The sequence below is a fragment of the Bombina bombina genome, chromosome 8 (genome assembly GCF_027579735.1).
Source record: "Bombina bombina isolate aBomBom1 chromosome 8, aBomBom1.pri, whole genome shotgun sequence".
Classification (NCBI taxonomy): domain Eukaryota; kingdom Metazoa; phylum Chordata; class Amphibia; order Anura; family Bombinatoridae; genus Bombina; species Bombina bombina.
In genome coordinates this window covers 8,470,516-8,614,694 of record NC_069506.1, presented here as the reverse complement: position 1 = coordinate 8,614,694, position 144,179 = coordinate 8,470,516, and the positions used below count along the sequence as shown (strand labels likewise).

The following is a 144,179-nucleotide window of genomic DNA, read 5'->3' as shown; positions in this document are numbered from 1 at the left end:
GTTAGAATCTAGTGACACTGCTTGTTAGAATCTAGTGATACTGCTGCTTGTTAGAATCTATTGACACTGCTTGTTAGAATCTAGTGACACTGCTTGTTAGAATCTAGTGACAATGCTTGTTAGAATCTAGTGACACTGCTTGTTAGAATCTACTGACTCTGATTGTTAGAATCTAGTGACACTGCTTGTTAGAATCTAGTGACACTGCTTGTTAGAATCTAGTGACACTGCTGCTTGTTAGAATCTAGTGACACTGCTTGTTAGAATCTAGTGGCACTGCTTGTTAGAATCTAGTGACACTGCTGCTTGTTAGAATCTAGTGACACTGCTTGTTAGAATCTAGTGACACTTCTTGTTAGAATCTAGTGACACTTCTTGTTAGAATCTAGTGACACTTCTTGTTAGAATCTAGTGACACTGCTGCTTGTTAGAATCTAGTGACTCTGCTTGTTAGAATCTAGTGACACTGCTTGTTAGAATCTAGTGACTCTGCTTGTTAGAATCTAGTGACTCTGCTTGTTAGAATCTAGTGACTCTGCTTGTTAGAATCTAGTGACTCTGCTTGTTAGAATCTAGTGATACTGCTTGTTAGAATCTAGTGATACTGCTTGTTAGAATCTAGTGACAATGCTTGTTAGAATCTAGTGATACTGCTTGTTAGAATCTAGTGACAATGCTTGTTAGAATCTAGTGATACTGCTTGTTAGAATCTAGTGACACTGCTTGTTAGAATCTAGTGACTGCTTGTTAGAATCTAGTGACTGCTTGTTAGAATCTAGTGACTGTTTGTTAGAATCTAGTGACACTGCTTGTTAGAATCTAGTGACACTGCTTGTTAGAATCTAGTGACACTGCTTGTTAGAATCTAGTGACACTGCTTGTTAGAATCTAGTGACTTTACTTGTTAGAATCTAGTGACTTTACTTGTTAGAATCTAGTGACACTGCTTGTTAGAATCTAGTGACACTGCTTGTTAGAATCTAATGATACTGCTTGTTAGAATCTAGTGACACTGCTTGTTAGAATCTAGTGACACTGCTGCTTGTTAGAATCTAGTGATACTGCTTGTTAGAATCTAATGATACTGCTTGTTAGAATCTAGTGACACTGCTTGTTAGAATCTAGTGACACTGCTGCTTGTTAGAATCTAGTGACACTGCTTGTTAGAATCTAATGACTCTGCTTGTTAGAATCTAATGACTCTGCTTGTTAGAATCTAATGACTCTGCTTGTTAGAATCTAGTGACACTGCTTGTTAGAATCTAGTGACACTGCTGCTTGTTAGAATCTAGTGACACTGCTTGTTAGAATCTAGTGACACTGCTTGTTAGAATCTAGTGACTCTGCTTGTTAGAATCTAGTGACACTGCTTGTTAGAATCTATTGACACTGCTTGTTAGAATCTAGTGATACTGCTTGTTAGAATCTAGTGACAATGCTTGTTAGAATCTAGTGACTCTGCTTGTTAGAATCTATTGACACTGCTTGTTAGAATCTAGTGACTCTGCTTGTTAGAATCTAGTGACACTGCTTGTTAGAATCTAGTGACACTGCTGCTTGTTAGAATCTAGTGACACTGCTTGTTAGAATCTAGTGGCACTGCTTGTTAGAATCTAGTAACACTGCTTGTTAGAATCTAGTGACACTGCTTGTTAGAATCTAGTGACAATGCTTGTTAGAATCTAGTGACAATGCTTGTTAGAATCTAGTGATACTGCTGCTTGTTAGAATCTATTGACACTGCTTGTTAGAATCTAGTGACACTGCTTGTTAGAATCTAGTGACAATGCTTGTTAGAATCTAGTGATACTGCTGCTTGTTAGAATCTATTGACACTGCTTGTTAGAATCTAGTGACACTGCTTGTTAGAATCTAGTGATACTGCTGCTTGTTAGAATCTATTGACACTGCTTGTTAGAATCTAGTGACACTGCTTGTTAGAATCTAGTGACAATGCTTGTTAGAATCTAGTTATACTGCTGCTTGTTAGAATCTATTGACACTGCTTGTTAGAATCTAGTGACTCTGCTTGTTAGAATCTAGTGACACTGCTTGTTAGAATCTAGTGACACTGCTTGTTAGAATCTAGTGACACTGCTTGTTAGAGTCTAGTGACACTGCTTGTTAGAATCTTGTGACACTGCTTGTTAGAATCTAGAGACACTGCTTGTTAGAATCTTGTGACACTGTCATATTTTGAAGCTTCTCTGTTCTTACCAATTTTAGCTAAGAGAGGGAGACCAGTTTAATTTTCATCCCATTTTACCCTTGGTTTATGGAATTCAACACACATTTTTGTGGCTGTAAGATCTCCAAACATAACCTTACGTACAGAATGTCATAGATCGAGATCTCCAGAATTTACAATCTTCTCATCTAATACATCCCAGTGTCAGAATGTCGAAGACCTTCTTCACATGATACCTTTTGCAATATTGTGGTTATTTAGCCCTAGTTTTAGCATTTATTATGACGGCTAGGGTTAGCAGAGTGTCTATGGCTAGGTTATTTTTCACTGTGAGTGCCAAGGTAAGGTGTGGAGGAAAAGGTTACAGTTAGTAATAGGTTAAGGGTAGGTTAGGGTAGGTTTATTGTTAGGGTTTTAGGTAGAACAAGATTATAGTTATAGCTAATAATGAGTTAGAGCAAAGGTTATGGTTACAGCTATGTGTAGAATAACTAGGATTAGTGTTACTGTAAGAGTTAGGGTTAGCATTACAGTTATATGTAGGATAGCTAGGGTTAGTGTTATTGTTACAGTTAGGGTTACAGTTATATGTAGGATAATTAGGGTTAGTGCTACTGTGAGGGTTACGGTTACAGTTATGTGTAGGATAGCTAGGGTTAGTGTTACTGTTAGAGTTGAGGTTAAGGTTACAGTTATATATAGGATACCTAGGGTTAGTGTTATTGTTAGAGTTAGGGTTACAGTTAAGTGTATGTAGGATAGTTAGGGTTTTTGTTACTGTTAGAGTTATGGTTAAGGTTACAGTTATGTGTAGGATAACTAGGGTTAGTGTTACTGTTAGGGTTACTGTTATATGTAGGATAGCTAGGGTTAGTGTTATGGTTAGAGTTAAGGATTAGGGTTACAGTTATATGTAGGATAGCTAGGGTTAGTGTTATTGTTAGAGTTAGGGTTACAGTTATATGTAGGATAGCTAGGGTTATTGTTAGAGTTAGGGTTACAGTTATGTGTAGGATAACTAGGGTTAGTCTTACTGTTAGAGTTTGGGTTAGGGTTACAGTTATGTGTTGGATAAGAAGGATTAGTGTTACTGTTAGTGTTACTGTTATATGTAGGATAGCTAGGGTTAGTGTTACGGTTAGAGTTAAAGATTACAGTTATATTTAGGATAGCTAGGGTTAGTGTTACTGTTAGAGTTAGGGTTACAGTTATATGTGGGATAGCTAGGGTTAGTGTTACTGTTAGTTAGGGTTACAGTTATTTGTAGAATAGCTAGGGTTTGTGTTATGTTAGAGTTAAGGGTTACGGTTACAGTTATATGTAGGATAGCTAGGGTTAGTGTTACGGTTAGAGCTAAGGGTTAGGGTTACAGATATATTTAGGATAGCTAGGGTTAGTGTTACTGTTAGAGTTAGGGTTGCATTTATATGTAGGATAGCTAGGGTTACTGTTAGAGTTAGGGTTAAGGTTACACTTATATGAAGGATAGCTAGGGTTAGTGTTACTGTTAACGTTATGGTTAAGGTTAGTGTTACTGTTAGAGTTAGGGTTAATGTTACAGTTATGCGTAGGATAACTAGGGTTAGTGCTACTGTTAGAGTTAGGGTTAAGGTTACAGTTATGCATAGGATAACAAGAGTTAGTGTTATTGTTAGAGTTAGGGTTACAGTTATATGTAGGATAGCTAGGGTTATTGTTAGAGTTAGGGTTAAAGTTATGTGTAGGATAACTAGGGTTAGTGTTACTGTTAGAGTTAGGGTTACAGTTATGTGTAGCATAACTAGGGTTAGTGATACTGTTAGAGTTAGGGTTACAGTTATGTGTTGGATAACAAGTGTTAGTGTTACTGTTAGGGTTACTATTATATGTAGGATAGCTAGGGTTAGTGTTACGGTTAGAGTTAAGGGTTACAGTTATATTTAGGATAGCTAGGGTTAGTGTTACTGTTAGTTAGGGTTACAGTTATCTGTAGTATAGCTAAGGTTAGTGTTACGGTTAGAGTTAAGGGTTACGGTTACAGTTATATGTAGGATAGCTAGGGTTAGTGTTAAGGTTAAAGTTAAGGGTTAGGGTTACAGTTATATTTAGGATAACTAGCGTTAGTGTTACTGTTAGCGTTAGGGTTAAGGTTGCAGTTATATGTAGGATAGCTAGGGTTAGTGTTACTGTCAGGGTTAGGGTTACAATTATATGTAGGATAGCTAGGGTTATTATTACTGTTAGGGTTATGGTTACAGTTATGTGTAGGATAGCTAGGGTTAGTGTTACTGTTAGAGTTAGGGTTACAGTTATATGTGGGATAGCTAGGGTTAGTGTTACTGTTAGTTAGGGTTACAGTTATTTGTAGAATAGCTAGGGTTTGTGTTATGTTAGAGTTAAGGGTTACGGTTACAGTTATATGTAGGATAGCTAGGGTTAGTGTTACGGTTAGAGCTAAGGGTTAGGGTTACAGATATATTTAGGATAGCTAGGGTTAGTGTTACTGTTAGAGTTAGGGTTACATTTATATGTAGGATAGCTAGGGTTACTGTTAGAGTTAGGGTTAAGGTTACACTTATATGAAGGATAGCTAGGGTTAGTGTTACTGTTAACGTTATGGTTAAGGTTAGTGTTACTGTTAGAGTTAGGGTTAAGGTTACAGTTATGCGTAGGATAACTAGGGTTTGTGTTACTGTTAGAGTTAGGGTTAAGGTTACAGTTATGCATAGGATAACAAGAGTTAGTGTTATTGTTAGAGTTAGGGTTACAGTTATATGTAGGATAGCTAGGGTTATTGTTAGAGTTAGGGTTAAAGTTATGTGTAGGATAACTAGGGTTAGTGTTACTGTTAGAGTTAGGGTTACAGGTATGTGTAGCATAACTAGGGTTAGTGATACTGTTAGAGTTAGGGTTACAGTTATTTGTTGGATAACAAGTGTTAGTGTTACTGTTAGGGTTACTATTATATGTAGGATAGCTAGGGTTAGTGTTACGGTTAGAGTTAAGGGTTACAGTTATATTTAGGATAGCTAGGGTAAGTGTTACTGTTAGTTAGGGTTACAGTTATCTGTAGTATAGCTAAGGTTAGTGTTACGGTTAGAGTTAAGGGTTACGGTTACAGTTATATGTAGGATAGCTAGGGTTAGTGTTAAGGTTAAAGTTAAGGGTTAGGGTTACAGTTATATTTAGGATAACTAGCGTTAGTGTTACTGTTAGCGTTAGGGTTAAGTTTGCAGTTATATGTAGGATAGCTAGGGTTAGTGTTACTGTCAGGGTTATGGTTACAGTTATGTGTAGGATAGCTAGGGTTATTATTACTGTTAGAGTTAGGGTTAAGGTCAGGGGTGAAACTACAAGGGGTGCAGAGGTCACAATTGCAACTGGGCCCCCAAGGGTGGGGGCCCAGTCGCCCCCACCCTTTTTTTTTTACAATAAAAAACATTGACCTGCCACTGCCTGCACTGATATCATGTGAGTGTGACATGATGCTTCAAGAGTGTCTCTGACTACAGGGGTTAGTGTTTCTGTTTTACCCATTGGTGTTTATGTGTGTGTGTGTGTGTGTGTGTATGTATGTATTTGACTGTGTGTGTATTTATGCATGTATGTGTGTGTATGTTTGTGGAACCAGCAAATTACAGACCTTGTTACTACAGCATGGTGGGTGGGGAGTAAACAGTGTCAGTCCATACAGTACCACTATATACAGTACGGGGGGGCTGGATCATCCACAGACTACTGTGGTCACTGGGCGGGTAGGGTCAGACCAGCCATCTCACCGGCAGATTACAGACTGTGTCACTGACTCACAATATACAGTGCTGGTGGGTTAAACAGTGTCACTATATACAGTAATGGGGGGGGTCAGGCCATCTCACAGACTGTGGGCACAGGGTACCTCCTTTTGTAGATATGTAATCTGATTCACATTTTTTTTCTGTGTTAAATGTAAAAAAAAAAAAAAAGATATGTATCAAATTCACTTTTTTGAGGGGGGGTGGGGGGGCCTTCTTAGATTCTTGCACCTGGGCCCTGTGGTTTCTAGTTACGCCTCTGGTAAGGTTACAGTTATGTGTAGGATAACTAGGGTTAGTGTTACTGTTAGAGTTAGGGTTAGGATTACAGTTATGTGTAGGATAGCTAGGGTTAGTGTTATTGTTAGAGTTAAGGTTACAGTTATATGTAGGATAGTTGGGCTTAGTGTTACTGTTAGAGTTAGGGTTACATTTATGTGTAGGATAGCTAGGGTTAGTGTTACTGTTAGAGTTATATGTAGGATAGTTAGGGTTAGTGTTACTGTTAGAGTTAGGGTTACATTTATGTGTAGGATTGCTAGGGTTAGTGTTACTATTAAAGTTAGGGTTAAGATTACAGTTATATATAGGATAGCTAGGGTTAGTTTTACTGTTAGAGTTAAGGGTTACAGTTATGTGTAGGATAACTAGGGTTAGTGTTCTTGTTAGAGTTAGGGTTACAGTTATGTGTAGGATAGCTAGGGTTAGTGTTACTGTTAGAGTTAGGGTTACAGTTATGTGTAGGATAGCTAGGGTTAGTGTTACTGTTAAAGTTAGGGTTGTTTCCAGTTATATGTAGGATAGCTAGAGTTAGTGTTACTGTTAGAGTTAAGGGTTACAGTTATGTGTAGGATAACTAGGGTTTGTGTTACTGTTAGAGTTAGGGTTACAGTTATGTGTAGGATAGATAGGGTTAGTGTTACTGTTAAAGTTAGGGTTAAGGTTACAGTTATATGTAGGATAGCTAGGGTTAGTGTTACTGCTAGAGTTAAGGGTTACAGTTATGTGTAGGATAACTAGGGTTAGTGTTACTGTTAGAGGTTGGGTTACAGTTATGTGTAGAATAGCTTGGTTTAGAGTTACTGTTAGACTTAAGGGTTAGGGTTACAGTTATTTGTAGGATAGCTAGGGTTAGTGTTACTGTTAGGGTTAGGGTTATAGTTATATGTAGGATAGCTAGCATTTGTGTTACTGTTAGAGTTAGGGTTAAGGTTACAGTTATGTGTAGGATAGCTAGGGTTATTAGTACTGTTAGAGTTAGGGTTACGATTACAGATATGTGTAGTATAGCTAGGGTTAGTGTTACTGTTAGAGTTAGGGTTAAGGTTACAGTTATATGTACTATAACTAGAGTTAGTGTTACTGTTAGAGTTGGGGTTAGGGATTACAATTTTATGTAGGATAGCTATGGTTAGTCTTACTGTTAGAGTTAGGGTTATTGTTACACTTATGTGTAGGATAGCTATGGTTAGTGTCAAGGTTATATTTATGTTTAGGATAGCTAGGTTTAGTAGTATTGTTAGAGTTAGGGTTAAGGTTACAGTTTTATGTAGGATAGCTTGGTTAAGTTTTTACTGTTAGAGTTAGGGTTAGGATTACAGTTATATGTAGGATAGCTAGGGTTAGTGTTACTGTTAGAGTTAGGGTTAAGGTTACAGTTATGTGTAGGATAGCTAGGGTTAGTATTACAGTTATATGTAGGATAGCTAGGGTTAGTGTTACTGTTAGAGTTAGGGTTGCAGTTATGTGTAGGATAACTAGGGTTAGTGTTACAGTTAAAGTTAGGATTAAGGTTACAGTTATGTGTAGGATAGCTAGGGTTAGGGTTACTGTTACAGTTAGAGTTAAGGTTACAGTTATATGTAGGATAGCTAGGGTTAGTGTTACTGTTAGAGTTAGTGTTAATGTTACAGTTATATGTAGGATAACTAGGGTTAGTGTTACTGTTAGAGTTAGTGTTAATGTTACAGTTATATGTAGGATAGCTAGGTTAGGTTTATTGTTATAGTTAGGGTTACAGTTATATGTAGGATAGCTAGGGTTTGTGTTATTTTTAGAGTTAGGATTAGGGTTACAGTTATGGAACTAGGGTTAGTGTTACTGTTAGAGTTAGGGTTAAGGTTACAGTTATGTGTAGGATAGCTAGGGTTAGTTTTACTGTTGGAGTTAGGGTTACAGTTATGTGTAGGATAGCTAAGGATAGTGTTACTGTCAGGGTTACAGTTATATGTAGGATAGCTAGGGTTAGTGTTATTGTTAGAGTTAGGGTTAGAGTTACAGTTATGTGTAGGATAGCTAGGGTTTGTGTTAAGGTTACAGTTATGTGTAGGATAGCTAGGGTTAGTGTTACTGTTATTTGTAGGATAGCTAAGGTTATTATTATTGTTAGGGTTACAGTTATATGTAGACAGCTAAGGTCAGTGTTACTTTGAGGATTATGGTTACAGTTATATGTAGGATAGCTAGGGTTAGTGTTATTCTTAGAGTTAGGGTTACAGTTATGTGTAGGATAGCTAGGGTTAGTGTTATGGTTAGAGTTAAGGGTTAGGGTTATAGTTATATTTAGGATAGCTAGAGTTAGTGTTACTGTTAGAGTTAGGGTTAAGGATACAGTTATATGTAGGATAGTTAGGGTTAGTGTTACTGTTAGAGTTAGGATTACAGTTATGTATAGGATAGCTAGGGTTAGTGTTACTGTTAGAGTTAAGGTTACGATTACAGTTATATGTAGGATAGCTAGGGTTAGTGTTACTGTTAGAATTAGGGTTAGGATTACAGTTATATGTAGGATAGCTAGGGTTAGTGTTACTGTTAGAGTTAGGGTTAAGGTTACAGTTATGTGTATGATAGCTAGGGTTAGTGTTACTGTTAGAGTTAGGGTTAAGGTTACAGGTATGTTTAGGATAGCTAGGGTTAGTGTTACTGTTAGAGTTAGGGTTAAGGTTACAGTTATATGTAGGATAACTAGGGTTAGTGTTAAGTTTACAGTTATATGTAGGATAGCTAGCGTTAGGGTTATTGTTAGAGTTAGGGTTACAGTTATGTGTAGGATAGCTAGGGTTAGTGTTAAGGTTACAGTTATGTGTAGGATAACTAGGGTTAGTGTTACTGTTAGAGGTTGGGTTACAGTTATGAGTAGAATAGCTTGGTTTAGAGTTACTGTTAGACTTAAGGGTTAGGGTGACAGTTATTTGTAGGATAGCTAGGGTTAGTGTTACTGTTAGGGTTAGGGTTATAGTTATATGTAGGATAGCTAGCATTTGTGTTACTGTTACAGTTAGGGTTAAAGGGACATTATACACTCATTTTTTCTTCGCATAAATGTTTTGTAGATGATCTATTTATATAGCCCATAAACTTTTTTTTTAAAATAAATGTATAGTTTTGCTTATTTTTAAATAACATTGCTCTGACTTTCAGACTCCTAACCAAGCCCCAAAGTTTTATGTGAATACTGTCAGCTACCTTCTCCAGCTTGCTCCTGTTTGTGTAAAGGGTCTTTTGATATGCAAAAGAAGGGGGAGGGGGGAGTGTCTTATTTGCCACTTGCAGTGGGCTTTCCAGCTACCTTTTCAACAGAGCCAAACTGACAGCTTCTAAGAAAGTTTTTAAACAGTTTTATACTGGATTTTTATATCAGTATCTGTGCATCTTATTCTTTATAGTAGTGTCTATTACATGCAGTTATATGAAAATGAGTGTATACTGTCCCTTTAAGGTTACAGATATGTGTAGGATAGCTTGGGTTATTATTACTGTTAGAGTTAGGGTTAAGGTTACAGTTATATGTACTATAACTAGGGTTAGTGTTACTATTAGAGTTGGGGTTAGGGATTACAATTTTATGTAGGATAGCTAGGTTTAGTAGTATTGTTAGAGTTAGGGTTAAGGTTACAGTTTTATGTAGGATAGCTAGGATAAGTTTTTACTATTAGAGTTAGGGTTAGGATTACATTTATATGTAGGATAGCTAGGGTTAGTGTTATGTTTAGAGTTAGGGTTACAGTTATGTGTAGGATAACTAGGGTTAGTGTTACAGTTAGAGTTAGGGTTAAGGTCACAGTTATGTGTAGGATAGCTAGGGTTAGTGTTACTGTTACAGTTAGAGTTAAGGTTACAGTTATATGTAGGATAGCTAGGGTTAGTGTTACTGTTAGATTTAGGGTTAAGGTTACAGTTATATGTAGGATAACTAGGGTTAGTGTTACTGTTAGAGCTAGGGTTAAGTTTACAGTTATATGTAGGATAGCTAGGGTTAGGGTTATTGTTATAGTTAGGGTTACAGTTATATGTAGGATAGCTAGGGTTTGTGTTATTTTTAGAGTTAGGATTAGGGTTACAGTTATGGAACTAGGGTTAGTGTTACTGTTAGAGTTAGGGTTAAGGTTACAGTTATGTGTAGGATAGCTAGGGTTAGTGTTACTGTTGGAGTTAGGGTTACAGATATGTGTAGGATAGCTAAGGTTAGTGTTACTGTCAGGGTTAAGGTTACAGTTATATGTAGGATAGCTAGGGTTAGTGTTATTGTTAGAGTTAGGGTTAGAGTTACAGTTATGTGTAGGATAGCTAGGGTTTGTGTTAAGGTTACAGTTATGTGTAGGATAGCTAGGGTTAGTGTTACTGTTATTTGTAGGATAGCTAGGGTTATTATTATTGTTAGAGTTAGGGTTAGAGTTATATGTAGGCAGCTAAGGTCAGTGTTACTGTGAGGATTATGGTTATAGTTATATGTAGGATAGCTAGGGTTAGTGTTATTCTTAGAGTTAGGGTTACAGTTATGTGTAGGATAGCTAGGGTTAGTGTTACGGTTAGAGTTAATGGTTAGGGTTACAGTTATATTTAGGATAGCTAGAGTTAGTGTTACTGTTAGAGTTAGGGTTAAGGATACAGTTATGTGTAGGATAGTTTGGGTTAGTGTTACTGTTAGAGTTAAGGTTAGGATTACAGTTATATGTAGGATAGCTAGGGTTAGTGTTACTGTTAGAATTAGGGTTAGGATTACAGTTATATGTAGGATAGCTAGGGTTAGTGTTACAGTTAGGGTTAGGGTTACAGTTATGTGTAGGATAACTAGGGTTAGTGTTACAGTTAGGGTTAAGGTTACAGTTATGTGTAGGATAGCTAGGGTTAGTGTTACTGTTACAGTTAGGATTACAGTTATGTATAGGATAGCTAGGGTTAGTGTTACTGTTAGAGTTAAGGTTACGATTACAGTTATATGTAGGATAGCTAGGGTTAGTGTTACTGTTAGAATTAGGGTTAGGATTACAGTTATATGTAGGATAGCTAGGGTTAGTGTTACTGTTAGAGTTAGGGTTAAGGTTACAGTTATGTGTATGATAGCTAGGGTTAGTGTTACTGTTAGAGTTAGGGTTAAGGTTACAGGTATGTTTAGGATAGCTAGGGTTAGTGTTACTGTTAGAGTTAGGGTTAAGGTTACAGTTATATGTAGGATAACTAGGGTTAGTGTTAAGTTTACAGTTATATGTAGGATAGCTAGCGTTAGGGTTATTGTTAGAGTTAGGGTTACAGTTATGTGTAGGATAGCTAGGGTTAGTGTTAAGGTTACAGTTATGTGTAGGATAACTAGGGTTAGTGTTACTGTTAGAGGTTGGGTTACAGTTATGAGTAGAATAGCTTGGTTTAGAGTTACTGTTAGACTTAAGGGTTAGGGTGACAGTTATTTGTAGGATAGCTAGGGTTAGTGTTACTGTTAGGGTTAGGGTTATAGTTATATGTAGGATAGCTAGCATTTGTGTTACTGTTACAGTTAGGGTTAAAGGGACATTATACACTCATTTTTTCTTCGCATAAATGTTTTGTAGATGATCTATTTATATAGCCCATAAACTTTTTTTTTAAAATAAATGTATAGTTTTGCTTATTTTTAAATAACATTGCTCTGACTTTCAGACTCCTAACCAAGCCCCAAAGTTTTATGTGAATACTGTCAGCTACCTTCTCCAGCTTGCTCCTGTTTGTGTAAAGGGTCTTTTGATATGCAAAAGAAGGGGGAGGGGGGAGTGTCTTATTTGCCACTTGCAGTGGGCTTTCCAGCTACCTTTTCAACAGAGCCAAACTGACAGCTTCTAAGAAAGTTTTTAAACAGTTTTATACTGGATTTTTATATCAGTATCTGTGCATCTTATTCTTTATAGTAGTGTCTATTACATGCAGTTATATGAAAATGAGTGTATACTGTCCCTTTAAGGTTACAGATATGTGTAGGATAGCTTGGGTTATTATTACTGTTAGAGTTAGGGTTAAGGTTACAGTTATATGTACTATAACTAGGGTTAGTGTTACTATTAGAGTTGGGGTTAGGGATTACAATTTTATGTAGGATAGCTAGGTTTAGTAGTATTGTTAGAGTTAGGGTTAAGGTTACAGTTTTATGTAGGATAGCTAGGATAAGTTTTTACTATTAGAGTTAGGGTTAGGATTACAGTTATATGTAGGATAGCTAGGGTTAGTGTTATGTTTAGAGTTAGGGTTACAGTTATGTGTAGGATAACTAGGGTTAGTGTTACAGTTAGAGTTAGGGTTAAGGTCACAGTTATGTGTAGGATAGCTAGGGTTAGTGTTACTGTTACAGTTAGAGTTAAGGTTACAGTTATATGTAGGATAGCTAGGGTTAGTGTTACTGTTAGATTTAGGGTTAAGGTTACAGTTATATGTAGGATAACTAGGGTTAGTGTTACTGTTAGAGCTAGGGTTAAGTTTACAGTTATATGTAGGATAGCTAGGGTTAGGGTTATTGTTATAGTTAGGGTTACAGTTATATGTAGGATAGCTAGGGTTTGTGTTATTTTTAGAGTTAGGATTAGGGTTACAGTTATGGAACTAGGGTTAGTGTTACTGTTAGAGTTAGGGTTAAGGTTACAGTTATGTGTAGGATAGCTAGGGTTAGTGTTACTGTTGGAGTTAGGGTTACAGATATGTGTAAATGTTTTGTAGATGATCTATTTATATAGCCCATAAACTTTTTTTTTTTAAATAAATGTATAGTTTTGCTTATTTTTAAATAACATTGCTCTGATTTTCAGACTCCTAACCAAGCCCCAAAGTTTTATGTGAATACTGTCAGCTACCTTCTCCAGCTTGCTCCTGTTTGTGTAAAGGGTCTTTTAATATGCAAAAGAAGGGGGAGGGGGGAGTGTCTTATTTGCCACTTGCAGTGGGCTTTCCAGCTACCTTTTCAACAGAGCCAAACTGACAGCTTCTAAGAAAGTTTTTAAACAGTTTTATACTGGATTTTTATATCAGTATCTGTGCATCTTATTCTTTATAGTAGTGTCTATTACATGCAGTTATATGAAAATGAGTGTATACTGTCCCTTTAAGGTTACAGTTATGTGTAGGATAGCTTGGGTTATTATTACTGTTAGAGTTAGGGTTACGATTACAGCTATGTGTAGTATAGCTAGGGTTAGTGTTACTGTTAGAGTTAGGGTTAGGGATTACAATTTTATGTAGGATAGCTATGGTTAGTCTTACTGTTAGAGTTAGGGTTATTGTTACAGTTATGTGTAGGATAGCTATGGTTAGTGTCACTGTTAGGGTTAAGGTTATATTTATGTGTAGGATAGCTAGGTTTAGTAGTATTGTTAGAGTTAGGGTTAAGGTTACAGTTTTATGTAGGATAGCTAGGATAAGTTTTTACTGTTAGAGTTAGGGTTAGGATTACAGTTATATGTAGGATAGCTAGGGTTAGTTCTACTGTTAGAGTTAGGGTTACAGTAATGTGTAGGATAACTAGGGTTAGTGTTACAGTTAGAGTTAGGGTTAAGGTTACAGTTATATGTAGGATAGCTAGGGTTAGTGTTACTGTTAGATTTAGGGTTAAGGTTACAGTTATATGTAGGATAACTAGGGTTAGTGTTACTGTTAGATTTAGGGTTAAGGTTACAGTTATATGTAGGATAGCTAGGGTTAGTGTTACTGTTAGAGCTAGGGTTAAGTTTACAGTTATATGTAGGATAGCTAGGGTTAGGGTTATTGTTATAGTTAGGGTTACAGTTATATGTAGGATAGCTAGGGTTTGTGTTATTTTTAGAGTTAGGATTAGGGTTACAGTTATGGAACTAGGGTTAGTGTTACTGTTAGAGTTAGGGTTAAGGTTACAGTTATGTGTAGGATAGCTAGGGTTAGTGTTACTGTTGGAGTTAGGGTTACTGATATGTGTAGGATAGCTAAGGTTAGTGTTACTGTCAGGGTTGGGGTTAGGGTTAAGGTTACAGTTATATTTAGGATAGCTAGGGTTAGTGTTATTGTTAGAGTTAGGGTTAGAGTTACAGTTATGTGTAGGATAGCTAGGGTTTGTGTTAAGGTTACAGTTATGTGTAGGATAGCTAGGGTTAGTGTTACTGTTATTTGTAGGATAGCTAGGGTTATTATTATTGTTAGAGTTAGGGTTCGAGTTATATGTAGGCAGCTAAGGTCAGTGTTACTGTGAGGATTATGGTTACAGTTATATGTAGGATAGCTAGGGTTAGTGTTACGGTTAGAGTTAAGGGTTAGGGTTACAGTTATATTTAGGATAGCTAGAGTTAGTGTTACTGTTAGAGTTAGGGTTAAGGATACAGTTATATGTAGGATAGTTTGGGTTAGTGTTACTGTTAGAGTTAAGGTTAGGATTACAGTTATATGTAGGATAGCTAGGGTTAGTGTTACTGTTAGTATTAGGGTTAGGATTACAGTTATATGTAGGATAGCTAGGGTTAGTGTTACTGTTAGAGTTAGGGTTATAGTTATGTGTAGGATAACTAGGGTTAGTGTTACTGTTAGATTTAGGGTTAAGGTTACAGTTATATGTAGGATAACTAGGATTAGTGTTACTGTTAGATTTAGGGTTAAGGTTACAGTTATATGTAGGATAGCTAGGGTTAGTGTTACTGTTAGAGCTAGGGTTAAGTTTACAGTTATATGTAGGATAGCTAGGGTTAGGGTTATTGTTATAGTTAGGGTTACAGTTATATGTAGGATAGCTAGGGTTTGTGTTATTTTTAGAGTTAGGATTAGGGTTACAGTTATGGAACTAGGGTTAGTGTTACTGTTAGAGTTAGGGTTAAGGTTACAGTTATGTGTAGGATAGCTAGGGTTAGTGTTACTGTTGGAGTTAGGGTTACTGATATGTGTAGGATAGCTAAGGTTAGTGTTACTGTCAGGGTTGGGGTTAGGGTTAAGGTTACAGTTATATTTAGGATAGCTAGGGTTAGTGTTACTGTTGGAGTTAAGGTTACTGATATGTGTAGGATAGCTAAGGTTAGTGTTACTGTCAGGGTTGGGGTTAGGGTTAAGGTTACAGTTATATTTAGGATAGCTAGGGTTAGTGTTATTGTTAGAGTTAGGGTTAGAGTTACAGTTATGTGTAGGATAGCTAGGGTTTGTGTTAAGGTTACAGTTACGTGTAGGATAGCTAGGGTTAGTGTTACTGTTATTTGTAGGATAGCTAGGGTTATTATTATTGTTAGAGTTAGGGTTAGAGTTATATGTAGGCAGCTAAGGTCAGTGTTACTGTGAGGATTATGGTTACAGTTATATGTAGGATAGCTAGGGTTAGTGTTATGGTTAGAGTTAAGGGTTAGGGTTACAGTTATATTTAGGATAGCTAGAGTTAGTGTTACTGTTAGAGTTAGGGTTAAGGATACAGTTATATGTAGGATAGTTTGGGTTAGTGTTACTGTTAGAGTTAGAGTTAAGGTTACAGTTATATGTAGGATAGCTAGGGTTATTGTTATAGTTAGGGTTACAGTTATATGTAGGATAGCTAGGGTTTGTGTTATTTTTAGAGTTAGGATTAGGGTTACAGTTATGGAACTAGAGTTAGTGTTACTGTTGGAGTTAGGGTTACAGATATGTGTAGGATAGCTAAGGTTAGTGTTACTGTCAGGGTTAGGTTTAAGGTTACAGTTATATGTAGGATAGCTAGGGTTAGTGTTATTGTTAGAGTTAGGGTTAAAGTTACAGTTATGTGTAGGATAGCTAGGGTTTGTGTTAAGGTTACAGTTATGTATAGGATAGCTAGGGTTAGTGTTACTGTTATTTGTAGGATAGCTAGGGTTATTATTATTGTTAGAGTTAGGGTTACAGTTATATGTAGGCAGCTAAGGTCAGTGTTACTGTGAGGATTATGGTTACAGTTATATGTAGTATAGCTAGGGTTAGTGTTATTTTTAGAGTTAGGGTTGCAGTTATGTGTAGGATAGCTAGGGTTAGTGTTATGGTTAGAGTTAAGGGTTAGGGTTACAGTTATATTTAGGATAGCTAGAGTTAGTGTTACTGTTAGAGTTAGGGTTAAGGATACAGTTATGTGTAGGATAGCTAGGGTTAGTGTTACTGTTAGAGTTAGGGTTAAGGTTACAGTTATATGTAGGATAACTAGGGTTAGTGTTACTGTTGGAGTTAGGGTTAAGTTTACAGTTAGATGTAGGATAGCTAGGGTTAGGGTTATTGTTAGAGTTAGGGTTACAGTTATATGTAGGATAGCTAGGGTTTGTTTTATTTTTAGAGTTAGGATTGGGGTTCCAATTATGGAACTAGGGTTAGTGTTACTGTTAGAGTTAGAGTTAAGGTTACAATTATGTGTAGGATAGCTAGGGTTAGTGTTACTGTAAGATATAGGATTAAGGTTACAGTTATATGTAGGATAACTAGGGTTAGTGTTATTGTTAGAGTTAGGTTTAGAGTTACAGTTATCTGTAGGATAGCTAGGGTTTGTGTTAAGGTTACAGTTATGTGTAGGATAGCTAGGGTTAGTGTTACTGTTATTTGTAGGATAGCTAGGGTTAGTGTTATTCTTAGAGTTAGGGTTAAGTTTACAGTTACATGTAGGATAGCTAGGGTTAGGATTATTGTTATAGTTAGGGTTACAGTTATATATAGGATAGCTAGGGTTAGTGTTACTGTTAGAGATAGGGTTAAGTTTACAGTTATATGTAGGATAGCTAGGGTTAGGGTTATTGTTATAGTTAGGGTTACAGTTATATGTAGGATAGCTAGGGTTTGTGTTATTTTTAGAGTTAGGATTTGGGTTACAGTTATGGAACTAGGGTTAGTGTTACTGTTAGAGTTATGGTTAAGGTTACAGTTATGTGTAGGATAGCTAGGGTTAGTGTTACTATTGGAGTTAGGGTTACAGTTATGTGTAGGATAGCTAAGGTTAGTGTTACTGTCAGGGTTAGGGTTACAGTTATATGTAGGATAGCTAGGGTTTGTGTTATTTTTAGAGTTAGGATTTGGGTTACAGTTATGGAACTAGGGTTAGTGTTACTATTAGAGTTATGGTTAAGGTTACAGTTATGTGTAGGATAGCTAGGGTTAGTGTTACTATTGGAGTTAGGGTTACAGTTATGTGTAGGATATCTAAGGTTAGTGTTACTGTCAGGGTTAGGATTACAGTTATATGTAGGATAGCTAGGGTTAGTGTTACTGTTAGAGTTAGGATTACAGTTATTTGTAGGATAACTAGAGTTAGTGTTACAGTTAGAGTTAGGGTTAAGGTTATAGTTATGTGTAGTATAGCTAGGGTTAGTGTTGCTGTTAGAGTTAGGATTAATGTTACAGGTATGTTTAGGATAGCTAGGGTTAGTGTTACTGTTAGAGTTAGGGTTAAGGTTACAGTTATATGTAGGATAGCTAGGGTTAGTGTTACTGTTGGAGTTAGTACAGAAATCTGTAGGATAGCTAGGGTTAGTGTTAAGGTTACAATTATTTGTAGGATAGCTAGGGTTAGTGTTACTGTTATTTGTAGGATAGCTAGGGTTATTATTACTTTTAGAGTTAGGGTTAGGGTTACAGTTATATGTAGGACAGCTAAGGTTAGTGTTACTGTGAGGGTTATGGTTACAGTTATGTGTAGGATAGCTAGGGTTAGTGTTAAGGTTACAATTATTTGTAGGATAGCTAGGGTTATTATTACTGTTAGAGTTAGGGTTACAGTTATATGTAGGACAGCTAAGGTTAGTGTTATTCTTAGAGTTAGGGTTAGGGTTACAGTTATGTGTTGGTGGATAGCTAGGTTTAGTGTTACGGTTAGAGTTAAGGGTTAGGGTTACAGTTATATTTAGGATAGCTAGAGTTAGTGTTACTGTTAGAGATAGGGTTAAGGTTACAGTTATGTGTAGGATAGCTAGGGTTAGTGTTACTGTTAGAGTTAGGATTACAGTTATGTGTAGGGTAGCTAGGGTTAGTGTTACTGTTAGAGTTAAGGTTATAGTTATATGTAGGATAGCTAGAGTTAGTGTTACTGTTAGAGATAGGGTTATGGTTATAGTTATATGTAGGATTGCTAGGGTTAGTGTTACTGTTAGAGTTAGTGTTAAGGTCACAGTTATGTCTAGGATAAGTTTTTTGTTGACATTTTTATGTATTTTACACAAAAATAAATTTTAAATGCATAACATATAATTAGATATATGAGTAATGTAAATTAATTTAAAATAGGATTACTTCACTATAGTTTTAGCCTTACTAAATGCCATTTTATCAATCCCCTCCCTGTATATAAATTTCATTTCTTCTATTTTAGAGAGTCTGTGTGGTGCTGATGAAATTGAGCTCCAAAGCTTATGTGACGACCCACTGATGAGGCAGCTACTAGAGGAAGTGACCTCAATTCATTCTTACCTGCACAAAATGGCGTGTGAGGAGGCGTGGCATACCCGCTGGCTCAGTCTGTGCTACAAGCTGGATAGTCTTCTGTTCCGAGCGTATCTGTTTCTCTTTGTCACCTATGCCATCACTCTAATCCTTCTGTGGTGGGCATGGAGCGCCTATGATGTATGAAATTAAAGGGATGGTTACATTTGACTTCTATTATCAAATGGTCTTTGTTCTTTTGTCATCCTTTGTTAAAGATATACCTAGGTAAGTAGTGTGCATTGGAGCACTATAAGACAGCAGTGCTTGTACAATGTACAACAATATTAAAAGCATTCTTACAAGTCTGCTCCAGAAACATGAACGCCCCTGAACCTACTCACCTGATTTTCAACAAAGGATATTAAGGGAATGAAATACATTTGATAATAGAAGTAAATAAGAAAGAAAAACATTGAACACTGAATCAAGAAAGAAAAAAAATATTGCTTCTTGGTTTTTTTTAAAAAATATGTTAATTTCTGTGATTTGTATATCCTAGCCATAAGAGCTTACAATCTATTAGTTGGTGGCTGGTGTTAGAGATATCAATAAAGCATGACAAATCCATATTCATGGTTTAGCTGTTAATAAAAAGTTGTCATCTTGTTTTATATTTGAATGCAATTTGAATATGCTGAGGGGTATCAGGAACTATTTTATTTGTAGGGACACACATGGAAGTTTCACACACATTTTCCTGGCTATCTATCCTTTAAGTCTGAGATGCCTCGATTATTTTTTGTTTACAAATGATGGGAATGTACCCAGATCTGTCAATAGTTTGTCACCCAAGTGATCTCCACATGTACTTCTCAGTGAACCAACATAGACTGACGGAGTAATGAGAGTTTTAGCTGCGCTATCGGTTGCTGAATGATGAGAGCGGCTGCACAAATCCACTCAAGCATAACCATAAAATATTATATACACACTTGTACATGTCATATTTGATAGAAAATGCATCAGTCAACCAAAAAGCTGTATTATATTTGTCACTGGTACTTATTTATTTTGGTAAAGGGAGGAAAGTAGATACAAAGTGATACGAGAAATTACAGGTCATCTCTGGACCAAAATATATGATTTTACATTTTATTGTACATCTGCATCCCTTAAAAACCACCTCAAGGATGTATAACTGACATCCTCTGCTTTGTCCAGTTAGGGTACAGATGCACTGGTCTAAGCAATTACCGTTTAGCATGTACTCATGGATCAAGGTCAGGTAAACTGCAGCATACTTGCATATGCAGGGTGCTCACAAGACTATCTGGGATGTAGAAAAACAATTTTTAGACCTAAGTAAAATGAAAAGCTAATATAGTAAACAGAAGCTTTGCAAATGGTTAGCTATTGCAGTGCCAGCATGAAGACATTCACATTTAAAGGGACATCAAACACTAAATAAATGCTAGATAGAATGATGCATTCAAATAAAAGATTAGTCCATGACTAACATGTAGATGTATTTTTTAAAGTTTCATTAGCTGTTTAAATATTGACAAAATAATTGTAAAGTTTTAGTGAATATAAAACAATGGGAGCTGCCATGTTGTAACTTGTGTTACCTTCTCTGCTGTGGCCAATTAGGGGCAGTTATAAATAGGTCACTAGAGTGTGCAGCCAATGGTTGTGCTGGATTTAACAATGTTCTGCACTTCCATTTCTAACAGGAACTGAAAAGTTCACAATTTCAAAATGGAATTACAGGAAATGGGGACAAAATAAATAATGAAAGTATATTGCAGTTTTTTTTATACATATATATATATATATATATATATATATATATATACACACACACGATTTAGCATTTTATATTGCCATCTCAAAGTGTTTAATGACCCTTTAAATTAGCTAATGTAAAATTTCTACATTTTAAATATAAATGTCATAAATGTATCTGTTACCCTAGCCAGGGCTGCCTACTAGGTGTCGAGTATTAAACAGCTATCATTGAAGATGGCTGTCCAGTAAAAATATATAGAAAAATGAGACACCAGATTGTTTCTGATGCGAGGTCCAATGTGGGCGGCAAATAAATGACAGGGGCATTAGAGCTATGGATGTTATCGGAGTTCAGAAGTGAACCCATAGCTGAAGGGGGCTACAATACCATGGGCTGGATATGAGGACATTTATGGGCATAAAAGTGAAAGGGGCTATAGGTAATAGATTCTGCCCTTGGGTCTAATCTGGGCATATGGTTGATTGGAGCTGCAAGACCAGGTGTGCGTGTGATGTGAGATTTGACCATAACCCCAATGTACTGCTGGCAACCTGACCCCTGGCACATAAAAGTAAGTAACCTCATCAAGTAGTGGGGGTCCTAGCAATCAACAGGGAAAGCCACTGTAGGTGACATGGAAGAAGAATGGGTGGCACAATGGTATATATTTACTGTCATACAACATAGAAACCATGCTTCAGTGTCAAGCTATGTAGTCTGCTAGCCTTACCAGCTGGGCTCTGCAGTGCTGCCCCCCCCCCCATGACATTTTTCTGCAGTTTGTTCTGTGTCTCCAGCTGCCTCTCAGCACTGAGGGAACAAAAGGAATAATGAGGTGTTGTAACTTCAGTTCAGGGTGACCCTACCCAGACTTTAGTGGGACACTAGAGCAACAGATTCCCAACTGATATGGTTTAAAACTAAAATGGTGTTTAACCTACTTACATATATCTTTAGCATAAAGCGTATCTGACTGCCAATGACTATCTGCCAACACAGAACATTTGATGGCATAAATGAAGATGCCACAAAAAGTGCCAGTGCAGATGTCATTTTACTGATGTATGGAATCTTCTTCCCTAGTGAAATATTTTGTAACAATATTTTATTTTCTAACCTCTTGATTTATTGGGGCTGAATTATGAAAGTGCGAGCAGACATGATACGATATAGCGTATCATGTCTGCCGCACATCGATAAATGCTGACAGCAAAACGCTGTCAGCATTTATCATTGCACAAGCAGTTCTTGTGAACTGCTTGTGCAATGCCACCCCCTGCAGATTCACGGCCAATTGGCCGCTAGCAAGGAGTGTCAATCAGCCCGATCATATAGGATGGGGTGGATTAATGTCCGTCGCCTCAGAGCAGGTGGACAAGTTATGAAGCAGTGGTCTTTAGACCGCTGCTTCATAACTGCTGCTTCCCGGAAACTGGGGCATTAAGCTCCATTCGGAGCTTGATAATTCGGCCCCATTTTCTAGAGCAGGGGTCATCAATTGTGGATCTCCAGAGATTTTGGAAATACATTTCCCATTGAGGGCCACAACTGATGACTCCTGGTCTAGAGTCATATTCAGATGTTACAACCCACGTCTTTCAAATAACTAAATAAAACAAATTTACAGTAAATGAGCCTAGATATATCTGTATAGACCCCTCTGTTTAATAGCATGAGAAGGCTTTCTCATAGGGTCCAATTCTCTTATGCTCTCTGACCTGGCGAGATTCTATAAGATGCCCTCTGGGATTTTTTAAAGGCAAATTTTACCTTGGGAAATGTTTTATCTCATTTGTGGGAGTTCACTTATGTGCTTTATGTGAAGGAGAGACACTTTACAAAAAGATGAGGATTTCTCTCCATGCTGGGGAGTTTTTGATTATCTGTAGACGCTCCAAATAGTGTGTCAGACATTCTGATATAGTGACTGAGTTGCCTGGCAGGGAATTCACTTCTTTGCTTTGTCTTTACGGTGTATATAATATACATGGTGCTTACTGTACCCCACACATCCTGCTACTGATGGGTCTGTATCCATAACTGTAATTAGTGAGACACTGATTAGATCAATAACAGAACAAAGTAATCTCTAATGTAAACATTGCATAGACTGCATGTGCCCTGTGATATAACCGTGTATGAGACCAGCTGCTAACAAGATACAGAGACTGGAACATTCTCCAGGGTCTAAGTTATAATCCTCAGAGGAGAGATAACTGTATACATTTATCATCTATAACATAATAAATGCATAGATAGAGCGCAGCTTCTGCACTGACTCATATGTCAATCAATGTTGTCTTTTTAATACGAGTGTCAATATAATACACTGATTAAATCTCAGAGTCCACTCTGTGCGGCTGAATATTTAGTATGGTGCGTATTCTAAAAACTGTACAAACACAAAGCTATTGTTACACTTTCAACAGCGCACACTCCTGCCTTACCCACAAAAAATACTGTAAAATGTTCTCCTGTGTTCTCAGTGAGGCAATTTACCTACTAGAAGGCTTTAAGTTGCTTACAAATAGCTATTTTGGGGTTGATTTATCAAACTACGGCAGGCAGGGGCATACATATGCGCCCCTGTCTGCCACATCTCGTCTCTTGCGGACTGAATTCCCCTGGCGGAATTTAACATTGCACACAATGCCTGAGCACAGCCAATCATGCGCGGGCAAGAGCTGTCAGAACGTGGTCGTGTTTGCATTGCACCTAACTCGTAATACCAGCGCACATTTGAGTGCACTGATATTACTCAGTGGAGCACTAATATTGCTTTGGTGAAAGCAATATTGTGCACTCCACTTGTAGTCTAGCCCTTAGTGGCCATTTATCAAGCTCCGTATGGAGCTTGAAGGGCCGTGTTTCTGGGGAGCCTTCAGACTCGCCAGAAACACCAGTTATGAAGCAGCGGTCTAAAGACTGCTGCTTCATAACCTGTCCGCCTTCTCTGAGGAGGTGGACAGAGGTTGTGTGAAATCAACCCGATTGAATACGATCGGGTTGATTGACAACCCCTGAATCTGCAGGGGGCTGCGTTGCGTATTGCTCTCCGCATTTATCAATGTCTGTTGGACATGATCCGCTGATCGGATCATGTCGGACAGACATTTCATAAATAGGCCCCTTAGTGTTTAATGTCCCTTTAAGGTTGCAGCTACTTTACTAGTGCATCAGACCCACTTGCACGGCACCTGCAGCTTCATAAATGGGCCCATAAACACTTGTGAAGCTGGCAAGAGTATACTTGAAATGTATTGAGTATCGGCTATTTTTTCCCTTTTGTTATAGGGTTTTCCTGCTATTCACCTGTTTATTGTGGCAAATACGCGATATTTCACACATCAAGCAAAACAAGTGGAAAACAATAATCACAAAACAAACTTGCTAAATGGTTTACGTAAATGTTTACAATTATAAGATATTAGCACTGTGGAATCTGTTGGTGCTTTGCAAATAACCGATAATAATATTCACATATCTGTTTTTCCTAGTAAAGTTGTCTGACTGCATGGAGTCCCCAGGGCTGGCTATGGGCTTTTTCAGTTGTTCTAGAAGCTGATTTGAATTTTCTAACCGTAACCAATCAATAGGATCAGTGACCATTACTATTGGATAATTTCAGCCAATAGGATGACAAAAGGCTAGAACACCTATAGTTATCAAGTGCTAAGAACACGAACAACTACTTTATCCCCATAAAAGTAGATGTAGGGGGCGATTTATCAAGCTGAGGCGGATAGGGGCGCACATATGGCGGAATTCAGCTTTGCACACGAGCGCTATTTTGCGTTAGCGTGCAATCCCGCCCCCTGCCCACGCAAGCCAATCACGCATGGGCAGGAGCTGTCAATTTCCCCGGTCAGACTTGACGGCGGAGATTGAATTTAGCCACATTAGAGGTGGCATAAGATTAGGGAAGCTTGTTAAATACGGCGTGCAGGTGCTCTTGTGAGAACCTGCAGCCGTAGTGGGTCGAAAGGCTTGTGAAGCCTTTTATAAATCGACTCCATATTGTAAACGTACGCACCTTAGGAGATAAAGCAAGTGATCTTAATACATGGATTAAAAAGAAAATATAAAAAAACTGAGCCTATTACCAGTCTTTAGTTGCACTGAGAGGCAATAAATTTTACGGTTCAAACAGAACATAAAGATTTAAAAAAGTTTCCAATTCACTTCTGTTATCAAATTTGCTTTGTTCCCATGTTAATTTGTGTTCTAGAGATACCTAGGTAGGCATCTGCAGCGGTACATGACAGGTAATAGTGCTGCCCTCTAGTGGTCTGGCAAATGGATAACATTCTTGCAAAACTGCTCCTATATAGTGCTCCAGAAATGGGCTGGCTCTAAGCTTATGTTCCTGCTTTTCAACAAAAAGATACTAAGAGAATGAAGAAAAATTGATAATAGTTGAAAATTAGAAAGTTATTTAAAATAGAGAGAAAAAACGGATGCACTCACTGGGAATTTGTTCGTTACCTCTTTAATTGTAACGTTTCTGGGTTTTACCCCCTTTTGAATGTAGCAGCATGCAAGCAAGGGTCATGGCACAAATCTATACAGACACAGCCATCAGCAGGAAGGTGTTAAATCACTTACAGCATGTAATTCTGCAACAGCTGGCAGCCTCACCACCATGAGACCCCAGATATGGGAAACAGACCTGGGTCTTGCAGCTTTAGAAGTATATTTTATTGACTGTGACAGCTTCAGAGATGGAATCCTTCACAAGTGGAAAACATAATCTTCTACAGTGATTATTATTCCTCCGGCTGCTCAGCTGCATGCATTGCTAACATTATAAATTATATATGTATATATACAGAGATGGTAATATATATTCATGGTTTACTAGTTACTACACAGGGAAAAAGAAACTAGTACAATCATTGTTAAAGCAACAGGAAAGTTTGATTATTTTATTTAACCTTTACTGTCCCTTTAACATGCCATGCAATATTTGCAAATTTGATATGAGGAGGGTCAAGACAGTTTGGAATGTGACTAGATAGTTTGAAGAATGGCTATATGATTTAGGGTGTGACCAGGGGCGGACTGAGAAAAATCAGGGCCCCGGGCAAAAAATTAGGGACGGGCCCCCACTGTCTCACACTGACCCAAATGTATTCAAATTTATGTAAATAAATATGGTAGCCTCCCTACCCTGCCCCCAAACAGGGCCAGACCTCCCACTCTATGGCCCTCACAGTGACAGACCCCAACAGGACCCCCCCACACTTTAGGGCCCCCGAGCAACAAACCCCACATCCAGGCACAAGGCCCCCACTCTGAGGCCAGGGCCTCCACTAAACATACAGTTAACTCCTTAGGTAATTATAGGGTAGCTATCAACCCCAGCTTAAGCAGCACACCAGGACTCATGGAGATGCCATTTGTGGGGCCCCCTATATGCTGGGCCTTTGGTCCAGGTCCTATTTGTCCGGCTAATCAGTCCGCCCCTGGGTGTGACTAGATAATTTGGGGAGGAACTAGACAGTTTAGGGTGTGACTAGATAGTTTGGAGAGTGGCTATACGGTTTGGAGTGTGACTAGATCATTTGGGGAGGAACTAGACAGTTTAGGGTGTGACTAGATAGTTTGGGGAGTTGCTATATGGTTTGGGGTGTGACTAGATAATTTGGGGAGGAACTAGACAGTTTAGGGTGTGACTAGATAGTTTGGAGAGTGGCTATACGGTTTGGGGTGTGACTAGATAATTTGGGGAGGAACTAGACAGTGTAGGGTGTGACTAGATAGTTTGGGGAGTTGCTATATGGTTTGGGGTGTGACTGGATAATTTGGGGAGGAACTAGACAGCTTAGGGTGTGACTAGATAGTTTGGAGAGTAGATATACAGTTTGGGGTGTTATTAGATAGTTTGGGGAGTGGCTATACGGTTTGGGGTGTGACTAGATCATTTGGAGAGGAAATAGACAGTTTAGGGTGTGACTAGATAGTTTAGAGAATAGCTATACGGTTTGAGGTGTTATTAGATAGTTTGGGGAGTGAATAAGCAGTTTATGGTGTGACTAGATATTTAGGAGAGTAGCTATATGGTTTGGGGTGTTATTAGATAGTTTGGGGAGTGGCTATACGGTTTGGTGTGTGACTAGATAATTGGGGGAGGAACTAGACAGTTTGGGGTGTGACTAGATAGTTTGGAGAGTAGCTATAGGATCTGGGGTGTGAGTAAATAGTTTGGGGAGTGACTAAGCAGTTTACAATGTGACTAGATAGTTTGGAGAGTAGCTATACGGTTTGGGGTGTTATTAGATATTTTTGGGAGGAACCAGACAATTTAGGGTGTGACTAGGTAGTTTGGAGAGTGGCTATATGGTTTGGGGTGTGACTAGATAGTTTCGTGAGGAACTAGACAGTTTGGGGTGTGACTAGATAGTTTGTAGAATTGCTATATGGGTTGGGGTGTGACTAGATAGTTTGGAGAGTAACTAGACAGTTTAGGGTGTGGTTAGATAGTATGGAGAGTGGCTATATGGTTTGGGGTGTGATAAGATAGTTTTGGGAGTGACTAGAGAAGTTTGGGGTGTGTCTAGATAGTTTGGAGAATTGCTTTATGGTTTGGGGAGTAACTAGACAGTTTGGGGTGTGTTAATATAGTTTGGAGAGTGGGTAGACAGTTTGGAGAATTGCTATATGGTTTGGGGTGTGAATAGATGGTTTGGATAGTGGCTTTACGGTTTGAGGTTTGATTCAAACATTTGGGGAGGGACTAAGCAGTCTGGGGTGTGACTAGATAGTTTGGAGAATTGCTATATGATTTGGGGTGTGAATAGATAGTTTGGGGAGTAACTAGACAGTTTGGAGTTTGGCTAGGCAGTGTGACTAGGTAAGAATGAACAATAGTAGGAAGAGGCCATTTCACCCTACATCTCAACCCAAGTGCAATGTTTGTGCAACCTGAAAGGCTCGGGTGCTTTTGTACCTACATACATCCTAGTAGAACAGCCCCTGGTTTGAATGTGATATAATAATGATGAGTTTGGCGTTATGAGTGAAAAAGCATCATTATGGCCCATAACGCTGCTTTTTCCCTACCGCTGCTATTTCAAGTCTTGTCAGAATAGCTGTACCGCACACTTTTTTACCCATCACGCAACGTCAGTACCGCACTTTAAGAAAAGTCCTTTTTCAATGGGACTTCCATAGTGCCGGTATTACGAGTTTTGCTGTGAGGCCAAAAAGTGAGCGGTACAGCCTAAAATGACAAGATCCGTACCGCCATCTAAAGTCAGTAGTTATGAGTTTTACACTACAAAGCTGTAGCATAAAACTCATAACTAAACTGTCACAAAGTACACTAACACCCATAAACTACCTATTAACCCCTAGCTGCAGAGAAGGGAGAAAAAGAGAGGCGCCAACCATAAAACAGTATTGTTGAACCGACCACAATTGACTCACAGACCTCCCCCCCCCGTAGTGCGAAATACTCACAAGCGGGGCGGCACAAAATCTGTGCCTGTACTAACAGATCGGGACTGTTCAGAGTTGCCCGACAGACACACCGGGGCCAGTTCACGTCACACGGTCCAATCAGCAGCGGGTAGCTCCGTAAGGCTCCGACCGACAGTGATCAGCTGATCACTGTCGGTCGGAGCCTTACGAAGCTACCCGCTGCTGATTGGAGGTCACCCTGTGATGTGAACTGGCTCCGGTGTGTCTGTCGGGCGACTCTGAACAGCTCCGATCTGTTAGTACAGGCACGGATTTTGTGCCACCCCGCTTGTGAGTATTTCGCACTATGGGGGGGAGGTCTGTGAGTCAATTGTGGTCGGTTCAACAATACTGTTTTATGGTTGGCGCCTCTCTTTTTCTCCCTTCTCTGCAGCCAGGAATCCACCTGGATTACTTTTGGGAGTGCTGCCACAACCCGGCGTCTCAGGACTGAAGTTTAATATATAGCACTATCGCACCTTTTGGGGATTTGTCGATCCTTTTTGTCTATTAACCCCTAAACCGAGGCCCTCCCACATTGCAAATACTAAAATAATATCATTAACCCCTAATCTGCAGCTCCGGACATCGGCGCCATTTAAAAAATGTATTAACCCCTATTCCGCTGCTCCCCGACATCGTCATCACTATAATAAAATTATTACCCCTAAACCACCGCCCTCCCACATCAAAAACACTATTTAAATATAATTAACCCCTAATCTGCCGTCCGCCAACTCCGTCGCTATAATAAACCTATTGACCCCTAAACCTAACCCTAACCCTAACACCCCCTAACTTAAATATAATTAAAATAAATCTAAATAAAACCTACTATTACCTAAATCATTCCTATTTAAAACTAATTACAAACTTACCTGTAAAATAAAACCTAAGCTAGCTACAATATAACTAATATCTTAGGTTTTATTTTTATTCACAGCTAAATTTGCATTTATTTTAACTAGGTAGACTAGTTGGTAAATAGTTAACTATTTAATAACTACCTAGTTAAAATAAATACAAATTTACCTGTAAAATAAAACCTAACCTGAGTTACACTAACACCTAACATTACAATAAATTAAATAAATGAAATTAACAAAATACAATTATCTAAATTACAAAAAAATAAACACTAAATTACACAAAATAAAAAGAAATTATCAAAAATAAAAACGAATTACTCCTAATCTACTAGCCCTATCAAAATAAAAAGCCCCCCCAAAATAAAAAAACCCTAGCCTACACTAAACTGCCAATGGCACTTAAAAGGGCCTTTTGCGGGGCATTGCCCCAAAGAAATCAGCTCTTTTACCTGTAAAAAAAAAATACAAACAACCCCCCAACAGTAAAACCCTCCACCCACACAACCAAACCCCCCAAATAAATAAACCTAAGCTCCCCATTGCCCTGAAAAGGGCATTTGGATGGGCATTGCCCTTAAAAGGGCATTTAGCTCTTTTAGATTGCCCAAAACCCTAAGCTAAAAATAAAACCCACCCAATAAACCCTTAAAAAACCTAACATTAACCCCCGATGATCCACTTTTTTGAAGACCGGACATCCATCCTCATCCAGGCGGCAGAAGTCCTCCTCGAAGCCGGCAGAAGTCTTCATCCAAGTGGACAGAAGTCCTATCTTCATTCATCCGGCGCGGAGCGGGTCCATCTTCAAGACTTCCGACGCGGAGCATCCTCTTCTTACGATGGTTGCTGAAGAATGAAGATTCCCTTTAAGTGACGTCATCCAAGATGGCGTCCCTTACATTCTGATTGGCTGATAGAATTCTATCAGCCAATAGGAATTAAGGTGGGAAAATCCTATTGGCTGTTGCAATCAGCCAATAGGATTGAGCTTGCATTCTTTTGGCTGATTGGAAACAGCAAAACTGAGTTATAGAGGAGATAAAAACATGAGATAAGATCCTCCATTACATAAAATTAAGAGATATAGAATTATTGTTTAGAAAAATATCAAATCTAGCGTATATTACTCAGAATTCCCTGGTGCATTGGTAACAATGTATACAGAGTACTTCTGGGGAAAAGCAAACGGGGATACTTGCCTAGATGTGCTAAATCTATTAGCTAAGGGGTTACAGTTTGAGCTTTCAGGCCGTGTGCAGGATAGGGACAGGGCTGATCCTGTAATGCAGCCAGACAGGCGCTCAAGAGCCAGAGCTCTGCAAACACCGTCGTTTCATTCATCTCACTGGGGCTTCCTCTATCACCATGTTATCTCATTGTACTTAACCCATTCCCAACCAGAGCTACCTGAGAGTTGTTGTTTATGTCAAGGATTTTTTAAATTAAAGCAAAAGGCTATTCTCACCTGAGATATTGACTCAGAGCAAATAGAGCAGCATCTCTTTGGCACTCGGGAGAAGAAGAATAAAGTCTTACACAAGCAGCTGAAGGCCTGAGAACATATAGTAACTTTACCAAGTCTTTAGACCGCTGCTTTATAACTTGTGTTTCCGGTGAGCCTGAAGGCTCGCCAGAAACACGGGACATCAAGCTCCATTTGGAGCTTGATAATTCGGCCCCAAAATCTCCTATTAGAGCAACTGGACAGTATTTAATAGAGAACCTCATAATCAGGGAAAACTTTAAACTCTTTGCAGAAACCTGTACATAAAGCTAAGATTACCTCCACTGTGGCTGAAACAGCTCCTAAAGGCCATGTGTAAGCCCTGCCGGGTACTTAGACCTAACTGCTGCCAGCCCAAACAGCAAACCAATAGCAAGTCAATAGCAAGCCAACAACAAACCAACAGCAAGCCAGCAGCAAGCCAACAGCAAGCCATTAGCAAGCCAACAGCAAGCCAACAGCAAGCCAACAGCAAGTCAACAGCAAGCCAACAGCAAGTCAACAGCAAGCCAACAGCAAGTCAACAGCAAGTCAACAGCGAGTCAACAGCAAGCCAACAGCAATTCAACAGCAAGCCAACAGCAAGCCAACAGCAAGCCAACAGCAAGTCAACAGCAAGTCAACAGCAATTCAACAGCAAGCCAACAGCGAGTCAACAGCAAGCCAACAGCAAGCCAACAGCAATTCAACAGCAAGCCAACAGCAAGCCAACAGTGAGTCAACAGCAAGTCAGCAGCAAGCCAACATCAAGTCAACAGCGAGCCAGCAGCAAGTCAATAGCAAGTCAGCAGCAAGCCAGCAGCAGGCCAACAACAAGTCAACAGCAAGCTAGCAGCAAGCCAAAAGCAAGCCAACAGCAAGGCAACAGCAAGTCAACAGCAAGCCAACAGCGAGTCAACAGCAAGCCAACAGCAATTCAACAGCAAGCCAACAGCAAGCCAACAGCAAGTCAACAGCAAGTCAACAGCAAGTCAACAGCAAGCCAACAGCGAGTCAACAGCGAGTCAACAGCAAGCCAACAGCAAGCCAACAGCAATTCAACAGCAAGCCAACAGCAACCCAACAGTGAGTCAACAGCGAGCCAACAGCAAGTCAAAAACAAGTCAAAAGCAAGCCAGCAGCAAGCCAACAGCAAGTCAACAGCAAGCCAGCAGCAAGCCAGCAGCAAGCCAACAGCAAGCCAACAGCAAGCCAACAACAAGTCAACAGCAAGCCAACAGCAAGTCAACAGCAAGCCAGCAACAAGTCAACAGTAAGCCAGCAGCAAGCCAAGAGCAAGTCAACAGCAAGCCAGCGGCAAGCCAGCAGCAAGTCAACAGCAATCCAACAGCAAAACTTTTTACTTCCCAACTGATGAGTGCTGCAGCCAATCATCTGCTCTACCACCTGAATACAGTCTGCACTGCATTAATTATAAAGCTCATGCCTAGAGCTGCTCCCTGGTTCAGCAGAGCATCAAATGAAAGATAAACAAAGCACTCTAAAAATAAATCACTAAAGAAAAGGTTTAGGCATGCAAACGATGAAAATTCTGCTCTCTGACTCTGTTCCAAGTCTGTCAGTACACAGCCTCGGCCCGCGTGCCTACCGCTTCTTATGGCCAATCACCTCTGCAATCGGCCCACCCCCAGACTCCCGCCTGCCCTCCCCTCCTACCTTTTCAGTGTGCAATTAGTGTACCGTATCCGTACCGGTCTGGTGGGCATCATACGTGGCTCCTTCACTTTAGAGACAATGTCAGACAGTCATGATTTCCTGTTTAGAGAGACAGCACAGCAGTGAGTGACTCCACTGCTCCACACGTCACTGAGCAGTGAGCACAGATAGGCACGCCCACAACATTCATAGTGAAATTGGGCAAGGGAGGAGCAAAGAACAAACAAGCAAAAGCAGCCGGGAAAACAATTTGTGGAAATTGCAGCGCTGGCTCAAGGGGCAAAAAAAATTAAGTGTGTCTACAACTTCCCCAGTCCCACTAATGATCACAAATGCTGGCCCCTCTAATAAAAAATCTATGCCTCTCTACATTGTATTTCTTTGAATTTCATCTATCGTCAGGTTTTTAGATAGATCAAACTTTTATCTTTCTCTTATCTTATGTGTCAGCCTTCTGGCAGCAAAATAACAAAATGAAACACCAAAGAGAAATAAAAGTCAATAATGCAGGGGTAGTGGGTTGCTATGCGCCCGCACAGAAAGTATGGAGGAGCCCGCAGTGAAGCAAATATGTGTGTTACTTATAGTATTGAATACTTTGCTGTGCCGGGGTAAAGTGGTGTAAGCATATCCTGTTAATAGTTTTGCTTTTAAAGACAGAGGAACTTACAGTGGCTAAGGTACTTACCCCCCTGCTTCTTCACTGCTTTATTACTTGAAGTGACTTACTTTGAGATCGCCGATTATAGAGGTCCTTCTCCTAAGCAGGTTTCCACCCGTGTACTTTGCACTGAGCCTCCTCGTTTCTGTGATTCCTTGCGCTGCTTCTGTAGCACACTTACGTGTATATTTTCTGGCTCCCGGGTGTATCTGCTCTGTCACATGCCGACTTACGAGGAGGGGGGTATGGAGAAGTGCGTTCTCTATCACCTTCGTCGCTGGACTCAGTGTGACTGTTGCCTTTCTCTGGATGCGACTCTCCGTCCACAATTGCGGATAGCGCTTGCTGCCTCCAGATGGTCACTTGGTGTTAAGCGGGCTTGTTAGCGTACTACAAGTTGCCTCTGTGGTGTTGTCCTTGGGTAGTAGTCCAGTTTACATGCTGTATTTGCCTGCATCTGTTACCTTGCTTGTGTTTGTGGCTAGGCCTAACCAGCCTGTACAGGAAAGGTAGACTTCCGTATTATGTCCTTTTTTTCCCCAAACCGAGTAAGTGTTTCCCGGCAATAGGGCTCTGTGGCGGGGGGTCAGAAGGTATTCGGCTCTACAAACTTGAGAGCTAGAGCGCGCTCTGCATACAGGACGCTCCTCCCACCGGAAGTCACTGGTATTTCTTTGAATTTCAATAAAATTAAAAAAAAAAATTCTGGTGGTGTCACCCCCTGGAGGGTTTCACTCAGGTGCGTAAGGACGTAAGTTAAGCACATTTTCTTTATAATTTGTAATTAATGGGGGAACAAGTAGAAGACAGTGCAGAAGACATTGGGTGAGAGCAGGATGGCAACCATGGTCAGTAACCAGCGGACATATAACCTGTGCTCAGATATTCCTAAAACCTGGTCTGTAAGTTGGATTCTGAGGGCAGAATAAAGAATGAAGCCCACTCACCGGATATCTGTGCATTTACTGCTGATCCTCAGTAGCTGTCTGTACTTTCTCTTTGGCACAAGATAATAAATTATCATGCACCAAACCTTTTGACTGTGACTCTGTTTAACAACATTCCTGTATAAAAGTATAACAAAATGAAACTACCTACTAATGAGTAGATTATAGGGGGCTCCAAACAATAATAATAAAGATAATGCAATAAAAACAATCAAAGGAGGATAAAAACCACTAAAATAAATTGTATGTGTAATAATATGAGTTAGTCCAATAATAAAAAAATCCTTGCTCAGGGTGCTCCGCTTACAATCATATTGGCAACAATAGTAGATATTCTAGAAGACACAAGGAACAGAAGGCGCCACATAGCGTAATCTTGTAATGTTCAAATATGTGAAATAGCTGAATGGCACTCCGGTGAGCGCAATCTGGTGAGCTGCTCCCTGTATATAATGTACTGACATAGGCTGGTACTCTCAGTCTCTAGCTGTCTGGCACTCCGGTGAGCTGTTCCCTGTATATAGTCTACTGCAAAAGGCTGTTACTCTCAGTCTCCAGCTGTCTGGCACTCCGGTGAGCTGCACCCTTTATATAGTGTACTGCAACAGGCTGGTACCTCAGTCTCAAGCTGGCTGGTACTCCGAGAAGATGCTCTCTGTATATAGTGTACTGCAAAAGGCTGTCACTCTCAGTCTCCAGCTGACTGGTACTCTAGTGAGCTGCTCTCTGTATATAGTATACTGAAACAGGCTGGTACTCTCAGTCTCCAGCAGACTTGCACTCCAGTGAGCTGCTCCCAGTATATAGTGAACTGCAACAGGCTGGTACTCTCAGTCTCCAATTGTCTGGCACTCCGGTGAGCTGCTCCCTGTATATAGTGTACTGCAACAGGCTGGTACTCTCTGTCTCCAATTGTCTGGCACTCCGGTGAGCTGCTCCCTGTATATAGTGTACTGCAACAGGCTGGTACTCTCAGTCTCCAATTGTCTGGCACTCCGGTGAGCTGCTCCCTGTATATAGTGTACTGCAACAGGCTGGTACTCTCAGTCTCTAGCTGACTGGCACACTGGTGAGCTGCTCCCTGTGTATAGTGTACTGCAACAGGCTGGTACTCTCAGTCTCCAATTGTCTGGCACTCCGGTGAGCTGCTCCCTGTATATAGTGTACTGCAACAGGCTGGTACTTTCAGTCTCCAATTGTCTGGCACTCTGGTGAGCTGCTCCCTGTATATAGTGTACTGCAACAGGCTGGTACTCTCAGTCTCCAATTGTCTGGCACTCTGGTGAGCTGCTCCCTGTATATAGTGTACTGCAACAAGCTGGTACTTTCAGTCTCCAATTGTCTGGCACTCTGGTGAGCTGCTCCCTGTATATAGTGTACTGCAACAAGCTGGTACTTTCAGTCTCCAATTGTCTGGCACTCCGGTGAGCTGCTCCCTGTATATAGTGTACTGCAACAGGCTGGTACTTTCAGTCTCCAATTGTCTGGCACTCTGGTGAGCTGCTCCCTGTATATAGTGTACTGCAACAGGCTGGTACTTTCAGTCTCCAATTGTCTGGCACTCTGGTGAGCTGCTCCCTGTATATAGTGTACTGCAACAAGCTGGTACTCTCAGTCTCCAGCTGACTGGCACTCCGGTGAGCTGCTCCCTGTGTATAGTGTACTGCAACAAGCTGGTACTCTCAGTCTCCTGCTGACTGGCACTCCGGTGAGCTGCTCCCAGTATATAGTGTACTTCAACAGGCTGATACTCAGTCTCCAGCTGACTGGCACTCCGGTGAGCTGCACCCTGTATATAGTGTACCAATTAACCTGATCGTATCCAATTGGGATGATTGCTATCCGCCACCTCAGAGGTGGCAGGTGAGTTAAGGAGCAGCGGTCTTATGACCGCTGCTTCTTAACTTATGTTTCCGGCGAGCATGAAGGCTAATGCAGAAACTACTGTACAGCAACATAAATCAGCCCCATAGAGTAATCTTGTAAAGTTCAAATATGTGCAGTTCAAAGAAGAAAAGGACTCACACTTACTTTATGATGGCACCAAAAACAACAGGCAGGTACCTCACTCTCCAGCTGACTGGCACTCCGGTTAGCTGCTCCCTGTATATAGTGTACTGCAACAGGCTGGTACCTCACTCTCCAGCTGACTGGCACTCCGGTTAGCTGCTCCCTGTATATAGTGTACTGCAACAGGCTGGTACCTCACTCTCCAGCTGACTGGCACTCCGGTTAGCTGCTCCCTGTATATAGTGTACTGCAACAGGCTGGTACCTCACTCTCCAGCTGACTGGCACTCCGGTTAGCTGCTCCCTGTATATAGTGTACTGCAACAGGCTGGTACTCTGTCTGTAGCTAAATGGCACTCCGGTTAGCTGCTCCCTGTATATAGTGTACTGCAACAGGCTGGTACTCTCAGTCTGTAGCTAAATGGCACTCCGGTTAGCTGCTCCCTGTATATAGTGTACTGCAACAGGCTGGCACTCTCAGTTTCTAACTGACTGGCACTCCAGTAAGCTGCTACCTGTATATAGTGTACTGCAACATGGCTGGTACTCTCAGTCTCCAGCTGACTGGCACTTTGGTGAGCTGCTCTCTGTATATAGTGTACTACAACAGGGCTTATACCTCAGTCTCCAGCTGACTGGGAGCAGCTCACCGAAGTGCCAGTCAGCTGGAGAGTGAGAGTACCAGCCTGTTGCAGTATACTATATACAGAGAGCAGCTCACTGGAGTGCCAGTCAGCTGGAGACTGAGAGTACCAGCCTGTTGCAGTACACTATATACAGGGAGCAGTTCACTGGAGTGCCAGTCAACTAGAGACTGAGAGTACCAGCCTATGTCAGTACACTATATACAGGTAGCAGCACACCAGAGTGCCAGTCAGCTGGAGACAGAGAGCACCAGCCTGTTGCAGTACACTGTACACAGGGAACAGCTCACCAGAGTGCCAGTCAGCTGGAGACTGAGAGTACCATCCTGTTTCAGTACACTAAACACAGGAAGCATCTCGCTGGAGTGTCAGTCAGCTAGAGACTGAGAGTACCAGCCTGTGTCAGTACACTATATACAGGTAGCAGCACACCAGAGTGCCAGTCAGCAGGAGACAAAGAGTACCAGCCTGTTGCTGTACACTAAACACAGGAAGCAACTCACTGGAGTGCCAGTCAGCTAGAGACTGAGAGTACCAGCTTGTTGCAGTACACTATACACAGGGAGCAGCTCACCGGTGTGCCAGTCAGCTGGAGACTGAGAGTACCAGCCTGTTGCAGTACACTATACACAGGGAGCAGCTCACCGGAGTGCCAGTCAGCTGGAGACTGAGAGTACCACCCTGCTGCAGTACACTATACACAGGGAGCAGCTCACCGGTGTGCCAGTCAGCTGGAGACTGAGAGTACCAGCCTGTTGCAGTACACTATACACAGGGAGCAACTCACCAGTGTGCCAGTCAGCTGGAGACTGAGAGTATGAGCCTGTTGCAGTACACTATATAGAGGGAGCAGCTCACCGGAGTGCCAGTCAGCTGGAGACTGAGAGTACCAGCCTATGTCAGTACACTATATAGAGGGAGCAGCACACCAGAGTGCCAGTCAGCTGGAGACTGAGAGTACCAGCCTGTTGCAGTACACTATATACAGGGAGCAGCTCACTGGAGTGCCAGTCAGCAGGAGACTGAGAGCACCAACCTGTTGCAGTACACTAAACACAGGAAGCAACTCACTGGAGTGCCAGTCAGCTAGAGACTGAGAGTACCAGCCTGTTGCAGTGCACTATATACAGGGAGCAGCTCACGGAGTGCCAGTCAGCTAGAGACTGGGAGTACCACCCTGCTGCCGTACACTATACACAGGGAGCAGCTCACGGAGTGCCAGTCTGCTGAAGAGTGAGGTACCTGCCTGTTGTTTTTGGTGCCATCATAAAGTGTGAGTCCTTTTCTTCTTTGAACTGCACATATTTGAACTTTACAAGATTACTCTATGGGGCTGATTTATGTCGCTGCGAATACAGTAGTTTCTGCATGAGCCTTCGGGCTTGCCGGAAGCATAAGTTAAGAAGCAGTGGTTGCAGATAGCAATCATCCCGATTGGATACGATCAGGTTGATTGACACCCCTTGCTAGCAGCTGATTGGCCGTGAATTTGCAGGGGGTGTAATTGCACAAGCATTTCAGGAGAAATGCTTGTGCAATGATAAAAGCCAACAGCGTATGCTGTCGGCATTTATCGATGTCGGGCGGACATGGTCATTACAGAGGATCATGTCATCTGGCAAATGATAATTCGGCCCCTATGTGGTGCTCCTTAGTTCCTTGTGTTCAAGAACATGTCTGTTTACCAAGGGCTTTAAGACATTAGGTGATTGTTGTGCTTTTTTATTTTGCCTCTATATACTAACCGATTGCTAACCCCATACTGAATGTGATTGCACAGCTGAGCCAATACAGGAAATCATCAGAGCTCATTTTCATATAAAACATAGCAAGGGCAGGAGTGTGCACGTGTCTTGTGCTACAGATTGTGAAATTAAGTGCAATAGTTCACAGTTTTATAAAGTTTATATAAAAATATATATTATTAGTTGATGCTGAAAGTTTTGATTTCTTGAATAACTTTAAAAACCATTAACTATTAAAATGTTTACTACTAGCTCTTTTAAATCCTTTGACAAGAAAACTCTTGTTAATGAGTTGATTGCTGTGACGTTTTTTCTGATGTAAAACAAAATGCAGACAATATCCTAGATGCAAACATTTGTGTTTTTTTCCCAACCCTAGAAAATCCAAGCTCCACTGTATTATCTGTTGTCTTGTTTGGATTTGTAGCATTAGTTCATATAATCTGTTTCCCAGAAACACAATTACAGATCAGCAAGTTGCTAGAATGAAATCCCATTAAAGCAATTGAATTCAAAGGGAATTTGATACATGAGCTACAGTTCATTATAACTCAGACACAAAACACAGAAAATCTATCCATATAATCCCTCAGTATTTAAGATCAGGTTTTTCAGTCCCATTGAGAAGAGGGGAATAAGGGATGTAATAGAAACGCAGACAAGGAAAATGGATCAAGAAAGAAAGACATAAGTTAACCCACTGGTTGCCAAAACAATGCATCTCAACATCCCTGGCAGTCAACTGGTTAAATATAGATAAAAGAACAATCACAAACACAATCGTGTTTGTACAAACGTTCACCAAACCCCAAACTAAAAACTGAGAGCAGTAAATTTTGCTGCTGAATTTGGAAAATAAATAGTGTACAAACTCTCAGGGGTTAAACGTTACTAGCCCAGGGAAAGAAAGTTACTACAGGTGATGTTTTTTACTTGTGTGCTGCGGTGATCTTATATACGCTGCTCCTGCCACAAAACATATAGGTGCAGTGATGCTGAATGGATCTTACACAGGATTGCACCTTTACAACAATGTTTTATGCCATGTGCAGCAACACTTAAAGTGACATTAAACTGCTGTAGGGTGGTTACCGCTCACTGTACTATAGCATTTCCTCCTATACCTGTCTCCAAAGATGTTCTCTTTACAGAATTCCGCTGCTAAGAGTCTGCATTTTAGACTGGGCACCGCCATCTTTTAACGCATATTGTATCCTGTTATAGGAGCAGTGCCCTTTATAATGGGCACCACCATCTTGTAATGTGTATTGTTGTATCCTGTTATAGGAGCAGTGCCCTTTATAATGGGCACCACCATCTTGTAAGGCCTATTGTTGTATCCTGTTATAGGAGCAGTGCCCTTTATACTGGGCACTGCCATTTTGTAAGGCCTATTCTTGTATCCTGTTATAGGAGCAGTGCCCTTTATACTGGGCACCACCATCTTCTAATGTGTATTGTTGTATCCTGTTATAGGAGCAGTGAACTTTATAATGGGCACCGCCATTTTGTAGAGCCTATTGTTGTATCCTGTTATAGGAGCAGTGAACTTTATACTGAGCACCGCCATCTTGTAACGTGTATTGTTGTATCCTGTTATAGGAGCAGTGCACTTTATACTGAGCACCGCCATCTTGTAACGTGTATTGTTGTATCCTGTTATAGGAGCAGTGCACTTTATACTGAGCACCGCCATCTTGTAATGTGTATTGTTATATCCTGTAATAGGAGCAGTGAACTTTATACTGAGCACCACCATCTTGTAACGTGTATTGTTGTATCCTGTTATAGGAGCAGTGCACTTTATACTGAGCACCGCCATCTTCTAATGTGTATTGTTATATCCTGTAATAGGAGCAGTGAACTTTATACTGGGCACCGCCATCTTGTAAGGCCTATTGTTGTATCCTGTTATAGTAGCAGTGCACTTTATACTGGGTACCGCCATCTATTATGGTGTATTGTTGCATCCTGTTATAGGATCAGTGCACTTTATACTGGGTACCGCCATCTTGTAGGGCATATTGTTGTATCCTGTTATAGGAGCAGTGCACTTTATACTGGGTACCGCCATCTATTATGGTTTATTGTTGTATCCTGTTATAGGATCAGTGCACTTTATACTGGGTACCGCCATCTTGTAGGGCATATTGTTGTATCCTGTTATAGGAGCAGTGCACTTTATACTGGGTACCGCCATCTATTATGGTTTATTGTTGTATCCTGTTATAGGATCAGTGCACTTTATACTGGGTACCGCCATCTTGTAGGGCATATTGTTGTATCCTGTTATAGGAGCAGTACACTTTATACTGGGTACTGCCATCTATTATGGTGTATTGTTGTATCCTGTTATAGGATCAGTGCACTTTATACTGGGTACCGCCATCTTGTAGGGCATATTGTTGTATCCTGTTATAGGAGCAGTGCACTTTATACTGGGTACCGCCATCTTGTAGGACATATTGTTGTATCCTGTTATAGGATCAGTGCACTTTATACTGGGTACCGCCATCTTGTAGGGCATATTGTTGTATCCTGTTATAGGAGCAGTGCACTTTATACTGGGTACCGCCATCTATTATGGTGTATTGTTGTATCCTGTTATAGGATCAGTGCACTTTATACTGGGTACCGCCATCTTGTAGGGCATATTGTTGTATCCTGTTATAGGATCAGTGCACTTTATACTGGGTACCACCATCTTGTAGGGCATATTGTTGTATCCTGTTATAGGAACAGTGCACTTTATACTGGGCACCTCCATCTTGTAATGTGTATTGTTGTATCCTGTTATAGGAGCAGTGCACTTTATACTGGGTCCGCCATCTTGTAGTTTGTATTTTTGTATCCTGTTATAGGAGCAGTGCACTTTATACTGGGTACCACCATCTTGTAGGGCGTATTGTTGTATCCTGTTATAGGAGCAGTGCAATTTATATTGGGTCCGCCATCTTGTAGTTTGTATTTTTATATCCTGTTATAGGAGAAGTGCACTTTATACTGGGTACCACCATCTTGTAGGGCATATTATTGTGTCCTGTTATAGGAGCAGTGCACTTTATACTGGGTAATGCCATCTTGTAGGGTGATTGTTGTGTCCTGTTATAGGAGCAGTGTACTTTATACTGGGCACCGCCATCTTGTAGGGCATATTGTTGTGTCCTGTTATAGGTGCAGTGCACTTTATATTGCGCACCGCCATCTTGTAGGGCACATTGTTGTGTCCTGTTATAGGAGCAGTGCACTTTATATTGGGCACCGCCATCTTGTAGGGCATATTGTTGTGTCCTGTTATAGGAGCAGTGCATTTTATATTGGGCACCGCCATCTTGTAGGGCACATTGTTGTGTCCTGTTATAGGAGCAGTGCATTTTAGACTGGGCACCATCATCTTGTAGGGCGTATTGTTGTGTCCTGTTATAGGAGCAGTGCATTTTAGACTGGGCACCATCATCTTGTAGGGCGTATTGTTGTGTCCTGTTATAGGAGCAGTGCACTTTTTACTGGGCACCGCATCTTGTAGGGCGTATTGTTGTGTCCTGTTATAGGAGCAGTGTACTTTATACTGGGTATCGCCATCTTGTAGGGTGTATTGTTGTATCCTGTTATAAGAGCAGTGCAATGTATACTGTGTACCACCATCTTGTAGGGTGTATTGTTGTATCCTGTTATAGGAGCAGTGCAATTTATACTGTGTACCACCATCTTGTAGGGTGTATTGTTGTATCCTGTTATAGGAGCAGTGCAATTTATACTAGGTACCACCATGTTGTAGGGCATATTGTTGTATCCTGTTATAGGAGCAGTGCACTTTATACTGAGCACCGCCATCTTGCAGGGCGTATTGTTATATCCTGTAATAGGAGCAGTGTACTTTATAATGGGCACCGCCATCTTGTAACGTGTATTGTTGTATCCTGTTATTGGAGCAGTGCATTTTACACTGGGCACCATCATCTTGTAACGTGTATTCTATCCTATTATAGGAGCAGTGCATTTTACACTGGGCACCATCATCTTGTAACGTGTATTGTTGTATCCTGTTATAGGAGCAGTGCCCTTTATACTGGGCACCTCCATCTTGTAATGCATATTGTTGTATCCTTTATAGGAGCAGTACACTTTATACTGGGCACCACCATCTTGTAGCGTGTATTCTATCCTGTTATAGGAGCAGTGACCTTTATACTGGGCACTGCCATCTATTATGGTGTATTGTTGTATCCTGTTATAGGAGCAGTGCACTTTATACTGGGTACCGCCAACTTGTAGGGCGTATTGTTGTATCCTGTTATAGGAGCAGTGCACTTTATACTGGGTACCACCATCTATTATGGTGTATTGTTATATCCTGTTATAGGAGCAGTGCACTTTATACTGGGTACCGGCAACTTGTAGGGCATATTGTTGTATCCTGTTATAGGAGCAGTGCACTTTATACTGGGTACCGCCATCTATTATGGTGTATTGTTGTATCCTGTTAAAGGAGCAGTGCACTTTATACTGGGTACCACCATCTTGTAGGATGTATTGTTGTATCCTGTTATAGGAGCAGTGAAATTTATACTGTGTACCACCATCTTGTAGGGCATATTGTTGTATCCTGTTATAGGAGCAGTGCAATTTATACTGGGCCATCTTGTAGGTTGTATTGTTGTATCCTGTTATAGGAGCAGTGCACTTTATACTGGGTACCGCCATCTTGTTGTATCCTGTTATAGGTGCAGTGCACTTTATACTGGGTACCACCATCATGTAGGGCATATTGTTGTGTCCTGTTATAGGAGCAGTGCACTTTATACTGGGTACCACCATCTTGTAGGGCATATTGTTGTGTCCTGTTATAGGAGCAGTACACTTTATACTGGGTACCGCCATCTTGTAGGGCATATTGTTGTATCCTGTTATAGGAGCAGTGCACTTTATACTGGGTACCACCATCTTGTAGGACATATTGTTGGGTCCTGTTATAGAAGCAGTGTACTTTATACTGGGTACCGCCATCTTGTAGGGCGTATTGTTGTGTCCTGTTATAGGTGCAGTGCACTTTATACTGGGCACCGCCATCTTGTAGGGCATATTGTTGTGTCCTGTTATAGGAGCAGTGCATTTTACACTGGGCACCATCATCTTGTAGGGTGTATTGTTGTGTCCTGTTATAGGAGCAGTGCACTTTATACTGGGTATCGCCATCTTGTAGGGCATATTATTGTGTCCTGTTATAGGAGCAGTGTACTTTATACTGGGTACCACAATCTATTATGGTGTATTGTTGTATCCTGTTATAGTGTCAGGGTGCCAGGAATCAGACTGAGACGAGAAGTGCAAAAATAATCACACCTTTATTAATAGCAAAAAATAATAAAAAGTTCACAAAACAAATAACAAACCAGGTTTAAAAACCAGAGCTGGTAGTCAGACGAGCCGAGTCAGGAACCAAAGCGAATAGTCAGATGAGCAGAGTCAGGAGCCAAAGCGAATAGTCAGAATCAGGAACAAGGAGGGACGACAGCCAGGTAATACACAGGAGCTCTCACAAACAGGTCTGAGACAACACAAGGGCAAAGCATACTGAACAGAGGCCCTTTAAATAATAAGTGATGACATCACAATTCTGAGACTGAATCCTGTCTCACACGGATGATGTACACCAGTCTGGCCATAAAAGGAAGTGCAGGAAATGAGCAGCATCACACAGTATGCACCAGAGTCAGCAAGAGAGGTGAGTAAAATGACTGCCAGCAGCACATGGCAAATAAAACAGGGAAAAAACCTGGACATATAGGAGCAGTGCACTTTACAGTATACTGGGTACCGCCATCCTATAGGGTGTATTGTTGTATCCTGTTATAGGAGCAGTGCAATTTATACTGGATACCACCATCTTGTAGGGCATATTGTTGTGTCCTGTTATAGGAGCAGTGCATTTTATACTGGGTACCGCCATCTTGTAGGGCGTATTGTTGTATCCTGTTATAGGAGCATTGCCCTTTCACAGATTTGGCTTTTTGACATTGGTTCCTTGCACTTTAGTTTAGCTCACATAGGGCTCCATTTATAAAGCTCTGATATGAGCTTCAAAGTGCCTTTTTGCGCGCATTGCGTAGCACTCTTTTTACATGTTGAAAATAAAACCTCTTTGCTGACTTGGTAATCCGATGAGTGAAAAAAGTAGAGGTTAGAATATTATATTGCGTGCGTATTATCGTATTCCCCATAGAAATCAATGAACCAAAAAAAGTGGAAAAAAACACCTTACTCGCGTGCAATTGCATATTCTCAAGTGCGCTAACCCGACATGAAAACAATATTTCACTTTCCAATGTTCTTCATATAGCAAAATATGTCCTATTTGTTCATAAATACATATTTATACATGTATCTGAGGATTTTTTGCTAATATATATATATATATATATATATATCTAATCCTATATATAAAGAGAGGGGGTAGAGAGAGAGAGAGAGAGAGAGCAAAAGAGGGGGAGAGAGAGCGCAAAAGAGGGGGAGAGAGAGAGCACAAAAGAGGGGGAGAGAGAGAGCACAAAAGAGGGGGAGAGAGAGCTCAAAAGAGAGGCAGGAGAGAGAGAGCTCAAAGAGAGGGGGGAGAGAGAGAGCTCAAAAGAGAGGGGGGAGAGAGAGCGCAAAAGAGAGGGGGGAGAGAGAGCGCAAAAGAGAGGGGGGAGAGAGAGCGCAAAAGAGAGGGTGGAGAGAGAGCGCAAAAGAGTGGGGGGAGAGAGAGCAAAAGAGAGGGGGAGAGAGAGCAAAAGAGAGGGGGAGAGAGAGAGCAAAAGAGAGGGGGGAGAGAGAGAGCAAAAGAGAGGGGGGAGAGAGAGCAAAAGAGAGGGGGGAGAGAGAGCGCAAAAGAGGGGGGAGAGAGAGAGCGCAAAAGAGGGGGGAGAGAGCGCAAAAGAGGGGGGAGAGAGCGCAAAAGAGGGGGGGAGAGAGCGCAAAAGAGGGGGGAGAGAGCGCAAAAGAGGGGGGAGAGAGCGCAAAAGAGGGGGGAGAGAGAGTGCAAAAGAGGGGGGAGAGAGAGTGCAAAAGAGGGGGGAGAGAGAGTGCAAAAGAGGGGGGAGAGAGAGCAAAAGAGGGGGGAGAGAGAGCAAAAGAGGGGGGGAGAGAGAGCAAAAGAGGGGGGAGAGAGAGCAAAAGAGGGGGGAGAAAGAGAGAGAGCTCAAAAGAGAGGGGGAGAGAGAGAGCTCAAAAGAGAGGGGGAGAGAGAGAGCTCAAAAGAGAGGGGGAGAGAGAGAGCTCAAAATAGAGGGGGGAGAGAGAGCGCAAAAGAGGGAGAGAGAGCGCAAAAGAGGGAGAAGAGAGTGCAAAAGAGAGGGGGTAGAGAGTGCAAAAGAGAAGGGGGAGAGAGCGCAAAAGAGAAGGGGGAGAGAGCGCAAAAGAGAGGGGGAGAGAGAGCAAAAGAGAGGGGAGAGTGAAAGCGCAAAAGAGGGGGGAGAGAGAGAAAAAGAAGGGGGAAAGAGAGCAAAATAGGGGGGAGAGAGAGCAAAAGAGGGGGAGAGAGCAAAAGAGGGCGAGAGAGCAGAAGAGGGGGGAAGAGAGAGAGAGAGCGCGAGCAAAAGAGGGGAGAGAGAGCAAAAGAGGGGGGAGAGAGAGAGCAAAAGAGGGAGGAGAGAGCAAAAGAGGGGGGATAGAGCACAAGAGGGGAGAGAGAGAGCAAAAGAGGGGAGAGAGAGAGAGCAAAAGAGGGGAGAGAGAGAGAGCAGAAGAGGGGGAGAGAGCAGAAGAGGGGGGAAGAGAGAGAGAGAGAGCAAAAGAGGGAGGAGAGAGCAAAAGAGGGGGGAGAGAGCACAAGAGGGGAGAGAGAGAGCAAAAGAGGGGAGAGAGAGAGAGCAAAAGAGGGGGGAGAGAGAGAGCAGAAGAGGGGGAGAGAGCAGAAGAGGGGGGAAGAGAGAGAGAGAGCAAAAGAGGGGGGAGAGAGAGAGCAAAAGAGGGGGGAGAGAGCGAAAGAGGGGGGAGAGAGAGCAAAAGAGGGGGGAGAGAGAGAGCAAAAGAGGGTGGAGAGAGCACAAGAGGGGAGAGAGAGAGCAAAAGAGGGGAGAGAGAGAGCAAAAGAGGGGGAGAGAGCAAAAGAGGGGGAGAGAGCAAAAGAGGGGGAGAGAGCAAAAGAGGGGGGAAGAGAGAGAGAGAGCGCGAGCAAAAGAGGGGAGAGAGAGCAAAAGAGGGGGGAGAGAGAGAGAGCAAAAGAGGGGGGAGAGAGCACAAGAGGGGAGAGAGAGAGCAAAAGAGGGGGGAGATTTTTGATATGTTTTGTGACACTTTTTTGTATCGCAAGAAAGTTAACAAGCGAGCTACCCCGCCGCACATCAACTTCAATTGTGCTCTAGCGATCGTGTTAACCTTCACCTTGTTATACCAGCGCCACATCCGACGCGTGCAAACAGCTGCGAAAAAAAACAACTTTTTGCTTGTGCATAGCTGTTAGCGATCCACTATTTGTGGCATATTTATCAAGCACCATATGGAACTTGATGCCCCTTATGTCTAAAGACCGCTGCTCCATAACTTGTCCACCTGCGCTGAGGCCGCGGACAGAAATCAACTTGATCGAATACAATCGGGTTGATTGACATCCCCTGCTAGCGGCCGATTGGCCATGAATCTGCAGGGGCAGCATTGCACCAGCAATGAACTGCTGGTGCAATGATAAATGCCGACAGGATATGCTGTCGGCATTTATCGATGTGCGGCGGACATGATACGCTACTTCGTATCATGTCCGCTCGCACATTGATAAATATGCCCCTTAATCTAACCCTCTATGGGGAATAAAATATTTCGGGTTGTGTCCCTTTGAGGATACATTGTGATCTCTCTAACAGGTATAGTACTTTAGACATCTGCATTATTGTTCTTGTTTCACACTAGGTTAAATAAATAAATAAATAAATAACTATACACTAACAATTTAAATGAGAACTTCAATTTCTTTTCCAAAATGGTTCTCACATTTTTCTGACTGTAAATAAAATTAGCTGCACCCACTGGCACTAACTATTCAGCTTCTTTTGTTTCCTATTGGCGCTGATTTGTAAAGCGGCTGCCCCCATGACAAAATGTTTCAGCCCTCTTTGGCAACCAGAGTGTTAAATTATAAGGAAAAGATCTCAGTGGCAAACAACTGGTTAACATGTTTTCAAACACAAGAGAATCCAGATCCTGAGAGCAGATTACATGACACAGAAGTCTTATAAGTACCGCGCGGGTTACATTATCGCCTAATCTGCTGGACTGGTCTCATCACTACCAACAACTACAAATTGGCGCCTAATTAGATTGAGTCGCTAAGTGAGCTGGGGAGAAGTCTCATTTCCTGGGCTGTTTGCTTTTTATTGAGTTTGGTTAATAAAAAGGGCAATTGATGCCGACACAGCTTTAAGTGATGTAAGGCCCCAACAGATTATATTCACGCAACTGTGTGTGCTTCTGAAAGGTACAATATAACAGTGATGTGTAATACAAATAAAAAAATATTTTCAAGTGATTTGCCCATTTTCCGGCGCACGTTACATAACCAGCCATTACAAGCGGCTGGTTAATGCTACCGGAAGCTCGCAATAGCACTTTGCGCTCAAATTAATTAACCAGAGATCATTAATCAGAGATCATGTCCTCCAATTTCCCCCAAAATAAAGTGGACAGTTAACTTCTTAAATACAAAAAAACATAGTACCATCTTTTTTTTTTGTAGTAAAATAACTACACTAAGCAGTTATAAGGCATTAAAGTGAAGGTATGTGTAATAAAATAAGGGGTTAAAGTGAGGGTATGTGTAAGAAAATAAGGGGTTAAAGTGAGGGTATGTGTAAGAAAATAAGGGGTTAAAGTGAGGGTATGTGTAAGAAAATAAGGGGTTAAAGTGAGGGTATGTGTATGAAAATAAGGGGTTAAAGTGAGGGTATGTGTTAGAAAAAAACGGCACTAAAAATTTCCTTTACATTGTGGTCTATGGGAACTGTGTGTTCCCAGTAAATATATATGTATATGCTTATATAAAAATATATTTATGTGTTACACATACACATATAAACACATAAATATATATGTATATGCTTATATAAATATATATTTATGTGTTACAGATACACATATAAACACATAAATATATATGTATATGCTTATATAAATATATATTTATGTGTTACACATACACATATAAACACATAAATATATATGTATATGCTTATATAAATATATATTTATGTGTTACACATACACATATAAACACATAAATATATATGTATATGCTTATATAAATATATATTTATGTGTTACACATACACATATAAACACATAAATATATATGTATATGCTTATATAAATATATATTTATGTGTTACACATACACATATAAACACATAAATATATATGTATATGCTTATATAAATAGTGTATATATTTATGTGTTACACATACACATATAACACATAAATATATATGTATATGCTTATATAAATATATATTTATGTGTTACACATACACATATAAACACATAAATATATATGTATATGCTTATATAAATATATATTTATGTGTTACACATACACATATAAACACATAAATATATATGTATATGCTTATATAAATAGTGTATATATTTATGTGTTACACATACACATATAAACACATAAATATATATGTATATAAGCATATTGAGCGCAAAACCTCCATGGAATGTGAACGTGAGGTCGCGTTCGCATTGTGCTTTACTTGAAATGCCAGTTCACATTTGCGTACAACGGTATTACTGACTAGAGCACAAAAATCGCCCATTATTGGTTAAATATAAAAACCTGCATTCCGCCACTGATGCTTATTGTTTTACTTTAGCTATGTACGGTTTGCCCACTTTAGAAAAGACATACGAATATCTTATAGTTTATCTATTTCACTAGATTGTCCTGTTATGCCGTATACACACTTTTATTTAGAAATGGCAAACAAATGGCTTAGAGATTGTGTTTTTGCCCAGCAAACTCTTATGGAGAGGAATTCAGTCCTATATATAATTACAAAGAGCCTGTGTCCCCCTTGTTTGTACCTCTGTGTGTTTTCAGATGCATTGTGTGGCTGTAGGTTAAAGGGACAGGAAACCCCAACATTTTCTTTCATGATTTGGACAGAACATACAATTTTAAACAATTTTCCAATTTACTTCTATTATCGAATTTGCTTGTCTTGTTATCCTTTGCTGAAGGAACAGCATTGCAGTACTGGCAGCAAGATGAACACATCTAGTTAGCCAATCACAAGAGACAAATGTGTGCAGGCAGCAATCACCAGCTAGCTCCCACTAGTGTAGGATATGTGAGTATTATAGTTCAACAAGGGATACCAAGGGAACAAAGCACATTTCAAAAGAGAAGTGAATTTAAGTGTCTTAAAATTACATTCTTTATCTGAGTCATGCAAGTTTATTTTTGATTTTCCTATCCCTTTAAGGACCCAGGGAGGAAGAGACCTTGACATGGTTGTGGGCCAAATGCTGTAACTAACTCTTCCATTTTGCTTTTAATCTAGTTGTGTGCGTGCAAGAGAGTGCCAGACTTTCTATGTGTTACGGATAGATGATAGATAGACAGATAGATAGATAGATAGATACATAGATAGATAGATAGATAGATAGATAGATAGATGATAGATAGACACACATACACACCGATATAAATATATTCCTTCGCTATAAAGGGGCCAACACAAGTTGCTCTATTATAAATTGAGTGACTTGTGTTGGCCCCTTGCTGGCAAATGATGAGTTAATAGGGTCTCAAGTAACTAATTGCTTCATGTGAAACCATCTGTCTGAGTAACTTACATGAAGTGGACATGACAATGCTAATGGGCGAGAGGGAGACGGGCGATAGGCTCAGTCTGACTTCTTAGATTACAAGGTGACCTCACACGGATGAGCCAAGATCTGCTGGACGCTGGGCAGGTTTGTCCAAGAAAGTTACTGCACAAGAACTGGATACAGAGGAGGAAGAGTTGGAAAAGGGAGACACAGGGGTCTTTTTAATTAAGGTAAAGAGAAAGAGTCAGGGAAAGAGCAAAAACGTGAAGAGGAAAACAGAAGTAGCAGAAAAATGAAGGCAAAGTAAGATAAAGATAAATACAAGGGATTGAAAGTAAAAGACTGAAGAAAGAAAAATGTTAAAGAAATTGAGATGCAGAAAATTGAGGGGAACAAAGAAAAATATTGATTAAGAGAAAGAGGAGAAAAACAAAAGAGAAAGTTAACAAGACACAGGTAAGTGTGACAGGTGACAACCTAAGGTGACAACGAAGAGGAAGAGTAACAGAAAGAGAAGGTACATGAGCAAGAAACAGACATTATAACACAGAAAAAGATAAAAACAGACAGACAGACATTATAATACAGAAAAAGATAAAAACAGACAGACAGACATTATAATACAGAAAAAGATAAAAACAGACAGACAGACATTATAATACAGAAAAAGATAAAAACAGACAGACAGACATTATAACACAGAAAAAGATAAAAACAGACAGACAGACATTATAACACAGAAAAAGATAAAAACAGACAGACAGACATTATAATACAGAAAAAGATAAAAACAGACAGACAGACATTATAATACAGAAAAAGATAAAAACAGACAGACAGACATTATAATACAGAAAAAGATAAAAACAGACAGACAGACATTATAATACAGAAAAAGATAAAAACAGACAGACAGACATTATAATACAAAAAAAGATAAAAACAGACAGACAGACAGACATTATAATACAGAAAAAGATAAAAACAGACAGACATTATAATAGAGAAAAAGATAAAAACAGACAGACATAATACAGAAAAAGATAAAAACAGACAGACAGACAGACATTATAATACAGAAAAAGATAAAAACAGACAGACAGACAGACAGACATTATAATACAGAAAAAGATAAAAACAGACAGACAGACATTATAATACAGAAAAAGATAAAAACAGACAGACAGACAGACAGACATTATAATACAGAAAAAGATAAAAACAGACAGACAGACAGACAGACAGACATTATAACACAGAAAAAGATAAAAACAGACAGACAGACATTATAACACAGAAAAAGATAAAAACAGACAGACAGACATTATAATACAGAAAAAGATAAAAACAGACAGACAGACAGACATTATAATACAGAAAAAGATAAAACAGACAGACAGACAATATAATACAGAAAAAGATAAAAACAGACAGACAGACAGACATTATAATACAGAAAAAGATAAAAACAGACAGACATAATACAGAAAAAGATAAAAACAGACAGACATTATAATAGAGAAAAAGATAAAAACAGACAGACATAATACAGAAAAAGATAAAAACAGACAGACAGACAGACATTATAATACAGAAAAAGATAAAAACAGACAGACATTATAATACAGAAAAAGATAAAAACAGACAGACAGACATTATAATACAGAAAAAGATAAAAACAGACAGACAGACATTATAATACAGAAAAAGATAAAAACAGACAGACATAATACAGAAAAAGATAAAAACAGACAGACAGACAGACAGACAGACATAATACAGAAAAAGATAAAAACAGACAGACAGACATTATAATACAGAAAAAGATAAAAACAGACAGACAGACAGACATTATAACACAGAAAAAGATAAAAACAGACAGACAGACATTATAACACAGAAAAAGATAAAAACAGACAGACAGACATTATAACACAGAAAAAGATAAAAACAGACAGACAGACAGACATTATAATTCAGAAAAGATTAAAACAGACAGACAGACATTAGAATACAGAAAAAGATAAAAACAGACAGACATAATACAGAAAAAGATAAAAACAGACAGACATTATAATTCAGAAAAAGATAAAAACAGACAGACATTATAATTCAGAAAAAGATAAAAACAGACAGACAGACATTATAATTCAGAAAAAGATAAAAACAGACAGACAGACATTATAATTCAGAAAAAGATAAAAACAGACAGACATTATTATACAGAAAGGGTAAAAACCAGACAGACAGACAGAATTATACAGAAAGGGTAAACACAGACAGACAGACATTATAATACAGAACAAGATAAAACAAGGCAGACAAACATTATAATACAGAAAAAGGTATAAAACAGACATAATACAGAAAAGGGTAAAAACAGACAGACATAATAATACAGAAAAAGATTAAAAAATAGACAGACAAACAGACATAATACAGAAAAGATAAAAACAAACAGACAGACAGACAGACATAATACAGAAAAGATAAAAACAAACAGATGTAAAGAATGAGGAGAAAAACAGTAATGAACAATAAAGAGAAAGATAAATGTAACAATATATAAGAAGTGACTAAGACTGTGTTTGGTAAAAACAAGACAAGGATTTTGGAGGCCAAATCATCTTTTTGATAAAAAAAAGGAGAAGAAGATGAGAATAGTGCAGTGAAATAAAAATAATAATACAAAATGAAAATGAGGAAAGAAAATAAATGAAGAAAATAAATGAAGAATAAGAGGGGTTTGGAGAATCAAGGGAGTAATAGAATTTGGTGTGAGAAAGGAAATAATACAAAAAAAAAAAACATTAAACTGGAAATAAAATATTGTTAGGGTTTGAAGAAAGAAGGAAAAATACATCAAAAGGATTACTGAGAACATAAAGAGTTGCCAGAAAAATAGAAAATAAATTAATGTTCTTGGAAGAAGTTCCCTGGACTATAGCAAGCATTGGAGGCAGAAGGTTAAAACAAACTGAATCCTAGAGGCTTTGAAGTTCTGCTACATCGTAAACACAAAAGAGAGACTTCTGTATGAGCCTCATGGTGATAAAGGTCTACAGGTGCACGTTGTATGGTGATAAAGGTCTACAGGTGCACGTTGTATGGTTATAAAGGTCTACATGTGCACATTGTATGGTGATAAAGGTCAACAGATCTACTTGTGCACGTTGTATGGGGATAAAGGTCTACAGATGCACATTGTATGGTGATAAAGGTCTACATATGCACATTGTATGGTGATAAATGTCTACATGTGCACATTGTATGGTGATAAAGGTCAACAGATCTACTTGTGCACGTTGTATGGGGATAAAGGTCTACAGATGCACATTGTATGGAGATAAAGGTCTACAGTTGCACTTTGTATGGTGATAAAGGTCTACAGGTGCACGTTGTATGGTGATAAAGGTCTACAGTTGCACTTTGTATGGTGATAAAGGTCTACAGGTGCACGTTGTATGGTGATAAAGGTCTACAGTTGCACGTTGTATGGTGATAAAGGTCTACAGGTGCACGTTGTATGGTGATAAAGGTCTACAGGTGCACGTCGTATGGTGGTGAAATTCAGATCTGAAGACCTGATGCAAGCAGCAAGAATGGATATAGTAAACAGACAGGTCCGGCATAGCTTGGTCCTCGTGTTCTTCCTAATAACAAGTACAGGTAAGTCACAGCTCACATGTACTGTATATAAATAGAACATTGGGCACATCTGAGCTATAATTGATACAAAATGTGCTAACAATGTTGTGTTTTTGCATTTTATATTAAACTATGTGACCCTGATGGATATGATTCATGTGATCATATTAAAAGGAAATTAAACTCAGAGATGCAGGTCACATAGAGATACAGATCACACAGAGATACAGGTCACACAGAGATACAGGTCACATAGAGATACAGATCACATAGAGATACAGATCACATAGAGATACAGATCACATAGAGATACAGATCACACAGAGATACAGATCACATAGAGATACAGGTCACACAGAGATACAGATCACATAGAGATACAGATCACATAGAGATACAGATCACATAGAGATACAGATCACATAGAGATACAGATCACATAGAGATACAGGTCACACAGAGATACAGATCACACAGAGATACAGATCACACAGAGATACAGATCACACAGAGATACAGATCACACAGAGATACAGGTCACATAGAGATACAGATCACACAGAGATACAGGTCACACAGAGATACAGATCACACAGAGATACAGGTCACACAGAGATACAGGTCACACAGAGATACAGGTCACACAGAGATACAGATCACACAGAGATACAGATCACACAGAGATACAGGTCACACAGAGATACAGGTCACACAGAGATACAGATCACATAGAGATACAGATCACATAGAGATACAGATCACACAGAGATACAGATCACACAGAGATACAGATCACACAGAGATACAGGTCACATAGAGATACAGGTCACACAGAGATACAGATCACATAGAGATACAGATCACATAGAGATACAGATCACACAGAGATACAGGTCACACAGAGATACAGGTCACACAGAGATACAGATCACACACAGATACAGGTCACACAGAGATACAGATCACACAGAGATACAGGTCACACAGAGATACAGATCACAGAGATACAGGTCACATAGAGATACAGGTCACATAGAGATACAGGTCACACAGAGATACAGATCACACAGAGATACAGATCACACAGAGATACAGATCACACAGAGATACAGGTCACACAGAGATACAGGTCACACAGAGATACAGGTCACACAGAGATACAGATCACACAGAGATACAGATCACACAGAGATACAGGTCACATAGAGATACAGATCACACAGAGATACAGATCACACAGAGATACAGATCACACAGAGATACAGATCACATAGAGATACAGGTCACATAGTGATACAGATCACACAGAGATACAGATCACACAGAGATACAGATCACACAGCGGGACAGATCACACAGAGATACAGATCACACAGCAGTACAGATCACACAGCCGTACAGATCACACAGCGGGACAGATCACACAGCGGGACAGATCACACAGCCGTACAGATCACACAGCTGTACAGATCACACAGCAGTACAGATCACACAGCCGTACAGATCACACAGCCATACAGATCACACAGCCATACAGATCACACAGCCATACAGATCACACAGCCATACAGATCACACAGCCATACAGATCACACAGCCGTACAGATCACACAGCCGTACAGATCACACAGCCGTACAGATCACACAGCCGTACAGATCACACAGCCGTACAGATCACACAGCCGTACAGATCACACAGCGGTACAGATCACACAGCCGTACAGATCATACAGCCGTACAGATCACACAGCCGTACAGATCACACAGCCGTACAGATCATACAGCGGTACAGATCACACAGCCGTACAGATCACACAGCCGTACAGATCACACAGCGGTACATAGAAGTCATTGGAGCAAAAAACCAGATAGCATATTCTAAAGTGCTTTAACCCGACAGGAAAATATAAATATTTCCCATTCTATTGTTAGAATATGTTCTATTTATATTATAAATATATATTTCTACATATATCTGATGGTATTTTGGTACAATATATATATATATACAAACAGATATATAAAGGAAATCTATTTAAAAATACTTAGAGCACATTCTGCTATGCGCAGAACATTGGAATATGAGATATTTACAGTAAATACACAAGATCACCCTTTACATTAAATATGAATATTACATAAAGAAATTTTGACATGTTTTCATCTACTTGACTGCAAAGGGCTCCAATGCACTTATATATATGTCCGACGTGCGTTAACTTCCAGCGATCACATTTACTTTTAACTTGTAAAACGAGTGCTACACCCGATGCACGCAAACAGCAGTGATAAACCCGCTATTGCTTGCGCATAACTGTTAGCGCAACACTCATAATCTGGCCCTTTATGTTTAACCCCTGTAAAGCCCACTACTGGTCTGGGAGCCAGTGGCAAGAGACATACTTGTGTAGCCACCAATCACCAGTTAGAATCAGTATGTACATATGATTTTTAACAAAGGATACTAAGAGAACAAACTACATTTGATAATATAAGTGAATGTAAAAGTGCCTTAAAATGGCACAGTCTATCTGAACCATAAATGTTTAATTTTGTCTTTCTGTTTAATTGTTGTTACTTTAAGCATTTGAGACCCGTAAGCCAACGCTTGTTCGCCTTTCGGATCACCTTATGGGGGGTTACAAGAAGGACGTAAGACCAGTGCTGGACTGGAAGAAGACAACCACGGTGTATATTGACGTCATGGTGTACGCTATTCTGGGAGTAGTAAGTTTACAAAGAACTTTAGCACGTAGGAGTTTATTCCAATACGCTAAGCAAAACGCTGTCTTTATTAACCCCTTAATGACCACAGCACTTTTCCATTTTCTGTCCGTTTGGGACCAAGGCTATTTTTACATTTTTGCGGTGTTTGCGTTTAGCTGTAATTTTCCTCTTGCTCATTTACTGTACCCACACATATTATATACTGTTTTTCTCGCCATTAAATGGACTTTCTAAAGATACCATTATTTTCATCATATCTTATAATTTACTATAAAAAAAATATAAAATATGAGGAAAAATTGAAAAAAACACACTTTTTCTAACTTTGACCCCCAAAATCTGTTACATATCTACAACCACCAAAAAACTCCCATGCTAAATAGTTTCTAAATTTTGTCCTGAGTTTAGAAATACCCAATGTTTACATGTTCTTTGCTTTTTTTGTAAGTTATAGGGCAATAAGTACAAGTAGCACTTTGCTATTTCCAAACCATTTTTTTTTCAAAATTAGCGCTAGTTACATTAGAACACTGATATCTTTCAGGAATACCTGAATATCCCTTGACATGTATATATTTTTTTTTAGTAGACAACCCAAAGTATTGATCTAGGCCCATTTTGGTATATTTAATGCCACCATTTCACCGCCAAATGCAATCAAATACAAAAAATCGTTCACTTTTCACAAATTTTTTCACAAACTTTTGGTTTCTCGCTGAAATTATTTACAAACAGCTTGTGCAATTATGGCACAAATGGTTGTACATTGTTCTCTGGGATCCCCTTTGTTCAGAAATAGCAGACTTATATGGCTTTGGTGTTGCTTTTTGGTAATTAGAAGGCCACTAAATGCCACTGCGCACCACACGTGTATTATGCCCAGCAGTGAAGGGGTTAATTAGGGAGCATGTAGGGAGCTTTTTGGGGTAATTTTAGCTTTAGTGTAGTGTAGTAGACAACCCCAAGTATTGATCTAGGCCCATTTTGGTATATTTCATGCCACCATTTCACCACCAAATGCGATCAAATTAAAAAAAACGTAACATTTTTCACAATTTTAGGTTTCTCACTGAAATTATTTACAAACAGCTTGTGCAGTTATGGCACAAATGGTTGTAAATGCTTCTCTGGGATCCCCTTTGTTCAGAAATAGCAGACATATATGGCTTTGGCGTTGCTTTTTGGTATTTAGAAGGCCACTAAATGCCACTGCGCACCACACGTGTATTATAGCTAGCAGTGAAGGGGTTAATTAGGTAGCTTGTAGGGAGCTTGCAGGGTTAATATCACATTTAGTGTAGAGCTCAGCCTCCCACCTGAAACATCAGACCCCCTGATCCCTCCCAAACAGCTCTCTTCCCTCCCCCACCCCACAATTGTCCCCGCCATCTTAAGTACTGGCAGAAAGTCTGCCAGTACTAAAATAAAAGCTATATTTGGTTTTTTTGTGTGTTTTTAAAAAAGCATATTTACATATGCTGCTGTGTACTATCCCCCTTAGCCCCTAACCTCACTGATCCCCCCCAAACAGCTCTATAACCCTCCCACTCTAACTTAATCTGCACCATCTTGGGTACTGGCAGCTGTCTGCCAGTACCCAGTTTAGAAGAAAACATGCTTTTTTTTTTCATTTTTACTAATTTTTTCTGTAGTGTAGCTTCCCCCCACACCAAACCAACCCCCCACCCCTCCACGATCTCTTTTTGTGCTTTTGCACAAACAAGATTTGGGCATTTCTTACTAAAGATATTTTCCGTAGTGTAGCGGTTCCCACCCGCTCCTGCCCGTGCACGCGCCCGCCCGCCACCCTCCGTGCACGCGCGCGCGCGCCCCCTAACGTTCCCGCCCCCCTTGACTTCACAGCACACACCGATGGCCGCCCACCCGCCTCCCAAGCCGGCTCCCACCCACCAACGATACCGGCCATCGATGTCCGGTGCAGAGAGGGCCACAGAGTGGCTCTCTCTGCACCGGAAGGCCATGTAAGGTTATTGCAGGATGCCTCCATATCGAGGCATCACTGCAATAACCGGAAAGCAGCTGGAAGCGAGCAGGATCGCTTCCAGCTGCTTTTCACACAGAGGACGTGCAGGGTACGTCCTCAGGCGTTAACTGCCTTTTTTTTGAGGACGTACCCTGCACGTCCTCGGTCATTAAGGGGTTAATATTAAATAAACCTAATTGAAATTGAGACGTATTTAGGTATTTCAAAATGATGATTTGCTAAACAAAATATCCATCTGTTGTACATGGCTTTAATAATTAAAGGGACATAATTGTTCATATTTAATATATATGAGTTTGAAAAGAAGCATTTTGACATTGACGTTTATTAGCAAAAAAGCTTCTAGCAAATATTATTTTTTAGTGCCCAGCCCAGTGAAGCTGTAAAGACTGCCTGCTCAGAGATGCACAGTGATTGTTTAATATGTGATAGAGCTCAATAATCACTGTCACTAACTTAAAGGATAAATAAGCAACACGCAAGGATTGTCAAGAGGTGTGTCCAGGGACTACAAAACAACATGCTTTTTTAACAAAATACAGCTCTAAATGCTGTTAAATAATTTATTTTGTCTTTTGCAGTACTTTGACTATTTTTAAAGGATATCAAGAGAATGAAGCACAATTGATAATCCAAGAAGACTGGAAAGTTGTTTTAAAATGTATGTTCTATCTCAAACATGAAAGAAACATTTTGGGTTTTATGTTCTTTTAACTTGTAATATGCACATGACCTACTGTCTATAAGGCACACAGTGTGATGTCATATGTCTCCTGCTGTCTATAAGGCACACAGTGTGATGTCATATGTCTCCTGCTGTCTATAAGGCACACAGTGTGATGTCATATGTCTCCTACTGTCTATAAGGCACACAGTGTGATGTCATGTGTCTCCTACTGTCTATAAGGCACACAGTGTGATGTCATGTCTCCTACTGTCTATAAGGCACACAGTGTGATGTCATATGTCTCCTACTGTCTATAAGGCACACAGCCACACAGTGTGATGTCATATGTCTCGTACTGTCTATAAGGCACACAGTGTGATGTCATATGTCTCCTACTGTCTATAAGGCACACAGTGTGATGTCATATGTCTCCTACTGTCTATAAGGCACACAGTGTGATGTCATATGTCTCACTAGCACTGACCATAAGTAAAGTAGGCAAATTCATGAGTCATACTGCAGTATCATTACCAGCTCATGTGCACATTAAAAGGACAGTCAAGTCCAAAATAAACTTTCATGATTCAGATAGGACATGTCATTTTAAACAACTTTCCAATTTACTTTTATCACAAATTTTGCTTTGTTCTCTTGGTGTTCATAGTTGAAAGCTAAACCTAGGTAGGCTCATATGCTAATTCCTTATCCCTTAAAGGCAGCCTCTTATCTGAATGCATTTTGACAGTTTATCACAGCTAGACCGCACTAGCTCATATTTGCGATATAGATCACATTCTGCTCACTCCTGTGGAGTTACCTAGGAGTCAGCACTGATTGGCTAAAATGCAAGTCTGTAAAAAAAACTGAGATAAGGGGCAGTCTGCAGAGGCTTAGATACAAGGTAATCGCAGAGGTAAAAAGTGTATTAATATAACTGAGATAAGGGGCAGTCTGCAGAGGCTTAGATACAAGGTAATCACAGAGATAAAAAGTATATTAATATAACTGAGAGGTAAAAAGTATATTAATATAACTGAGATAAGGGGCAGTCTGCAGAGGCTTAGATACAGGGTATTCACAGAGGTAAAAAATATATTAATATAACTGAGATAATGAGTAGTCTGCAGAGGCTTAGATACAGGGTAATCACAGAGGTAAAAAGTATATTAATATAACTGCGATAATGAGTAGTCTGCAGAGGCTTAAATATAGGGTAATTACAGAGGTAAAAAGTATATTAATATAATTGAAATAAGGAGCAGTCTGCAGAGGCTTAGATACAAGGTAATCACAGAGAAAAAAGAGAGAAAAAAGAGAGAAAAAAGAGAGAAAAAAGAGAGAAAAAAAGAGAGAAAAAAAGAGAGAAAAAAGAGAGAAAAAAAGAGAGAGAGAGAAAAGAGAGAGAGAAAAGAGAAAGAGAAAAGAGAAAGAGAAAAGAGAAAGAGAAAAGAGAGAGAGAGAGAGAGAGAGAGAGAGAGAGAGAAAAGAGAGAGAGAGAGAGAGAGAAAAAAGAAAGAGAGAGAGAGAGAGAGAAAAAAGAAAGAGAGAGAGAGAGAAAAAAGAAAGAGAGAGAGAGAAAAAACAAAATTTATGCTTACCTGATAAATTCATTTCTCCTGTAGTGTGGTCAGTCCACGGGTCATCATTACTTCTGGGATATTATCTCCTCCCCTACAGGAAGTGCAAGAGGATTCACCCAGCAGAGCTGCTATATAGCTCCTCCCCTCTACGTCACCTCCAGTCATTCGACCAAAGGACCAACGAGAAAGGAGAAGCCCAAGGGTGTAGTGGTGACTGGAGTATAATCCAAAAATTTTTTTAGCCTGCCATAAAAAACAGGGCGGGCCGTGGACTGACCACACTACAGGAGAAATGAATTTATCAGGTAAGCATAAATTTTGTTTTCTCCTGTTAAGTGTGGTCAGTCCACGGGTCATCATTACTTCTGGGATACCAATACCAAAGCAAAAGTACACGGATGACGGGAGGGACAGGCAGGCTCTTTCTACGGAGGGAACCACTGCCTGAAGAACCTTTCTCCCAAAAACAGCCTCCGAAGAAGCAAAAGTGTCAAATTTGTAAAATTTGGAAAAAGTATGAAGAGAAGACCAAGTTGCAGCCTTGCAAATCTGTTCAACAGAAGCCTCATTCTTAAAGGCCCAAGTGGAAGCCACAGCTCTAGTAGAATGAGCTGTAATTCTTTCAGGAGGCTGCTGTCCAGCAGTCTCATAGGCTAATCGTATTATGCTACGAAGCCAAAAAGAGAGAGAGGTAGCCGAAGCTTTTTGACCTCTCCTCTGACCAGAATAAACGACAAACAGGGAAGACGTTTGACGAAAATCCTTAGTTGCCTGTAGATAAAATTTCAGGGCACGGACTACATCTAGATTGTGTAGCAGACGTTCCTTCTTCGAGGAAGGATTAGGACACAAAGATGGAACAACAATCTCTTGATTGATATTCCTGTTAGTGACCACCTTAGGTAGGAACCCAGGTTTAGTACGCAGAACTACCTTGTCAGAATGAAAAATCAGATAAGGAGAATCACAATGTAAGGCAGATAACTCAGAGACTCTTCGAGCCGAGGAAATAGCCATTAAAAACAGAACTTTCCAAGATAACAACTTGATATCAATGGAATGAAGGGGTTCAAACGGAACACCCTGTAAAACATTAAGAACTAAGTTCAAACTCCATGGCGGAGCAACAGTTTTAAACACAGGCTTGATCCTAGCTAAAGCCTGACAAAAAGCTTGAACGTCCGGAACTTCTGACAGACGTTTGTGTAAAAGAATGGACAGAGCTGAAATCTGTCCCTTTAAAGAACTAGCGGATAACCCCTTTTCTAAACCTTCTTGTAGAAAAGACAATATCCTTGGAATCCTAACCTTACTCCATGAGTAACTCTTGGATTCGCACCAATATAAGTATTTACGCCATATTTTATGGTAAATCCTTCTGGTAACAGGCTTCCTAGCCTGTATTAAGGTATCAATAACTGGCTCAGAAAACCCACGTTTTGATAAAATCAAGCGTTCAATTTCCAAGCAGTCAGCTTCAGAGAAGTTAGATTTTGATGTTTGAATGGACCCTGGATCAGAAGGTCCTGTTTCAGAGGTAGAGACCAAGGCGGACAGGATGACATGTCCACTAGATCTGCATACCAAGTCCTGCGTGGCCATGCAGGTGCTATTAGAATCACTGATGCTCTCTCCTGTTTGATTCTGGCAATCAATCGAGGAAGCATCGGGAAGGGTGGAAACACATAAGCCATCCCGAAGGTCCAAGGTGCTGTCAAAGCATCTATCAAAACCGCTCCCGGATCCCTGGATCTGGACCCGTAGCGAGGAAGCTTGGCGTTCTGACGAGACGCCATGAGATCTATCTCTGGTTTGCCCCAACGTCGAAGTATCTGGGCAAAGACCTCCGGATGAAGTTCCCACTCCCCCGGATGAAAAGTCTGACGACTTAAGAAATCCGCCTCCCAGTTCTCCACTCCCGGGATGTGGATTGCAGACAGGTGGCAAGAGTGAGACTCTGCCCAGCGAATTATCTTTGATACTTCCATCATTGCTAGGGAGCTTCTTGACCCTCCCTGATGGTTGATGTAAGCTACAGTCGTGATGTTGTCCGACTGAAACCTGATGAACCCCCGAGTTGTTAACTGGGGCCAAGCCAGAAGGGCATTGAGAACTGCTCTCAATTCCAGAATGTTTATTGGAAGGAGACTCTCCTCCTGATTCCATAGTCCCTGAGCCTTCAGAGAATTCCAGACAGCGCCCCAACCTAGTAGGCTGGCGTCTGTTGTTACAATTGTCCAGTCCGGCCTGCTGAATGGCATCCCCCTGGACAGGTGTGGCCGATAAAGCCACCATAGAAGAGAATTTCTGGTCTCTTGATTCAGATTCAGAGTGGGGGACAAATCTGAGTAATCCCCATTCCACTGACTTAGCATGCACAATTGCAGCGGTCTGAGATGTAGGCGTGCAAAAGGTACTATGTCCATTGCCGCTACCATTAAGCCGATCACCTCCATGCATTGAGCTACTGACGGGTGTTGAATGGAATGAAGGACACGGCATGCATTTTGAAGCTTTGTTAACCTGTCTTCTGTCAGGTAAATCTTCATTTCTACAGAATCTATCAGAGTCCCCAAGAAGGGAACTCTTGTGAGTGGAAAGAGAGAACTCTTCTTTTCGTTCACCTTCCATCCATGCGACCTTAGAAATGCCAGTACTAACTCTGTATGAGACTTGGCAGTTTGAAAGCTTGAAGCTTGTATCAGAATGTCGTCTAGGTACGGAGCTACCGAAATTCCTCGCGGTCTTAGTACCGCCAGAAGAGTACCCAGAACCTTTGTGAAGATTCTTGGAGCCGTAGCCAATCCGAATGGAAGAGCTACAAACTGGTAATGCCTGTCTAGAAAGGCAAACCTTAGATACCGGTAATTATTTCTGTGAATCGGTATGTGAAGGTAAGCATCCTTTAAATCCACTGTGGTCATGTACTGACCCTCTTGGATCATGGGCAAAATTGTTCGAATAGTTTCCATCTTGAACGATGGAACTCTTAGGAATTTGTTTAGGATCTTTAAATCCAAGATTGGCCTGAAAGTTCCCTCTTTTTTGGGAACTACAAACAGATTTGAGTAAAACCCTTGTCCTTGTTCCGACCGCGGAACTGGATGGATCACTCCCATTAATAAAAGATCTTGTACGCAGCGTAGGAACGCTACTTTCTTTATTTGGTTTGTTGACAACCTTGACAGATGAAATCTCCCTCTTGGGGGAGAGGATTTGAAGTCCAGAAGGTATCCCTGAGATATGATCTCTAACGCCCAGGGATCCTGAACATCTCTTGCCCAAGCCTGGGCGAAGAGAGAAAGTCTGCCCCCTACTAGATCCGGTCCCGGATCGGGGGCCCTCGATTCATGCTGTCTTAGGGGCAGCAGCAGGTTTCCTGGCCTGCTTGCCCTTGTTCCAGGACTGGTTAGGTTTCCAGCCTTGTCTGTAGCGAGCAACAGCTCCTTCCTGTTTTGGTGCAGAGGAAGTTGATGCTGTTCCTGCTTTGAAATTACGAAAGGAACGAAAATTAGACTGTCTAGCCCTAGGTTTGGCTTTGTCCTGAGGCAGGGCATGGCCTTTACCTCCTGTAATGTCAGCGATAATCTCTTTCAACCCGGGCCCGAATAAGGTTTGCCCTTTGAAAGGTATATTAAGCAATTTAGATTTAGAAGTAACATCAGCTGACCAGGATTTTAGCCACAGTGCTCTGCGTGCCTGAATGGCAAATCCGGAATTCTTAGCCGTAAGTTTAGTTAAATGTACTACGGCATCTGAAATAAATGAGTTAGCTAACTTAAGGGCTTTAAGTTTGTGTGTAATCTCATCTAGTGTAGATGATTGAAGTGTCTCTTCCAGAGACTCAAACCAAAATGCTGCTGCAGCCGTGACAGGCGCAATACATGCAAGAGGTTGCAATATAAAACCTTGTTGAACAAACATTTTCTTAAGGTAACCCTCTAATTTTTTATCCATTGGATCTGAAAAAGCACAGCTATCCTCCACCGGGATAGTGGTACGCTTAGCTAAAGTAGAAACTGCTCCCTCCACCTTAGGGACCGTTTGCCATAAGTCCCGTGTGGTGGCGTCTATTGGAAACATTTTTCTAAATATCGGAGGAGGTGAGAACGGCACACCGGGCCTATCCCACTCCTTAGTAACAATTTCAGTAAGTCTCTTAGGTATAGGAAAAACATCAGTACTCGCCGGTACCGCAAAATATTTATCCAACCTACACATTTTCTCTGGTATTGCAACTGTGTTACAATCATTCAGAGCCGCTAACACCTCCCCTAGTAATACACGGAGGTTTTCCAGCTTAAATTTAAAATATCTGAATCCAGTCTGTTTGGATCAGAACCGTCATCCACAGAATGAAGTTCTCCGTCCTCATGTTCTGCCACCTGTGACGCAGTGTCTGACATGGCCCTAATATTATCAGCGCACTCTGTTCTCACCCCAGAGTGATCACGCTTGCCTCTAAGTTCTGGTAATTTAGCCAAAACTTCAGTCATAACAGTAGCCATATCCTGTAATGTGATTTGAAATGGCCGCCCAGATGTACTCGGCGCTACAATATCACGCACCTCCCGAGCGGGAGATGCAGGTACTGACACGTGAGGCGAGTTAGTCGGCATAACTCTCCCCTCGTTGTTATGTGAAATATGTTCAGTTTGTACAGATTGACTTTTATTTAAAGTAACATCAATACAATTAGTACATAAATTTCTATTGGGCTCCACTTTGGCATTAGCACATGTATCTTCCTCTGAATCAGACATGTTTAACACACTAGCAATAAACTAGCAACTTGGAAATGCTTTTCAAGTAATTTACAATAATATGAAAACGAACTGTGCCTATAAGAAGCACAGAAAAAATTATGACAGTTGAAAATAAATAAGTTATAGCATCAAATCTTTGTAAAAAATACACAATTTTAGCAAAGGATTGTTCCCATTAGCAAAGGATAACTAACCCTGACAGCAGAAAAAATACACAAATAAACGTTTTTTATCACAGTCAACTACAATCTTCACAGCTCTGCTGTGAATGATTACCTCCCTCAAAACAAGCTTTGGAGATCCCTGAGTTCTGTAGAGATGAACCGGATCATGCAGGAAGAAAATGAACCTCTGACTGAGTTTTTTTGATGCGTAGTAAAAGCGCCAAAAATGGCCCCTCCCCCTCACACATAACAGTGAGAGAGATCAGAAAACTGCTTTAATTTAAACAAAACTATTGCCAAGTGGAAAAAATAGTGCCCAAAACATTTTTTCACCCAGTACCTCAGAGAAATAAACGATTTTACATGCCAGCAAAAAAACGTTTAACCTCAATAAATTGTTATTTAAAACCTATTGTAAGTCCCTGCAAATTAGGTTAAGTCTATGCATACAGTATAAATCCAGTGAAGTACCATTCCCCAGAATACTGAAGTGTGAAATATACATACATGACAGCCTGATACCAGCTACATCTACTGCATTTAAGGCTGAGTTTACATTATAATGGTATGGCAGGATTTTCTCATCAATTCCATGTCAGAAAATAATAAACTGCTACATACCTCTTTGCAGATTAATCTGCCCGCTGTCCCCTGATCTGAAGTTTACCTCTCCTCAGATGGCCGAGAAACAGCAATATGATCTTAACTACTCCGGCTAAAATCATAGAAAAACTCAGGTAGATTCTTCTTCAAATTCTACCAGAGAATAAATAACACACTCCGGTGCTATAATAAAATAACAAACTTTTGATTGAAGGTAATAAACTAATTAAAATCACCACAGTCCTCTCACACATCCTATCTATTCGTTGGGTGCAAGAGAATGACTGGAGGTGACGTAGAGGGGAGGAGCTATATAGCAGCTCTGCTGGGTGAATCCTCTTGCACTTCCTGTAGGGGAGGAGATAATATCCCAGAAGTAATGATGACCCGTGGACTGACCACACTTAACAGGAGAAAAGAGAGAGAGAGAGAGAGAGAGAGAGAGAGAAAAAAAGAAAGAGAGAGAGAGAGAGAGAAAAAAAGAAAGAGAGAGAGAGAGAGAGAGAGAGAGAGAGAGAGAGAGAGAGAGAGAGAGAGAGAGAGAGAGAGAGAGAGAGAGAGAGAGAGAGAGAAAAAAAAAGAAAGAGAGAGAGAGAGAGAGAGAGAGAGAAAAAGAAAGAGAGAGAGAGAGAGAGAGAGAGAGAGAGAGAGAAAAAAAGAAAGAGAGAGAGAGAGAGAGAGAGAGAGAGAGAGAGAGAGAGAGAGAGAGAGAGAGAGAGAGAGAGAGAGAAAAAGAAAGAGAGAGAGAGAGAGAGAAAAAGAGAGAAAGAAAAAAAGAAAGAAAGAGAAAGAGAAAGAGAAAGAGAAAGAAAAAAAGAAAGAAAGAGAAAGAGAAAGAGAAAGAGAAAGAAAAAATGAAAGAAAGAGAAAGAGAAAGAGAAAGAGAAAGAGAAAGAGAAAGAGAAAGAGAAAGAGAGAGAGAGAGAGAATAAATAAATAAATAACACAACACGGCCCGTGTGAACGGGCTTTAGGACTAGTATTAATATAACTTGGTTATGCAAAACTAGGTAAATGGTAATAAAGGGATTATCTATCTTTTTAAACAATAAACATTCTGGTGTAGACTGTCCCATTAAATCACAGCAGTATATTGAAAAAAGCTACTAATAGTGTTTGAAACTCACAGCTGTGCATTACAAATAGTTGTATGTCCCATTAATTCACCTGACATTATCCATTGTCCCAAAAGCTTACAATCTAAAAACTATAAATGCACAACAAGGTGCTGTCTTCCACCATGAACAGCGTCCTTTTCCCATATAAATGCGGTATATTTTCTCATTTCATTAGATCTGGAGATCGCACATCTAACACTGACAAGATGAATGGGTCAATGCAGTACGAAAAAACTCAAAAAACAAATTAATTACATTTCAAATTATTTACCAGTTTAGATTCTTCATAAAACGTTTTGCAAAAACATTAAAGGGATAGGAAACCCAAACATTTATTTTGTTATTCAGACAGAACATAACATTTTAAAGAAAGTTTCCAATTTACTTTTATTATCAAATTTGCTTTGTTCCCTTAATATTCTGTGTTGTAGAGATACCTAGGTACTATCTGTAGCACTACATGACAGGTAATAGTGCTGTTATCTAGTGCTATTGCTAATGTATAATATTGTGTTATTGAGATACCTAGGTAGTATCTGTAGCACTACATAACAGGTAATAGTGCTGTTATCTAGTGCTATTGCTAATGTATAATATTGTGTTATTGAGATACCTAGGTAGTATCTGTAGCACTACATGACAGGTAATAGTGCTGTTATCTAGTGATCTTGCTAATGTATAATATTGTGTGTTATAGAGATACCTAGGTAGTATTTGTAGCACTACATGACAGGTAATAGTACTGTTATCTAGTGCTCTTGCTAATGTATAATATTGTGTGTTATAGAGATACCTAGGTAGTATCTGTAGCGCTACATGACAGGTAATAGTGCTGTTATCTAGTGCTCTTGCTAATGTATAATATTGTGTTATAGAGATACCTAGATAGTATCTGTAGCACTACATGACAGGTAATAGTGCTGTTATCTAGTGCTCTTGCTAATGTATAATATTGTGTGTTATAGATATACCTAGGTAGTATCTGTAGCACTACATGACAGGTAATAGTGCTGTTATCTAGTGCTATTGCTAATGTATAATATTGTGTTATTGAGATCCCTAGGTAGTATCTGTAGCACTACATGACAGGTAATAGTGCTGTTATCTAGTGCTCTTGCTAATGTATAATATTGTGTGTTATAGAGATACCTAGGTAGTATCTGTAGCACTACATGACAAGTAATAGTGCTGTTATCTAGTGCTCTTGCTAATGTATAATATTGTGTGTTATAGAGATACCTAGGTAGTATCTGTAGCACTACATGACAGGTAATAGAGCTGTTATCTAGTGCTCTTGCTAATGTATAATATTATGTTATAGAGATACCTATGTAATATCTGTAGCACTACATGACAGGTAATAGTGCTGTTATCTAGTGCTCTTGCTAATGTATAATATTGTTTTATAGAGATACCTAGGTAGTATCTGTAACACTACATGACAGGTAATAGTGCTGTTATCTAGTGCTCTTGCTAATGTATAATATTGTGTGTTATAGAGATACCTAGGTAGTATATGTAGCACTACATGACAGGTAATAGTGCTGTTATCTAGTGCTCTTGCTAATGTATAATATTGTGTTATAGAGATACCTAGGTAGTATCTGTAGCACTACATGACAGGTAATAGTGCTGTTATCTAGTGCTCTTGCTAATGTATAATATTGTGTGTTATAGAGATACCTAGGTAGTATCTGTAGCACTACATGACAGGTAATAATGCTGTTATCTAGTGCTCTTGCTAATGTATAATATTGTGTGTTATAGAGATACCTAGGTAGTATCTGTAGCACTACATGACAGGTAATAGTGCTGTTATCTAGTGCTCTTGCTAATGTATAATATTGTGTTATAGAGATACCTAGGTAGTATCTGTAGCACTACATGACAGGTAATAGTGCTGTTATCTAGTGCTCTTGCTAATGTATAATATTGTGTGTTATACAGATACCTAGGTAGTATCTGTAGCACTACATGACAGGTAATAGTGCTGTTATCTAGTGCTCTTGCTAATGTATAATATTGTGTGTAATAGAGATACCTAGGTCCTATGTTTCTATGTTTATGTTTCTATGTATAATATTGTGTTATAGAGATACCTAGGTAATATCTGTAGCACTACATGACAGGTAATAGTGCTGTTATCTAGTGCTCTTGCTAATGTATAATATTGTGTTATAGAGATACCTAGGTAATATCTGTAGCACTACATGACAGGTAATAGTGCTGTTATCTAGTTCTCTTGCTAATGTATAATATTGTCTGTTATAGAGATACCTAGGTAGTATCTGTAGCACTACATGACAGGTAATAGTGCTGTTATCTAGTGCTCTTGTTAATGTATAATATTGTGTGTAATAGAGATACCTAGGTAGTATCTGTAGCACTACATGACAGGTAATAGTGCTATTATCTAGTGCTATTGCTAATGTATAATATTGTGTTATAGAGATACCTAGGTAGTATCTGTAGCACTACATGACCGGTAATAGTGCTGTTTTCTAGTGCTCTTGCTAATGTATAATATTGTGTTATAGAGATACCTAGGTAGCATCTGTAGCACTACATGACAGGTAATAGTGCTGTTATCTAATGCTCTTGCTAATGTATAATATTGTGTTATAGAGATACCTAGGTAGTATCTGTAGCACTACATGACAGGTAATAGTGCTGTTATCTACTGCTCTTGCTAATGTATAATATTGTGTTATAGTGATACCTAGGTAGCATCTGTAGCACTACATGACAGGTAATAGTGCTGTTATCTAGTGCTCTTGCTAATGTATAATATTGTGTGTTATAGAGATACCTAGGTAGTAACTGTAGCACTACATGACAGGTAATAGTGCTGTTATCTAGTGCTCTTGCTAATGTATAATATTGTATGTTATAGAAATACCTAGGTAGTATCTGTAGCACTACATGACAGGTAATAGTGCTATTATCTAGTGCTCTTGCTAATGTATAATATTATGTAATAGAGATACCTAGGTAGTATCTGTAACACTACATGACAGGTAATAGTGCTGTTATCTAGTGTTCTTGCTAATGTATAATATTATGTAATAGAGATACCTAGGTAGTATCTGTAACACTACATGACAGGTAATAGTGCTGTTATCTAGTGCTCTTGCTAATGTATAATATTGTGTGTTATAGAGATACCTAGGTAGTATCTGTAGCACTACATGACAGGTAATAGTGCTGTTATCTAGTGCTCTTGCTAATGTATAATATTGTGTGTTATAGAGATACCTAGGTAGTATATGTAGCACTACATGACAGGTAATAGTGCTGTTATCTAGTTCTCTTGCTAATGTATAATATTGTGTTATAGAGATACCTAGGTAGCATCTGTAGCACTACATGACAGGTAATAGTGCTGTTATCTAGTGCTCTTGCTAATGTATAATATTGTGTGTTATAGAGATACCTAGGTAGTATCTGTAGCACTACATGACAGGTAATAGTGCTGTTATCTAGTGCTCTTGCTAATGTATAATATTGTGTGTTATAGAGATACCTAGGTAGTATCTGTAGCACTACATGACAGGTAATAGTGCTGTTATCTAGTGCTCTTGCTAATGTATAATATTGTGTGTTATAGAGATACCTAGGTAGTATCTGTAGCAGTACATGACAGGTAATAGTGCTGTTATCTAGTGCACTTGCTAATGTATAATATTGTGTGTTATAGAGATACCTAGGTAGTATCTGTAGCACTACATGACAGGTAATAGTGCTGTTATCTAGTGCTCTTGCTAATGTATAATATTGTGTTATAGAGATATCTAGGTAGTATCTGTAGCATTCCATGACAGGTAATAGTGCTGTTATCTAGTGCTCTTGCTAATGTATAATATTATGTGTTATAGAGATACCTAGGTAGTATATGTAGCACTACATGACAGGTAATAGTGCTGTTATCTAGTGCTCTTGCTAATGTATAATATTATGCGTTATAGAGATACCTAGGTAGTATCTGTAGCACTACATGACAGGTAATAGTGCGGTTATCTAGTGATCTTGCTAATGTATAATAGTGTGTTATAGAGATACCTAGGTAGTATCTGTAGCACTACATGACAGGTAATAGTGCTGTTATCTAGTGCTCTTGCTAATGTATAATATTGTGTTATAGAGATACCTAGGTAGTATCTGTAGCACTACAAGACAGGTAATAGTGCTGTTATCTAGTGCTCTTGCTAATGTATAATATTATGTTATAGAGATACCTAGGTAGTATCTGTAGCACTACATGACAGGTAATAGTGCTGTTATCTAGTGATCTTGCTAATGTATAATATTATGTAATAGAGATACCTAGGTAGTATCTGTAACACTACATGACAGGTAATAGTGCAGTTATCTAGTGCTCTTGACAATGTATAATATTGTGTGTTATAGAGATACCTAGGTAGTATCTGTAGCACTACATGACAGGTAATAGTGCTGTTATCTAGTGCTCTTGCTAATGTATAATATTGTGTGTTATAGAGAAACCTAGGTAGTATCTGTAGCACTACATGACAGGTAATAGTGCTGTTATCTAGTGCTCTTGCTAATGTATAATATTATGTTATAGAGATACCTAGGTAGTATCTGTAGCACTACATGACAGGTAATAGTGCTGTTATCTAGTGCTCTTGCTAATGTATAATATTGTGTTATAGAGATACCTAGGTAGTATCTGCAGCACTACATGACAGGTAATAGTGCTGTTATCTATTGCTCTTGCTAATGTATAATATTGTGTTATAGAGATACCTAGGTAGTATCTGTAGCACTACATGACAGGTAATAGTGCTATCTATTGCTCTTGCTAATGTATAATATTGTGTTATAGAGATACCTAGGTAGTATCTGTAGCACTACATGACAGGTAATAGTGCTATCTATTGCTCTTGCTAATGTATAATATTGTGTTATAGAGATACCTAGGTAGTATCTGTAGCACTACATGACAGGTAATAGTGCTGTTATCTAGTGCTCTTGCTAATGTATAATATTGTGTTATAGAGATACCTAGGTAGTATCTGTAGCACTACATGACAGGTAATAGTGCTGTTATCTAGTGCTCTTGCTAATGTATAATATTGTGTTATAGAGATACCTAGGTAGTATCTGTAGCACTACATGACAGGTAATAGTGCTGTTATCTAGTGCTCTTGCTAATGTATAATATTGTGTGTTATAGAGATACCTAGGTAGTATCTGTAGCACATGACAGGTAATAGTGCTGTTATCTAGTGCTCTTGCTAATGTATAATATTGTGTTATAGAGATCCCTAGGTAGTATCTGTAGCACTACATGACAGGTAATAGTTCTGTTATCTAGTGCTCTTGCTAATGTATAATATTGTGTGTTATAGAGTTACCTAGGTAGTATCTGTAGCACTACATGACAGGTAATAGTGCTGTTATCTAGTGCTCTTGCTAATGTATAATATTATGTTATAGAGATACCTAGGTTGTATCTGTAGCACTACATGACAGGTAATAGTACTGTAATCTAGTGCTCTTGCTAATGTATAATATAGTGTTATAGAGATACCTAGGTAGTATCTGTATCACTACATGACAGGTAATAGTGCTGTTATCTAGCGTTCTTGCTAATGTATAATATTATGTGTTATAGAGATACCTAGGTACCATCTGTAGCACTACATGACAGGTAATAGTGCTGTTATCTAGTGCTCTTGCTAATGTATAATATTGTGTGTTATAGAGATACCTAGGTAGTATATGTAGCACTACATGACAGGTAATAGTGCTGTTATCTAGTGCTCTTGCTAATGTATAATATTGTGTTATAGAGATACCTAGGTACCACATGTAGCACTACATGACAGGTAATAGTGCTGTTATCTAGTGCTCTTGCTAATGTATAATATTATGTGTTATAGAGATACCTAGGTAGTATCTGTAGCACTACATGACAGGTAATAGTGCTGTTATCTAGTGCTCTTGCTAATGTATAATATTGTGTGTTATAGAGATACCTAGGTAGTATCTGTAGCACTACATGACAGGTAATAGTGCTGTTATCTAGTGCTCTTGCTAATGTATAATATTGTGTGTTAGAGATACCTAGGTAGTATCTGTAGCACTACATGACAGGTAATAGTGCTGTTATCTAGTGCTCTTGCTAATGTATAATATTGTGTTATAGAGATACCTAGGTAGTATCTGTTGCACTACATGACAGGTAATAATCCTGTTATCTAGTGCTCTTGCTAATGGATAACATTCTTGTAAACCTGCTGCCATACAGCGCTCCAGAAATGGGCCTGCCCCTAAGCTTATGTTACTGCTTTGCAACAAAGAATACCAAGAGAACAAAGAATGCCAGGTCTACCCATTGTACCAACATGTAAGCAGATCTAACAGATGCAAACCATGCCAGGTCTACACATTGTACCAACATGTAAGCAGATCTAACAGATGCAAACCATGCCAGGTCTAGCTATTGTACCAACATGTTAGCAGATCTAACAGATTCAAACCATGCCAGGTCTACCTATTGTACCAACATGTAAGCAGATCTAACAGATTCAAACCATGCCAGGTCTACTCATTTTACCAACATGTAAGCAGAGCTAACAGATGGAAACCATGCCACGTCTTCTCATTGTACTAACATGTAAGCAGATCTAAGAGATGCAAACCATGCATAGGTCTACCCATTGTACCAACTTCCTCTTGGTACCAGGTGAGAGGAATGAAAAAAAAATCAGGCAATGGGCTCAGTCACTTGTGCTCCAACAGCCTCTCCAGCAATTGGCTGCAAATGTGTGTTTTTGTTCTTCAGATATAAGTATAAAGCAGCTTTTGAGTTAAACCTGTAGTGTTTCTTTGGGACATGTTTCTCACACTGTGCTGAGAACTGAGATAACATTACTTTTCTTGATTGCCTCTGAATAGGTCCCCAGACAAATATATGTGTGAGTTGGCTCAATATGAACTGTATCTTTATTAGCATTAAAAGGAATAGCTCACTCAGGATTCCAGGATATATCTCCATTTGCTACACAAATGTGTATTAAAGCACAATGCAAAAGGCTACATGACATGATAGTGATAATAAAGTCTATGGGGAAAATATCTCTAGTTCTTAGTGAGACCAACAACACAGTATAATATGTGTTATTTTCTAATTGCCATAGAATATATTAATATATTAAAATGATTACATGTTTTATGTATGGAAATTTATATAATTAATTCATTGTATTTTTATTTCTGTGCACGTGCTCCCATCCAACAATACAGTTTTGAGCGTTATCTGTAGTCGCCAAAAATCCCGGATACTGCAATATGCAACATGTGCTTCCTGCTGTTGCCATTCAGAGTTAAACACATTTTCATGCAATAAATGGTCCTGATTCCAAACCACCGGCCAGATTACGAGTTTTACGTTATGAGCTGTGCGGTGCTAACGAGCAGTTTTTTCTCACTGCTCACTTCCCTACAGCGCTGGTATTACGGGTTTTTATAAACCCGGCGTTAAAAGGCAAGAAGTGAGCATAGAGCAAAATTGAGCTCCATATCTCACTCCAATACCAGCGCTGCTTAAGTCAGCGGTGAGCTGGTCGTACGTGCTCGTGCATGATTTCCCCATAGACATCATTGGGGTGAGCCGGCTGAGAAAAAGTCTAACACCTGCAAAAAATCAGCGTAAAGCTCCGTAACGCAGTCCCATTGATTCCTATGGGGAAACTAAAGTTATGTTTACACCTAACACCCTAACATGAACCCCGAGTCTAAACACCCCTAATCTTACACTTATTAACCCCTAATCTGCTGCTCCGGACATCGACGCCACCTACATTAAACTTATGAACCCCTAATCTGCTGCCCCCGACATCGCCAACACCTACATTATACTTATTAACCCCTAATCTGCCGCCCCCGACATCGCTGACACCTACATCATACTTATTAATCCCTAATGTGCCACTCTGGACACCGACGACACCTACATTATACTTATTAACCCCTAATCTGCTGCCCCCAACATCGCCGATACCTACAGTATTTTTATTAACCCCTAATCTGCCGCCCCCAATGTCGCCGCAACCTACCTACACTTATTAACCCCTAATCTGCCGCCCCCAATGTCGCCGCCACTATATTAAATTTATTAACCCCTAAACCTAACCCTAACACCCTAACACTTAAATATAATTTAAATAAATCTAAATAAAATTACTATCCTTAACTAAATTATTCCTATTTAAGACTATAAACCCTAAGCTAGCTACAATATAACTCATATATATATATATATAACCGCGTCGGATGTCTTGAAGATAAAGACTTCTGCCCATCTGGAGGACCACTTCTGCCCATCTGAAGGACCACTTCTGCCCGTCTGGAGGGCCATTTCTGTCGGCTTCGTTGAGGACATCTTGCCGCTTGGCTGAAGACTTCTCCCGGTAAGTGAATCTTCGGGGGTTAGTGTTAGGATTTTTTAAGGGTGTATTGGGTTGTTGTTTTTTTTTTAGGTTAGGGCTTTTGGGCAGCAATAGAGCTAAATGCCTTTTTAAGGGCAATGCCCATACAAATGCCCTTTTCAGGGCAATGGGGAGCTTAGGTTTTTTTAGTTAGTATTTTATTTGGGGGGGTTGGTTGTGTGGGTGGTGGGTTTTACTGTTGGGGGGTTGTTTGTAAAAAAATTTTACAGGAAAAAGAGCTGATTTCTTTGGGGCAATGCCCCGCAAAAGGCCCTTTTAAGGGCTATTTATAGTTTAGTTTAGGCTAGGGTTTTTTTTATTTGGGGGGGCTTTTTTATTTTGATAGGACTATTAGATTAGGTGTAATTAGTTTAAAGATCTGTCATTTGTTTTTTATTTTCTGTAATTTAGTGGGGGGTTTTGTGATTTAGCTAACTTAATTTAATTTATTTAATTGTATTTAATGTAGGGAATTTATTTAATTATAGTGTAAGGTTAGGTGTTATTGTAACTTAAGTTAGCTTTTATTTTACAGGTCAATTTGTATTTATTTTAGCTAGGTAGATATTAAATAGTTAATAACTACTCTACCTAGTTAAAATAAATACAAACTTGACTGTAAAATAAAAATAAACCCTAAGCTAGATACAATGTAACTATTAGTTATATTGTAGCTAGCTTAGGGTTTATTTTATAGGTATTTAGTTTTAAATAGGAATAATGTAGTTAATGATAGTAATTTTATTTAAATTTATTTAAATTATATTTAAGTTAGGGGGTGTTAGGGTTAGGGTTAGACTTAGATTTAGGGGTTAATAAATTTAATATAGTGGTGGTGACGTTGGGGACGGCAGATTAGGGGTTAATAAATGTAGGCAGGTGGCAGCGATGTTGGGGGCAGCAGATTAGGGGTTAATAAATATAATGTAGGTTGTGGCGATGTCCGGAGCGGATGATTAGGGGTTAATAAGTATAATGTAGATGGCGGCGATGTTAGGGGCGGCAGATTAGGGGTTAATATTATTTAACTAGTGTTTGCGAGGCGGGAGTGCGGCGGTTTAGGGTTTAATATGTTTATTCTAGTGGCGGCAATGTCCGGAGCGGCAGATTAGGGTTTAAAACATGTATTATAGTGTTTGCAATGCGGGAGGGCCTCGGTTTAGGGGTTAGTTTATGTGTGTTAGTGTACTTTTTAGCACTTTAGTTATGAGTTTTATGCTACAGCGTTGTAGTGTAAAACTCATAACTACTGACTTTAAAATGCATTAGGGATCTTTTAGGTAGAGGGTGTACCGCTCACTTTTTGGCCTCCCAGGACAGACTCGAAATACCAACGCTATGGAATTCTCATCGAAAAAAAGACTTTACGAAGTTTACGTAAGTCGTTTTGCGGTAAGGCCAAAGAAGTGTGCGGTGCCCCTAAACCTGCAAGAAGTAATAGCAGCGGTAGTGAAAAAGCAGCGCTAGGACCTGTTAACGCTGCTTTTTTACCTTAACGCACAACTCGTAATCTAGCCGCATGTTTCTTCTTCATTTTGACAAAATAAATCCTAATTTACTTTGTCTCACTGCTGGAACTTTGTCTATATGACAAGTTACCCCACACCTTCTGTCTCCTCACCTCTCAACAAGTAGATTGTAAGCTCTTCAGATCACGGCTCTTTTGATGTATTCATGTGTTTTGTTTAGTCTGCTTTATGTATCTGTATTTTTTTACCATGAATCAGTGTCACTGTGTAGAACGACTCATATACCCAGCTCTATGGAATGTGATGACACTTAACAAGGTTATACTACTAATTCCTCAGAATATTATAGCCTGGTGATGCTTTATTTTACATTATTCCAATTCATTAACAGAGATGCAGTTGCAGATAGTGAATACAAAGAAATTACTAAATTATATCATGTATTTTATTTCTATACTTCTTTGAGCTATTAATACGTTCCTATTGCTGCAGCAATCACATATGCAAACTTAACACTGTTTCAGTATGGTTTAATATGTATTTGAGATACATATGCTAATTTTTGTATTTGCAATGTTTGTTGCTCTGTATTTGTAAAATAAAATAGTATTACCAGGTAATACCCAACAGTAAGCCTTGCTACCTGAGCTTATTGAATATCACCTGTGACACATAAACCACGTGTATCCGGTACTAGATATGATTTAAAGTTACACTTCAACTCCTATGTGAAACGAAACCACTTTCCGCACACTTTATACAGCTTAGTTATTATTCCTATCTCCTAATTTTATGTTCTCATTCACTTGTACTGATTTGTAATAGTTTTCTTGATTGCAACTTTTTAACCCCTTTCTTTATGTAACTTTATGTGATTTTTTCACACAGAGATTTGTTACTTAAACTGCAACTCAAAATGTTACAGTTTTTTTAATCACATTTTTGATCGCTTTCTGATCCACTGTATCTCATTTTTATGATACAGCTTACGTTGATATACACAACTAGCACACTATATGCTTTTTTATATTGAACATCTTTAAAACATTGCAGCACACTTCCTGCACTTTAAAACATTGCAGCACACTTCTTGTACTTTTATATAGGGTTTACGCATCTACGCCGCACTCAAGTCACCCTCTTTTGAAGGAGGTGCTCCTTTCCAAATACTTGTGTAACCTTACTAAATTATATAACAGCAAAATCATTAAACTCTAAATTTAAATCCCTATAAAATATTTAGGGCTAGATTACAAGTGGAGCGCTAATTTATTGGGCTCCCGCCATTATAAGTTGCTGTTTTTTGCTACCGCAATCTAACGGTAACAATCAGCACTTATAAAATGTATCAGATCTCTGGTTAACTTTATAAATGCCCCCCAATTGGCCCCAAAAAGTATGAATAGTGTTGCTTTATTAAAAAAAGTAGCATCTTTATTTTTTAATAATTGCACTAAGCAGTTTTTTGGTCTAAAGTTGGCGGGTGTGGGGTGTTTGAAAAAAAAAAAAAAACAGCACTGAAAAGTGCCTTTACATTGCGATCTATGGGAACTGTGTGTTCCTTTAAATTTTATATATATATATATATATATATATATATATACACTTATATACATATATATTTATGTGTTAATTTGTGTACATACACATATAAACACATAAATATATAAGGATATACACATATAAACACATAAATATATAAGCATATACACATATAAACACAAATATATAAGCATATACATATATAAACACATAAATATATAAGTATATACACATATAAACACATAAATATATAAGCATATACACATATAAACACATAAATATATAAGCATATACACATATTTACAATTTGCTGCCCATCGCTGCGGGACTTACCCCCTTCAATGCGCTACTTCTCATTCATTGTCTGATGGCATGAGAACAAGGCTCCTACTGGAGCCTGTGGAAGTGCGCTCTGTTGACACAACTGCGTGCGCTGGTATTACGAGTGGAGTGCAAATATCGTGCTCGCTTAAGTGCAATTTTTCACTCCACTCTTAAAATGGCCCTTAATTATATAGAGTGTAACATATTTGCAATATACTTTCATTATTTATTTTCTGTAATTTATATCAGGAAATTGTATACTTTCCACTCCCCAGAGTTACTGAAGTGCATTCAAGGGAATTCAGAATCCACCTGTTCTTACATGCTGCACAGTGATTGGTTCATATGTACAGGAGCTGATTTATATCTGTTCTTAACTGGCCACATCAGAAGAAATAAGATTCACAACTCTAAAGAGCCATGTTCCCAAGTGGTGTGTTCTTAAGAATTCTATTGACTACCACACCTCTTTAAATAAATTGCTGGTCTTTAAAACTAAAAAGTATCAGGATATTAGATTATAATGATGATTTTTTACCTTTATTTTCATTCACAGGATGAGAAAAATCAAGTCCTGACAACTTACATCTGGTACAGACAGGTAAGATAAGTACTTGGTTACAATGCTAGACACTGTTATTTTGTCTTATAGTCTATACACTTTCCCTTCACTTGTAGTAATCTAATACTCGCCTGTGTAATGATATCGCTTTCCTTTAGGAAACTAATATAATATACCACAAGTGACCCACAACATATAATAGACAAGGGAACAGATTTCTGCAATAAGTAACACACAATTAGGTATTTTTATGTTATGCACGTCATATAGTAATGAGCAAATACTGCAATGCATATGATGAAACATCTCCCTGTTACATTTAGTCCAACTAAAAATGTCCCAGAAGAAATATCAAACGTCTGAAACGCTACCCCTTGTTCAGTCTCCCACAGCTGTCAAACATCTTCACAAATTACACCAAAACAACAACACTGTGCTCATAAAGCAAACACAGACATATATGATGTAAATACTAATATAAATGTCAGGTAGAAGTTTACTTTCACAATATCTAACAATGAAGGTTTAATTCTTGCTGACAAAGTTTTTTTTTTTTTTTTAAATAAGATTTTATTGAGGTCAATTATAGATGGTGAAAGAGAGGCTTACCAGCATGTTGCCATGGCAACATGAGAATCTTTTAAACAAATTATATATATACTGTATATGTATATGTATTACTATAAAAAAATGAAGTATATTTCTTGTTCTAATAACTTGTAACAGCTATAACTTTATCATTTCTATAGGAAACATCTAACATTAATTATAAATATACTTGTTTTTTAACTCATGTAGTTCTGGGTGGATGAATTTCTCACCTGGGATCCAGCAAAGTTTGAGAATGTGACTCAGATTTCCATCCCCACAGGAAACATTTGGGTGCCAGATATCTTAATAAATGAATTGTAAGTATTGGTGTGAAGTTCTCCATAATGACATATATACTGACATACATACTGACATACATACTGACATACATACTGACATACATATTGACACACATACTGAGATATATACTCACATACATACTGACATACAGTATATACTGACATACTGACATACATACTGACATATATATTGACATATATACTGACATACATACTGACATACATACTGACATATATATTGACATACATACTGACATATATACTCACGTACATACTGACATATATACTGACATATATGCTGACATGCATACTGACATATATACTCACATACATATTGACATACATACTGACATATATACTCACGTACATACTGACATATATACTGACATATATGCTGACATATATATTGACATGCATACTGACATATATACTGACATTTACACTGACATACATACTGACATACATACTGAATTAATTTACTGTCATGATCTTTAGCAAATGCAGAAACTTATTTATTATCAGTTGTCACTCAGATTGGATGCTATATTCAGTAGCTATTAGCAATTTAATCAGTTACTATAAATATTTTTTGAAGAATATGCTTACAATGGAAATTTGGTAGAGTTATAAACAGAATCTCTATTATAATTTAGTTACTATTAATGCTAATAATCATGGGTGTCCACAAAGGGGGTCCATTTTTTTTTCTTGTAATCCCCCTGAATGTAGCTCTGTTTGAAAGGAAGAAGCACAGCATTCTGGGAGTCAAACTGCATTATGAAATTTTTAGTTCACTATTTCACTCTCAGTATTGCGATTCTGCCATTCTGGACTCTAATTCCCAGCATGCATTGTACAGTGGTGGGGAGTGAGCTTCCTGGAAGGCAGAAAGTTTTGCATAAGGTCACACCCCCTCCACAATCCTGAATGTGTATGTGTGTCCCACACACAGGGGAAGGCAGCTGGGAGTATTGTCTGACCCTTTACACAGGTTTATATATTTATTTGCATGGTCACAAGTGGGGGAGGGGGAAGGGGTGCACTGTGCCATGACTTCCATGTTACACACACACACATTATATATATATATATATATATATACTGTGACAGGAACACTTTTAACCACGGTCTTCTAGGGCACAAATGCAGCACAGGACAATCCACTGTAGTTTAAAAGGCTTTATTTTTCACAGCAATAACAAACAGGCAGTTCATTTTCAAAAGAGGGAAATCCTTCCTCTGCAGCAAAGTTAAGTGCTTTTAAATGTGTCCCAGCACTTCACAGCATTCCACAAGTGCTTTGTAAAAATAATGTCCTTTTACAGTTCACAGGAACAAAAGTCTTTTACACAGTGTAACAAACACACACACCAGCTTCTGTAGCTGTGTAACTCTCTCTCAAGGCCTAAGTGAGGCTGCTATTTAAACCCTCACAACTTCTAATTAGCCACACCTGTGATTAGCTGCTGGACAGCTTCACAGCTGTCTGGGATAATCAAATACACACTCTTTCTCCCTGGGGTTTTAACTGAAAGGAGAAATAGCATGTACAATGCTTGGTCTTAAATATCTTCCATTTATAAGCAGGCCTTGCTTTCTGTCACATATCCTCCCCCCCAGCTCACACCCAGTGGGTTGAGCGACCATGGACATCAATGAATGTACCCGAGACAAACCATCAGCATTGCCCTGCAAAAGACCGGCCCTGTGCTCAACAGTAAAATTGAAGGGTTGCAAGCTAAGAAACCACCTAGTAACCCTTGAATTTGTTTCCTTATTCTGACTCATCCATGTGAGAGGAGCATGATCTGTTATTAATTTAAATTTTCTTCCCAACAGATAGTACCTAAGGGTCTCTAAAGCCCACTTAATGGCAAGGCATTCTTTCTCCACTATAGAATAGTTCTTTTCCTGTGGAATAAGTTTTCTGCTTAGGAAAAGGACAGGAGGCTCTTCTCCCTGACACTCCTGCGAGAGAACTGCTCCTAAACCAACATCAGAGGCATCTGTCTGTACAATAAAATCTTTATCGAAATTGGGGGTTACCAAAACTGGATGGGCACAAAGGGCATCTTTCAAATGCTTAAAAGCTTGTTCTGCTTCTGGGGACCATTTTATCATAATTGGGGCCCTTGCTTTTGTGAGATCCGTCAAGGGTGCCGCAATTGTAGCGAAATTCGGGATAAACCTTCTATAATAACTAGTTATCCCAATAAATCTTCTTACTTGTTTTTTAGTTAGAGGCTGTGGCCAGTTCTGTATGGCCTCTACTTTTGTTGTCTGAGGTTTAACTAATCCTCTACCAATAGTATAACCCAAGTACTTAGCTTCCTGTAAACCAGCGGTACATTTTGCAGGATTGGCAGTTAACCCAGCGGACCGTATTGCATCAAGTACTGCTTGAACTTTTGGAAGATGGGATTCCCAATCTGTACTATAAATTATAACATCATCCAAATATGCTGCCGCATAACGAACATGGGGTTTCAGAATTCTATCCATCATCCTCTGGAATGTTGCCGGGGCCCCATGTAAACCAAATGGCAACACCGTATACTGAAATAAGCCCTCTGGGGTTGAAAAAGCTGTCTTTTCCTTTGCTTGACTAGTGAGAGGCACCTGCCAATACCCTTTCGCTAAATCAATTGTAGTGAGATAACGTGCTTTTCCTAGCCTTTCTATCAACTCATCTACCCTAGGCATTGGGTAGGTGTCAAATTTGGAAACACAATTAAGCTTACGAAAGTCATTACAGAACCTTAATGAACCATCCGGCTTTGGAACAAGCACGATTGGACTGTTCCACTCACTTTGTGATTCCTCAATTACCCCAAGCTTTAACATTTTTTCTACCTCCAGTTTAATAGCCTTTCTACGAGCCTCAGGGACCCTATAGGGTTTAAGGCAGACCTTCTTCCCTGGTTCTGTTATTATGTCATGCTTAATAACATTAGTTTTTCCCGGTACCACAGAAAATACCTCTTTGTTCATTCTAATAAAATCCTTGACCTCTCTCTTCTGATGTACAGATAGGATTTCCGATATATTTACCTCTGATTCAGTGACAGGGAGTTCTGTAGGTTTTACCAGATTTATATGATATATTTGCTCAGGTTTCCTTCTCCCTGGCTGACTTACTTTGTAATTAACATCATTTAAAACCCTGATATTATTTCTTGCCTCTACCAATGTTGGATCCTCCCATTGGGCTTTTTTAAAATTACCAGGGCCACCAATCAGATCTATCAAATCATCAATATTTTCCAAGCTAGTACTTGGTACTTCATTACTCTGAGAAGGTTGATCTACTAATACAGGCATAGGGCAATAAATCTTATTTTTCTCCTTTTCAATGGAACCCCCTTCAAAATCAGTTTCAGAGAAAGGAAATACATAAATATCAGAAGTTTGACATATTTCTGGAGATTCCCATAACTCCAGAAATTTTGGAAAATTTCTCCCTATCACCACCTCATGGGCTAAATTTGGTACTACACCAACACAATATTTTAATTTACCACACTGAGTCTCAATCTCCACCTCAGCTGTAGGATATTCCCGTTTATCTCCATGAACACAGATAATTCCCATTTTTTCCCCATAATCTAATACTGCATCTGGTACTAAAGATTTAGCCACTAGTGTGACCATACTTCCTGAATCAAGCAAAGCCCTAGATACTTTACCATTAACCGTCACAGTACACCAATGGGAATCATTATTAACAGAGCTGTTGCTATTAGACAATAGTGAATGTGCAACATTACAGTCCATAAATTCATCTTTATCACAGTCTCTAGCAATATGCCCAACCTCATTACATTTAAAACATCTTACAGGTTGGTTATATTTAAATGTTTCCTTAATTCCTGGGGAAATGTCTCTGGTGTTTTGCCTATACACCTGCTGCTCTCTTATCCCCTTTATCCCCTGAACAGTCTTACCAGTTCTTGTAGAGCTCTGGGACTTGGGATTGTGGGGCTGATCCATTGAAGATTGTTGCAAAACTTCTCCTGAAGCTATAAATCTTTCGACCAATACAATCAACTGATCCGCTGTTTGAGGATCACCTTGATTAACCCACCGCCGCAGGGAAGCAGGTAATCCACGCTGAAACCGGTCCATCACCAGTAGTTCCACTATTTTGGTAGCTGAATTAACCTCTGGTTGCAGCCACTTCCTGGCAAGGTGTATAAGGTCGAACATCTGGGATCTTGCAGCATTATGAGATGAAAACATCCAGGAATGGAATCTTTGTGCACGGACTGCCGAAGTCACCCCCAGGCGTGCAAGGATTTCTGCTTTCAATTTCTCATAGTCACTGGCTTGTGCTGGCTCTAAATCAGAGTAGGCCTTCTGAGGTTCACCACTAAGAAATGGCGCAAGTATACTCGCCCACTCAACTGTCGGCCATTTTTCTCTTTCTGCTGTGCGTTCAAATGCCAAAAGATACACCTCAACATCATCAGCTGCTGTCATTTTTTGAAGATAATGACTAGCCCTTATTACTCTGGAACCTTGGCTGCCACCAACATATTCAGAGTTCAGTCTTTCTGATATGGCTTGAACCTCTCGTTGCAGAGTCTGTGTAGCACTTTGCTGCTCCTCCCGGGTCTTCCTGAATGTCTCAGCTTGCACAGCAGCCATCTGTTGTATCAACAATTCAGTGTTCTCCTTCTGTGATTTAGCCAGCAGCATAGCACTCTCTGACTGGGCCAAGACCAACTGTTGCAGTGCTGCACTATTTTCAGCAGCTTTTCTGTTAGTCTCTTGCAGTATAGCATTAGAATGGATCAAAGCTTTAATGACCTCCTCCATGTTGCTTGCAGATTATTATGCCCACAGACTTACAACGTGGTTGCCCGCATTCTCCACCAAGTGTGACAGGAACACTTTTAACCACGGTCTTCTAGGGCACAAATGCAGCACAGGACAATCCACTGTAGTTTAAAAGGCTTTATTTTTCACAGCAATAACAAACAGGCAGTTCATTTTCAAAAGAGGGAAATCCTTCCTCTGCAGCAAAGTTAAGTGCTTTTAAATGTGTCCCAGCACTTCACAGCATTCCACAAGTGCTTTGTAAAAATAATGTCCTTTTACAGTTCACAGGAACAAAAGTCTTTTACACAGTGTAACAAACACACACACCAGCTTCTGTAGCTGTGTAACTAACTCTCAAGGCCTAAGTGAGGCTGCTATTTAAACCCTCACAACTTCTAATTAGCCACACCTGTGATTAGCTGCTAGACAGCTTCCCAGCTGTCTGGGATAATCAAATACACACTCTTTCTCCCTGGGGTTTTAACTGAAAGGAGAAATAGCATGTACAATGCTTGGTCTTAAATATCTTCCATTTATAACCAGGCCTTGCTTTCTGTCACAATACATATATATATATATATATATATATATATATATATATACACTGTATATATATATATATATAATTCCGCTCCCACCACCCTTTTAACAGCAGCAAAGGATAAGGTATCCCATTAATGGCAATCTGCTCACACATACTAGAATATGTTGTTAAAAGTTTGCCAATAGCACAAATAGAGAAATGAAAATTTTGCTTATCTTATGTAATATACTGTTAGCAGTTTTAGGCTTATATGTTATGTTGGTTCTTCTGTGCTTAGTTGTAATTTTGTTTTGCTTTTTTAATAACTGTATAAAGCAACAAATCAAATAAGCAAAACACTACAAAAATGATATAAATATTTATTGTCTAGGCACATTTCATTTTCTGCCGACGCCCATAATAATAATAATAATAATCCTGACATTTTAAAATAACTCCATTCAATAGGCTTTGGGAACCTTTCTCTTGCTGGAAGCCAAAAAAACTAAAGGATTCTGCTAAGTGGTTATGGTGATATTTTATGGGGAGAAATAGAATTGGTAGTCTGGAAAACACAATCAGTAAATAAACTCAGTTAAAATAATCTTCTTATATCGGGGTATAAATTAAATAATATATCTGATGAAGAACCTAAGTTACATTTTGTTGTATGTTTAATAAGGTGAACAAGTTCCCATAAAAAGAACAAATCCGCCCACTATCGCCAGCAGCTGTGTAATTCCGCCCTGATCTTGTGCAGCCAATCGTGTGAGACCAGGGGTTGTCAATTACCCTGCTCGTTACTCACATACAGATATACACACATATATACACATTCACACACACATGCGTGCACACACACACATACAAAGATACAAACACGCACACACACATACATGCACACACATATATATATACACACACACACACAGATAAACACATACAAACATACAAATATGCACATGCACACACAGATATACACATATATACAGGCACATATACAGTACACTTTCACAGACATACACACACATACATAAAAATATACAAACACAGATTATACGCACACACAAAATACACACACATTTACACAGGCACATATAAACAGACACACACACAGATGCCCACATATAGACAAGCACATGTACACATTCACACACATTCACAGGCATATACACACATTTACACAAGCACAAATTCACGTACACAAACATGCACACACAGACATACATATTTACATATACACAAACACACGCAGACACACACAGATGCACACATATACACAGACACATATACACAGAGACACACACAGAGACATACATATTTACATATACACAAACACACGCAGACACACACAGATGCACACATATACACAGACACATATACACAGAGACACACACACAGACATACATATTTACATATACACAAACACACACAGACATACATATTTACATATACACAAACACACACAGACATACATATTTACATATACACAAACACACACAGACATACATATTTACATATACACAAACACACGCAGACACACACTTACATTGTTGTACATGATTCTATGCAGCCATTCATCAAATCTCCCAAAAAATATTACCTGGATCTCTTCTGTTTAAACAAGCACCAATATGTACTGAGAATAGTGAAGTGAATTAGACTTATGTTGTATATTGTTTCAAGCAAATAAACCAAATGTATTTTAATATGACACATATGTAATAATTCATCTAGATAATGTATTGTTTCATTTTCTATAACTAGTGTAGATGTTGGGAAATCCCCAGATATCCCTTATGTGTACGTCAACCATGAGGGTAGAGTGCAGAACTACAAGCCCATTCAAGTGGTGACAGCCTGCAGTCTTAACATCTACAACTTTCCTTTTGACGTTCAGAACTGCTCCTTGACCTTCACGAGCTGGCTGCACACAAGTAAGACCTCTGCTCCTGCCATAGGGATGTAGTTCTCACAGTACAAAGAGTTTTACATGGTAGCCTGAAACTAGCCAATAGTAGTGGTATAGCCATGTGACATATATAACCATGTGACATATATAACCATGTGACATATATAAGCAAGTGGCATATATAACCATGTGACATATATAAGCAAGTGACATATATAACCATGTGACATATATAAGCAAGTGACATATATAACCATGTGACATATAAATCACTGCTTTCTTATCTATAATTAAAGACATTAGAAGGACATAAACATACAAACATAAAATGATTATTTTTTAAATTATTTTAAATCACAATTTTCAGGGTTTGATAATGCAGAACAGCTTGGTGGAATTCAAGTTTTTGGTCTCCTCTGCTTTGGTCAATCAGAGGCTACTCTAAGGTGGCATGCAAGGCTTACTGTAGAGTTGCCCTGTACAGTACACAGAGAATCTCAGTATATTTGCAGTATGCACTTCGGGTCTCCTGACCCTCTGGGGGTGATATGTGAGACTCACTGTAGCATTGCCCTATACACAGACAATCTCAGTATAACTTCAGTATTCACTCCTGGTCTCCTGTCCCTCTGGGGGTGACATGTGAGACTCACTGTAGCATTACCCTATACACAGACAATCTCAGTATAACTGCAGTATGCACTCCTGGTCTCCTGTCCCTCTGGGGGTGATATGTGAGACTCACTGTAGCAGTACCCTATACACAGACAATCTCAGTATACTGCAGTATGTACTCCTGGTCTCCTGTCCCTCTGGGGGTGATATGTGAGACTCACTGTAGCAGTACCCTATACACAGACAATCTCAGTATAACTGCAGTATTCACTCCTGGTCTCCTGTCCCTCTGGGGGTGACATGTGAGGCTCACTGTAGCATTGCCCTATACACAGACAATCTCAGTATAACTGCAGTATTCACTCCTGGTCTCCTGTCCCTCTGGGGGTGACATGTGAGACTCACTGTAGCATTACCCTATACACAGACAATCTCAGTATAACTGCAGTATTCATTCCTGGTCTCCTGTCCCTCTGGGGGTGACATGTGAGACTCACTGTAGCATTACCCTATACACAGACAATCTCAGTATAACTGCAGTATTCACTCCTGGTCTCCTGTCCCTCTGGGGGTGACATGTGAGACTCACTGTAGCATTACCCTATACACAGACAATCTCAGTATAACTGCAGTATTCACTCCTGGTCTCCTGTCCCTCTGGGGGTGACATGTGAGACTCACTGTAGCAGTACCCTATACACAGACAATCTCAGTATAACTGCAGTATGCACTCCTGGTCTCCTGTCCCTCTGGGGGTGACATGTGAGACTCACTGTAGCAGTACCCTATACACAGACAATCTCAGTATAACTGCAGTATTCACTCCTGGTCTCCTGTCCCTCTGGGGGTGATATGTGAGACTCACTGTAGCATTGCTCTATACACAGACAATCTCAGTATAACTGCAGTATTCACTCCTGGTCTCCTGTCCCTCTGGGGGTGACATGTGAGACTCACTGTAGCAGTACCCTATACACAGACAATCTCAGTATAACTGCAGTATTCACTCCTGGTCTCCTGTCCCTCTGGGGGTGACATGTGAGACTCACTGTAGCATTACCCTATACACAGACAATCTCAGTATAACTGCAGTATTCACTCCTGGTCTCCTGTCCCTCTGGGGGTGATATGTGAGACTTACTGTAGCATTACCCTATACACAGACAATCTCAGTATAACTGCAGTATGCACTTCTGGTCTCCTGTCCCTCTGGGGGTGACATGTGAGACTCACTGTAGCAGTACCCTATACACAGACAATCTCAGTATAACTGCAGTATTCACTCCTGGTCTCCTGTCCCTCTGGGGGTGATATGTGAGACTCACTGTAGCATTACCCTATACACAGACAATCTCAGGATAACTGCAGTATGCACTCCTGGTCTCCTGTCCCTCTGGGGGTGACACGTGAGACTCACTGTAGCATTACCCTATACACAGACAATCTCATGATACTGCAGTATGCACTCTTGGTCTCCTGTCCTGGTCTCATGTGAGACTCACTGTAGCATTACCCTATACATAGACAATCTCAGTATAACTGCAGTAAGAACTCCTGGTCTCCTGTCCCTCTGGGGGTCTCATGTGAGACTCACTGTATCATTACCCTATACACAGACAATCTCATGATACTGCAGTATGCACTCCTGGTCTCCTGTCCCTCTGGGGGTGACACGTGAGACTCACTGTAGCATTACCCTATACACAGACAATCTCATGATACTGCAGTATGCACTCCTGGTCTCCTGTCCTGGTCTCATGTGAGACTCACTGTAGCATTACCCTATACATAGACAATCTCAGTATAACTGTAGTATGCACTCCTGGTCTCCTGTCCCTCTGGGGTTGACATGTGAGACTCACTGTAGCATTGTCCTATACACAGATAATCACATGATACTGCAGTATGCACTCCTGGTCTCCTGTCCCTCTGGGGGTGACATGTGAGGCTCACTGTAGCATTGCCCTATACACACAGACAATCTCAGTATAACTGCAGTAAGAACTCCTGGTCTCCTGTCCCTCTGGGGTGACATGTGAGACTTACTGTAGGATTATCCTATACACAGACAATCTCAGGATAACTGCAGTATGTACTCCTGGTCTCCTGTCCCTCTGGGGGTGACATGTGAGACTCACTGTAGCATTACCCTATACACAGACAATCTCTGTATATCTACAGTATGCACTCCTGGTCTTCTGTCCGTCTGGGGATGACATAGGAGACTCACTGTAGCAGTGCCCTATAAACACAGACATGATACTGCAGTATGCACTACTGGTCTCCTGTTCCTCTGGGGGTGACATGTGAGACTCACTTTAGCATTGCCCTATACACACAGACAATCTCAATATAACTGCAGTATACACTCCTGGTCTCCTGTCCCTCCAGGGGTGACATGTGAGACCCACTGTCTGTAGCATTATCCTATACACAGACAATCTCATGATACTGCAGTATATACTCCTGGTCTCCTGTCCCTCTGTGGGTGACATGTGAGACTCACTGTAGCATTACCCTATACACAGGCAATCTCATGATACTGCAGTATGCACTCCTGGTCTACTGTCCCTCTTGGGGGGGGGGGTGACAACCGTGACATGTGAGACTTACTGTAGCATTACCCTATACCAGACAATCTCATGATACTGCAGTATGTACTCCTGGTCTCCTGTACCTCTTGGGGGGGTGACGTGAGACTCACTGTAGAAAGTCACTCTAGCATTGCCCTATACATTTCACACTCCTGGTCTCCTGTCCCTCTGGGGGTGACATGTGTGTATCTCTGTAGCATTACCCTATATACAGACAATCTCAGGATAACTGCAGTATGCACTCCTGGTCTCCTGTGCCTCTGGGGGGTGACATGTGAGACTCATTGAGGCATTGTCCTATACACAGACAATCTCAGTATAACTGCAGTATACACTCCTGGTCTCCTGTCCCTCTAGGGGTGACATGTGAGACTCACTGTAGCATTGCCCTATACACAGACAATCTCAGTATAACTGCAGTATGCACTCCTGGTCTCCTGTCCCTCTGGGGGTGACATGTGAGACTTACTATAGTATTGTCCTATACACAGACAATCTCAGTATAATTGTAGTATGCACTCCTGGTCTCCTGTCCCTCTGGGGGTGACATGTGAGACTCACTGTAGCATTGTCCTATACACAGACAATCTAAAGATAACTGCAGTATTCACTCCTGGTCTCCTGTCCCTCTGGGGGTGACATGTGAGACACACTGTAGCATTGCCCTATACACAGACAATCTCAGTATAACTGCCGTATGCACTCCTGGTTTCCTGTCCCTCTGGGGGTGACATATGAGACACACTGTAGCATTGCCCTATACACAGACAATCTCAGTATAACTGCAGTATACACTCCTGGTCTCCTGTTCCTCTGGAGGTGACGTGTGAGACTTACTGTAGTATTGTCCTATACACAGATAATATCAGTATAACCGCAGTATGCACTCCTGGTCTCCTGTTCCTCTGGAGGTGACGTGTGAGACTTACTGTAGTATTGTCCTATACACAGATAATATCAGGATAACTGCAGTATGCACTCCTGCTCTCCTGTCCATCAGGGTGCCGGAGATGTGAGACTTAGCGGCCAATTCATTAAGCTTTGTATGGAGCTTGATGCAGCTGTTTCCATGCAAGCCTTTAGGCTCGCCGGAAACAGGAGTTAAAAAGCAGCGGTACGCCACCTCTGAGACGGCGTACAGCAATCAACCTGATCACATACGATCGGGTTGATTGACACCTCTTGCTATCGGCCGATTGGCCACGAATCTGCAGGGAACTGCATTGCAAAAGCAGTTCACCAAAACTGCTTGTGCAATGATAACGCTGCTGGCATTTATCGATGTGCAGCAGACATGAACGCTACAGTATGCACTCCTGGTCTCCTGTCCATCAGGGGGCCTGAGATGTGAGACTCACTGTAGCATTTTCCTATACACAGACAATTTCAGTATAACTGCAGTATGTTCTCCTGGTCTCCTGTCCCTCTGGGGGTGACATGTGAGACTCACTGTAGCATTACCCTATACACAGACAATCTCAGTATAACTACAGTATGCACTCCTGGTCTCCTGTCCCTCTGGGGGTGACATGTGAGACTCACTGTAGCATTGCCCTATACACAGACAATCTCAGTATAACTGCAGTATGCACTCCTGGTCTCCTGTCCCTCTGGGGGTGACATGTGAGACTTACTATAGTATTGTCCTATACACAGACAATCTCAGTATAATTGTAGTATGCACTCCTGGTCTCCTGTCCCTCTGGGGGTGACATGTGAGACTCACTGTAGCATTGTCCTATACACAGACAATCTAAGGATAACTGCAGTATTCACTCCTGGTCTCCTGTCCCTCTGGGGGTGACATGTGAGACACACTGTAGCATTGCCCTATACACAGACAATCTCAGTATAACTGCCGTATGCACTCCTGGTTTCCTGTCCCTCTGGGGGTGACATATGAGACACACTGTAGCATTGCCCTATACACAGACAATCTCAGTATAACTGCAGTATGCACTCCTGGTCTAATGTCCTTCTGGAGGTGACATGTGAGACTTACTGTAGCATTGCCCTATACACAGACACTCTCCGTATAACTGTAGTATGTACTCCTGGTCTCCTGTCGCTCTGGAGGTGACATGTGAGACTTACTGTAGCATTGCCCTATACACAGACACTCTCCGTATAACTGCAGTATGCACTCCTGGTCTAATGTCCTTCTGGAGGTGACGTGTGAGACTTACTATAGTATTGCCCTATACACAGATAATATCAGGATAACTGCAGTATGCACTCCTGCTCTCCTGTCCATCAGGGTGCCGGAGATGTGAGACTTAGCGGCCAATTCATTAAGCTTTGTATGGAGCTTGATGCAGCTGTTTCCATGCAAGCCTTTAGGCTCGCCGGAAACAGGAGTTAAAAAGCAGCGGTACGCCACCTCTGAGACGGCGTACAGCAATCAACCTGATCACATACGATCGGGTTGATTGACACCTCTTGCTATCGGCCGATTGGCCACGAATCTGCAGGGAACTGCATTGCAAAAGCAGTTCACCAAAACTGCTTGTGCAATGATAACGCTGCTGGCATTTATCGATGTGCAGCAGACATGAACGTTACAGTATGCACTCCTGGTCTCCTGTCCATCAGGGGGCCTGAGATGTGAGACTCACTGTAGCATTTTCCTATACACAGACAATTTCAGTATAACTGCAGTATGTTCTCCTGGTCTCCTGTCCCTCTGGGGGTGACATGTGAGACTCACTGTAGCATTACCCTATACACAGACAATCTCAGTATAACTGCAGTATGCACTCCTGGTCTCCTGTCCATCAGGGGGCCTGAGATGTGAGACTCACTGTAGCATTTTCCTATACACAGACAATTTCAGTATAACTGCAGTATGTTCTCCTGGTCTCCTGTCCCTCTGGGGGTGACATGTGAGACTCACTGTAGCATTGGCATATACATAGACAATCTAAGGATAACTGCAGTATTCACTCCTGGTCTCCTGTCCCTCTGGGGGTGACATATGAGACTCACTGTAGTATTACCCTATACACAGACAATCTCAGGATCACTGCAGTATGCACTCCTGGTCTCCTGTCCTTCTGGGGTGACATGTGAGACTCATTGTAGCATTGCCCTATACACAGAAAATCTCAGTATAACTGCAGTATGCACTCCTGGTCTCCTGTTCTTCTGGGGGTGACATGTGAGACTTACTGTAGCATTGCCTTATAAACAGACAATCTCAGTATAACTGCAGTATGCACTCCTGGTCTCCTGTCCTTCTGGGGTGACATGTGAGACTCATTGTAGCATTGCCCTATACACAGAAAATCTCAGAATAACTGCAGTATGTACTCCTGGTCTCCTGTCCCTCTGGGGGTGACATATGAGACTCACTGCAGTATTACCCTATACACAGACAATCTCAGTATAACTGCAGTATGCACTCCTGGTCTCCTGTCCCTCTGGGGGTGACATATGAGACTCACTGTAGCATTACCCTATACACAGACAATCTCAGGATCACTGTAGTATGCACTCCTGGTCTCCTGTCCTTCTGGGGTGACATGTGAGACTCATTGTAGCATTGCCCTATACACAGACAATCTCAGAATAACTGCAGTATGTACTCCTGGTCTCCTGTCCCTCTGGGGGTGACATGTGAGACTCACTGTAGCATTGCCCTATACACAGACAATATCAGAATAACTGCAGTATGTACTCCTGGTCTCCTGTCCCTCTGGGGGTGATATGTGAGACTCACTGTAGTATTGCCCTATACACAGACAATCTCAGAATAACTGCAGTATGCACTCCTGGTCTCCTGTCCCTCTGGGGGTGACATGTGAGACTCACTGTAGCATTGCCCTATACACAGACAATATCAGAATAACTGCAGTATGTACTCCTGGTCTCCTGTCCCTCTGGGGGTGATATGTGAGACTCACTGTAGTATTGCCCTATACACAGACAATCTCAGAATAACTGCAGTATGCACTCCTGGTCTCCTGTCCCTCTGGGGGTGACATGTGAGACTTACTGTAGCATTGACCTATATACAGACAATCTCAGAATAACTGCAGTATGCACTCCTGGTCTCCTATCCAACAGGGGGCCTGAGATGTGAGACTCACTGAATATAAAAAAAATTGCCACAAGAGAAGGCACGCTAAATGTTCTTGAAGATGCAGAACTCATCCATAATGACTGATCCTGCTATATTATGCAGATGTAGATATATAGAGATAGATAGATAGATAGATAGATAGATAGATACTGTTTATAGATTTATAAGCAGATAGACAAACAGACAGACATATAGATAGACTCATGTTTAGTAAAATATTATTAATGTTGTATTTATAATAACTTACATCATTTATGGCCTCTAGTTCAGGATATAAATGTATCCCTTTGGAGAACGCCAGAGGAAGTGAAAGAGGACAAAAGCCTCTTCATGAACAAGGGCGAGTGGGAACTCCTTTACGTGTTATCGCAGTACAGGACATTCGTGGAGAATGAAGACAGCTTTGCTGAGATGAAATTCCATGTAAGTTTTATGTGGGCTGCAGACGTTACACAGAACCAATCATATTATAATAGGGTGTTACCCTACTGGCCATTGTGAGAGGATGTGAGATGTGTGTTGTATTTTCTTTAGTACATTTGTTTTTTATAGAAGAGCCATTAGAATCTGATGAGGCCATCAGTTAAGAACCTCAATAAGCAAGAGGTGGTCCCCAGTATCAGAGGCTGCTGAGAGACCCTGAAAGAAATATAACGATAATTGTCTATTAGACATTGTTGCAGGAAGGTCAGTTTATTCGGGTGAATTAGGGTATAGAGGGAGTTTGTCTAGGGTAGCTGGGGTTATTGCATTTGTAAAAGAAGAGCTAAGGAAGAGAGTAAAGACCGATAATAAAATGTGTAAAACTATGAGTAAAAGTGGCTGAAGAGGATGAGAGAAGATTATGTAGACAATGTAGAATAAGAAGATTAAAGACACAAACGTTTCTCCTCCTTTACTGTTGACAGATAAAGCTTATATTGGTGAGTGGGGAACCGGCATTGTCTATATGATCAAGGGGACAATAAATATTACGTCTTATTTTAAAATATTAAATGTAAAGTAGCTGGCAAGATCCTGAGTGGATGAGGAAGGTAGATACAGTATATATATATATAAATATATATATATATATATATATATATATATATATACTGTATATATGTATATAGCATAGTGATGCCAATTTTAAGAGAACAGAAGACTTATAAAGATGTACATATTAGTATTCTTTACTCTAGTACACATACATACACTGGCTCACATATACCTCCTTATATCTACTATGAAGTGGAGTAAAAAATTATGAAACAGCCATTGCACAAATTAATGCTAAAACCTTGTCTTTCAAAGACTTGAAGGTTTAGAATTCTCAATATACAGTATACAACGGAAGTGGGTAAACCCCTGTGCAATATCAATTAAATGCCAAGTGATTCAAAATTGAATTCTCTTTGGCACAAAACTGGAGGATTAAACTTAGCTAAAGAACTTTAATAGAAGCCTGATGAATACTAGGAGCACATTATTTGGCAAGATAAGACCAAGATAAATTTGTTCGGCTTAGATGGGGTCCAGCCTGGAGGTAGGGGTGTGATGATATGGGGCTGCATGAGTGCAGAAGGTGTTGGGGAGATGACATTTATAGATGGCACCATGCATACCTATGGTTGTACCAAACTCCCAACTGACAAGATGACTCCCAGTCTCCTGAAGCTTGTCAGAAGAGGAACATTCCAGCATGATAACAAAAGAAGAAAAAGTGGAAATTACTGTATGACCTGGCCAAGTATGTCCAGGAAAGTCCAAGTATGTCACCTGACTTGAATCCAATAGAAAACCTTTGTGGTATTTTAAAGAGAAAGGTAGAACAGCACAACCCCTCCAGCAAAGAGCAGCGGAAACAAATTTCCTGTGAAGAAGGGCAGAATATCTCTCCAGAAATTTGTGCAACACTGGTTTCCTCCATGCAGAGGAGGATTGAGTCTGCCATCAAAAATAAAGGTGGATTTTGAAAAAATAAAATATTTCAATCACAGTAATGAAAGGTTTACTGGCTTTTGTTGCATTGAGTTCCTACTGTGGGTTCTGTATTTTTAATATAGTAAATCTAAACTCTTAGTTTTTCATTTTATATAAGAGCAAATACTCTACTGTTTAACCTATTATTATTGGTTATTTGTAGAGCGCCAACAGATTGTGCAGGGCTAACCTAGAAGTAATGCATTTACGTGTACTCACGTATGCTGTATACTATATGTGTAAGCTGAAATAAGAATCATAAAAGAAGATTATGTACTCGTATTGGACCAAACCAACATTCTAGAAGACCATTTTCCACTGCTGCTCTTGCTTTGTACCATAAACACATTTTAAGACCAATAAACTAGGTTGGTAGTTTTATGATAATGTTGAAGGACCTTTTAGGCATTTATGGAGACCAGTATCATAAAACATGTTTGACTATATGGGAAAACTTCTCCCAGGCTCTATATATTGGTTATTAGTATAAAGGTAATGGCAAAACATTTTTTAATATATTTTACATTTTATTTCACAGGTGGTGATCAAAAGAAGGCCTCTTTTCTATGCTGTAAATCTGCTTCTTCCCAGTATGTTTCTCATGGTCATGGATATCATTGGCTTTTATTTGCCCCCAGACAGCGGTGAGAGAGTTTCCTTCAAGATCACCCTGTTACTGGGCTACTCCGTCTTCCTCATCATCGTATCAGACACGTTACCTGCCACAGCCATAGGGACCCCATTAATAGGTAAGTTCAAACCTTCTACCCTCCATATAATCCCTTTCATCAGAGCGTTGCGCAGACATGTATGTGTGTAAATCTAATTACATTTCCAGAGCTTTATTAGAACACAACAGTTCAGTAGTAAAATAAAATTTGAATATTCTGGTGATGTTTATGTGCAATAAACATTAATGATCTGCAGTATATCAATGTCTTAGTGGTAATAAAGGAATAACCGAAACAATGAAAAAGACAGAATTAAATGAAATCGAAAACCATCTGCTATTTTCAAATAAAAATAAATGAGCAGATACTACGCAAGATTTAATATATTCCATTGATGCTGCATAGATGAAGTGTAAGCTATGTACTGTTTTATACACAGGTAATATTAACTATTAACATTGTCTGCTAAATCCTTTTTACTGTGGACTTATGATACCCGATTGTGCTGTAATCTTCGCACTGGACAGCGATACTTATAGCGCACCCTGAAATATCAGCAGAGCCCCCCTTATAGTCTAGGCCTATATGTTCACACAAACAATACTGTTTAGTTAAAGGGACATTTCAGTCAAAATATAAATGCACATAGATTTATTACATCTTTAAGTAGAAACATATTTGCAATATACATGTATTAGCAAAAATGCTTTTAGTAAAAGTTATTACTGTTTTAGTGTTATCATTTTTCTCTGCACGTGCATGTGAAGCATAACTAGATATTGTTACTGCACCCACATTTTAAATATTGCAGCTGCTCAGATCATCACTGGGGCTTGTATCATGTCAGCAATTAGCAAATTGAGTCATTACCAGATGGTACAAGCACCTTAAGCTCTCTGAGCAAGTGCTGTGTTTAAAATGCTGGTGCACGGTGCATACTTAAATACACTTTTGAAACAGCTATAGTTTTTATTAGAAGCATTTTTGCTAATGCATGTATATTACAAACATGCTTCTGTTCAATATCGAAATGCACCCATGTGGTTTCCAATTTTGGCTGGAATATCCCTTTAATGTGCAGGAATAATAGGCTAAAAGTGTTTTTATATATTAGTTGTATCCAAAAGTAGTGAGTGTTTATCACTTTACTGATCACACTCAAATATCTGATCTAACGAATGACAAAATCACAAGCAGCACAGCCATCGGAACAGAACAGGGACAATGTGACAATGTCATCCGAACAGAAGAGGGACTGTGTGACAATGCCATCCGAACAAAACAGGGACTGTGTGACAATGTCATCAGAACAGGGACTGTGTGACAATGTCATCGGAACAGAACAGGGACTGTGTGACAATGTCATCGGAACAGAACAGGGACTGTGTGACAATGTCATCCGAACAAAACAGGGACTGTGTGACAATGTCATCAGAACAGGGACTGTGTGACAATGTCATCGGAACAGAACAGGGACTGTGTGACAATGTCATCGGAACAGAACAGGGACTGTGTGACAATGTCATCCGAACAAAACAGGGACTGTGTGACAATGTCATCAGAACAGGGACTGTGTGACAATGTCATCGGAACAGAACAGGGACTGTGTGACAATGTCATCGGAACAGAACAGGGACTGTATGACAATGTCATCAGAACAGGGACTGTGTGACAATGTCATCGGAACAGAACAGGGACTGTGTGACAATGTCATCAGAACAGAACAGGGACTGTATGACAATGTCATCAGAACAGGGACAATGTAACAATGTCATCCGAACAGAACAGGGACTGTGTGACAATGTCATCCGAACAGAACAGGGACTGTGTGACAATGTCATCAGAACAGGGACTGTGTCATCCGAACAGAACAGGGACTGTGTGACAATGTCATCAGAACAGGGACTGTGTGACAATGTCATCAGAACAGGGACTGTGTGACAATGTCATCGGAACAGGGACTGTGTGACAATGTCATCGGAACAGGGACTGTGTGACAATGTCATCGGAACAGAACAGGGACTGTGTGACAATGTCATCGGAACAGAACAGGGACTGTGTGACAATGTCATCGGAACAGAACAGGGACTGTGTGACAATGTCATCGGAACAGAACAGGGACTGTGTGACAATGTCATCGGAACAGGGACTGTGTGACAATGTCATCAGAACAGAACAGGGACTGTGTGACAATGTCATCAGAACAGGGACTGTGTGACAATGTCATCGGAACAGGGACTGTGTGACAATGTCATCGGAACAGAACAGGGACTGTGTGACAATGTCATCGGAACAGAACAGGGACTGTGTGACAATGTCATCGGAACAGAACAGGGACTGTGTGACAATGTCATCGGAACAGGGACTGTGTGACAATGTCATCGGAACAGAACAGGGACTGTATGACAATGTCATCAGAACAGGGACAATGTGACAATGTCATCCGAACAGAACAGGGACTGTGTGACAATGTCATCCGAACAGAACAGGGACTGTGTGACAATGTCATCAGAACAGGGACTGTGTGACAATGTCATCAGAACAGGGACTGTGTGACAATGTCATCGGAACAGAACAGGGACTGTGTGACAATGTCATCGGAACAGAACAGGGACTGTATGACAATATCATCAGAACAGGGACTGTGTGACAATGTCATCAGAACAGGGACTGTGTGACAATGTCATCGGAACAGAACAGGGACTGTGTGACAATGTCATCAGAACAGGGACTGTGTGACAATGTCATCGGAACAGGGACTGTGTGACAATGTCATCGGAACAGAACAGGGACTGTGTGACAATGTCATCAGAACAGGGACTGTGTGACAATGTCATCAGAACAGGGACAATGTCATCAGAACAGGGACTGTGTGACAATGTCATCAGAACAGGGACTGTGTGACAATGTCATCAGAGCAGGGACTGTGTGACAATGTCATCAGAACAGGGACTGTGTGACAATGTCATCAGAACAGAACAGGGACTGTGTGACAATGTCATCAGAACAGAACAGGGACTGTGTGAAATGTCATCAGAACAGAACAGGGACTGTGTGACAATGTCATCGGAACAGGGACTGTGTGACAATGTCATCAGAACAGGGACTGTGTGACAATGTCATCGGAACAGGGACTGTGTGACAATGTCATCGGAACAGAACAGGGACTGTATGACAATGTCATCGGAACAGGGACAATGTGACAATGTCATCCGAACAGGGACTGTGTGACAATGTCATCCGAACAGGGACTGTGTGACAATGTCATCCGAACAGGGACTGTGTGACAATGTCATCAGAACAGGGACTGTGTGACAATGTCATCGGAACAGGGACTGTGTGACAATGTCATCCGAACAGAACAGGGACTGTGTGACAATGTCATCAGAACAGGGACTGTGTGACAATGTCATCGGAACAGAACAGGGACTGTATGACAATGTCATCCGAACAGAACAGGGACTGTGTGACAATGTCATCAGAACAGGGACTGTGTGACAATGTCATCAGAACAGGGACTGTGTGACAATGTCATCGGAACAGGGACTGTGTGACAATGTCATCCGAACAGAACAGGGACTGTGTGACAATGTCATCCGAACAGGGACTGTGTGACAATGTCATCCGAACAGGGACTGTGTGACAATGTCATCCGAACAGGGACTGTGTGACAATGTCATCAGAACAGGGACTGTGTGACAATGTCATCAGAACAGGGACTGTGTGACAATGTCATCGGAACAGGGACTGTGTGACAATGTCATCCGAACAGAACAGGGACTGTGTGACAATGTCATCAGAACAGGGACTGTGTGACAATGTCATCGGAACAGAACAGGGACTGTGTGACAATGTCATCCGAACAGAACAGGGACTGTGTGACAATGTCATCAGAACAGGGACTGTGTGACAATGTCATCAGAACAGGGACTGTGTGACAATGTCATCGGAACAGAACAGGGACTGTGTGACAATGTCATCCGAACAGAACAGGGACTGTGTGACAATGTCATCAGAACAGGGACTGTGTGACAATGTCACCCGAACAGAACAGGGACTGTGTGACAATGTCATCGGAACAGAACAGGGACTGTGTGACAATGTCATCAGAACAGGGACTGTGTGACAATGTCATCGGAACAGGGACTGTGTGACAATGTCATCGGAACAGAACAGGGACTGTGTGACAATGTCATCAGAACAGAACAGGGACTGTGTGACAATGTCATCAGAACAGGGACTGTGTGACAATGTCATCGGAACAGAACAGGGACTGTATGACAATGTCATCAGAACAGGGACTGTGTGACAATGTCATCAGAACAGAACAGGGACTGTGTGACAATGTCATCAGAACAGAACAGGGACTGTGTGACAATGTCATCAGAACAGGGACTGTGTGACAATGTCATCAGAGCAGGGACTGTGTGACAATGTCATCAGAACAGGGACTGTGTGACAATGTCATCAGAACAGAACAGGGACTGTGTGACAATGTCATCAGAACAGAACAGGGACTGTGTGAAATGTCATCAGAACAGAACAGGGACTGTGTGACAATGTCATCGGAACAGGGACTGTGTGACAATGTCATCAGAACAGGGACTGTGTGACAATGTCATCGGAACAGGGACTGTGTGACAATGTCATCGGAACAGAACAGGGACTGTATGACAATGTCATCGGAACAGGGACAATGTGACAATGTCATCCGAACAGGGACTGTGTGACAATGTCATCCGAACAGGGACTGTGTGACAATGTCATCAGAACAGGGACTGTGTGACAATGTCATCAGAACAGGGACTGTGTGACAATGTCATCGGAACAGGGACTGTGTGACAATGTCATCCGAACAGAACAGGGACTGTGTGACAATGTCATCAGAACAGGGACTGTGTGACAATGTCATCGGAACAGAACAGGGACTGTATGACAATGTCATCCGAACAGAACAGGGACTGTGTGACAATGTCATCAGAACAGGGACTGTGTGACAATGTCATCAGAACAGGGACTGTGTGACAATGTCATCGGAACAGGGACTGTGTGACAATGTCATCCGAACAGAACAGGGACTGTGTGACAATGTCATCCGAACAGGGACTGTGTGACAATGTCATCCGAACAGGGACTGTGTGACAATGTCATCCGAACAGGGACTGTGTGACAATGTCATCAGAACAGGGACTGTGTGACAATGTCATCAGAACAGGGACTGTGTGACAATGTCATCGGAACAGGGACTGTGTGACAATGTCATCCGAACAGAACAGGGACTGTGTGACAATGTCATCAGAACAGGGACTGTGTGACAATGTCATCGGAACAGAACAGGGACTGTATGACAATGTCATCCGAACAGAACAGGGACTGTGTGACAATGTCATCAGAACAGGGACTGTGTGACAATGTCATCAGAACAGGGACTGTGTGACAATGTCATCGGAACAGAACAGGGACTGTGTGACAATGTCATCCGAACAGAACAGGGACTGTGTGACAATGTCATCAGAACAGGGACTGTGTGACAATGTCATCCGAACAGAACAGGGACTGTGTGACAATGTCATCCGAACAGAACAGGGACTGTGTGACAATGTCATCAGAACAGGGACTGTGTGACAATGTCATCGGAACAGGGACTGTGTGACAATGTCATCAGAACAGAACAGGGACTGTGTGACAATGTCATCAGAACAGAACAGGGACTGTGTGACAATGTCATCAGAACAGGGACTGTGTGACAATGTCATCGGAACAGAACAGGGACTGTATGACAATGTCATCAGAACAGGGACTGTGTGACAATGTCATCAGAACAGAACAGGGACTGTGTGACAATGTCATCAGAACAGAACAGGGACTGTGTGAAATGTCATCAGAACAGAACAGGGACTGTGTAACAATGTCATCAGAACAGGGACTGTGTGACAATGTCATCCGAACAGAACAGGGACTGTGTGACAAATCAATCAATAATGAGAGCTGCACTTTGCTAACTTATGAACTGAGCATGTGAAAAACTTTATGCTGCAAAATGGCCTCTCAGAAAGAATAAAAACAGGTGCAGCAAGAGAACAAAATGGCCTCTCAGAAAGAATAAAAACAGGTGCAGCAAGAGAACAAAATGCTTTGCATGAATATTTAACAGAATAGTTTGTCTGCATGTGGAGTATTTGTGGAGTTTCACAGTGCAGTCACCTGTTTGGGATTTGACAATCACGTGAGACCCCATGTGAGCGCGATGCGATGCTGGGTTAATAGGCTGCAATAGATCACATTATGGCACTGACATTAGTGTATGCTTGGGCTTTATGTATCTCAGTAGCATTTGTTACCATTTTCATTATTCCTTATAGTTTTGCAGAACAAATAACAGCAGTTTTCTAATCATTTCAGTCAGTGATTGGCAGGTCATGTGACTACTGCACCTGATTGGATCACTAGTGGTCTGACCTTTTATGTCGCTAATTTACGGCTCCTAACACAAATATTACAATGATATACTCTTAAATAAAATTACCCATAAATAAGACCACAGACTTAGCATTGGTATAAATTGGCCGCAGCTCCTTTATTAATAAATAACCATATAAAAATTTAATAACTCAATAAATAACAGTGCAAATAAATTGTAAACACATTACACATAACAGCGGTGCTAGACCTAAATATATATTTATCTGGCCGTCACTCCATCCACTGGACCCAACCGTGCAACTTGATTGAGCCCGTTATCAATAATCAACATAAGTCTCTAAAGAACCCCTTGCCCTTAGAGACCCCATCTTGAATAACCCCCAAAGGGATGCAAATACCACATGAACGATTTGGCCATAAATTACTGTAAATGTAAGGGCTAGCACCCCCGCCTACCAACTGCGACAATCACACAAGAAAAAACAATCCCAGCAAACATAAAAAACAGGGACGGGCGGGAGGGAGATGCTTCACCAACTTTTACTAACAACAACTGCTGGCTTTCCCGCTCAACCGCAAGGCTTTATCACCTTGCAGCTCCTCCCCCACTTCCTCTCAACCTCAGCCTACATTGTGCTCCGCGGTCAAAGCTCCCTCCAGCTAAGCTTTGCACCGCTTACAGGAGCCACTTGACCTTTTATGTCGCTAATTTACGGCTCCTAACACAAATATTACAATGACATACTCTTAAATAAAATTACCCATAAATAAGACCACAGACTTAGCATTGGTATAAATTGGCCGCAGCTCCTTTATTAATAAATAACCATATAAAACTTTAATAACTCAATAAATAACAGTGCAAATAAATTGTAAACACATTACACATAACAGCGGTGCTAGACCTAAATATATATTTATCTGGCCGTCACTCCATCCACTGGACCCAACCGTGCAACTTGATTGAGCCCGTTATCAATAATCAACATAAGTCTCTAAAGAACCCCTTGCCCTTAGAGACCCCATCTTGAATAACCCCCAAAGGGATGCAAATACCACATGAACGATTTGGCCATAAATTACTGTAAATGTAAGGGCTAGCACCCCCGCCACCGACTGGCCTGACACCTTCAGCCCAGTCCCGCCAACCCCACCAAAGAACCAACCGCCTCTTTAAAATCGAGCAAGAACAACTGCAGCACAAAATCATTAAGATGCACTCCATCAGGTAAATAAAATTCGCCCTGACCAACCTCAGCTAAGACTGGATGATGAACCACCGAGCCCCCAAGTCTCCTGACAAATGACCCCATCAACTTATTAACTTTGCGCCTGCTTTTATCAAGGCGCACTGGGTCCCAAGCCGCCCTCCAAACCATCCTAGGTAAAATGTCCGACCATACAATTCTCATCTTAGGGAATAACTCCACAAGCCTTCCAATGTCCCTCTTCATGCTTCTCACCAATTCCCTCTGAGGCAGAAAACCAAGATCATTGCCCCCCGCGTGGATCAACAACAATAATCCACCACTAGCGGCAACAACCTGTCCCAACGTAGCCCCCTGACACCAAACCATTTGACCTCACATCTCGACTTAGGGATACCCAACTGCAATCCATCCACTTTGGCTGCAGCCGCTCTTCGAGCCCAATAAATGAAAGAATGGCCAACAAGCCACAAACGATCGACACCTAAAACACAAAGAAGAGAATAACAACACCACCAGCCTAAACTCCTAAATCAGGGCGAACATACCGGCGATAGCGGGCGGAACACCACCGGCCAATGCCTTTAACCACTGAATCAGATAAACCCCTCACCGAAGCCTCAGTTGCCGCCCCTATGCGGAAGGAATGTGACCCAAAATCCCTGCTATTAAAACCCAACCTGCACAATGATTTGTTAAGAACCGCCCGAAATTGGAATTGCGACAACGGCCTACCATCAACATGAACCAACAACGAACCCCCCATAACCGGACGTACCTGAAAATACTCAAACAAACATCGCCAAGGACACACTTCCAGACCACTCGGAAAAAGGACCACCGTTCTGCCCTTACCCAGCTGGTCAGTCTTACTCCTCCTCAAAAATATCTCCACCTTGTAATCAAACAAAGCCACATCCGAAAAAGCCAAACCCCCCATAGAAACCAAATTCTTACTAACCAACTCCGAAATACGAAAGGCTCCAAAGAAAGCCAGAACAAACGCCACCCTAAACAAACACACCTCAAAATCAGACAAACACACCAAAGGTAACACCATATACACCTGCTGCAACAGCGAAAAAGTAATAGGTCGCCTATGGTCAGGGAAGGGACCACCCAACCCTTTCTTCAAGCCCTTCAGCACCTGACGAACACAAAAACCTTTGGTAATATCTCCCAGACCCAAGAGTTTGAAGCGGAAAGCCAATGCCGCCAAACGCCTGTCCATAGCGGAATGTGACAACTGAGAAACACCCCATTCCCACATCCAGTCAAGCAACGCACCAGTACCATCAACCTCCCCTTCACGTAAACCCTGGGACAACAACCTATTCTCCCACTCCAACCACACTCTTGAATAAGCTGCCCAAGTACCTGGTGCCAATGAGTTCTTCACCAGTCCAGCCAGTCCTCCACCCCAAGTCGCCACAAGAAACTCGGACACGGGCATCCCTCCTCGTCTGCATGTGGTACCAATTCCTGGAAACGCTGCCACTGAAACCGAGAGAGGGAGTCTGCTATTGAATTACAGACACCAGGAATATGTTTGGCCTTCAGGCAAACATTCATTCGCAAACATTTCAGGACAAGCAAACGCAACAATCTCAACACAGGCAAAGACGTAGCCGTCAGTGTATTCAATGCATACACAACTCCCATATTGTCTGAAGAAAAAACAACGGCCCGATTCCTCAACTCTCCCTCCCAGACAAACAGGGCAACCACAATAGGGAACAACTCCAGAAACACCAAATTCTTCACCAGACCCAAGGAAAACCATTCCTCGGGCCACCAAGCTGCACACCATCTGCCCAGGAAATAAGCACCGAAACCACAACCACCGGCCGAATCCGTCACCAAACCCAGCTCCTCATTAGAGACCCTCACTGCCTGAATTAACGCTGAGCCATTAAAACCTAACAGAAATTGTCTCCAAACCCTCAAATCATCCTTAAGCTCCCTGGAAAGCCGAACAAAATGATGCGGCTTATTCACACCAGCCGTAGCTAAAGATAATCTCCTACAGAAAACCCTCCCCATAGGAATAATTCGACACGCGAAATTCAGCTTTCCCACCAGGGATTGCACCTCTCGAAGCGTAACCTTCTTCAATAACAACGAACGGTCAATGACCTCCACCAAATCAGAAACCTTATCCCTAGGGAATCTACATTCCCTGGCCACAGAGTCAATGGTAATGCCCAAAAACTCAAGGGATGTCACCGGCCCCTCAGACTTTTCAAACGCAATGGGCACACCGATCCTCTGAACCCGCCGGACCCACAAACAAAAAATTGTCAAGATAATGCACCAATGACGAAAGGCCCGCCCGTTCAGAAACAACCCACTCCAGAAAAGTGCTAAACTGCTCAAACAGCGAGCAGGATATGGAACACCCCATGGGCAAACACAAATCCACATAGTAGGCACCATCCACGCAACAACCCAACAGATGCTGCGAACTCGGGTGCACAGGTAGCAGTCTGAAAGCTGCCTCAATGTCTACTTTAGCCAGTAAAGCAGCGGCACCAGCTTCCCTGACTAGGTTAACCGCTTGATCAAACGACGCGTACTTAACAGACGACAACTCCTGAGGAATGCCATCATTAACAGATCCCCCTTTTGGAAATGATAAATGATGAATGAGCCTGAATTTACCAGGCTCCTTCTTAGGAACCACCCCAAGAGGTGATATCCGCAAATCAACCAAAGGAGGGCGATCAAACGGGCCCGCCATTCTACCTAACTCAACCTCCTTCATTAGTTTTTCAACGACTACCCCAGGCCACAAACGAGCCGACTTTAAGTTACCCCTAAAAACCCCACAACCCCCTTGTGATGGAATCACAAAGCCAAATTGAAAACCATGAAAGAGCAACGCTGCCTTATCAAAACAACCCTTCCGCCTAGCGTACAGGGCGAGCCAAGGCTCCATCGCGGCGAGTCTCACCGGGGTCGCCCCCTTTGTCAGACGCATCCCCAACCCCGCTTGGTTTACCCTTACGGAAACACTTCGCATAGGAATGTGCACCCCCACACCCTGAACACTCGTGTTTAAACTTGCACGCAGCTCCCCACTTGCAAAACTTTTCATTATAGGCAAAGCAACAACCTTTTCTGACCGTGGCAGGGGATCCCCCGATGGAGGCGCCACCGGCTCCTGATCGAAAGGACTGGGAAGATCTTAGAGGCGTCATGATTTTTAGCCACAACCCCATGTCACGGTCGTCCCACCGCATTTCCGGCTTAACTGACAAGCGCTGCCTGAACTGCTCGTCGTATGACCACCAAGCCATACCCCCATACGTCCGCTGAGCAGAAGACACCTCATCAAGATAACAAAAAAGCGCTGCACCCTGGTCAGGAAATTGACTCGCAAACACATTAGCATATATCAAAAATGCCTGAGACCAGTTAGAAAATGTTTTCGGCAACTTCCGATATCTCTTTTTCCTCTCCTCCTCCTCTTTCTTGGCCACGTCTTTCTTAGAGTCCTCCGGGATCTCGAAAGACTGCTCAAGCGGGAGAAGAGAGAAAAATTCAATAAAATCCCTCTTATATATCTTTTCCTTCACCTCAGAGGTCAAGTGCATCCCCAACGGCCCGATTGAGCAGAGACACGACCGAGACATTGCTGTATCAGCCACCCTCAACTCAGCTCCCTCACCCTGCCTCGAGACCAGCCCGGAAGACCCCACTATAGGCCCGGAAGTCTGCGCCACCACCGAGACACCACCCCCTGAGGCACCAGGGACCGCCACACTGCAGTCCTCCACCCTCTCCACAACTGATACACCCGCCGACCTGTCAACAGGGACCCACGCCCTCTCTACTCCAACCCTTTGCGCAGGGCCAACTCCTTCCAATTTAGCTAACAACACTTTCAATCCCGCCACTACACTCCCTGTCACTGAGTCACAATCCACACTCCTAACACCACACAATGTAACATCACTCCCCCCCACATTCAACAACCCTGTCTCACCTGCTGAAGTGCTCTCCGTAGTCCTGATGCTTGAAGGACCGCTGAAAGTTGCCTGGAGCCCGCTGCTGCGTTGCCCCGTAATCTCTCGACCACCTCCAGTAGAAGTGACAGCTGGCCGTCCCTGTTGTGCCAACTGCCGTGGTTGATCCTGAAAAACAGTAGAACGTGAATACATATCCAGGGGAGGAAAAGGTCTGCTACCCCTTCCCCCTCTTTGCCGGCTGTTACTCCGAGTCGTACCAACTCCCCTACCCCTCTTGGGAGCTCCCCCACCCTCACCACCAGGCCAATCAACGTCCACCACAGGCCGTCTTCTTGACCCCTCCCTATGTACAACTCCCCGTCCTCCTGGCCTATGTGGCCGACCCCTGGCACCTATACCCCCTTGAGTGGCCGCCGTATACACCCGGGCCCCACTCTGTTCCCTTGCCAGCTCTGAAACCCCGCCCGAGACACCACACCTCACCTCCTTATGCCCAACAGGCCGCACCTCCTGCTGTGGACCGTCATCAGGCTCCAAACGAATAGAATCCGTCCAGGAGCCGTGCAAGCCAGAGAAATCCTCCTCAAGGCCGTCGAAGACATCCTCCCTCAAAGATGGGCCAGGTTGAGGCCCTGGCCGTCGTTCAGATGGGCTATGCTCTGGAAGAGAAAAGCTAACATGTGAGCCACACACCCCAACCTCCTCCCTGAACCTGGCCGTTCCCCCTCCCCCCACAGCATGGTGAACAGACACAGGCCTAGGACCCACAGAAACCCTCTCAGCTGACCCCCCAAAACGGCTAACATTCCTACTGGAGGACCCAGGGGAGGGAGGAACACACTCCTCATCAGAGGAGTTTAAAAATAAGTCCATCTCCCCAGGGCCCAGCTCTAACTCCTCACATTCCTCCCCAGACCCATACTCCAGATCAACAAGCCCCCCCCCCCTTGTGGCCTCACTGTCCAACTCACATCACCCCCACTAAACTGGCTAGGACCCCTAGGACTAAGCTGGAGAGAACCCAGGCCTAACTCACTCTGCCTGACCTTGGGACCACCAACCACCAATGCTGTCGTGGCCTGTCCCTCCTCTCCCTCACTACCACTGCTCACTGCTACCCCACTACCAGGAACCAGGGAGCCACCCTGTCCGTCACAGCACCTCCCAGAAGGCCCCTCTCCCCCCAGATCAGGCCCTGCCAGGCCGTGAGCCACCTTACCCCTACCTCCAGATTTAGTGGCCAGGCCAGCAACGGACCTCCGCTCCGGATCACTGCCGCTCACACCGGGTGATGACGTCATCGGCATTGGACCCACACCCGCCGGACCCGCCAATACCGCTGCCTCCGCACTCCTCCTAACCGGAACCGGACCGGATCTCCTTGTCGACGACGCCCTCCTGCTGACCTCAGGGCTGAGACGCGATGGAGGCCTGGATTGCCTGGTGGACCTCTTCCTGGGAACCGACCGCTCCTGCACCGCCACAGCCTCTACCGGAGCCCCCAGCAATGCTTGGACCTGCTCAGATAGCCAGGTAGGTCCCTTTAACTCTGCAGCCTCCTTCAGCCGCCGGAACAAGTCTTCCATATCAGCCATGACGCAGGCTGAGCGAGAAAGCCAACAGCTGCAGACGCTTCACCAACTTTTACTAACAACAACTGCTGGCTTTCCCGCTCAACCGCAAGGCTTTATCACCTTGCAGCTCCTCCCCCACTTCCTCTCAACCTCAGCCTACATTGTGCTCCGCGGTCAAAGCTCCCTCCAGCTAAGCTTTGCACCGCTTACAGGAGCCACTTTCTACTTGTAAACTGCAATACTTGTGGCCCCAGAGTGGGACTTAATGCCTACGAAGAGTTAAACTCATAGGTGATATGATTTACAAATGAGTGTGTCATGTTTGCATTAAAGGGACAGTAAAGCAAAATTAAACTTAAATAAATTGGATAGATCATGAAGATTTAAACAACTTAGTTCTCTTTTAGTATCCTTTGTTAAAGAATAATCCCAGGTGAGCTCAGGAGCGTGAATGTATCTTTAGCCATTTGGCAGCAGTGTTATAGTTACAAATGCTACTGCCATAGACACATGCACGCTCCTGAGCCCCTATCAACCTACCTAGATTTACAACCTTTACATCCTTAACAAAGGATAGGAGAGCAAAGCCAATTGTATAATAGAAGTAAATTAGAAAGTTATTTAAAATCTATCTCAATCATTAAAGGGACGCAGATAGAGCAGCAGTTTTAAGGCACTTTCTAATTTACTTCCATTATCAAACTGTGCACAGTCTTTTTATGACCATAGTTTCTGGGGGAACAAGATGCTACTGGGCATGTGCACAAGCTCACAGGGTGTACTAGTCTGTGATTGGCTGATGTCTGTCACATGATACAGGGGGCCGGAAAATGGGAGAGGAAATAAATTTGTCAGAAACAATCTACTGCTTATTTGAAGTCAGAGTAAGTGCTATTGCATTGTGTTTTTATTATGCACTTGTTAATTCTACTGCATTGAGGGGTCCTTTAAAGGGACATGAAACCCAACAAATGTTCTTTCATGATTAGGATAGAGAATATCATTTTAAAAAAGTTTTCCAATTCACTTCTATTATCAAATTTGCTTTGTTCTGATGTTATTCTTTGTTGAAAAGATATCTATAAAGGTATTGTGCACATGCCTGGAACTCTTGCTAATATATAACATTGTTGCAAATCTGCTGCCATATAGTGCTGCACACACGTGCACACTCCTGAACTTACTTTCCTGCTTTTCAACAAAGGATAACAAGAAAACAAAGAAAATGTGATAATAAAAGAACATTGGAAAGTTGTTTAAAACAGAATGTTCTATCTTAATCATGAAAGAACATTTTACTGTTTATATCCCTTTAATGTTTAATTTGACCTTTACTGTCCCTTTAATAACCTTTATTAATATTATTATTAAGCTTAGTCTTTTTGTATTTATAAAATAACCCTCTCATTAACCCTCTCATTAGCCCTCTCATTAACCCTCTCATTAACCCTCTCATTAACCCCTCTGTTAGGTGAATATAAAATAACCCTCTCATTAACCCTCTCATTAACCCTCTCATTAACCCCTCTGTTAGGTGAATATAAAATAACCCTCTCATTAACCCTCTCATTAACCCTCTGTTAGGTGAATATAAAATAACCCTCTCATTAAGCCTCTCATTAACCCTATCATTAACCCTCTCATTAACCCCTCTGTTAGGTGAATATAAAATAACCTTCTCATTAACCCTCTGTTAGGTGAATATAAAATAACCCTCTCATTAACCCTCTGTTAGGTGAATATAAAATAACCTTCTCATTAACCCTCTGTTAGGTGAATATAAAATAACCCTCTCATTAACCCTCTGTTAGGTGAATATAAAATAACCTTCTCATTAACCCTCTGTTAGGTGAATATAAAATAACCTTCTCATTAACACTCTGTTAGGTGAATATAAAATAACCCTCTCATTAACCCTCTGTTATGTGAATATAAAATAACCTTCTCATTAACCCTCTGTTATGTGAATATAAAATAACCTTCTCATTAACCCTCTGTTAGGTGAATATAAAATAACCCTCTCATTAACCCTCTGTTAGGTGAATATAAAATAACCTTCTCATTAACCCTCTGCTAGGTGAATATAAAATAACCTTCTCATTAACCCTCTGTTAGGTGAATATAAAATAACCCTCTCATTAACCCTCTGTTAGGTGAATATAAAATAACCTTCTCATTAACCCTCTGTTAGGGGAATATAAAATAACCCTCTCATTAGCCCTCTGTTAGGTGAATATAAAATAACCCTCTCATTAACCCTCTGTTAGGTGAATATAAAATAACCCTCTCATGAGCCCTCTGTTAGGTGAATATAAAATACCCTCTCATTAACCCTCTGTTAGTTGAATATAAAATAACCCTCTCATTAACCCTCTGTTAGGTGAATATAAAATAACCTTCTCATTAGCCCTCTGTTAGGTGAATATAAAATAACCTTCTCATTAGCCCTCTGTTAGGTGAATATAAAATAACCCTCTCATTAACCCTCTGTTAGGTGAATATAAAATAACCCTCTCATTAACCCTCTGTTAGGTGAATATAAAATAACCTTCTCATTAACCCTCGGTTAGGTGAATATAAAATAACCCTCTTATTAACCCTCTGTTAGGTGAATATAAAATAACCCTCTCATTAACCCTCTGTTAGGTGAATATAAAATAACCTTCTCATTAACCCTCTGTTAGGTGAATATAAAATAACCCTCTCATTAACACTCTGTTAGGTGAATATAAAATAACCTTCTCATTAACCCTCTGTTAGGTGAATATAAAATAACCTTCTCATTAACCCTCTGTTAGGTGAATATAAAATAACCTTCTCATTAACCCTCTGTTAGGTGAATATAAAATAACCCTCTCATTAACCCTCTGTTAGGTGAATATAAAATAACCTTCTCATTAACCCTCTGTTAGGTGAATATAAAATAACCTTCTCATTAACCCTCTGTTAGGTGAATATAAAATAACCCTCTCATTAACCCTCTGTTAGGTGAATATAAAATAACCTTCTCATTAACCCTCTGTTAGGGGAATATAAAATAACCCTCTCATTAGCCCTCTGTTAGGTGAATATAAAATAACCCTCTCATTAACCCTCTGTTAGGTGAATATAAAATAACCCTCTCATGAGCCCTCTGTTAGGTGAATATAAAATACCCTCTCATTAACCCTCTGTTAGGTGAATATAAAATAACCCTCTCATTAACCCTCTGTTAGGTGAATATAAAATAACCTTCTCATTAGCCCTCTGTTAGGTGAATATAAAATAACCTTCTCATTAGCCCTCTGTTAGGTGAATATAAAATAACCCTCTCATTAACCCTCTGTTAGGTGAATATAAAATAACCCTCTCATTAACCCTCTGTTAGGTGAATATAAAATAACCTTCTCATTAACCCTCGGTTAGGTGAATATAAAATAACCCTCTTATTAACCCTCTGTTAGGTGAATATAAAATAACCCTCTCATTAACCCTCTGTTAGGTGAATATAAAATAACCTTCTCATTAACCCTCTGTTAGGTGAATATAAAATAACCCTCTCATTAACCCTCTGTTAGGTGAATATAAAATAACCTTCTCATTAACCCTCTGTTAGGTGAATATAAAATAACCCTCTCATTAACCCTCTGTTAGGTGAATATAAAATAACCCTCTCATTAACCCTCTGTTAGGTGAATATAAAATAACCCTTTCATTAACCCTCTGTTAGGTGAATATAAAATAACCTTCTCATTAACCCTTTGTTAGGTGAATATAAAATAACCCTCTCATTAACCCTCTGTTAGGTGAATATAAAATAACCTTCTCATTAGCCCTCTGTTAGGTGAATATAAAATAACCCTCTCATTAACCCTCTGTTAGGTGAATATAAAATAACCCTCTCATTAACCCTCTGTTAGGTGAATATAAAATAACCCTCATTAACCCCTCTGTTAGGTGAATATAAAATAACCCTCTCATTAACCCTCTGTTAGGTGAATATAAAATAACCTTCTCATTAACCCTCTGTTAGGTGAATATAAAATAACCCTCTCATTAACCCTCTGTTAGGTGAATATAAAATAACCTTCTCATTAACCCTCTGTTAGGTGAATATAAAATAACCTTCTCATTAACCCTCTCTTAGGTGAATATAAAATAACCTTCTCATTAGCCCTCTGTTAGGTGAATATAAAATAACCCTCTCATTAACCCTCGGTTAGGTGAATATAAAATAACCTTCTCATTAATAATCTGTTAGGTGAATATAAAATAACCTTCTCATTAACCCTCTGTTAGGTGAATATAAAATAACCCTCTCATTAACCCTCTGTTAGGTGAATATAAAATAACCCTCTCATTAACCCTCTGTTAGGTGAATATAAAATAACCCTCTCATTAGCCCTCTGTTAGGTGAATATAAAATAACCCTCTCATTAACCCTTTGTTAGGTGAATATAAAATAACCTTCTCATTAACCCTCTGTTAGGTGAATATAAAATAACCCTCTCATTAACCCTCTGTTAGGTGAATATAAAATAACCCTCTCATTAACCCTCTGTTAGGTGAATATAAAATAACCCTCTCATTAGCCCTCTGTTAGGTGAATATAAAATAACCCTCTCATTAACCCTCTGTTAGGTGAATATAAAATAACCTTCTCATTAACCCTTTGTTAGGTGAATATAAAATAACCTTCTCATTAACCCTCTGTTAGGTGAATATAAAATAACCTTCTCATTAACAATCTGTTAGGTGAATATAAAATAACCTTCTCATTAACCCTCTGTTAGGTGAATATAAAATAACCCTCTCATTAACCCTCTGTTAGGTGAATATAAAATAACCCTCTCATTAGCCCTCTGTTAGGTGAATATAAAATAACCCTCTCATTAACCCTCTGTTAGGTGAATATAAAATAACCTTCTCATTAACCCTTTGTTAGGTGAATATAAAATAACCCTCTCATTAACCCTCTGTTAGGTGAATATAAAATAACCTTCTCATTAACCCTCTGTTAGGTGAATATAAAATAACCCTCTCATTAACCCTCTGTTAGGTAAATATAAAATAACCTTCTTATTAACCTTCTGTTAGGTGAATATAAAATAACCTTCTCATTAGCCCTCTGTTAGGTGAATATAAAATAACCTTCTCATTAACCCTCTGTTAGGTGAATATAAAATAACCCTCTAATTAACCCTCTGTTAGGTGAATATAAAATAACCTTCTCATTAGCCCTCTGTTAGGTGAATATAAAATAACCTTCTCATTAACCCTCTGTTAGGTGAATATAAAATAACCTCATTAACCCTCTGTTAGGTGAATATAAAATAACCCTCTCATTAATCCTCTGTTAGGTGAATATAAAATAACCTTCTCATTAGCCCTCTGTTAGGTGAATATAAAATAACCCTCTCATTAACCCTCTGTTAGGTGAATATAAAATAACCTTCTCATTAACCCTCTGTTAGGTGAATATAAAATAACCTTCTCATTAGCCCTCTGTTAGGTGAATATAAAATAACCTTCTCATTAACCCTCTGTTAGGTGAATATAAAATAACCTCATTAACCCTCTCTTAGGTGAATATAAAATAACCCTCTCATTAACCCTCTGTTAGGTGAATATAAAATAACCTTCTCATTAACCCTCTGTTAGGTGAATATAAAATAACCTTCTCATTAACCCCTCTGTTAGGTGTATATAAAATAACCCTCTCATCAGCCCTCTGTTAGGTGAATATAAAATAACCCTCTCATTAGCCCTCTGTTAGGTGAATATAAAATAACCTTCTCATTAACCCTCTGTTAGGTGAATATAAAATAACCCTCTCATTAGCCCTCTGTTAGGTGAATATAAAATAACCCTCTCATTAGCCCTCTGTTAGGTGAATATAAAATAACCTTCTCATTAACCCTCTGTTTGGTGAATATAAAATAACCCTCTCATTAACCCTCTGTTAGGTGAATATAAAATAACCCTCTCATTAACCCTCTGTTAGGTGATTATAAAATAACCTTCTCATTAACCCTCTGTTAGGTGAATATAAAATAACCCTCTCATTAGCCCTCTGTTAGGTGAATATAAAATAACCCTCTCATTAGCCCTCTGTTAGGTGAATATAAAATAACCCTCTCATTAACCTTCTGTTAGGTGAATATAAAATAACCCTCTCATTAGCCCTCTGTTAGGTGAATATAAAATAACCCTTTCATTAACCCTCTGTTAGGTGAATATAAAATAACCCTTTCATTAACCCTCTGTTAGGTGAATATAAAATAACCCTCTCATTAACTCTCTGTTAGGTGAATATAAAATAACCTTCTCATTAACCCCTCTGTTAGGTGAATATAAAATAACCTTCTCATTAACCCCTCTGTTAGATGAATATAAAATAACCTTCTCATTAACCCTCTGTTAGGTGAATATAAAATAACCTTCTCATTAACCCTCTGTTAGGTGAATATAAAATAACCTTCTCATTAACCCTCTGTTAGGTAAATATAAAATAACCCTCTCATTAACCCTCTGTTAGGTGAATATAAAATAACCTTCTCATTAACCCTCTGTTAGGTGAATATAAAATAACCTTCTCATTAACCCCTCTGTTAGGTGAATATAAAATAACCTTCTCATTAACCCTCTGTTAGGTGAATATAAAATAACCCTCTAATTAACCCTCTGTTAGGTGAATATAAAATAACCCTCTCATTAACCCTCTGTTAGGTGAATATAAAATAACCCTCTCATTAACCCTCTGTTAGGTGAATATAAAATAACCCTCTCATTAGCCCTCTGTTAGGTGAATCTAAAATAACCCTCTCATTAACCCCTCTGTTAGGTGAATATAAAATAACCTTCTCATTAACCCTCTGTTAGGTGAATATAAAATAACCCTCTCATTAGCCCTCTGTTAGGTGAATATAAAATAACCCTCTCATTAACCCTCGGTTAGGTGAATATAAAATAACCTTCTCATTAATAATCTGTTAGGTGAATATAAAATAACCTTCTCATTAACCCTCTGTTAGGTGAATATAAAATAACCCTCTCATTAACCCTCTGTTAGGTGAATATAAAATAACCCTCTCATTAACCCTCTGTTAGGTGAATATAAAATAACCCTCTCATTAGCCCTCTGTTAGGTGAATATAAAATAACCCTCTCATTAACCCTCTGTTAGGTGAATATAAAATAACCCTCTCATTAACCCTTTGTTAGGTGAATATAAAATAACCTTCTCATTAACCCTCTGTTAGGTGAATATAAAATAACCCTCTCATTAACCCTCTGTTAGGTGAATATAAAATAACCCTCTCATTAACCCTCTGTTAGGTGAATATAAAATAACCCTCTCATTAGCCCTCTGTTAGGTGAAAATAAAATAACCCTCTCATTAACCCTCTGTTAGGTGAATATAAAATAACCTTCTCATTAACCCTTTGTTAGGTGAATATAAAATAACCCTCTCATTAACCCTCTTTTAGGTGAATATAAAATAACCTTCTCATTAACAATCTGTTAGGTGAATATAAAATAACCTTCTCATTAACCCTCTGTTAGGTGAATATAAAATAACCCTCTCATTAACCCTCTATTAGGTGAATATAAAATAACCCTCTCATTAGCCCTCTGTTAGGTGAATATAAAATAACCCTCTCATTAACCCTCTGTTAGGTGAATATAAAATAACCCTCTCATTAGCCCTCTGTTAGGTGAATATAAAATAACCTCATTAACCCTTTGTTAGGTGAATATAAAATAACCCTCTCATTAACCCTCTGTTAGGTGAATATAAAATAACCTTCTCATTAACCCTCTCATTAACCCTCTGTTAGGTGAATATAAAATAACCTTCTTATTAACCTTCTGTTAGGTGAATATAAAATAACCTTCTCATTAGCCCTCTGTTAGGTGAATATAAAATAACCTTCTCATTAACCCTCTGTTAGGTGAATATAAAATAACCCTCTCATTAACCCTCTGTTAGGTGAATATAAAATAACCTTCTCATTAGCCCTCTGTTAGGTGAATATAAAATAACCTTCTCATTAACCCTCTGTTAGGTGAATATAAAATAACCTCATTAACCCTCTGTTAGGTGAATATAAAATAACCCTCTCATTAATCCTCTGTTAGGTGAATATAAAATAACCTTCTCATTAACCCCTCTGTTAGGTGAATATAAAATAACCCTCTCATTAGCCCTCTGTTAGGTGAATATAAAATAACCCTCTCATTAGCCCTCTGTTAGGTGAATATAAAATAACCTTCTCATTAACCCTCTGTTAGGTAAATATAAAATCACCTTCTTATTAACCCTCTGTTAGGTGAATATAAAATAACCTTCTCATTAGCCCTCTGTTAGGTGAATATAAAATAACCCTCTCATTAACCCTCTGTTAGGTGAATATAAAATAACCTTCTCATTAACCCTCTGTTAGGTGAATATAAAATAACCTTCTCATTAGCCCTCTGTTAGGTGAATATAAAATAACCTTCTCATTAACCCTCTGTTAGGTGAATATAAAATAACCTCATTAACCCTCTCTTAGGTGAATATAAAATAACCCTCTCATTAACCCTCTGTTAGGTGAATATAAAATAACCTTCTCATTAACCCTCTGTTAGGTGAATATAAAATAACCTTCTCATTAACCCCTCTGTTAGGTGTATATAAAATAACCCTCTCATCAGCCCTCTGTTAGGTGAATATAAAATAACCCTCTCATTAGCCCTCTGTTAGGTGAATATAAAATAACCTTCTCATTAACCCTCTGTTAGGTGAATATAAAATAACCCTCTCATTAGCCCTCTGTTAGGTGAATATAAAATAACCCTCTCATTAGCCCTCTGTTAGGTGAATATAAAATAACCTTCTCATTAACCCCTCTGTTATGTGAATATAAAATAACCATCTCATTAACCCTCTGTTAGGTGAATATAAAATAACCCTCTCATTAACCCTCTGTTAGGTGAATATAAAATAACCTTCTCATTAACCCTCTGTTAGGTGAATATAAAATAACCCTCTCATTAGCCCTCTGTTAGGTGAATATAAAATAACCCTCTCATTAGCCCTCTGTTAGGTGAATATAAAATAACCCTCTCATTAACCTTCTGTTAGGTGAATATAAAATAACCCTCTCATTAGCCCTCTGTTAGGTGAATATAAAATAACCCTTTCATTAACCCTCTGTTAGGTGAATATAAAATAACCCTTTCATTAACCCTCTGTTAGGTGAATATAAAATAACCCTCTCATTAACTCTCTGTTAGGTGAATATAAAATAACCTTCTCATTAACCCTCTGTTAGGTGAATATAAAATAACCTTCTCATTAACCCCTCTGTTAGATGAATATAAAATAACCTTCTCATTAACCCTCTGTTAGGTGAATATAAAATAACCTTCTCATTAACCCTCTGTTAGGTGAATATAAAATAACCTTCTCATTAACCCTCTGTTAGGTGAATATAAAATAACCCTCTCATTAACCCTCTGTTAGGTGAATATAAAATAACCTTCTCATTAACCCCTCTGTTAGGTGAATATAAAATAACCTTCTCATTAACCCCTCTGTTAGGTGAATATAAAATAACCTTCTCATTAACCCTCTGTTAGGTGAATATAAAATAACCCTCTCATTAACCCTCTGTTAGGTGAATATAAAATAACCCTCTCATTAACCCTCTGTTAGGTGAATATAAAATAACCCTCTCATTAACCCCTCTGTTAGGTGAATATAAAATAACCTTCTCATTAACCCTCTGTTAGGTGAATATAAAATAACCCTCTCATTAACCCTCTGTTAGGTGAATATAAAATAACCCTCTCATTAACCCTCGGTTAGGTGAATATAAAATAACCTTCTCATTAATCATCTGTTAGGTGAATATAAAATAACCTTCTCATTAACCCTCTGTTAGGTGAATATAAAATAACCCTCTCATTAACCCTCTGTTAGGTGAATATAAAATAACCCTCTCATTAACCCTCTGTTAGGTGAATATAAAATAACCCTCTCATTAGCCCTCTGTTAGGTGAATATAAAATAACCCTCTCATTAACCCTCTGTTAGGTGAATATAAAATAACCCTCTCATTAACCCTCTGTTAGGTGAATATAAAATAACCTTCTCATTAACCCTCTGTTAGGTGAATATAAAATAACCCTCTCATTAACCCTCTGTTAGGTGAATATAAAATAACCCTCTCATTAACCCTCTGTTAGGTGAATATAAAATAACCCTCTCATTAGCCCTCTGTTAGGTGAAAATAAAATAACCCTCTCATTAACCCTCTGTTAGGTGAATATAAAATAACCTTCTCATTAACCCTTTGTTAGGTGAATATAAAATAACCCTCTCATTAACCCTCTTTTAGGTGAATATAAAATAACCTTCTCATTAACAATCTGTTAGGTGAATATAAAATAACCTTCTCATTAACCCTCTGTTAGGTGAATATAAAATAACCCTCTCATTAACCCTCTATTAGGTGAATATAAAATAACCCTCTCATTAGCCCTCTGTTAGGTGAATATAAAATAACCCTCTCATTAACCCTCTGTTAGGTGAATATAAAATAACCCTCTCATTAGCCCTCTGTTAGGTGAATATAAAATAACCCTCTCATTAACCCTTTGTTAGGTGAATATAAAATAACCCTCTCATTAACCCCTCTGTTAGGTGAATATAAAATAACCTTCTCATTAACCCTCTCATTAACCCTCTGTTAGGTGAATATAAAATAACCTTCTTATTAACCTTCTGTTAGGTGAATATAAAATAACCTTCTCATTAGCCCTCTGTTAGGTGAATATAAAATAACCTTCTCATTAACCCTCTGTTAGGTGAATATAAAATAACCCTCTCATTAACCCTCTGTTAGGTGAATATAAAATAACCTTCTCATTAGCCCTCTGTTAGGTGAATATAAAATAACCTTCTCATTAACCCTCTGTTAGGTGAATATAAAATAACCTCATTAACCCTCTGTTAGGTGAATATAAAATAACCCTCTCATTAATCCTCTGTTAGGTGAATATAAAATAACCTTCTCATTAACCCCTCTGTTAGGTGAATATAAAATAACCCTCTCATTAGCCCTCTGTTAGGTGAATATAAAATAACCCTCTCATTAGCCCTCTGTTAGGTGAATATAAAATAACCTTCTCATTAACCCTCTGTTAGGTAAATATAAAATCACCTTCTTATTAACCCTCTGTTAGGTGAATATAAAATAACCTTCTCATTAGCCCTCTGTTAGGTGAATATAAAATAACCCTCTCATTAACCCTCTGTTAGGTGAATATAAAATAACCTTCTCATTAACCCTCTGTTAGGTGAATATAAAATAACCTTCTCATTAGCCCTCTGTTAGGTGAATATAAAATAACCTTCTCATTAACCCTCTGTTAGGTGAATATAAAATAACCTCATTAACCCTCTCTTAGGTGAATATAAAATAACCCTCTCATTAACCCTCTGTTAGGTGAATATAAAATAACCTTCTCATTAACCCTCTGTTAGGTGAATATAAAATAACCTTCTCATTAACCCCTCTGTTAGGTGAATATAAAATAACCCTCTCATTAGCCCTCTGTTAGGTGAATATAAAATAACCCTCTCATTAGCCCTCTGTTAGGTGAATATAAAATAACCTTCTCATTAACCCTCTGTTAGGTGAATATAAAATAACCCTCTCATTAGCCCTCTGTTAGGTGAATATAAAATAACCCTCTCATTAGCCCTCTGTTAGGTGAATATAAAATAACCTTCTCATTAACCCTCTGTTAGGTGAATATAAAATAACCCTCTCATTAACCCTCTGTTAGGTGAATATAAAATAACCCTCTCATTAACCCTCTGTTAGGTGAATATAAAATAACCTTCTCATTAACCCTCTGTTAGGTGAATATAAAATAACCCTCCTCATTAGCCCTCTGTTAGGTGAATATTTAAATAACCCTCTCATTAGCCCTACTGTTAGGTGAATATAAAAAAACCTTCTCATTAACCTCTGTTATGTGAATATAAAATAACCTCTCATTAGCCCTCTGTTAGGTGAATATAAAATAACCCTTTCATTAACCCTCTGTTAGGGTGAATATAAAATAACCCTACTATGTAGTGTGAAAAACCTCTCATTAACCTCTCTGTTAGGTGAATATAAAATAACCCTCTCATTTTAACCCCCTCTGTTAGGTGAATATAAAATATCCTTCTCATTAACCCCTCTGTTAGGTGAATATAAAATAACCCTCTCATTAACCCTCTGTTAGGTGAATATAAAATAACCCTTCTCATTAACCCTCTGTTAGGTGAATATAAAATAACCCTTCTCATTAACCCTCTGTTAGGTGAATATAAAATAACCTTCTCATTAACCCTCTGTTAGGTGAATATAAAAAAACCCTCTCATTAACCCTCTGTTAGGTGAATATAAAAATAACCCTCTCATTAACCCTCTGTTAGGTGAATATAAAATAACCCTCTCATTAGCCCCTCTGTTAGGTGAATATAAAATAACCCTTTCATTAACCCTCTGTTAGGTGAATATAAAATAACCCTCTCATTAACCCTCTGTTAGGTGAATATAAAATAACCCTCTCATTAACCCTCTGTTAGGTGAATATAAAATAACCCTCTCATTAACCCTCTCATTAACCCTCTGTTAGGTGAATATAAAATAACCCTCTCATTAACCCTCTGTTAGGTGAATATAAAATAACCTTCTCATTAACCCTCTGTTAGGTGAATATAAAATAACCCTCTCATTAACCCTCTGTTTGGTGAATATAAAATAACCCTCTCATTAACCCTCTGTTAGGTGAATATAAAATAACCCTCTCATTAACCCTCTGTTAGGTGAATATAAAATAACCTTCTCATTAACCCTCTGTTAGGTGAATATAAAATAACCTTCTCATTAACCCTCTGTTAGGTGAATGTAAAATAACCTTCTCATTAACCCTCTGTTAGGTGAATATAAAATAACCCTCTCATTAATCCTCTGTTAGGTGAATATAAAATAACCCTCTTATTAACCCTCTGTTAGGTTAATATAAAATAACCCTTTCATTAACCCTCTGTTAGGTGAATATAAAATAACCTTCTCATTAACCCTCTGTTAGGTGAATATAAAATAACCCTCTCATTAACCCTCTGTTAGGTGAATATAAAATAACCTTCTCATTAACCCTCTGTTAGGTGAATATAAAATAACCCTTCTCATTAACCCTCTGTTAGGTTAATATAAAATAACCCTCTCATTAACCCTCTGTTAGGTGAATATAAAATAACCTCTCATTAACCCTCTGTTAGGTGAATATAAAATAACCCTTCTCATTAACCCTCTGTTAGGTGAATATAAAATAACCCTCTCATTAACCCTCTGTTAGGTGAATATAAAATAACCCTCTCATTAACCCTCTGTTAGGTTAATATAAAATAACCCTTTCATTAACGCTCTGTTAGGTGAATATAAAATAACCTTCTCATTAACCCTCTGTTAGGTGAATATAAAATAACCCTCTCATTAACCCTCTGTTAGGTGAATATAAAATAACCTTCTCATTAACCCTCTGTTAGGTGAATATAAAATAACCTTCTCATTAACCCTCTGTTAGGTTAATATAAAATAACCTTCTCATTAACCCTCTGTTAGGTGAATATAAAATAACCTCATTAACCCTCTGTTAGGTGAATATAAAATGACCTTCTCATTAACCCTCTGTTAGGTGAATATAAAATAACCTTCTCATTAACCCTCTGTTAGGTTAATATAAAATAACCTTCTCATTAACCCTCTGTTAGGTGAATATAAAATAACCTTCTCATTAACCCTCTGTTAGGTGAATATAAAATAACCTTCTCATTAACCCCTCTGTTAGGTGAATATAAAATAACCTTCTCATTAACCCTCTGTTAGGTGAATATAAAATAACCCTCTCATTAACCCTCTGTTAGGTGAATATAAAATAACCATCTCATTAACCCTCTGTTAGGTGAATATAAAATAATTTTCTCATTAACCCTCTGTTAGGTGAATATAAAATACCCTCTCATTAACCCTCTGTTAGGTGAATATAAAATAACCTTCTCATTAACCCTCTGTTAGGTGAATATAAAATGACTTTCTCATTAGCCCTCTGTTAGGTGAATATAAAATAACCCTCTCATTAACCCTCTGTTAGGTGAATATAAAATAACTTTCTCATTAACCCTCTGTTAGGTGAATATAAAATACCCTCTCATTAACCCTCTGTTAGGTGAATATAAAATAACTTTCTCATTAGCCCTCTGTTAGGTGAATATAAAATAACCCTTTCATTAACCCTCTGTTAGGTGAATATAAAATAACCCTTTCATTAACCCTCTGTTAGGTGAATATAAAATAACCCTCTCATTAACCCTCTGTTAGGTGAATATAAAATAACCCTCTCATTAACCCTCTGTTAGGTGAATATAAAATAACCCTTTCATTAACCCTCTGTTAGGTGAATATAAAATAACCCTCTCATTAACCCTCTGTTAGGTGAATATAAAATAACCCTCTCATTAACCCTCTGTTAGGTGAATATAAAATAACCCTCTCATTAACCCTCTGTTAGGTGAATATAAAATAACCCTCTCATTAACCCTCTGTTAGGTGAATATAAAATAACCCTCTCATTAACCCTCTGTTAGGTGAATATAAAATAACCTTCTCATTAACCCTCTGTTAGGTGAATATAAAATAACCCTCTCATTAACCCTCTGTTTGGTGAATATAAAATAACCCTCTCATTAACCCTCTGTTAGGTGAATATAAAATAACCTTCTCATTAACCCCTCTGTTAGGTGAATATAAAATAACCTTCTCATTAACCCTCTGTTAGGTGAATATAAAATAACCTTCTCATTAACCCTCTGTTAGGTGAATATAAAATAACCTTCTCATTAACCCTCTGTTAGGTGAATATAAAATAACCTTCTCATTAACCCTCTGTTAGGTGAATATAAAATAACCCTCTCATTAACCCTCTGTTTGGTGAATATAAAATAACCCTCTCATTAACCCTCTGTTAGGTGAATATAAAATAACCTTCTCATTAACCCCTCTGTTAGGTGAATATAAAATAACCTTCTCATTAACCCTCTGTTAGGTGAATATAAAATAACCTTCTCATTAACCCTCTGTTAGGTGAATATAAAATAACCTTCTCATTAACCCTCTGTTAGGTGAATATAAAATAACCTTCTCATTAACCCTCTGTTAGGTGAATATAAAATAACCCTCTCATTAACCCTCTGTTAGGTGAATATAAAATAACCCTCTTATTAACCCTCTGTTAGGTGAATATAAAATAACCCTTTCATTATGACTCTGTTAGGTGAATATAAAATAACCTTCTCATTAACCCTCTGTTAGGTGAATATAAAATAACCCTCTCATTAACCCTCATTTAGGTGAATATAAAATAACCTTCTCATTAACCCTCTGTTAGGTGAATATAAAATAACCTCATTAACCCTCTGTTAGGTGAATATAAAATGACCTTCTCATTAACCCTCTGTTAGGTGAATATAAAATAACCTTCTCATTAACCCTCTGTTAGGTGAATATAAAATAACCTTCTCATTAACCCTCTGTTAGGTGAATATAAAATAACCTTCTCATTAACCCTCTGTTAGTTGAATATAAAATAACCTTCTCATTAACCCCTCTGTTAGGTGAATATAAAATAACCTTCTCATTAACCCTCTGTTAGGTGAATATAAAATAACCCTCTCATTAACCCTCTGTTAGGTGAATATAAAATAACCATCTCATTAACCCTCTGTTAGGTGAATATAAAATAACTTTCTCATTAACCCTCTGTTAGGTGAATATAAAATACCCTCTCATTAACCCTCTGTTAGGTGAATATAAAATACCCTCTCATTAACCCTCTGTTAGGTGAATATAAAATAACTTTCTCATTAGCCCTCTGTTAGGTGAATATAAAATAACCCTCTCATTAACCCTCTGTTAGGTGAATATAAAATAACTTTCTCATTAACCCTCTGTTAGGTGAATATAAAATACCCTCTCATTAACCCTCTGTTAGGTGAATATAAAATAACCTTCTCATTAACACTCTGTTAGGTGAATGTAAAATAACCCTCTCATTAGCCCTCATTTAGGTGAATATAAAATACCCTCTCATTAACCCTCTGTTAGGTGAATATAAAATAACCCTCTCATTAACCCCTCTGTTAGGTGAATATAAAATAACCCTCTCATTAACCCCTCTGTTAGGTGAATATAAAATAACTTTCTCATTAACCCTCTGTTAGGTGTATATTTTGTGTATTTATAAAATAACCTTCTCATAAACCCTCTGTTAGGTGTATATTTTGTGTATTTATAAGATAATTTTATCATTAACCCTCTGTTAGGTGTATATTTTGTGTTGTCATAAAATAACTCTCATTAACCCTCTATTAGGTGTATATTTTGTGTATTTGTAAAATAACCTTCTCATTAACCCTCTGTTAGGTGTATATTTTGTCTATTTATAAAATAACCTTCTCATTAACCCTCTGTTAGGTGTATATTTTGTGTATTTATAAGATAATTTTCTCATTAACCCTCTGTTAGGTGTATATTTTGTGTATTTGTAAAATAACCTTCTCATTAACCCTCTGTTAGGTGTATATTTTGTCTATTTATAAAATAACTCTCATTAACCCTCTATTAGGTGTATATTTTGTGTATTTGTAAAATAACCTTCTCATTAACCCTCTGTTAGGTGTATATTTTGTCTATTTATAAAATAACCTTCTCATTAACCCTCTGTTAGGTGTATATTTTGTGTATTTGTAAAATAACCTTCTCATTAACCCTCTGTTAGGTGTATATTTTGTCTATTTATAAAATAACCTTCTCATTAACCCTCTGTTAGGTGTATATTTTGTCTATTTATAAAATAACTCTCATTAACCCTCTATTAGGTGTATATTTTGTGTATTTGTAAAATAACCTTCTCATTAACCCTCTGTTAGGTGTATATTTTGTCTATTTATAAAATAACCTTCTCATTAACCCTCTGTTAGGTGTATATTTTGTGTATTTGTAAAATAACCTTCTCATTAACCCTCTGTTAGGTGTATATTTTGTCTATTTATAAAATAACCTTCTCATTAACCCTCTATTAGGTGTATATTTTGTGTATTTGTAAAATAACCTTCTCATTAACCCTCTGTTAGGTGTATATTTTGTCTATTTATAAAATAACTCTCATTAACCCTCTATTAGGTGTATATTTTGTCTATTTATAAAATAACCTTCTCATTAACCCTCTGTTAGGTGTATATTTTGTGTATTTGTAAAATAACCTTCTCATTAACCCTCTGTTAGGTGTATATTTTGTCTATTTATAAAATAACTTTCTCATTAACCCTCTGTTAGGTGTATATTTTGTGGTGTGCATGGCACTGCTTGTTATCAGCTTGACCGAGACGATCTTAATAGTGCGACTCGTGCACAAGCAGGATCTTCAGCCTCACGTTCCTGAGTGGGTGAAAAGACTGGTCCTTGAGAAGATCACGGCGCTACTCTGCATTCGAGACAAGAATAGATTTAGCGCTGAGGTTTGTCAGCAGATGGAGAGCAATAGTACAGGTGAGATTAGTTAGCGTCTCAAAGGGAATACACAGATGTGTGGGATATGTGTCTATAGGGGTCAATTTACCAAATGTCGGACGGACACGCTGTAGCGAATCATGTCCGCCCCCACATCACTCAATGCTTACAGCATACGCTGTCGGTATTTAACATTGCACAAGCAGTTCTGGTGAAATGCTTGTGCAATGCTACCCCTGCACATTTGCAGCCAATCTGCTGCTAGCTGGGGGTGTCTATCATCTCAATCGTATCTGATCAGGATGATTGCATTAGGCGGACAAGTTAAGGAGCAGCGGTCTTACGACAGCTGCTTTTTAACTTCTGTTTCCGTCAAGCCGCAGAGAAAGCAGCCCCTAAACTAATCCCAAATTTTATCTTTCATTATTCAGGTAGAGCAGCAATTGTAAGTAACTTTCTAATTCACTCCAATTTATCAATATTTCTTCATTCTCTTGCTATCTTTCCTTAAAAAAAAGCAGGAATGTAAAGCTTAGGAGTCAGCACATTTTAGGTTCAGCAACCTGAATAGTACTTGTTTATTGGTGGCTATTTTTAAGCCACCAATAAGCAAGCATAACCCAGGTACTGAACCAAAAATGGTCCGGCTCTTAAGTTTTACATTCCTGCTTTTTAAAATAAAGATGCAAAGAGAACGAAGAAAAAATGATAATGGGAGTAAATTAGAAAGTTGCTTAAAATTGCGGCTCTATCTGAACCATGAAAGAAAAAATTTAAGTTAACGGTCCCTTTAATTAGCCATGCACATTACATGGACTTGTGCACAGACTTATGTGCTGTAAAAATCTATCGGCCAGATTACGAGTTTTGCGTTATGAGCGGCTCTGTACTAACTTGCAAGTTATTTCCACCGCTCACTTTTAATAGCGCTGCTATTACAGGTTTGCAAAAACCCGGCGTTAGCGGGCAATATGGTTGCGTTGAGCACCATACCGCACACAAATACCAGCGCTGCTTTGAGCTGGTTTTACGTGCACAATTTCCCCATAGACATCAATAGGGAGAGCCGTCTAAAAAAAAGCCTAACACCTGCAATAAAGGAGCGTAAAGCTCCGTAACGCAGCCCCATTGATTCCTATGGGGAAAGAAAAGTTATGTTTACACCTAACACCCTAACATAAACCCAGAGTCTAAACACCCCTAATCTGCCACCCCCGACATCGCCAACATCTACATTACACTTATTAACCCCTAATCTGCTGACCCCAATATCGTCGCCACCTACATTACACTTATTAACCCCTAATCTGCTTCCCCCAATGTCGTCGCTACCTACATTACACTTATTAACCCCTAATCTGCTTCCCCCAATGTCGTCGCTACCTACATTACACTTATTAACCCATAATCTGCCGCCCCCGACATCGCCGGCCTACACTTATTAACCCCTAATCTGCCGCCCCAATGTGGTTGCCACCTACCTACACTTATTAGCCCCTAATATGCCGCCCCCAATGTTGTTGCCACCTGCCTACACTTATTAACCCCTAATCTGCTGCCCTCAACGTCGCTGCCACTATACTAAAGTTATTAACCCCTAAACCTAACCCTAAGTCTAACCCTAACGTAACCCTATCCCTAACACCCCTAACTTTAACATAATTCAAATAAATCTAAAAATTACAATTAATTCCTATTTAAAACTAAATACTTACCTGTAAAATAAAACCTAAGCTAGCTACAATATAACTAATAGTTACATTGTAGCTATCTTAGGTTTTATTTTTATTTTACAGCTAAGTTTGTATTTATTTTAACTAGGCAGATTAGTTAGTAAATAGTTATTAATTATTTACTAACTACCTAGTTAAAATAAATACATACTTACCTGTAAAATAAAACCTAACCTGCCTCACACTAACACCAAACATGACACTACAATTAAATCAATTACATTAATCAAATACAATTAACTAAATTACAAAAAAAAATAAACACTAAATTACACAAAATAAAAAAGAAATGATCAAATATTTAAACTAATTACACCTAATCTAATAGCCCTATCAAAATAAAAAAGTCCCCCCAAAATAAAAAAAACCCCAGCCTAAACTAAACTACCAATAGCCCTTAAAAGGCCCTCAAAGAAATCAGCGCTTTTACCTGTAAAAAAAAATACAAACAACCCCCCAACAGTAAAACCCACCACCGAGACAACCAAACCCCCCAAATAAAATCCTATGTAAAAAACCTAAGCTCCCCATTGCCTTGAAAAGGGCATTTGAATGGGCATTGCCCTTAAAAGGGCATTTAGCTCTTTTCCATTGCCCAAAGTCCCTAATCTAATAATAAAACCCACCCAATAAACCCTTAAAAAAAACTAACACTAACCCCTGAAGATCCACTTACAGTTTTTGAAGACCGGACATCCATCCTCATCAAGCTGGGAGAAGTCTTCATCCAAGCGGGCAGAAGTCCTCAACGAAGCCGGCAGAAGTCTTCATCCAAGCGGCAAGAAGTGGTCCTCAAGGCAGGCAGAAGTCTTCATCCAGACGGCATCTTCATCCTTCCGACGCAGAGTGACTCTATCTTCAAGACATCCTGCGCGGAGCATCCTCTTCTTTCCATTAAGGGATGTCATCCAAGATGGCGTCCCTTGACTTCCGATTGGCTGATAGAATTCTACCAGCCAATCGGAATTAAAGTTGAAAAAATCCTATTGGCTTATCCAATCAGCCAATAGGATTAAGCTTGCATTCTATTGGCTGATTGGAACAGCCAATAGAATGTGAGCTCAATCCTATTGGCTGATTGGATCAGCCAATAGGATTGAAGCTCAATCCTATTGGCTGATTGCATCAGCCAAAAGGATTTTTTCAACTTTAATTCCGATTGGCTGATAGAATTCTATCAGCCAATCGGAATTTAAGGGACACCATCTTGGATGACGTCCCTTAAAGGAACCTTCATTCTTCAGTAGCCGTCAAAAGAAGAGGATGCTCCGTGCCGGATGTCTTGAAGATGGAGCCGCTCTGTGTCGGAAAAATGAAGATGGAAGATGCCGTCTGGATGAAGACTTCTGCCCACCTTGAGGACCACTTCTTGCCGCTTGGATGAAGACTTCTGCCGGCTTCGTTGAAGACTTCTGCCCGCTTGGATGAAGACTTCTCCCAGCTTGATGAGGATGGATGTCCGGTCTTCAAAAACTGTAAGTGGATCTTCGGGGGTTAGTGTTAAGGTTTTTTAAGGGTTTATTGGGTAGGTTTTATTTTTAGATTAGGGACTTTGAGCAATGGAAAAGAGCTAAATGCCCTTTTAAGGGCAATGCCCATCCAAATGCCCTTTTCAGGGCAATGGGGAGCTTAGGATTTTTAGATAGGATTTTATTTGGGGGGTTTGGTTGTGTGGGTGGTGGGTTTTACGGTTGGGAGGGTGTTTGTATTTTTTTTTTACAGGTAAAAGCGCTGATTTCTTTGGGGCAATGCCCCACAAAAGGCCCTTTAAAGGGCCATTGGCAGTTTAGTGTAGGCTAGGGTTTTTTATTTTGATAGGGCTATTAGATTAGGTGTAATTAGTTTAAATATTTGATAATTTCTTTTTTATTTTGTGTAATTTAGTGTTTATTTTTTTGTAATTTAGTTAATTGTATTTAATTATTGTAATTGATTTAATTGTAGTGTAATGTTAGGTGTTAGTGTGAGGCAGGTTAGGTTTTATTTTACAGGTAAGTTTGTATTTATTTTAACTAGGTAGCTAGTAAATAGTTAATAACTATTTAGTAACTATTCTACCTAGTTAAAATAAATACAAACTTGCCTGTAAAATAAATATAAATCCTAAGCTAGCTACAATGTAACTATTAGTTATAGTGTAGCTAGCTTAGGGTTTATTTTATAGGTAAGTATTTAGTTTTAAATAGGAATTATTTAGTTAATGATAGGAATTTTTATTTATTTTAATTATATTAAAGTTAGGGGTGTTAGGGTTAGACTTAGGGTTAGGTTTAGGGGTTAATAACTTTAGTATAGTGGCGGTGGTGACGTTGGGGGCGGCAGATTAGGGGTTAATAATATTTAATAGGTAGTTTATGGGTGTTAGTGTACTTTGTAACACTTTAGTTATGAGTTTTATGCTACAGATTTGTAGTGTAAAACTCATAACTACTGACTTTAGATAGCGGTATGAATCTTGTTGGTATAGGCTGTACCGCTCACTATTTGGCCTCCCAGGCAAAACTCATAATACCGGCGCTATGGAAGTCCCATTGAAAAAAGGACTTTTGGAAAGCTGCGGTAGTTACGTTGCGCTACGGCCAAAAAAGTGTGCGTTACAGCTATACCGACAAGACTCGTAATACCAGCAGTAGTGAAAAAGCAGCGTTATGAGGCTTTTTGACTCATAACGCAAAACTCATAATCTAGCCGAATGTTTCTATCTTTATGATCCTTGTACAAGGTCTATTGTGCTTATCCTCAGGATTTAGTTGAGGCTGATTTTTTTAGTTTTTGCCTAATTTTTATTGGGTGTTCAAAATGACTTTAAAAGTAACTTTACCTCTTGAAGTATCTTACATTTTGTTAGAATATCTCGTTATAGGCCACGTCATTAAAGGGACACAAAATCATCAGAATGTTTTTTCTATTACACAGCAAAACTGGCTCATTACAACTCAGAAAATTCCAAAAACTATGAGAGGTCAAGTGGAGCGATTGTGCCGCCGAAAGAGAGTGCAGTGATAGTGGACAGTATCCTTCATGAGATTGCATCCATACGGCACTACTTAGAGAAGAGAGATGAGCATCGCGACATTGCTAAAGAATGGTTGCAGGTCGGATACGTCCTTGATGTTCTCCTCTTCCGAGTGTATTTAGTGGCGGTATTGGCCTATACGGTTACCATGGCAACCTTGTGGTCCTATTGGCAACAAGTCTGATGTTTGGCAGATCGCTGGTTAATTGGACCAAACAAAGTATTGTGCAGTTCTCCATAAAGTCCATTTAGTTCTTCAGAAAGAGAAACTCTATGTTAAATATGTCTCTCTGCTTATTGCCTTTATAAATGTGTCTTTATACGCTGCTTTCTTATTCAGCTACTACAAAGCTTCTAACTGTTCTGTATTATTTCCTACTGACACTTCCCGACACTGTTTACTAAATCTAAATACAGTCTAAATCTGCTTCTGGCTATGCGCTAAACCACCAGTATGGCCTGAAATATACAGACAACCTGTCCCACATTTTGTGTAATTATCATAGTTTGGGAACACCGTCCTGTTGTCCTGCCTGGTTTTGCCCTCACCAACCAAACCACATGAATGGACAGGGCTGGACACCTGGGGTGACTGGTTTTCTCCTCTCCCACCATACCAGTCTCTCCTGATTCTTCTTTTTAAATATCACTTGTTAGGAGGTGTAGATGCCTTATGTCCCTATCAACAAAACTCTACTGAGTGACTGAGATGTAGGCGTGAATTTGTGAAAAGAAAGTAAAAAGCTATTTCTAATCACAATAAGCCTGTGTGCTGGTTACATGAAAAATAAGCTACTCTTATCTTAATCACATGTGTGCTTCATAAGCAGAGATAGTAACAGCCAGTGCATATGATAACATCACTGGATATAATGACATCACTGGATATAATGACTTCACTGGATATAATGACATCACTGGATACAAGTGATGAGACAAGGTTTGTTAGGACCTAAGTAACATGATTGGTGTGTGTGTGATATATTTAGTTGGTTATGCACATAATGATCATTATTACACTATAAAACAGGTTACTATATTGTTACATTGTTATAGTGTTGGGGAAAGTTGCAGGGAACACAATGATACAAAGCGATATTTAATAATAATGTAATAAAGTAACAAAACATAATATTACTGTTACTATTAGCAATGTAAAATACATGCCAATCAATTAACTATATATTTATCTACTGTAACTAACAATAACTTTAGTAAATATTTTAACCATTTCCTATATCTATAGTTTGTATATTAGCTACATATGCTGTGTTTATAAAACTTGTGTTGTTTTGTTATATTATTTGACTAAATAATAATGGGACATATATAGGTTTGTGGAAGTCAAAATGATATATTTATAAGTACAGTTAAAAAAAGTTTCCAATTTCCCTGTTTGATGAAATGTGTCTCTTTCATTTGGTCATGTTTGTTAAAACGTAGTTTCTCTCCATAAGAGCATACTGAGGTAGACTTAGATTTGACTTCCCTGTCCTTTTGATGTATAAAATGATTTAGAGCTTGTGAGATTGACAAACAAATCTGGTCATTATCATGAGGTCACGGTTAGAATTCCCTAGAGTCGGTTATAACTTTGAGAATAGTGCGTCTAACAGAGCGGTGTTCCCTGCTTTTAGTGTGTAAAAGTGATCCATACATTGCAATTGGGCTCACAAAAAATCACATTTAAAATTGTATAAAATGAATAAATGGCAAATTTAAATAAAAATATACAGTAAAGAAATGTATTGTTTAAATTGCTTTAAAAAAAAAATCATCAAAAACTGTCTTTATGGGAAAAAAACAAATTTGTGTTGAAATTATACCGAAAAAAAATATTTAGCCTACAATATAAATGCAAAACACACTGTGAAGTTTGTATTTATAATAGGACATTCAAAGCATGTTTTTTTCCTTATAGCAAAATGAATTTTCCGCCTCTGCGATGAACAAGTTTCTCTTTCTAAATTTGTAAATTTGCTTAATATGATGTTAAAAGTGTGCATAATGTATTAATTACAGACACATAATGAATCAATTTATCAAGCTCCGTATGGAGACCGCTGCTCCATAACCTGTCTGCCTGCTCGGAGGCCGCAGACAGAAATCAACCCGAACGAATACGATCCAGTTGATTGACACCTCCAGCTAGCGGCCGCAAATCTGCAGGGGGCGGTATTGCACCAGCAGTTCACAAGAACTGCTAGTGCAATGATAAATGCCGACAGCGTATGCTGTCTGCATTTATCGATGTGCAGCGGACATGATCCGCTATATCGTATCATGTTTGTCCGCACTCTAATAAATATACCACATAGTGTACACCGCTGTTTCAGAATGTTATAGTATATTGTATTATTGTTATGTGTCTTGTAACAATTCCATATCTATTATATTTGTCTCTGTGTAATAAACCTAAAATAAAATATATATGAGATTAAATGCAGACTGATTAATAAAAGGATGTCTGATTAGTTTATCTTCTTTATAAAAGTAAGGTTAAAACCTGACATGAAAATATGAATATTTCATATTCCAATGTTCTTCACATAGAAGAATATGTTCTATTTATTCATGAATACATATTTCTATATATATCTGATGCTAAGTTGGTACAGTATATATCTATACCTATACCTATATATATATATATATATATATATATATATACACATGACTATATATAGGTATAGATATATACAGATATATACAGGAATATATTTATAAAGGCATAGAACATATTCTGTTACTTACAGAACATTGGAATGTGAGATATTTTCAGTAAACCTTTATTAAAAATGAATATTGCATACATATGTTTTTATCCACTTAACTGCAGAGGTCTCCAATGCACATTTATTGATATATATATGTATTTATGTTTTTATATGTGTATATATGTCTGTAAATAACTATTGTAGGTATATTATTGGCATGGTCTGATATAGGCATTTAACTGACAGGTCATATAATCATGTGGGCATAGACTTGACAGGGCATATAACTGATGTGGGTATATTACTGGCATGGTCTGAAGTGGGCATATACCTGACAGGGCAAATAACAGATGTGGACATTGACCAGACATGGCAAATAACTATTGTAGGTATATTGTTGTCATGGTCTGATATGGGCATATAACTGATGTGGGTATATTACTGGCATCATCTGATATGGGCATATAACTGACAGGGCATATAATGATGTGGGCATATTAATAGCATCATCTGATATGGGCATATAACTGTTTCAAAGTGGGAGGGTGGGGGTAGGGCAAAGTATATTATAACAAGAGGTTCAGTGGTTAAGGGCAGGTGGCCCAATTTGAGTTTTATAATCTCCTAACCACAGAGATCTCCTGCCACAGATTTAAAGTTAAGGACAGAATACAACTAATGAATAATTGTAAATAGGCTTACAAGTAGAAGTAGGTAACTTAAATCTGTGAGGAAAATTTCCACCATTGCCCTAACTAAATCAAGGCTAAATAGTTTTAATTTAGAAAAGAATGTTTTTTCATTCACACACTAAAGTTTATTAAATCAAAATTTAACCACACATACATTTAGCAGAAGCTAAAGATTAAAAACACTACACCTAAGTTGAACTAAGATTTTTTGAATTAATCTGAAATCAGTATCACTGGTATCAAGCAGCAAAGATTATGGTTGTAAGCTAAGCCCTTACAATCCGAGGGCTATTTTAAATTTTAAATTTTTACAAATTATTAAAGCTGCATTTTTACCAGATCAACTAAGGTGAGCAAGTTAAAAGAAAGGGGAAAGACAAAGCTTATCCCCAGGACCCCTGACGTACGTTTCACAAAAAACGCTTCCTCAGAGGGGTGTGGAGCTGCTGCAAAATGCTCTATTTATGAGTCATTAAGACTCTCCTCCGGTGTTGGAGTGGATGTTCCTTGATTGCCAGAGTTACATTATCATTGGCTCATACAAGTGTCAGTCACAGAAGTGACTGGTAATAGGGTACATTGAAGGATTGGAATTCAAAACGTCACGCTGCGTCCAAAATGGGCGTTGTTGTTTACATTGACATTTATTGAACAAATCTCATTGGAGGATTGATCAACCATATGTTATGCTGATGTCTATAGTTGCTTATCTGACATGTCAATGCGAGGTATACCGCAGTTACTTATCAAATTTGACCGCTTACCTTAAATAGATAGATCGTGTTAATATATCCCTTGTATATAAACAAACATTGCACTTGGGGAATACCGTATAGTAAAATTGCTGTCCGAAATAATCATACCTGGATACAGGGGATAGTGCATATAAGTGCATACAAATGAGAATCGGCATATCATATCTCCCATTAGATATTACTTAACAGCATGCAGCAGTGGTTATTATTGATGGATGTGATGGATCTGCTCATTAACATTTATTCCGTCTATACAAGTGCGCTGCTTATACGCTAACATTAATGTTACGTCTGGAGTGGGCGTGTTTGTTTATATTCGCTTCTGTAGTAACGTTCTTATTGGCTGATCACTTATAACATATGTTTACACATGAATCTAAAACATGGAGTAGTTATTGACAAATCTGAGCGTATATTATAATCTATAAGATTTGATTTTGTTTTAGTCCGCTGTTAGCTTATGTGAGTGATATATAGGAATAAGATATATCTACACGAAAACCAATTACTTAGTCTAATCTGGGTGAACTGCTTATACATTTAATTCCCATGTAAAATTCTAAAAAGAAAAGAAAAGTTACATAAAAGGCATGGCATGGTATGATTATTTCGGACAGCAATTTTACTATACGGTATTCCCCAAGTGCAATGTTTGTTTATATACAAGGGATATATTAACACGATCTATCTATTTAAGGTAAGCGGTCAAATTTGATAAGTAACTGCGGTATACCTCGCATTGACATGTCAGATAAGCAACTATAGACATCAGCATAACATATGGTTGATCAATCCTCCAATGAGATTTGTTCAATAAATGTCAATGTAAACAACAACGCCCATTTTGGACGCAGCGTGACGTTTTGAATTCCAATCCTTCAATGTACCCTATTACCAGTCACTTCTGTGACTGACACTTGTATGAGCCAATGATAATGTAACTCTGGCAATCAAGGAACATCCACTCCAACACCGGAGGAGAGTCTTAATGACTCATAAATAGAGCATTTTGCAGCAGCTCCACACCCCTCTGAGGAAGCGTTTTTTGTGAAACGTACGTCAGGGGTCCTGGGGATAAGCTTTGTCTTTCCCCTTTCTTTTAACTTGCTCACCTTAGTTGATCTGGTAAAAATGCAGCTTTAATAATTTGTAAAAATTTAAAATTTAAAATAGCCCTCGGATTGTAAGGGCTTAGCTTACAACCATAATCTTTGCTGCTTGATACCAGTGATACTGATTTCAGATTAATTCAAAAAATCTTAGTTCAACTTAGGTGCAGTGTTTTTAATCTTTAGCTTCTGCTAAATGTATGTGTGGTTAAATTTTGATTTAATAAACTTTAGTGTGTGAATGAAAAAACATTCTTTTCTAAATTAAAACTATTTAGCCTTGATTCAGTTAGGGCATTGGTGGAAATTTTCCTCACAGATTTAAGTTACCTACTTCTACTTGTAAGCCTATTTACAATTATTCATTAGTTATGGGCATATAACTCACAGGGCATATAATGATGTGGGCATATTAATAGCATCATCTGATATGGGCATATAACTCACAGGGCATATAATGATGTGGGCATATTAATAGCATCATCTGATATGGGCATATAACTGACAGGGCATATAATGATGTGGGCATATTAATAGCATCATCTGATATGGGCATATAACTGACAGGGCAAATAACTATTGCAGGTATATTGTTGTCATCATCTGATATGGGCATATAACTGACAGGGCATACAATGATATGGGCATATAACTGACAGGGCATACAATGATGTGGGCAGATACTTGACAGAGCATATTACTGATGTGGGCAGATACTAGATATAGCATATAGCAGATTTTGTCATATACCTAACAGGGCATATACAGTAACTGATATGGATGACAGTGCTACAGGGCCATGGGCCTGATCAGAGACAAAGATTGGTTTCAGCCACAAATATTCTTTAAAAAATGATCTTTCGAGCTACATATCAGGGTCCAAAGTATAAGATAGCAAGTGTTTTAGTTTGTTTTGATACCAGGAATTAAGTTGTGCTATAAGATCTTCTTCTTAAGAATTGTGAAAAAGTGCTTTTAATTTTGTACATAAGAAAGTTGTATTATTTGTTTAACAGGAGGATGTGATATAACTAATGCCCACATGGTGGCGGCATTGCAAATACAATTGCAGTTTCAATTGTGCAATGTAGTACACATAATGTCCATATGGTGGCAATATTGTAACACAGGATGTGGGTGTTTCTTTGTATTTTCTCTATACTATAATGGCGTTTGTAACGCGTCCATCGCCAGTTGCACACGCAATCCTCAAAAAAATGTTGACTGCACAAGGCAGCCAAAAGAATCCACAAACCCCGAAGCCTAAAAAAAACAAAAAAAAAACGCAACCGCCCGCACAAAATAACTAAAAAAACATATAACCGTCTGCAAAAAATAAAAATACGTAACCGCCCGCACGAAGTATAACAAACACCTAAAACGTCATCCCCCACATAGCAAAACAATAAAGTAATTAACCCCTAATCCGCACATAAAATAATAAAAATAGTAACCCCTTAACCGTCAAACACCCACATGTCAATAAACCTATTTAACCTATTAACTCTTAAACCGCCAAACCCCCAAATCTCAATAAACCTAATTAACCTATTAACCCCTTAACTGCCAAACACCCACATTACAATCAACCTATTTAACCTATAAACCTCTAAACTGCCAAACCCCCCACAACGGAAATAACTAATTTAATTACTATGCCCCCTAACCCAACACCCCCTAAATTAACCCCAATTACTACTAAATTACAATTAAAATAAAAAACCTAACATTAAAATCTAAACAATAAAAAAGTCTAACATTACAGAAAAAAAATAAACAAAATTATTAAAAATAAAAAAATATAGCTAATCCCTATGAAAATAAAAAGCCCCCCAAAATAAAAACACCCCCTAATCTAAACTACTAATAGCCCTTAAAAGGGCCTTTTGTAGGGCATTGCCCTAAGTTAAACAGCTCTTTTACCTCTAATAATTACTAAGTCCCCCCTAACAGTAAAACCTCCCACCCACCAAACCCCCAAAATAAAAAAAACTAACACTAAAAAAAAACTAAACTACCCATTTGTATGAGCATTGCACGTAAAAGGGCATTGAGCTCTTTTACTGCACTTAAAAGGGCAATCAGCTATTTTTTCAAGCCCAAAAAACCTTAATCTAAAAAAAACCACCCAAAAAATTAAAATAAAAAAGCCTAAACCTAAGCCCCAAATAGGTACTCCTGATGTCCGGTGAAGAAGGTCTTCTTCCAGACGGCTCCATCATCTATCTTCATCCGGAGCGAAGGCGGCACGGTGCGGAGGTGCGGAGCTGTCTTCCCGATGCCTGGATCCTCAGCAGCGGTCCTCAATGGCGGCGGTCCTCGGCAACGGTCCTCAGCAGCGTGGAGGCTCCTCTTAATTTGATCATCTGTCCCACACTGAAGATTGAATGCAAGACACCCCATATCTATTGGGGTACCTTGCATTCCTATTGGCTGAAATCTTGAAGTCAGCCAATAGAATTTCAGTAGCTTTAGTCCTATTGGCTGATTTCAAAATGTTAGCCAATAGGAATGCAAGGTACCCCAAATTGATTGCGGAACCTTGCATTCAATCGTTAGTGTACGACGAACATCGGATGAAGAGGAGCCTCCATACCGCCTAGGATCACCACTGCCGCAGAGGACCGCCGCCGTTGAGGACCATCGTTGAGGATCCACACGTTGGGGAAGACAGCTCTGCACCTCCACGCCGTCTTCGCTCCAGATGACGATAGAAGATGATGAAGCCGTCTGGAAGAAGACCTTCTCCGCCGGACTTCAGGAACGGTGAGTACCTATTTGGGTCTTAGTTTTAGGATTTATTTTTTTAAGATTAGGGATTTAATGGGCTGTAAAAGACCTGAGGGGTTTGGTGGGTGGGGTTTTTTTTTACTGTTAGAGGGTAATTGGTAATTTGTTTAGGTAAAAGAGCTGTTTAACTTAGGGCAATGACCTACAAAAGGGCTATTGGTAGTTTAGCATTAGATTAGGGGGTGTTTTTTTGGGGGGGATTTTTTATTTTTATAGGGGTATTGGTTTAGGTTTAATTTTTTCATTTTGGATAGCTTTGTTTATTTTTTTCTGTAATTGAAACTTTCTCAGAGACACAAGATTGGCATAAAATTTACAAGTACTGCAGACAATGGGACATGAGTTTATGGCTGACAGAAGCCACAGGACCCGATCTGCCCAAATGGTCAACCAGTGTTATTGAGGAGGACGTGTGGCAAATGCTTCACTATAAGATCATAAAGCAAAGTAGCATTCAGCCCAGGTGAGGTGATATTCAGGTCTAGTTGTGTAAACAAGAGTCTCCATTAAAGTCTATAGAGGTGTCTGACGTTACTTAGCTTACAACAGCAATGGAAACTAAACCTCAGTCTGTTAATTGTCTTTATGGTTCACAGCTCAAAGTAACTTTACAGGAAATTAAGGAGCCATAAAAAAGGATGTGAGGATAACTTCCCTTCTTCTACTTGTCACAGCTCTCTAATATTCTTACAGACGATCATTTATCCAATTATCTATCAATAACTTATGCTGAAGAGCAAAGATACAGTTTTTTTCTTTGCTATATACTTTTTATTTATTTGCCCCCTTTCTCTGTCATTTAAAGGGACAGACTACCCCAGAATGTTTATTGTATAAAAATATAGATAATCCATTTTTTTTACCCATTCCTCAGTTTTGCATAACCAACACTGTTATATTAATACACATTTTAGCTCTGTGATTACCCTATATCTAAGCCTCTGCAGACTGCTCCTTATCTCAGTTATATTAATATACTTTGTAGCTCTGTGATTACCCTATATCTAAGCCTCTGCAGACTGCTCCTTATCTCAGTTATATTAATATACTTTTTACCTCTGTGATTACCATGTATCTATGCCTCTGCAGACTGCCCCTTATCTCAGTTATATTAATATACTTTTTACCTCTGTGATTACCTTGTATCTAAGCCTCTGCAGACTGCTCCTTATCTCAGTTATATTAATATACTTTTTACCTCTGTGATTACCCTGTATCTAAGCCTCTGCAGACTGCTCCTTATCTCAGTTATATTAATATACTTTTTACCTCTGTGATTACCCTGTATCTAAACCTTTGCAGACTGCCCCCTTATCTCAGTTATATTAATATACTTTTTACCTCTGTGATTACCTTGTATCTAAGCCTCTGCAGACTGCTCCTTATCTCAGTTATATTAATATATTTTTTACCTCTGTGATTACCTTGTATCTAAGCCTCTGCAGACTACTCCTTATCTCAGTTATATTAATATACTTTTTACCTCTGTGATTACCTTGTATCTAAGCCTCTGCAGACTGCCCTTTATTTCAGTTCTTTTGACAGACTTGCATTTTAGCCAATCAGTGCTGACTCCTAGGTAACTCCACATGCGTGAGCACAATGTTATTTATATGGTAAAGGCTAAAAAAAGTAGCACATGAGGCTACCTAGGTTTAGCTTTCAGCTAAGAATACCAAGAGAACAAAGCAAATTTGATGATAAAAGTAAATGGGAAAGTTGTTTAAAATGACAGGTCCTACCTGAATCATGAAAGTTTATTTATTTTTATTTTTTTGGTTTTCAAAAAAGCTTTATTTATATCAAACAAAAGTACACGTCATAAAATGTATGCACCATAGCATACCTTAGAAATATTATAATACAATATGTTGTTGAGTCCATGAATTATCAAGTTTATCCCCTAGGTTGATTGCTAGAGCCATGGAACAATTAAAACAAAATGATGACAATCTGCAGTCGATATTCAAATATGGGGGTCAGTATTTAAAAACACATTGTCTAATTCAGTGTACTTCCTTGTGATCCCCTAGACTCATGGGTCTAATACAAAGACATTTATATACAATTTTGGGGAATCACATCAAATTAAAGAGACAGAACAACACAAAAGAACTTGTGTCAAGAGACACAACTAACCAGAAGAGATGTCATTTTTGTATTTAGTTGCACCCACAGCTATCCTATTCCCATGTAGAAAGTAAGGTTTAGTTAATTAGGCAATGTATATAGAGGCATTTGAACATGTCCTAACACAGGGGTGTCCAGGCTATTTTAAAGGGGGATAGATAGGCAGGGTAGTTGATTCTTGGAGCCCTGCAGCACTTAAGTGGGTAATAATAATGCTTTATCAGAGGTATTTTTCAACTACCCAATGATATAAATAGAGTATTGCAATCGTAAGGGGAAGGTTCAATGTTGAGGCTGTTAGGGGTGTTTACTGACAGATAAATGGCGATGTCCCAGCTATAAAATATAGGCATGACCCCCACCCGCTACCGCGGCCGCCAGCCGCGAGTGAGATAATACATTATGTTTAATGTTCCCGCCATTAATGCCATATTCAACCCGAAAGTTATAAACTAAGAAAATACTTATCTCCCCCTGCCTCTGGTCAACCTCCCACTTCCTGGGCTTCTGAAAAGTAAGGATGGAGTTAATGGGATAGGAGTTACATATTAAATTAGTAAAACATCTATATTCAAACATATATGCGAAACCGGAAAACATCAAAACAAGCGCTGGTAGCAAAGCCAAACAGCGCGGCAAATCTTATATATGAGTCTTTAAGAGAGTCCCAAGCAAAGTTTATTGGTAGATGTGCAATAAAGGAGAGTTATCAACCCCCCGAGTACCTCCACTTGTCACGAAAAGCACCATCCCCTTCACAGCCGGCAATCTGGCAGAGCTGGGTCTCTCCCCTCGGCAGTATAGGAAATCTGGTAGTGATAGTGCCTGGGGATAGTGTGGGTTGGTTCTCAGTCCTGGGAGGGTTATACCGGAGGTCAGGACCCTCCGCAAGCCGTATACTATCTAAGAAACAATCTAGATCTGTGGTAAAGGTAGGTGAGCTTAGATTCTCTAAATTTACGGCTATCTCTGGGCTCCCCCAGCGCCCATGTGGCTTCCGCGGCAGCTCCAAGTTCTGTTCTACCCATAGCTGCAAACTTGCTAAGTCCGTGGGATCTCCAATCCCGATAGCGATCAGAGGTCTTCGCTGTTTGCTGGCAGTGACTTTTAGTTGCGGAAGGTCCAGTATCTCC

At 39.5% G+C, this 144,179-nt stretch overlaps 2 protein-coding genes across 5 annotated transcripts in view; both read left to right on the top strand.

The window, feature by feature from the left end:
* The window catches only part of HTR3B (5-hydroxytryptamine receptor 3B), a 232,076-nt gene extending 212,904 nt beyond the window's left edge, over positions 1 to 19,172 (top strand). For all 4 annotated transcript variants that reach the window (XM_053690120.1, XM_053690119.1, XM_053690121.1 and 1 more), the window contains one exon: positions 18,491 to 19,172. In XM_053690120.1, the coding sequence (XP_053546095.1) occupies positions 18,491 to 18,747 (257 nt within the window). In that variant the 3' untranslated portion in view covers positions 18,748 to 19,172. The remainder of the gene's footprint in view (positions 1 to 18,490) is intronic.
* A 34,019-nt stretch (positions 19,173 to 53,191) lies between these two features.
* LOC128638196 (5-hydroxytryptamine receptor 3A-like) lies at positions 53,192 to 133,313 on the top strand. Its single transcript, XM_053690057.1, has 11 exons — positions 53,192 to 53,303; positions 54,523 to 55,119; positions 55,867 to 56,009; positions 79,260 to 79,304; positions 80,064 to 80,173; positions 87,267 to 87,436; positions 94,967 to 95,124; positions 97,202 to 97,479; positions 107,421 to 107,443; positions 127,931 to 128,143; positions 132,754 to 133,313. The coding sequence occupies exons 1-11, from the start codon at positions 53,192 to 53,194 to the stop codon at positions 133,035 to 133,037; spliced, it is 2,133 nt and encodes a 710-aa protein (XP_053546032.1). The 3' UTR covers positions 133,038 to 133,313.
* Positions 133,314 to 144,179: the final 10,866 nt, after the last annotated feature.

Excerpts from the sequence above, each read along its gene's own strand:
- LOC128638196 (XM_053690057.1), top strand. The coding sequence starts at position 53,192 with ATGGTGGTGAAATTCAGATCTGAAGACCTGATGCAAGCAGCAAGAATG. Across the intron at positions 53,304-54,522 it reads CTTCCTAATAACAAGTACAG|AGATACAGATCACACAGAGA; the intron begins GTAAGTCACAGC and ends CAGATCACACAG. Across the intron at positions 87,437-94,966 it reads CACGAGCTGGCTGCACACAA|TTCAGGATATAAATGTATCC; the intron begins GTAAGACCTCTG and ends TATGGCCTCTAG.